The sequence below is a fragment of the Aegilops tauschii genome, chromosome 1 (genome assembly GCF_002575655.3).
Source record: "Aegilops tauschii subsp. strangulata cultivar AL8/78 chromosome 1, Aet v6.0, whole genome shotgun sequence".
NCBI classification, from domain to species: domain Eukaryota; kingdom Viridiplantae; phylum Streptophyta; class Magnoliopsida; order Poales; family Poaceae; genus Aegilops; species Aegilops tauschii.
Genome location: NC_053035.3, coordinates 395,037,671 through 395,181,849, shown reverse-complemented (window position 1 = coordinate 395,181,849; position 144,179 = coordinate 395,037,671). Strand labels below are relative to the sequence as shown.

Here is a 144,179-nt window from a genome sequence, read left to right as displayed (position 1 = left end):
GACCTAGCCTCAAACAGCATGTAGGGTTGTTACCGGATGATGTTTCCCGGGGCCCGAAGCTGTCTAAATCCTTGTCTTGTGTTGCGTCTCTCGATTCCGCTCAACCCCTCTCAAGGTACCAAATAGATGTGTTGGCCTCACGACTAAGTCCTGACACTAAGGACATCTGCCGTGACAATTCCACGACAGTTTGCGTTGAGACATGAGAGCAGAAACGGTTCAACTTAACAAGATGTGTGTGATACGCAGCAAACAGGTTTGTAATCAGAAATGTGTGTGAAGACCGATAATAACACAGACGGTTGCTGCTAATAAGACGTGTGTGTTGTGCGATGGGATTGCATACAGAACAACATACACACACACACACACACTTATAAGGACATGCTTGCATAAACAAATTAAACATCCACTTACATAGGTGGCTACTACAACCATGGCATTTGCACACACCAAAGTAAACTATTACATGCATAATTACATAGGTGGCTACTACACACATGACATTTCCACACACCAATAAAGTAAACTATATATTACATGCATGATTAACTAGCATAAACGATCATCTGATCATCATCTACTTCTTGTGACGCTTGCTCTGCTTGTGGCTCGATCCGGGCTTGTCGATTTGGGTAACGAGGCACTTCTTTATGTCAACGATCCTCCTGTGCATCTCGTAGAATGTATACACGCTCTTGGTCGCGAACCTGAGGTGAGGTTCATCCAGTTGCCGCATCCAGGCCCTGTGCCTGGATAGGGGACTTGTTCTCTGGGCATCCTGCTTCATCTTTTCGTAGTAGGGGTCGATGATGGCCGAGGAGAGTTCGACCAGGGAGTCCTTCTTCGTGCTGCCCCAGACCCTGTAGTGTTCACGGATTTCGACAAGGTTCTTGCAGGCCAAGCCCGTAACACTGAGCGCGTTTACATCGTCTTTGGTTTCCACCGTGGCGAACTTGTAGTCGGTGTTGTTGACAAACCTATTGAAACGGTCGCAAGGCTCTGTGGCCATGCAGTAGTGGTAGATGAGGACATGATGGCGCACGCACAACTGGGTGACGGCAACCTTCTGATCTGTGTGTACTGGAGGTTGATGCCGACCACCTTGTACTTGTCTCGAGCAAGCAACTGCTCTACGCTGTTGATGTAGTCGTCCACCATGGCCGGGTCGATGGTGTACGCCACCGAGAGATCCGCCTCCCTCGCATGGGTCTCCACTCTATGCTCGCCGAACTCCATTGGAGCGCCAATGGGCATCCCCTCTCTATGTGTCGTCGTGGGTGTGCTTGTTGTGTTGTGGGGCGCGATCGAAAGGTTGAAGAGACTAAGGTTATAATGGCCATGTGATTTAAAGGAGTAGCCGGACGACCAGGAATATCGGCAGGCCCTGATGGCAGTTCTAATTTGCAGCGCGTAACTCCATCGTGCCGCACGTAACTGCATCGCGTGGCAACGCGCGCGGTGCAACCGCATGCATATGGGGCCCCCGATGTGATCGTGCGCACGCCGAACCGCTGGCAGAGCGCACGCGGAGGGACGCGAGAAGAGCGCTCTGCGGTCGCCTCAACGGCGAGCAACCATATATATATATATATGCATATAGCAGTTGAACGCGCAAGGAAAAGTTGTCCACAAGCCGAGCGCGCCGATGGACGCGAGCAGAGCGCACGGCGGCGCCTAACGGCAAGCACAGCGCGTTGCGGCGCCTAACGGCGAGCAGCGCTTGCCGAGGGACGCGAGCAGAGGCCGGCACAATGATACGTGGCAAATAAAACGAACTGTGCGAGTGATGTCAGAGACATCAAGCACGAATCAGATAAGAGTTGTGTGTGCGATACGTGGCATACAGTTGATCCATCCGAGCTGTTTGTGATGGAATAAGCCGTGTGTGTTTCGTGCAAACGCTTGCAGTTATATAACCTTAAATTTAACCAAAGAAGTGTTAATGCATCTTACAAAACTTGTATAGCTGGAAACTATGTTCAAATACGACTCCAACGATATAATCTTTCGCGACATGCATTCGTATTTTATTAGTTAAATCCTACTTATAAACTAGGATAGGGGTATAGGAGGTAATTAAAGCGCAAACATTTTTTTGTATTAACCGTATGTGTACGTGTCCTTTCGTCCTCCTCTCGCACGTCTTGTCACCCCACTGCCGCAGACGGCTTACAGCGCAAACTTGCGCAGCACGCGGGGGCGTTCTTTTGGCCAAACGGTGGCGCCAATTAATCGTCGGTGAGCCCGTTCCCGCGGAACCTCGCAGGTTCCCGCGCAAGCTTCCCGCCCGACTCAATGAAATCCCCCAAAATCCCAATGCTTACCGGCCTGCTATAAAAACCCTCACGGCCGGTGAGTCTTCCGTCGCATTTTCCCCTCCATCCATGTAGCTTATCTCGTCTTCTTCTCCCACAATCGCCAATGGCACTGGTCTGTCGTTGTCGCTCAGCCACTCCGTTGTCATCAGAGGACAGCTCCAGCTGGGAGGCTACACCGTGGCGGTGGCGCAGTCCCCGACGTAGTGTAGTGCGTGTGCCGTCCCTATTGGGTGTGCGCGGAACACCCCCCCCCCCCACACACACACACGCTCCACTGCCGCTGCCCGTCGACAGCTGTTGCCGGCCGCCGTCGCCGCCACACCACCGTCTAAAGTGTTGGGGAACGCAATAATTTTAAAAAAAAAATCCTACGATGCATAGCAATGAGTGGGAGAGTGTTGTCCACGTAAGCTCGTAGACCGTAAGCGGAAGCGTCAAGTGACGCGGTTGATGTAGTCGAATGCCTTCACGATCCAACCGATCCTAGTACCTAAAGTACGGCACCTCCGCGATCTGCACACAGTTCAGCTCGGTGACGTCCCACGAACTCTAGATCCAGCTGAGGCCGAGGGAGAGTTTCGTCAGCATGACGGCATGATGACGATGTTGATGAAGTTACCGACGCAGGGATTCGCCTAAGCACTACAACGGTATGACCGAGGTGGAATATGTGGAGGGGGCACCGCACACGGCTAAGACAACTATCAACTTGTGTGTCAATGGGGTGCCCACTCCCCCGTATATAAAGGAGTGGAGGAGGGGAGCGGCCGGCCCTCTCTATAGCGCGCCCAAGGGGAGTCCTACTCCCACCGGGAGTACGATCCCCCTGCCCTAGTTGGAATAGGAGAGGAAGGAAGGAGGAGAGAGGGGGGAAGGAAAGGGGGGCGGCCCCCCACCCAATTAGGATTGGGCTTGGGGGGGCGCCCCTTCCTTGGCCGCCTCCTCCTCTCTCCCACTAAGGCCAATAAGGCCCATATACTCCCCGGGGGGTTCCGGTAACCTCCCGGTACTCCGGTAAATGTCCGAACTCACCCGGAACCATTCCGATGTCCAAACATAGCCATGCAATATATCGATCTTTATGTCTCGCCCATTTCGAGACAGTGCTCTCATCCGGGACTCTGAACAACCTTCGGTACATCAAAACACATAAACTCATAATACCGATCGTCACCGAACGTTAAGCGTGCGGACCCTACGGGTTCGAGAACTATGTAGACATGACCGAGACTCATCTCCGTTCAATAACCAATAGCGGAACCTGGATGCTCATATTGGCTCCCACATATTCTACGAAGATCTTTATCGGTCAAACCGCATAGCAACATACGTTGTTCCCTTTGTCATCGATATGTTACTTGGCCAAGATTCGATCGTCGGTATCTCAATACCTAGTTCAATCTCATAACCGGCAAGTCTCTTTACTCGTTCCGTAATGCATCATCCCGCAACTAACTCATTAGTCACATTGCTTGCAAGGCTTATAGTGATGTGCATTACCGAGAGGGCCCAGAGATACCTCTCCGATACTCGGAGTGACAAATTCTAATCTCGATCTATGCCAACTCAACAAACACCATCGGAGACACCTGTAGAGCATCTTTATAATCACCCAGTTACGTTGTGACGTTTGATAGCACACAAAGTGTTCCTCCGGTATTTGGGAGTTGCATAATATCATAGTCATAGGAACGTGTATAAGTTATGAAGAAAGCAGTAGCAATAAACTAAACGATCAAGTGCTAAGCTAATGGAATAGGTCAAGTCAATCACATCATTCTCTAACGATGTGATCCCGTTGATTAAATGACAACTCATGTCTATGGCTAGGAAACTTAACCATCTTTGATCCAACGAGCTAGTCAAGTAGAGGCATACTACTGACACTCTGTTTGTCTATGTATTCACACATGTACTAAGTTTCTAGTTAATACAATTCTAGCATGAATAATAAACATTTATCATGATATAAGGAAATATAAATAACAACTTTATTATTGCCTCTAGGGCATATTTCCTTCAGTCTCCCACTTGCACTAAAGTTAATAATCTAGATTACACAGTAATGATTCTAACACCCATGGACTCTTGGTGTCGATCATGTTTTGCTCGTGAGAGAGGCTTAGTCAATGGGTCTACAACATTCAGATCTGTATGTATCTTGCAAATCTCTATGTCTCCCTCCTTGACTAGATCGCGAATGGAATTGAAGCGTCTCTTGATGTGCTTGGTTCTCTTGTGAAATCTGGATTCCTTTGCCAAGGCAATTGCACCAGTATTGTCACAAAAGATTTTCATTGGACCCGATGCACTAGGTACAACACCTAGATCAGATATGAACTCCTTCATCCAGACTCCTTCATTTGCTGCTTCCGAAGCAGCTATGTACTCCGCTTCACATGTAGATCCCGCCACGATGCTTTGCTTAGAACTACATCAACTGACAGCTCCACCGTTCAATATAAATATGTATCCGGTTTGTGACTTGGAGCCATCCGGATCAGTGTCAAAGCTTGCATCGACGTAACCATTTACGAAGAGCTCTTTGTCACCTCCATAAATGAGAAACATATCCTTAGTCCTTTTCAGGTATTTCAGGATGTTCTTAACCCCTATCCAGTGATCCACTCCTGGATTACTTTGGTACCTCCCTGCTAAACTAATAGCAAGGCACACATCAGGTCTGGTACACAGCATTGCATACTTGATAGAGCCTATCACTACAAAAAAAGACACATCCATGACATTTTGGGCCGAACGAAATTTTTTTCTGTCATACATATGACACTTCTATGAAGATAATTGTGACAAAACCCGGTATCATCATAGATGTGGTGGGCTCCTACTTCTATGACAAAAAATCATGACAGAAAATGGGCTTTTCGTCCTGCGCGGGCCGGAGACGCAGCTGCATGACATTCTTTGGGCCGTCCATGATGGAAAAAACCGTGGTAGAAGCGATGCGGAGGAAAATTTCGGGGAGTTCCCGGTTACGGTGCGAGGCGTTGGCCCTAACTGAACCCGAGCGAGGCGTTGGGCTTTAACTGAACCCGAGCGATTGCACTGCAGGCTACGCGTTACTGAACCCGAGCGATCGATCGATGGCTGTTAACTGAACCCGATCGAGTGATTCCTTCGCTACTGCTGCTAACTGAAGCCAATCGATTGGATGAACAGTGAGTGTTTCGGGGGGGTTGGATGAACTGTGAGCGGTGGCGTTGCCTCTGGATGAACAGGACCCCGTGGTGTGGAGGGCTGGATGAACAGTAGACGATGGAGGGGTGCCCGTGGAGGGGTGGTTGAACAGGACCCCGTGGTGTGGAGGGCTGGATGAACAGTAGACGGTGGAGGGGTGCCCGTGGAGGGGTGGTTGAACAGTAGCCGGTGGAGTAGCGCGCGGTGGAGGCTGGATAAACAGGAGCTCGTGGAGGCTGAAGGAGGTCGACGGTAGCCCGTGGAGGCTGGAGGAGGTCGGCGGTGGAGATGAACAGTATCCCGTGGAGTCCCGTTTTGCGGTACGCCACACCCCTCCCGATGAACAGGACACGATGACGACGCTGTTTCTCCGTTGCCTCCCCATGAACACGATGACGACGCTGTTTCTCCGTTCCGACCCAGACATGTACACAAGCCCTGGCCGTACGTATGCGCGAGTAGGCATTCGAGACCCCGCCCGTATGTACACATACGTGGCCATATTTTCTTTCTTGCACCCTGGCCGCTGTACGTACGTGTACATGCTACGTGCGCGCCTCTACTACGACACGTGCGCGCCTCTACTACGACACGTGTGCGCCTCTACATCGACCAGTATGTACGTACACGTTCGCGACCAGAATGACAACGCTACGTACACTTTGACCAGGTGGGTCCCGACTGTCAGGCACTTCCTTGCCTGCGAAGATGTAGCTGGTGGGTCCCAGCAGTCAGGGGGCGAATCATTTTTTTTGCCCGGACGCACTTCCTTGCGTGCGAAGATGTAGCTGGTGGGTCCCAGCAGTCAGCGGGGCGAATCATTTTTTTTGCCCGGACGCACTTCCTTGCGTGCGAAGATGAAGCTGGTGGGTCCCAGCAGTCAGGGGGAAACGTTTTTTCCATGAAATACAGTGGCCCGTCCGGTGGGTCCCAGCTGTCAGGTAGAGGAATCATTATTTTACGCGTAATAAGGAGGCACTTCCTTGTTGCGGCCGTGGACCCAGCTGTCAGCCTCTCCACGTACAGTCCACGTCCGATGGAAGTCGTTCCTTGACCACGTTGACCAGGCCGCGCCGAGAGCACCACGGCGGTGGACGACGGCGAGGCCTAGGAAGGGGACGACGCGGAGCCGGGGAAGACGCGGCAGTGGAAGCCCGCGCGGAGAGGAGTACGAGGGTTCACTGGTTCGGCTGCGGTGTGAGGCTGCCGTCGCCGCAGGGCCTGGCCAACGGTGGGAATAGTAGGGGGCGGTGAGGCCTCCGCGGCACCACAGCCGGCCACGGGAGGCAGGAGCATGCGGCACGACCAGCGCTGCTTTGGGTGGCTGGAGCAAGAAGACCAGAGGTTGAAGAAGCACCACGGCCGTTGGATGAACATCATATGGTCACTGGAGCTAGAATCGTTCATATTGACTAAGTTGACAAAGCCCTTCGTCCCCGTCAACTTAGTTGGCCCACAAGTCATCCTCCCACTATGGTGGGTCCAAGCTAGCAGGGGGTATTCACTTTTTTGTGCGTAATAAGGAGGCACTTCCTTGCGTGCGAAGATATAGCAGGTGGGTCCGACATGTCAGCGGGGGGAACATTTTTTTGCAAAATACAGAGGCCCATCCGGTGGGTCCCAGCTGTCAGGTGGAGGAATCATTATTTTGCGCGTACAGTCCACGGCCGATGCATGTCGTTCGTTGACCATGTTGACCAGGCCGCGCCGAGAGCACCATGGCGGTGGACGACGGCGAGGCCTAGGAAGGGAACGACACGGAGCCGGGGAAGACTCGGCAATGGTTGCCCACGCGGTGGGGAGTACGAGGGTTTACTGATCCGGCTGCCGTCGCCGGAAAATAACAGGAGGCGTGGGTGAGTAGAGGAATGGCCTGGCCAGCAATGAAGTAGGGTGGGGTGGTGCGGCCTGTGCGGCAGCACAGCCGGTCATGGGAGGCGGGAGCAGGCAGTCCCACCGGAGCTGGTTTGGGTGGCTGGAGCAAGAAGATCAGATATTGAAGAAGCAGCACGGCTGTTGGATTAACATCCAATGGTCACTGCTACTAGAATCGTTTGTGGACTAAGTTGACAAAGCCAAAGTACACGTCAACCTAGTAGACCCACAAGTCAGCCTCCAAATCTGTCCCAAATAGCATACAGCCCGAAATTTCTAGCCAGATTCAAATTAATTTTAAATCTAAATATACCTTAATTTAAATTCAATGAAATTTTACCCGCACAAAAACAATGAAATTTAAAATATCAAAATCCAAAAGAAAACAGTATTTTGGAACTAATTGCCTGTTTGCTGTATTTTTTCGTTTTACAGCCCATTTATTATTACTTATAGCCCATTTCTTATTACTTATAGCCCATTTTCTGGGCAAAATGCATCCCTCCTCGTCTTGAAAGATTTCCGGCCCAGCAGGGCATAGAAAAGCAAGTAAGCCTACGTTGGTTATTCTGCAAAAAACAAAATAGCTGGCTAGCCATTTTCAGAAAGGAAAAAAACAAACTAGGATGGTCATGTGCTAAACATATGAAATAAAAGCCTGGGCTAGACGGGCCACGGGTCCCGCACAACCCAGTTGATACCCTTCTCCGTCCCGAAAAAACAAAATTACTGCGCGCGCTGCTGGGTCCCTACTGACATCCTCACCATGTACAGTCATCTCCTTATTCCTCTCGGTTGTTGACCATGTTGACAACACCAGAGGGCGGCGCCGCGGCGAGTGAACCAAGGCGGAGGACGATGGTGAGGCCTCGGACGGGAACGAACAGGAGCCGGGGAAGATCACAGCCAGCCGTGGGAGGTGGGAGCAGGCGGTCCCGCCGGTGCTGGTTTGGCTTTGGCGGCTCGAGGAAGAAGACACTGAAGAAACGCGACAGACGTTGAATGTCAATCCAACGGTCAAGGTTGGCACAATCGTTTGTTGACTAAGCGGACACCAAGTAGCATACTTTTTTATATATAGGAAGAAAACTGCGAGGAAAATGTGTTCGTCTGCCGTCCTCCTCACAGCGAACGTTCGCCACATAAGTGACTAGCACCCTTGGTTTTCAACCGAGAGGTCTTGGGTTCGAGTCCTAGGAACTCTCAATTTTTTCCTCCTTCCTTCCTCGCAAAAAAAGGGAAAGAAAATCAAAGACATGGGAAGGCATACAGAACAAGCTAGTGTACCAGTAAAGAGACGTTGCCAAGTTTTAGAAAAAAGAAAGATGTGCTCCTGTAGCTGGTTCGAATCCAAACCTAGACTATGACTATATATGGTGCTATGCTACTCTGCAAGTAATGAAACTGACATATCCAACGTTCGCTTCTCCTCTTCTCTACTTACTCTGCCTAGCATCAGAAGCTCTGGCCGCAGCAACCATGTCCGCTGGCTGCTCGTCCACCTGCTCTTCAGCAGGCAACAACCAGATATGTGCCAAGTCACCACCCGTACCATCGCCTGTGGGTCTCATCACACCCCCGCCGGCACGCGCACCACAGCCGATTGCTCATCGCAACCCACTGCCATTGGTGTGGTGCCACTGCTGCAAATCACGCAGAGTCATCCGTCGCGTCTCAACCACAATCCGCAACCCTGGCCGAGTCTTCTACAAATGCCCGAATCATGGGGTAATAATATGTTTAAGTGTTGTTCTGCTACTTTCAGTTGCTGATTTTTTTTAATAGTTTGGTTGATGATCTTCCAATTTGATTCGTGCAGAAAAGGGAAGATTCGTGTGATTTGTATTTCTAGGAAGTTTCTAGGAAGTTGGTTGATTATTTGGTTAGCCGAGGAATCCCAATACCAGCAGGTTGGGGTGTTGGACAAGTAACTGAAGGAACGGCAGAAGAGGAAGATGCAGAGCAGAAGGTTAAAGATGTAGTTCCTCTGATCATGGCCAAGCAACAGCTGCTGAACGGCCTTGACAGCAATGAGGAGATGAAAGAGCTTGTGAAGATACTGGGCAAAATCGATGTGCTCTGTAGGATGATTGTCTCTTTATTTGTAGTGTATGTAGCACTCGTGATGTATTCAGTGGCTACGACATGAGCACTTTGCTAAAACTAGTAATGAATGAAACCTGTGTAGCAGGCTGGGCGTAGTGTTGTGAACATCTAATGATTTCTATTAATGGAAATCAGGGGGTATCCCCTTTTGCTCATATAAATAAATAAATAGCAGAGGCCCTATCGGGTCAGCTTTGTTCTCATTCGAAGACGTCGAGCAAATTGCAGTCCAATAGCAAACTATGTCATCAAATTCAAGTTTCACAGCCAAATATGAGTACAACTAAACAACAATGTCATCATGTTTTAGTTGTCATACAATCACCAAACACAAATTAGCATACATAACAAGTGATGTTCTCATAGCAAAATACTAAACAACATGTTCATCAGGTTTCAGTTGTCATAGCAAACACAATTTCACATAGTAGATAAAAAACATCTTCTGACAGGCCAATACGACAAAACCAATGTAATCATCATCTGCAGCAGTAGCGTCAACATCTTCGCCATGTGTATCAGTCTGAATCGTAATTGCCCACGCTGTCATCTTCTTCTTCGTCCTCAACGTCCTCGAACGTTGGCTTCTTCTTGATCAACTCTTGTATGTCCACAGCACGACAGGCAATCTTTTCGCCGGCGTCATTGACGTGATGGTTCTCAAAGATATTAGGAACATATGTGTTATCTTGTACATCAGGAGCAGTGTAAGCATCATCTTGTTGTGCAACTTCATTAAACGAATTCCTCTGCTCAAACCTTTGCAATACTCTCCAGTCATCGCTACGTGCAAATGTGTCTTCCAAGAAAAATATCTGTGTTGCTTGATTTGCCAAAATAAAAGGCTCGTTGGTCTGGTACGCCGCCTTGACATTGATGGATTTGAAATAATCATCAGCTCTGGGTTTTGCGATCCTGGAAAATAGGTTATACCAACGACAGCACAACAGAACCACACACCGATGATCCTCGAAACTGGAGATATACTGCAACTGAACATGTCTGTTATGTTAGCATACATTTTAGTTGTCTCTTTGTCATACGTATCCGTGCTCATGATGGCACTGTTTTGTGTCTTCCGGCCTTCGTCTCGTGCAAGGGTGTTGTAGCGCACATCTCCAACAACGCAAGATTCATAATGTCTTACCCGAGTATCAGGACCCATTGCTAGTGAGTAAAGGGCATCATCAACTGCCTGCCCATCCTCCCGCATCTTCTTAACCTATGGTTAGAAAATAGACAAGCTGATCATCTTATGTACTCAATATATTAAAAAAACTGAAAGTGCACTTCAAAAGCTTACATGGTTCTTGAACCATTCGCAAATCCTGCCATAACCAGTTTGTCAATGTTTCTTGGATTTTGCGGCAGTAACTCCTCTTTGTAGATGCTGCACAACATAGTGATTGCGTCAAACATCTAAATATATAAGAATGTGCTGCAAGCTTAGTAGATTACGATGTATAAGCTGTAGTACTGCACTTACTTGATATAAGGTAGTATCTCAGGACAGTTATTCAACACATACCAAACCATTTTGTCCAAATCTTTAGGTTTGTCCTCTTGTCGACTCTTCCCTGTAACTCGAACAGAATAATCGAAAACATTGAGCCCGGGATTGTCTTCACCCACCTCTTTGCTAAGCTGATCAGCTGTTTCAATGTATTTTGAGCAGAATGTCAACGCTTCTGTAGCAATGTAGGCCTCTGCAATGGAACCCTCGGGTCTAGCTCTGTTCCTAACATAGCCCTTGAAAGTGCCTAGCCGCCTTTCAATAGGGTACATCCAGCCATACTGTACTGGACCTCTAAGTAGTGCCTCATCAGGTAGATGAACAGCCAAATGCACCATCACATCAAAGAAGGCTGGAGGATATATCTTATCAAGGTCGCATAGGATAGTTGGTATCTTGTCTCTAAGACGCTCCAAAGCATCTATCCTGATATTCCTACTGCAGAGTTCCCTGAAGAATTGTCCCAACTCTGCAACTACTCTATACAAGTCAGGGCGGCCCAATCCTCTAAGGATAACAGGTAAAACCCTTTGAAGTAGGACGTGGCAGTCATGAGTTTTCAACCCTTGTACCTTGTTTCCATCTGCACTGACTCTCCTTTCAGGGTTGGAAGCAAATCCATGTGGGAATCTCACACGTGACAGGACCTCGCGGAATTCTTTTCTTTTTAGCTTGTCCAAGATGTACACAGCTGGTGCCATATCCCGTGGTTTACCTTCATCTTGCACCTGCAAATCCTTTCTGGTACCCAGGTGTGTCAAATCAATCCTAGATTTCAAGGTATCTTTCGTCTTGCCTTCAATATTAAGAAGTGTGCCGATAATGCTGTCACATATATTTTTCTCGATGTGCATCACATCAAGATTATGCCGCAGATCCAAATCTTTCCAATACTCCAAGTCCCACAAAGTGGACCTGCGGGTAAACAATAATCTCTCTTCTACCCTGCCACGCTTCCTTTTCCCGCTACCATTACCAGGATGGTTTCCTGGTGTAATATGCCTGACCTTCTCTAATTCCACTTGCAACTCATCGGCGGTGAGCCTCTTTGGCGCATCACGGTTTTCATGCTTTGCTGAACACATGTCTTCGGTATTTTCTAGGATGCGGCTTGTCCTTGGCAAGGAAACGGCGGCGTCCAATGTAATAGATCTTGCTAAGTATTGCGTATGACAGCGGATTCCTGTCACAGCGAACACATGCATTGTAACCATGTGTCGTTCGCCCTGACATAGTGCCCAAAGCTGGATAATCATGGATGCACCAAATTATAACAGCATGCAGAAAGAAATCAGCTGGTGGGCTGCTATATAGGTCTCGAGTGAGAACACCCTTCCATAGCTGTTGAAGTTCCTCCACAAGAGGCTCCATGAACAAATCAAAATCCTTTCCAGGACTTTTTGGACCTGGGATGAGCAAGGCCATCATGTAGTTTGATTCTTTGGTGCAGACATTTGGAGGCATGTTGTAAGGGATAACAAGCACTGACCACATGCTATATGTGGCGCTCTGGTGGCCAAACGGGTTAAATCCATCTGAAGCTAAGCCAAGTCTAATATTTCTCGGGTCAGCAGCAAACTCTTTGTGTTTATCATTGAAGCTTTTCCACTCACTACCATGAGATGGATGGCTCATTACATTCTGATCTCTATACTCCTGGTTCCTAGAATGCCACAGTACATCCTTTCTTGTATCAGCATCATGAAACAACCTCTGCAATCTTGGTGTAATTGGAAAATGTCTCGGAACATTATGAGGAATCCTCTTCACAGCATCGCCATCTTTCCATCTTGATGATTTGCATTTCGGGCATTCACTTAAGTTGGCATAATCCTTCCGGAATAGAACACAATTATTCTTACAAACATGGATCATATCATATCTAATTCCAACTGCACGAAGGAAATTCTTCATTTTACTGTAGGTGTGTGGCAGCTCAGACGCATCTGGGAAAGATTTGCGGAAAGCAGCCAACATCGCATCGAATGATTTGTTGGTCATCCGCTCAGATGTCTTCACCTGAAGAAAGGTGACCATAGCTGAGAATACTGACAGCTTATTTCCTGGGGTGACAGCAACGTTGCATTGTTCCAACATGTGGGCCCACCGTTTTTCTTCTATAGGTGAAAGTTCACGGAATGCACAAACATTTCGTAGCATTGTTTCAATGTTGGTCAAACTCACTGGCTCCGCCACCACCTCCTCCTCCTCCTCTTCCACCTGAGCATCAGGCAGATCAAGATGGTGATCTTCTGCTTCCACGTAGTCAATAACATTGACGTTCACAGCTTCACCATGATGAACCCACCTAGTATATGTGACCGACATCCCATACAAGTGTAGATGATTTTGCACAGTTGACTGGGGTCTTGTAACTGAATTCATACAACTGCTACACGGGCAAAGCACATCTGATTTCAGACCACCGTACTCAGCTCTGATAAAGTTCATGAAGTTTTCAACCCCCTCGACATATGCAGCGGAGAATCTTCGAGCAGAAGTTATCCAAGTCATGTCCATCTATTAGACATACAAATTAGTTCTTCTACTAGATATTATAGGAAAAACATATATGCTTTTTTATGAAGTCCAGAAAAAAAATACCTAGGTCGATGCTATGGCAAGATATTTGGACGAGCAGATCTAAGTAACGAAATATATGTAAAGCTAATTCAGCAAACAGATTTGAGTGCCAAATTATGGCAGGTTGTTTCAGCAGTCAATGAGGCCGAGCACACAGCCATCAAACTATCGAAGGCCATCGCAGCAACAAAGATCGAGTATAAAACGGTGTAGAGCTATTTCACCTAACAGATTGGCTACTAGACCATGGCAATCTACGTCACAATAAATATATGGCAGGATATTTTAGCAACTAATCGGCCTTGGCATGCCATCAAAGCTAAGCAGATTGAGTGCAGAACAGGGCAAGGAAGCTTCTTAAGCAGAGCATATTGACAGTAAACTACGGCAAACAGTGAGATTAACAGCGTCTATCAGCTAACATTCAGCGCTACACCGACATGAACGGGGCCTCAGTCTAGAATGCGCGTACCGTGGGAGAAGTTGACCGCCGTGCGTCTCCACACGAATGTCGCCAGCGGTGGCGGTGCTGACCGCCGTGCGCCTCCACAAGAACGTAGCCAGAGGTGGCGGTGTGGCTAGAGGACGGCAGTCTACGAGAGCGTACTGTGGGAGCGAGAGGATCGCCGAACCGTGGCGCCGACGTATCGGCGCGGCGGGGAGGGCGGCTTTGGCGGAGCGAATGGAGTGGAGGGGGACAGGGGGGAGGGGGGTTTGGGGAATATTATTGGCTAGTTGGTCGAAGGGCGGTTGAATCGGTTTTGGGGGGGAATTTTTGGGTGTGGGGGAAGGATTTTCACGCGGTGGGCGGGGGGAGTTTGGCGCATGGTCGGTTTCTCCAAGTGCAGTCCCACGTGTCAGTGAAGAGGCAAGCCAAAGCGCGTTCCGTTTGCGTGAGCCGTGTGCAGGACCGAACGTGTGTGGGGTGCAATGCGACCGCGACAGGAGTGCTGTGAGTGTACCGCCTTTTTTTCCTTTTAAACTAGGTGCTTCGCCCCCTCAAAATAACATTTTCTTTGCGCGATCCATCAATACTACTACTAGTAATCCAGTAATCCCGACTAAAACGGCGCGGCCGGGTCTTTTCCCGCGTGATATGCTGGGAGGTTGGCTTAGTTGGGTTTTTTAGGACGAGTAATGCTACACCTACGTAATCCCAGTTACGTAATTAACATAATGTGAAACGTGTGAGCTGTTGATTGTAGATTGGGGGGAGGGAGGAGAGAGAGAGGCAATTTACGTTAACCCTTTCGTAGGTTCCCGTAGATGTAGAAAGATGTGAAATGCGTGAATGTGTAGTGGACGTACTATTGGAGTGCCTAAGATAATTTGTGTATGTATAGACCCTATGTGTTTATTTTACTTCGCATGTTAGCTTTGTCTCGGTTCAATAAAAAGCAGAGTTGGTGATGATGGTGTGCCTGTCATCCTGCAATATAGGTCGTCCGATCCATATCTAACGGATAGGAAGGACACTATGACAATTTACCCGCACTCCTCTCCACATTTGCAGATAAGTCTTTCCCTCGTTCATCCTTTTCTCCCACAAGATCTTGATCTTCCGTGCAATGCACAGGCATCTTGCTAGTACTCCTACAATATGTATATTATTGTGAAAGTTCATATACACCGGCCGAGATTAATGCAAACACGGCAGATTTTCATTACATTTCGAACTTTTATAGGACAGAAAAATAAAAGAAACCTGACCATAAACCTATTCTACAGTGGCGACCGACGTCCTCCATCTGCGATCTCTATGTACGGGGGCGGGGTTCAAGACCCGTGAAGTGAAGGTGCGGTCTCCAGCGAGGAAGAGTAGAACACGGGATATAGACCGGCCAGTTGGCACACCATGCCCTGCCGCCTCCCATGCCCTACTCATCCTCGGAGGAGTCCCCGACCTCGGTGGTGCCGGACGTTGGACGGCGGCAAGTAGGACGCGTGGCTGACGGTGCTCCCGTTGTCGGCCGCCAGCGTGGCCACCGCTTGTGCGGTTGCGTCCGCGTCTGGCTACGCCGCTATTGCGTCGCGAGAGGCGACTTGAGCGAGGGCGGCGACCTCGAGCTTCATCCCCGAAGACAAGCTCTCCCGCAGAGCGTTCACACTTGCGGTCATGGCAGATGTGGTGCCAGGTAGGAGGACGATGCGCTATGGTGTGAAGGTTAGCTGGGCGTTGCCGCTTTAAGTAGCGCATTCCGGTGAGGCCAAGCGTCCGGGTGCATCATTAAGTCGCCGGAGTTGGTTCCTCGGGCACCGAGCCTCTTCACGACGACATACGAACGAACGGCATGAATGCGGGCAGCTGGCGCTGGCTGGGAGTGCACCGCGCGACGGCGCGAGGGACGAGGGTTTTGGTGTGCCAGGGTAGTCAGCTGCGGTCGTGGCAATGTTGGAGATGCCCTTTGCTCACATGCGATCCCCGCATGTCATTGAAAAAGCAAGACGACCCGGCATGGTCTCAGGTCTAGAGGATGCAGTTGGCCGTGCTACACCACTCCGCGGACGCGTCGCGGTGCCCCGTGCATCCTCGACGAGCGGGGTGTTGGGGTGTGTTTGGATTGTGGCCAAATTGCACCTTACCAAAATTTTGGTCATGACCCAAAGTTTGGTCTTTGTTTGGATAGTTGCCATTTTTTTGGCATGCCAATGAACTCTAGCCAACTCTAGTTCATTTTTCTTGCCAATGTCAGCCAAATCATGGGCAACCAATACCTCAACCAAAATTTTGGTCATGACCCAAAGATTGGTCTTTGTTTGGATGGTTGCCATTTCTTTGGCATGCCAATGAACTCTAGCCAACTCTAGTTCATTTTTCTTGCCAATGTCGGCCAAATCATGGGCAACCAATACCTCAACCAAAATTTTGGCTACCCAATGCTTTGATGGGGCAACCTTGGGCACAAACCAAACATACCGTTGGTCGTGCCACAGCACTAACGCCACCCTCGGCACACTGAAACCGACCGTGTCTAGCGACGATATGAGCATGTCGCTCACCGCGGTCGCCGTGTCTAGAGGCGGTGCTGGAGCTGCGCCCCGTTGTTGGCCCCAACGACCCACATGAACGGTTGTCGGTGGCGAGGAGGTCGTGGGCCAGCTCCTCCATTGGACTAGTCTACGCTACGTCGTCCCGACGGGTGTGCCCCATATGTCGGTTTCCCTGTTTTCCCGGCCATATTCGAGCGTCAGTGCTCTGCGTTGCGCATTAGGCCTTTCACTATGTAGGCCAAGCGAGACAACTTATTGTTTATTTGAGCCGTTCAAGTATAATCATGTGGTGTTTGCTTATTTCTCATTCCTCTCCAACCCTCTTCTCCATCGATCATGTCGCCCTCCAGTCGAGTCCATCCTCCCGCATGCCTCATTTGAACATTCCGCCGAGTATCATTCGCATGTACCCACCCTATTCCTCTTTCAATAGATCTCCGGACCCCGAGATGAAATCAAGAGGGAATGAGTGGGGGCACGTGATACCTAAGGCGGATTCAAAATTTTGAACCGGTGATCATAGCATCCGCAAATCATATATAAAGGGTATTCAATGTTCGTTTCGTTTTTGAACGTACAATATACTCCCCCTATCCTTTCTAGTTTACATATAAGTTTTATGTGTAGTCAAAGTATCTCTACTTTGATCAAAAAGGTATCAACATTCAACAACGCCCAATCAATATTGTTAGATTCGTACGTACTCCTAGATTTGTACTCGAGATGTTTTCCAATTTGACTATTGACAAGATTAATACATGAGATGTATAATGTGAAAATTATATCATTGGAAACTCCTTTCACATACGAATTTGACCGTATGCTTTGTGTAAGTTGCATGTCATATATTATTACTCTAACATTTTGTCAAAGTTAGCCTCGAAAAACGCATTAGACCCTGTATGCTTTGTGTAAGTTGCATGTCATATATTATTACTCTAACATTTGTGTAAGTTGCATGTCATATATTATTACTCTAACATTTGGTCAAAGTAGTATAGTGGAAGTGGATCCTCTGACGTAGGTATCCCTGCCTTACCCTCCCTTTCGGTCACTTACTGGCGGACCCCATGCTTGCTAGGCCCCGCATGTCAGTTACTCAATGGGTTCGGCCATGTCAGGGGATCCTCATCCGTAGTATACTCCCTCTGTTTTTATTTACTCCGCAGAAAACGGAGGGAGTGGTGGTATAATAAATGACGCGGGCGGGGGAGGGAGAGGGACGTCGGTTTGCTCTCAACTGCGGTCCCACAAGCGAGCGAAAACGCAAGACGAATCGCGTTCCATTCGGTGAGCGACATGGAGGGTCCAGCGTGCCGGGCTGCAACGCGAACGCGACAAGAGCGATGTACAGTCAAAACCGATTGACCGGTCATCACCAGAACCACTATTCACACCAGAACCTTCGCTGCTCGGCCTACGCCAACCACTGGCCTAAAACCACACCAAATCTCCAGCCCATTCCCCCACCTTTCGATCCCCTAGCCTGCATCAAGCGTCCCCAAGTTCGCCAGAAAGCCATGGTGCACCGCAAGATCACTTACTACAAGATGCTGACGCCGGAGCGCCGCGCAGAAATCGCGGCGGCGGTCGGCGCCACAGACCTCCGTTCCCAAGCTCGCTTTGCGGCGGGCCAATCCCCGAGTTCTCTGGAGCCAAGCTACGAGGAGGAGGAAGCCGATCCAATGTTCATGGCGGAGGTCGCGGCACAGAAGGCCCCCGATGGGTATGAGACGATGGACGTCGACTTCGTGCCGGCGTCCGAGTCCCCCATGGTGCAGGCGGACCAGCGGTTCAACATGGTGATACTAAAGGAGGACCGGGAGGCAGCGGCTCAACTCGACGCGGAGCGCGCGCATGCCGCTGCCATCGAGGCTCTCCTGCAGGCGGAACCGGATGTCGTGGATGTGAACCGGGCGGCGGAGGCTCAACTTGAGGCGGAGCGCGCGGATGCCGCTGCCATCGAGGCCCTCCTGCAAGCGGAACCAGACGTCCTGGACTTGAACCGGGCGGCAGAGGCTCGACTCGACGCAGAGTGCGCGGATGCCGCTCTCATCGACGCCCTCCTGCAGGCGGAACCGGACGTCCTGGACTTGAACCGGGCGGCGGAGGCTCGACTTGACGCGGAGCGCGCGGATGCCGCTGCCATCGAGGCCCTCCTGCAGGCAGAACCGGACGTCCTCGACTTGAACCGGGCTGTGCTCTCATCCGTGCAGAGCGCCCGCACGCTCTGCTTGAACGAGTAGCTGGAGGCCGAGAACAACCACGGTGTGGAGACACACGTCGGCAGCGACGGCTGGTTCGCGCCGGCAGCCAAAGACGACGAGGCCGTCTCTTTTCGCGAGCAGTGATAGTTTTTCTTTATGTTGTTGTTTTTATGGATCTTTTGCTGTGTAAAAACATATATTTGTTATGCAAGTCGCCTGACTTAGGTCAGTCTACCATTTCCGGCGGTTGGATCAATATCCTACGTCTCCTAACCCTTCTTTCCTTCTTCCTCACCTCTTCTTCTTCCCCAACAGACCACCGCACGGGTCGTACGGATACTCCCCAACATGCGGTTGGATAAACATACTCTATGAACGAAAATTATGTGTCAGCGATAGGATGGCTGAGTTTGGTTTGTTCACATGCGACAGCACGTGTCAGTGAGGGTGCGTTCCCTTGGTTGGGTTTGCGGCGTGCAGGAGCGACTGCGTGAGGGTGCGGTGCGACCGCGGCGTGCAGGAGCGACCGTGTGAAGGTGCGGTGCGACCGCGGCGTGCAGGAGCGACCGTGTGAGGGTGCGGTGCGACCGCGACAGCCGTGCGCAAGTGTACCTCCTTCTCATTTTGAAAACTTTAGGCAAGCTTGGCAAAAATGTGTGGTGAAGTTTGGCAATGCAAGGCCTAGACCCAAACATTATAAGTACGTACGTACTAGGAGTACTAGTGTTAAAAAAGAAAGGCGGGGTTTTCCTGCGCGGGATTTGATCGATACAAATCCTTGTTTCACGTGTCAATTAATGCATATTTTTTCTCCAAAGACCAAAGAGCTAACCATCTCACTCCTCATCGCTTGATTAATGCAGCGCCATGCAAACCAACCTTCTCACTTCCGCATGCATGCAGGGGATATTAATGTCCTTGGTTGCTAACCCCATCAATTTTGCCTCGATTAGTGTTAGTGGCCCTTTGCAAATTGTAATTTTGATATACTGGCCTTGTGTACAAAAAAATGGAGGTAGTAACTATATTTGACTTCCTTCCCCATTGCGATGACGTCGACGATATCTTTTTTTTCGTGGTTTCGCGAAGTGCGTTCGACGGAGAACACCATTGAGGGAGACCACGGTAAGTCGTTCGCAAGTGCCGCCTGCAAGCCGAGACAACCGCCTATTTGCATCCAGGAAGTCCTTTACTAGTACTACTAGGAGTAGTGCAGTGAGATGGTTTCTCAAAGAAGACGATGGAGAAGCGGAGTCAGCGAAGAGTGAAATGATGGTTGCTTCGTCCGTGCTTTTGTGATTTGACGCCTCACTGCTTTGTGATTTGTGATAGAAGGGACAGGGGAGTAGACTCTGTGCTCTATACTGTACTACATGCGTCCAAGCATGGGAGAAAGAGGAGAGACGTTGCATTTTTCTATTCCTTCAATCAATCAATCAGGGAGCTTCGGTTCCATCTTTTTGGCTTTGGCAACACCGTCCACAATGGTTCCCACGATGCCAAAAGTTATTTTCACATTTGGCTACACATTGTGGATGCCCTTAACCGTACCACTTGGTTTTGCTCCTGTGTGCTATCTATACAAATCTCAATTATATTGATCTAAAAAATTATAGAATCAAGATTAGTAAAAAGGAGGTGATTTTGCCGCGCGGATGGCGGGGGAGGTTTCTTATTTGATCAATGCTACATCCACGTAATGGTTTACGTAAAGTTACGAACTGATGTGATGTGGGACTATTTGATTGGATTAAAGGAGAGGATTAGGCCCACCCCACCTGAAAATCAGGGGGGGCATATATAGATTAGATGGAAAGTATACGTAGCAGCTACGTAGCCCTTTGTAAGTCTAGGATTAGGCTTTTTATTTTCGGAGGACGTTGTCCTGGCGGTTTGCTAACATGCGGTCCCACGTGTCAGTGCTTTACCAAGCCGATCTGCGTCCCACATGAGGCAGAACAACGGCAGAAGCAACACGTGGTTAAGTTGAAGAAGATGAGGGAGAAGCGGATTCAGCAACGAGTGAAATGATGTGATGGTTGCTTCGTCCCTCCAACTTAACTGCAGGAAAGGTGCAGCTTTGTGATTTGACGCCTCATTGCTCATTACTACGTCGGCGCCATGACTGGGGTGCTTCACCCCAGCTGCTCTGCACTGTATTCCGGTATGGCACGTGGACCCGGTAGCTTGATGTCCCACATGTCGGCGAAAGGGACTAGAAGATTTATGAAAGCGAGCGCTCCACTCTTACGACGGAGGAGTAGACGACACGACGGCCCAGTGAACTGTCACTTGTAGTACTGTATAGTACTATAGTTTTGCTGTTTCGCACGATCCATCGATACAAACCCGATTAAACAGGAAAGGGCGGGATTTTTCCCGCGCGGTAGATGATACTGGCCATACATTTCAAAGGCAATTTTAATGTATGCAAACTCAATAATTATAAGTAACAATATGATATCTAGTAAAACTAAAAACACATATGATTTATTGTCTTAGAGTGTAGTAGTAGTGCTGTATTGCATAGTTGTTAGATGTAACATGCGAGAACGTGTAGAGATGTGGTTTTGGAGGGCCTACAGAGAGAAAAGCGTAATATGGTCACCGAACTTCAGAATAAGCTGATTACGGTCACTATATACGTTTTGCGGTGATTATACGGTCACTTGCTCACAGTTCAGCATCGGATTGCACTCTGTTGACCGGCCAAATAGTCTACGTGGCGCCATGTTGACTAGTTAAATTGACCATGTTCCTTGTGGGTCCCACCTGTCAGTTCGCATAGGCAAAAGGTCAGATAAACGCAAATTTACGCTGGCGCGACAAGGCTCCAACCCGTGCGCGGGAATCACCTGGTTGTGTATGTGTCTGTCAGGGCCTCATGTGTGCGCATGCACGTGTAGGTTGAGCACTTGAGCGTGAGAGTGTGTGTTGGTCGTGTGGTGTACTGGTGTGTGCATGCATGCGTGCGTGTGTGCGTGTGAGTGTTGCGTGCGTGCATGCGTGGCTGCGTATGTACGTGTGAGTGTTGCGTGCGTGCGTGGGTGCATGTGTTTGTGTGAGTGTTGCGTGGATGCAGTTCGTGTGCATGCGTGCGTGTGTGTATAATCACCACACCAGTTCATGTGTGTTAAAATAGACGGCTCAGCATACCAATACAAGGCCACCTTGTCCGCTGTGCCCGCGGTCATAACTTCGAACCACCGTCCAAATATTTTTTGTCGTTTGTTTTCATTCTTACTAGCAAGATGCCCGTGCGTTGCACGTAACATCAAGATGCATTTGTATGACTTGTTTATCTTGTGAGAGAAAAGGATGAACGAGGGAAGGCCTTATTTGCAAATGTGGAGAGGTGTGTGGGTACCTTTTTGCAAAATTGCCATAGTTTCTTTCCTATCCGTCAGATATAAATCGGACGGCCTATATTGCAGGATGGCAGGCACACCATCATCACCACTCTGTTTTTTATAAGAGTGTATTTTATGTATTTTATAAGAGTGTAGATGTAGAGTAGATACAAGTCGACAGGTGGGCACGATGGTAGTGAGATAATGTGATGCAACACTAGAGGTGCCACGTGGAGCGTTTAACTGGTCAACTAGTCATGCCATGAGCAAATACAGAGTTGTACGGTGAGCCCGTGACTGTATAATAACCACTAAACATAAATGGTGACCGTAATGAGTGGATTCTGAAGTCCAATGTATGTATCGTGCTTTCGCTTCAAATACAATGATCGTCATTGCATATATCGCGAGAGAAAGATGAAACATGCGTAAATTTTCTGGGGGCTTACTTTTAGAGGACCTGGAGATAGTTTTGTGTGCATACGTGAAAGGGGCGTATAGGGGGGTATGCAATGGAGAGAGAGAGATGCTCTTCGTTTCTCTTTATTATGACTAACTTTGTATATAGTATAAAAATATACAAATTCACAGTGCGGAATAAATATCATTGTGGGCACCATGCAATGCAAATTAGCGTTCCTACTCCTCCATATAACTTTGTAATGTTGTATATATGTAGAAACTCTAAAATAATTTTTTTGGCCACACTTTATTCGTAAGGAATGTTGTATGCGAAATAAACGTGAAGAGAGGGCTTTTTAGATCAATGGGGTACGTGATGTAACATGTGTGAATGTGTAGTCGATGCATTTGGCGGGGCCTAGAGTGGTATGTGTGTGTATTACGTATTCGAGAGAGGCATGGATAGAGGGGCCGACGGGGGGGCGTGGGAGAGATAGCACGAGAAATGAGAGTGGTCTAGAGAGAGAGACGAATATGACGTCACGACAAGAGATTCCATTCCCTTGAGTGTGTATATGCAAGGGGGGAGGGAATAGAGGCACCAGGAGAAATTTTCTGTGTGTGTGGTGTTTGTGTTGGTATGTGTGGGTGTGAGAAGATAATGAGACGTGGGGGCAGAGGGTGTGTCACCGCGTGAGGTCCGGTGGGTCGAGGTGAGGCCCTTCGTTCGGTTCCGTCCTGCGCCACATTGGTCGGCCCGTGACGCATTTAGGAAGACCCATGGATGACTAGTCGTACAAGACAAAGATAGCAGAATTATGAAGGACTCTGTGTCCACTGACAAAGCCGGCTAGGATTTGTAACCCTAGGTTCTCTGTCACGACCGGTTTTTCAATTAAATAATTATTGAGAGACCAATCCCTTTTACGGACCAGCGAGGAAGAATTCCTTCTCACTGGTAGACAATATCTTGGTCACAGAAGAAAAATACCAGGAGTACTAAATATAATACAAGGTTGAGTAGAGACTGCCCAACAATTTATTACATGCACGCCGCTAAAACAATACGGCGGATAGGGTGGCAACTACTAACTCACGATAATAACGGTGGTGGAAATATCACCACGAAGCGAGTGATATGATTCCAGAAGACTACAGCTCTTCGAGCGTCGGAGTGAGGCTCGAGGAGACTTATTGCGGGTGGCGGAAGCGTATACAATACAAGTGACCAATATCCGGGATCGCGCAGGACTGACTGGGACTCCTCTAGGCATCGGACGCGCTATCAAACTCTTCATCCAAGAGATCGCCTTCGTCAACATCTGGCCAAATCAACAAGCCAGGTGAGTACTATGAAAGTACTCGCAAGACAGTTCGGACATAAGATATAACAAATGTAAACATGAAGCACATGAACGAGTTAACCGGTGCGATCAGACATAGAGGTAATAAATACTGGGTGCCAAATGAGTGTCTGAAAGACTCCTCGAGCGGAAAATGCTAAATAGTAATACTGGTGCCAAACGAGTGTCTGAAAGACTCCTCGAGCGGAAAATGCGGAATAATAATGCCACAGTCGGGCGTCGGGGCGACACCACATAAAGGGCTTATAACAGAAAATAAATACAGTGCATGCCACAGTCGGACGTCTGAGCGACATCACAAAAAGGGCTTATATTTAAAGTAAGGAACAAGAACACGCCACAGTCGGACGTCTGCGCGACGTCACATAAAGGGCTTATATCACAACTCAATAATACAACAGTTCGGGAACATAAATTATCACAAGCATGAGACAAAAATAAAGTTAGTCCATCCACAGGAATAACAATAAATCTGGATTTACCACTTGAGATTGTTCACCGGGGACAAGTTTTTTTTCCACGCGGATAGATATGGATATAATGTTTTCATTACTTGGTCATGGATATGATGATTTGGAAAGAATTGACTTTGCAGAGTTTGTACTTAACCACAGCCAACGGATTTCAGTAGTCACGGGGACTAGTTCCGTCTACGGTGTTTTGGAAGAAACACGTCTAACCAGTACACACCCAATTCAACCATCCGAAGCCAGGGATCACCCTCGGCAACGTTCGAGAAAAACCTTGAGATGGGGAGGCTACAACGTCGCGTAGCATGGGATCAAATTTCTATACGCGCGCTCTAAGGGGGTGCCCCCCCTCTCGGTCCCAACCGGAAACACCCATGCCCCCTGACCGGATGACTGGCTTTAATCCTGGGCCAAGGTACCATCATCCCGGCCTCTCTGTTTGGTGTGTACACGGAAAGAGGTTACCAACTTACTAAACTGCATCCTGGCAATGAGACATGTGGTAGCACGGAAGGGGGAAGGAACGATAACGTGGCTCTAACCACGTTAACGTCGGAGAAAGTCGGATGACGCAAGGCTGGTATGCTACAACAGTACCACCTTGCTGCCCTTCATGTCACCACATGATTAGGCCATCTCTCATCAGAGATCATCGCAACTTTGGAACATGCGGGAAAAGAATGATAACGTGGCTCCAACCACGTTAACGTCGAAGAAAGTCGGATGACGCAAGGCTGGTATGCTACAACAGTACCACCTTGCTGCCCTTCATGTCACCACATGATTAGGCCACCTCTCATCAGAGGTCATTGCAACTTTGGAACAACCGGGTCGTTGCCTTACAAGCAACGAGGTATTTACCGACACTCATATGCCACGCACAAACTTTCACGCAAACATGCAAAACACCTGTCATATCAAATGTTCAAAACATGCTTGCCTGGTTCGGAGAAGTCGGAGTCTAGCTCGGCGAAGTTCGCGGCTCCGTCACCTCTTCCGGAACCTACGGCAATCACGAAACGGGTACTAACGTGAAAACCAATGGGTGCACAGAAACTTTTCCAAATATTTTTCAAATAAATCCCCTAAAAAAACTAGACAAAATTTGAAGATTGTCAGAAAAAGAATCACTCAAAAATTCCTTTTTATTAAAAAGTTATAAAGGTTTCTGTCCAGGGACTTATCTGTAATGAAACAGAAAAGTTCCAGGGTTTTAACTGAGAAAACAGAAAACGGTTCGATTGGGAATGCGCAAGCGCAAAGGAGAAAACGTATTTGCCCGAAGGCGTCAACAGAAAACGGTTCGAGGTAGAATAAAACAGAGGCTGACATGCGGGGTCCACATGTCAGGTTTGAAAAGCTCGCCGGCGCCCGAAGACTGCGGTGGACGCCGGCGTCGAACCACGGCGAGTTAGGAGAAACGGAGGGTACCAAGAGCTTCAGCGTCTTCTTCCGCGTCGGTGGGTGGTGGACTCGTCCAACGGGGAGCACCACGTCGACGGTGACACTTTCTCCGGCGGACGGCGGCTCGGGTGAGGATGGGGAACTCTGGTGGAGGGCTGCAAGCTTCAAATTGAAGTGCGGGTCAGAAAGAGGGATGCATGGTGAAGCTACTGGTAAGAGAATGGAGGCGGAGGAGCACACACGGGGGTGAATCGGGCTGGATCCCGTGGCGGGTCGCGGCGGCCGGAGTCGAGGAAGGAGACCTCCTCGGGGCTCTTCCAGTGGCTAGTCGTGCTCTAGGGGGAGTGCAGGGCTGGTGGGTGCTCGAGTTGAAGCTCGGGGCCTCTATTTATAGGCGGATCGACGGGGTGGCCGTGAACAGAGAATCTCCGGCGAGCGATTACGGCGGAGCAGTGGATTGGCAGGGGGCTTGAGCGGCCAGGCAGCATCAGTGGAGGTTACTGGAGTTGTTTTACAGCTAAACGGAGATGGTCTTGGCGTAATGGCATCGGTCCACGGTGTGGTGACCGCACGGGCTCGACGGCGGCAGAGAGCGCGCTCCGCGCCCTGCGGTTCACGACGAGGGTGGTCAGCGCGTTCGGGGGAGTGGAAGGCCACGCGGCGAGCTCCGGTGGTTTGGGCGGCGCTGGGTGGCGTCGTCGGCGCCGTGTCTCCCGCTGGCGTCCGCAAAGCCGCCGTCGGCGTCGGTCACGGGGCGGCGCACCTTCTGCTGCTCATCGCCGACGCCCGCAAGGCGCCAGGCGTTCGTGCGGTGCAGGAACAAGGGGGGACGAGGAGCAAGGCGACGCAGAGGCACTGGCGAGATCGACGTCCTTCTCTGAAGAAAACGACAGCAGGCCACTGACTGAATCTCTGAACTTTCTGAACTTGACATGACCATGCACTGCAGGTGTTCGACAGAGAGATTTTGCAATGAGATGAATTTTTCTGGAGCTGTAACTTGGTGAGATGACCACTCAATGCACCCAGAGGCTGCCTGATTTTACTTGGAATTTTTGGAGAAGGTTTTGAATGAATTTCACCAAATTTGACAAATCTGGTCCAAACTTGCAGCAAGTGTAGTTTGAAAATTTTGAACTGAAGACTAGTGGATCTTCATGGATCTTGGTTGAGGGTTCAAAGTACTAGGGAGGAGAGTTGGTTTGAGGGCAAAAATCAAGATAGAAAATGGAGTTCCTTTGTAACTCTCCAAGTAGTAGGATAGAAGACAGAAATTTGTTTGAATAAGATTCAAATGGAATGATCACATGGGGAGGTCCAACTTGCTGGATTTGATGCAGATCATGATCCAAAGGTGAGGGAAGGGTTAGGAGAGAGGATTTGCACTAAGGCCATGGCAAGAAGGAATTGTTGAAAGTGGCAAAGGAGTTTTCCAAAAGCCATAGTGCATTTCCAAAAAGATTTTTAAAAGTTGTTTTCCCCAAAAGAAAAACATTTGGTCTTGAGTCCAAATGAAAAGTAAGAACCTCCAAGACCAAAGACAGATCTTGGGTGAATCCAAATAAAACTTTTGCCATAAAAATATTTGAGAGGGAGAGTTCTCTTAAAGGAAAATTTTAAATCACTCCCCTCAAGTCAAATAAAAGTCTTTTGAAAAATCCAAATAAAAACTTGGGTGTCACATTCTCGGACTAAGGTAACCCCTTTATCTCTGATATTACTATTCATCCGACCTAACTTTAAGGGGCATCCTACAGAATGCTCTGCTAGAATCGTACTCGTCGATTAGGAAGAGAGGTGTGAGACAATGCATGAGAGACAGGCGTAAAGATAATGTGCGTACATGAGACACGTAGGCAGGTCCATGTATATAGAAAGGGTCGATGAGGACTGTGCGTGTGTATGTTTGCGAGAGGAAGAGTGCTTGTGATAAAGGTTAGTGAAAACAGTTGTAAATGGTTACGAGAGGGAGGGAGGGTTATATCTAGAGCATGTGTGCGAGAAAGACACCTCGGGAGAGAGTGTGTGAGCATGTGTGAGAGACCACCGATGGAGAGTGAAACTACACGTAAAAGACTGCTCTACACATTGATTAAAGATATAAATTGTATCCAAATATTAGGATGGGATCATGATATTTGCAATTCGCGTAAGGAGCGGTCATTGATCCATCAGACATCTAGATTCTATCGAATTTGAGCATGTCTATGTTATTATTCGACACAATTGATCCACACAGTTAGTATTTTGAACTCCAGACAATGCATCGCTTTAGCAATCGAATATAAACGTGAGTATAGTTCATGTTGTGTGTGTAAAGCACATTATACATACGAAAGTTACACAATGGACATTATAAATAGCTACCTATGAACTAGCATACATTTGAATTCAACTTAAGGTGGTTTAAAAAAATTGAATTCAACATGAAGTCCATTCAATTATTTGAATTTGATATCATGGCATTTGTAAACCATACCTAAATTATGGGGGCACCAATCTTTGCTCTAATTTTGTACATAATAGCATATGTAGTCATGTACAAAATAGATTCAAATTTAGCTCCTCCATTCCAAAATAATCGTAGTTATAGGATTTTCAAGTGTCAAAATTTCAAAAAGAAGCGGATAATTTAATGAGGTTTTCAAACATACAAGGTCAAATATAACGTTGTCTATTTAGGTCAATCCTCATAGTTCAAGAGTACTCTAAACGTGAATGCTTGTGTTTCAAAATTTCGAACGAAGCTCCAAAAGAGCCTCTACTCACCCGAAACCGCGTGAGACCAATGTTTGGTAGTACAAGGAAATTACTTTTCTAATAACTCCGACCCGTGAAACCTACCGGCCCGACGTCCAAAGGTCTAAACCGGGGTAGGTTTGTAGCTTCATCTAGACGCCACGCAACCGCATCCGAAAAACATTCATACACAATGGCCGCCTAAGCACACATGCGCGCGGCCGAAATCCTTCCCGCCCACTATTTGGGACACCTGGGATTACCATCCTATCCCCGACCCGCAGTAGGTCCGAAATTTAAGCGGGGGGCAAAGTTTGTACTTTCCCCAAATTTCAAACAAGCGCGTCCCATCTTCGGTTCAAAAAAGCCAAAAACAAGCACATCCCAGACCGAAACATGGTTCCCCCCCACCCATCTGATTCCCCATTCGTACTCCGTGGGCGCCAAAACTACCTCTCCACTAGCCGTGAAACCCCGGCGTCCTCCGTCCGCCACCCCATCCCACCCATCAACCGCCGCCCTCCTCCATCACGCCGGAGCCGATACCCCGACGTCGTCGTCCCCCGCAACCTCAACCGCAACGCCCTCCACGGCTAGTAGTTGAAGCCGAGGCCGAGCCATCCGTACCCGAGCCAGTTCAACCACGCCGTCCTGCGCCTCACCGCTGCCGCTCCAACTTCGCCACCCTCCACCGCACCGGAGCTGTTCCTGCTACACCGTCCTTCACCGCCTCGGATCTGCTTCCCCTCCGCCGACATACAGCCACGGCAACACAGTCAACAATTTGGCCATGGGTTCGTCCAAGCCTGCACCCTCCAGAACATCGGTTTCCCTGGTAAAAAGAAGAAGATCGGCGCGACATGTGAAGGTGACCACACCGGCAACCGAAAAAGGTACTCCTCTTCCCTTATTCGTGCAAATCTTACGTCTCTGCTTGCACGGTATTCATCCCACAGAAGACACTAGTTGACCGCTTCTTCTTGATACTAGATGTTCCTAGTAACTCGCGATGCACAAGGTTTCTCCTCATATACTATTTCACCTTAGCTAGAGGTCTGTCGCCCCCCTGAATCTCAATTTTTGGCCAGTTGATTCCCAATTAACGGAAGCATTCCCCGGCGTAATAGGAGCTAGTACGCCTATTATGCCGGGGAAGCAGCGCCTTGGTGTTTATCTTAGGGGCGTGTGCGGCCTAGAGCTACTGGTGCCCGATCTGGAGGTCGACAGAGATTAAAGGGATGGCCTGGGGGCGCTGCCAAGCACGGTGGTGGTGTGAGGTCGATGGGAGGGCGGGGCGGCGGAGGCAGGAGTCTGGGCCGGTGGTCGCTGGCGGTTCGAGAAAGATCGTCAACAGTGACTGGCGGGAGGTAGACGAAGGCCATCTGCCCGTTCCTTATAGATCGGACGGTTCATTAAAAAATCGACTGACCTATTTATTTTCAGTCGACTGTTATCTTAGATATGACCGCATGTGGTGGTGTGCTGGAGGAGTACCTGCATTTCCTGTGCTCATATATTACAAAATCATACAGAGCAGAATCTAATTTTGTTTGCCATGCAATGTTGTAGAGCTATCATATGTCTCCTGTCATTTATTTTTCAGCCACCTGCTATCTGCTACTTTTACAGTGCACTAGTTCTGCACACACTTCACCCTTACTCTCACTATTGTGTTTTTATGCAAGGGTATTTCAGACTCTGCTGCCATAAGAGAAGCCAAAAAGAAAAGAGAGAAGTCGCTCCAGCTTCGTATGCGGGTAGGCAAGACACGTTACAGCGCTATAAAGGGTGCAGTGTCAGCAGATGGAGACGGTAAACGTCGCTCTGGAGTTGATGACCACGCTCGTAATGAACCACCATCCCAGGTGCTTGCTTTAACTTCGCGGTGTCATATGTGGTTGCATGTTCCATATGGTGTCTAGCTTGTATTTGAAAGGCCGAAGTCGGTAAGATAAGGAAAGATATTTTTTTTACATGAACCACCATCCCATGAGCACCAGAAGACAAATAGCTAGTCAGGGCACTGGCCGAGCCAGTGACAAGCCCAGCAAAGATAGGCATCACCTGGAAGCCAACTAAAAAGCTGCGATGGTGGCAAAGCAGCCCGCCTCCCACCAGGCTCTCAGGTCCTAGATGATCATGCTCACCACTCCAGCCGGATGTCTAGCTTGTATTGCTTCCAATTTGGTTAAATTGCATCTGCTTAGTTTACACATTATACCTTTGAATATGACATACCTTTCTGTTTTTAGTACATACTAGTACATCTGTGTATTAACCATGTTCTTACATCAAATTAATGTTCTTGTGTATCCCTCATCAATCACTTATGACGAGGCAGGCAGGCAAGGGGACTACTCCTCATTTAAAGAATGCAGCGTCAGCCTCCCGACATGATTCTCAAGAAACAGAAATGCTAGATGAAGATAGTGAACGTAGCTCTATAGTTGATTACAGCATTTCCCCTACACTAGCATCGCAGGTGCTTGCTCTAACTTGGCAGCGTGATATGTGGTTGCATGTTTCATATGGTGTCTAGATTGTAATTCTTCCAATCTGGTTAAACTGCATGTGCTAGTCTGCTTAGCTTATACATTATACCTGTTAATGTGACATGCCTTCCTGTATTTAGTACATAGTACATCTGTCTATTAAGCATGTCCTTACATAAAACTATTGTTTTTTTTGTATCCCGCATCAATCAACATGACGAGACACCTTTAGTATATGCAGTGCGATATTAGTTGCATCTTTCATATGATTTATAGCATGCGCTGCTTCTAATTTGTTGAAATTCCATTTATGATGGGACGCTTTTAACTTGGCAGAGTCATATTGGTTGCATCTTTCATGTGGTGTCTAGCTTGCATTGCTTCTTATTTGCTGGAATGGTTCTGCTTAGTTTACACAAACAGTTGTGAACATGCCATGCCGTCCTGTTTTTCGTACATAGTCCATCCTGGTATCATGTGTTTGCCTTACATCAAAGTAGTGATTGTCAGTATCATGCATGAATGAGTTCTGAAGAGAGAATTTTATTGCTTTTTCTAGTCAGTTTTACTTGACAATTCAAAATCAATAAAGCGGAAGGAAGTTAGCAAGGCAGCGGATAAAGGTGCTCCTTCCGAACGGAGGGCCTCTACAGTTTCTACTCCTCCATACCCCCAAGATGATTTCCAAGACAACACATGCATAGACACTCAACAAAGCTGTGTTTATGATGAGCACGTCTCCCCTAGTGCAGCATCACCGGTACTCCCTGTAACTTGGCACTGTTATATGTGGTTGCATGTTATGTGTGATGTCTAGCTTGTATTGCCTCTAATTTTGTTGAATTCCATCTGCTTACTTTACACATTATACTTGAATAAGACACGTGTTCCTGTTTCTAGAACATACAATATCTGTCTATCACACCATGTTCTTACATCAAATTACTACTGTTGTGTAACCTGCAACAATCACTTATCATAAGACACGTTTGACTTCGGAGTGTGATATAGGTTACATCTCACATTCTTTTCTAGCTTGTACTACTAATTTGTTGAAATGGCACTTATGACGAGACAGTTTTAACTTTGTAGAGTGATATTCGTTGCATCTTTCATATGGTGTCTAGCTTTCATTGCTTCTAATTTGTTGAAATGCCTTCTCCTTAGTTTACATATCATAAGCTGTGAATATGCAATGGCACTAATGACGAGAGACCTCTAACATGGTAGTGTGATGTTGTTTGCATCTTGCATATGATTTATTTCTTGTACTGCTTCACATTTGTTTAAACGCCATTTATGATGAGATACTGTTAACTTGGCAGAGCGATATTTGTAGCATCTTTCATATGGTCTCTACCTTCCATTGCATTGCTTCTAATTTGGTGAAATGTCTTCTTCTTAGTTTACACATCATAGTTCTGGTTATCTCTTCCGTCCTGTTTTTCATACATATTACATCCACCTATCATGTGGTTTTCTAACATCAAAGTTCAGTTCGTCTGCATCACGCATCAATTTGTTCTGGAGAACTAAATTGTTATTCGTTTTTCTTGTCGGCTTGACTTAACATGGCACAGAGAAAGAGGAAGAAACACAGAATGGCAGGGAATGAGAAGCTGATGAATCCTGCAGATTCTGCTGGTACTGATGGTGCAATAGAAGGTCAAAGTCCAGCGGAAAATTCTACAAACACTGCATCCCATGCTATACGAGTTGCAAAAAAAGCCAAATAGAAACAAATAGCTGCCACCAAACAAGCAGAGACAGCCCTAGTTCTTGCAACACCTACCACAGTACTACCAGCTCCACGACTTACTCGTGCGTCAACTGAGCTAGCAGCACGTTCCCAAGCTCCCTTGCCACCTGACACTACTTCCCAAGCACTCTTGACACAAGACGAGTTGGCAATATCAGATGAACCTTGTGAGCTTCAACAGCAAGAAGGTAGTTGCTGGAGTCAAGTTACAGTTGCATGCTTATTTATATGTAGTCTCATAGTTTGATGTACACTAACACTTCCTATGTTCGTTGTTGGACTAGCACCTAGGCGCAAGAGGAAACAAACATCAGGGATGCTCGATAGGTTAACTAAATCTAGAGGAGGAAGAATGGAGATCCATTTTGAGGCAGGTTTAAAAAGGCCACGTGATGCTACAGAGTCAGCCAAGTTAGTATCAGAGGCAACGGTTGCCGTTAGGTGTCATGTACGTATCCTCCCAACATGGATTCGGTACAGGAATGACAAAGACGAAACCCAGTTCAACACCTTCCTCGACCATTTATCTGTAAGTATGGTTATGTATGGAAACTAGTAATATCGTCTTGCTCTGTCCCATACTTTCTAGGTTGCTGATAATGAGACTCCCATAATTTTCAACAGATAAGGTTCAAGTTGGATAGCCAAGATGATGCAACCAGACAAGCTTGCACCCATGTTTTCAAGTCTGCTCTGCGATAGTATCGGTATAACTTGAGGAAAACTCACTTTGAAGGCAAGGCTAACAGTGAACTTTCCCAAACATCTCCAGTGGAAAATATATCGGATGAAGACTGGAGGGGCCTTGTTAAACATTGGTCTGATCCGAAGTATCAGGTACATTATATATATGTGATCAGATCACATGTTGAAGTCCTATTTACGCATGTGCCACACAAATCTATCTTCTTGTAGGTGAACTGTTCAAAGAACAAGGCCAACCGTACGAAAGTGAAATTCCAACAGACGACAGGATCTCGTAGCTATATTGCACACTACGAGGCTCTTGTAATTAGCTGTTGTTTCACTCTTTTCGCTGTACCATATTATCAGATCTATATTGACTTGTTCGAAATGCAGAGGAAAGCCCGCAAGGACCAAAAAGTACCTGAACCAAATGCTGTGGAAATCTTCAAGGACTGTCACACCAGCAAGAAGAAGGGCATGACTACACCAGTCAAAGCCGCTGTTGTAAGTCCTTAATCCTCATGCCTTTTAACTACTACTTACTCTGACTTGTGCCTTGAACTGCATGGTTTGCAGCCAATGTCTATTACTCTTTTCAATTTTATACACAATTGTCTTAGCGTATCATAGCACCTTACAAGGTTTAAAAGAGAGGAGTGATGTTCCTTTGATCTTGACCCGTACTCTAGTTCTGTGCTGGACTTGCCCACACAACGTTACAATTGCATGTTTGTCTGTTCTCAGTTGTTTTGTGATATGAATGATGTCATACTATGCTTACCGTATTATAAACTTCGTCTCTTTATCCTTAGCCCTCAATACAATGTGAAGAAATAGACAATACATTAGCAATGGTACATGGTCATATGTTTGGAACCTGGTTTTATTATGTACTTTGCAATAAAATACAACTAATATTTTACATGAGTTCACCAGAATAAGTTCTGTATATAGACCAAAGCTATTTTGTTTGGTTTTGCTGCCTCCTTAATATCTTCTGTTCTGGTACTACTAATGTAAAACCTCAACTTTTCAGCGAGCTATGGAAAAAATGGTGGAACCGCCACCTTCTGAAGGTGGCGAGGCAACTATAACCGCAATGTCGGCTCTTGCTGCAGTGGGTCAGTACCTGTCCACTAACAGTGCCAAAAGCACGTTCCTGCGTAATACTGGGTTGGTTGTTAAGGCAATATTGTCCAAACTGCCTCATGATCAAGATATGCAAGCTCAAAGCAATGTTGTATCTGCGCTCCAGACACAAGTCCATTCCCTAACAGAGACCCTTTGTGAAACAAGGAGAAACATTGCTCAATGTCGTCAAGATATGCATGGTTTTGAAACCAGACTATCAGACATTTGCTATGTTGTTCAGGAGCCTAGGGGAAATGAAGACGAGGGTTATGGTGCTCCATCGGACAATACAGCATGAAAACATAATAGTCAGGTCAAATGAACTGAGCTTCTGAACTTCTGGTGGTGCATTTATCTGCTAGACTGTTAAGTTTTATGCCAACCTTCCTTTTGTTATATAGTTGTAATTTGTTTTGGTGCGATACAAAATTTATTCTTAACGTGCAGCCACCGGCTGAAGGAAACAGCAAGCCATTTTTGTATAGTGTAGGGTGTTCCCTATATTTGCACTGGTGGCGATCTTTGATGCCAAGTGGATGTAATCTGTGCAATCGCCTTAATAGCCTAGCATTAGTTTCGGCCTTATTTATTTCCTAGTCTTCTTTTTCCCTGGTTTGCTAGTGGCCACAACTACCATGGGCCATATACGAGCCGTAGGATCCATGGGTCTCCTACGGGCCGTCGATAAATGGGCCTATAATCGGTGGGCCTCGGGCCGTCAGATAAATGGGTCTACATGGGCCGTAATCGGGCGTAATTGGTATCGGCCCAGCATGGTAACAGGCCGTTAACAGGCCGTAGGACAGCAAAGGCTTAATTCTATCACAGGCATAACGAGTCGTTAATGGGCCAGAATATAGGACGGGCTGGAAACGGCGCAACGGGTTAACAGGCCAGAAACGGGCCGACTCTTGCCATGGGCCGAATTTGGCCCATTAGGGTAACAGGCCAGTAACGGGCCGCCATGGGCCGAATTTGGCCCATTAGGGGAACAGGCCAGTAATGGGCCGACTCTTGCCATGGGCCGAATTTGGCCCATTAGGGGAACAGGTCAGTAACGGGCCGGAAGTAATCGAGGGCCGAAAAGGAGCCCAAGAATGTATGGGCCGTCAATAGGCCGAAAGCTAACACGGGCTGGAAACGGCCCATGTAAATCACGGGTCGTTAACGGGTATAAAGAAAATTACTGTTCATTATGGGCTAGAGTCACCGTGGGCCTGTAAAGGGCCAAAAGATATGAAGGCCTCATATGGGCCGAAAGACGTCGTGGGCCATACATGGGCCGAAAGTGAAATGGGCTAGTGTTATATTCGACGGCCCACATGACGTTGTTAGGCCGATTTCCTTTAGGGCCTAACGGGCCGTGAGTTAACGGGCCGTAAAATGGGCTATTTGCGAAGAGACCGTTAACAGGCTTTTCATGGGCCAGCCCGTTAACTTTTGACCAAGTCAAACGGGCCGGCTTTGTAAGCTAAATGGGCCAGTGGTGGGCCGTGGCACGTGTCGACATATCATAGGCGCCTATCTGACCCACTGACGAGCTGACACGTGTTTCGTCCGGCCAATAAGAATTTTACACGTGGAAATTTCCCATTGGTCGGGGCTGTTAACGGGTTATCGGATCCAAAACCCGACCCCATAGCTTAACGGTGTTCCGTTACGGTGGATGCCACGTGTCGGTCACCCTTGACGAAAGCACTTCTGTGACGCGCGATTTATCGTCATGGAAGTGGACACTTCCGTGAAGATAATTTTGGTAATGTCATGGAACACTTCTACGACAGCACAGGTATGACTATCTTGATTCTGTCATAAAATCGTCATGGATGTACATGCATGACAAAAAACGCGACCTATTGTGACAAACACGTATCATCATGGAAGAGTATTTTTTTTGTAGTGTATGGATGAAGAATAGGGAACAAATTTCATTTTCTCTCTATCTTCTGCAGTGGTCGGGCATTGAGTCTGACTCAACTTCATACCTTGTAACACAGGCAAGAACCCTTTCTTTGCTTGATCCATTTTGAACTTCTTCAAAACTTTGTCAACGTATGTGCTTTGTGAAAGTCCAATTAAGCGTCTTGATCTATCACTATAGATCTTGATGCCTAATATATAAGCAGCTTCACCGAGGTCTTTCATTAAAAAACTCTTGTTCAAGTATCCTTTTATGCTATCCAAAATTTTATATCATTTCCAATCAGCAATATGTCATCCACATATAATATTAGAAATGCTACAGAGCTCCCACTGACTTTCTTGTAAATACAGGCTTCTCCAAAAGTCTGTATAAAACCATATGCTTTGATCACACTATCAAAGTGTTTATTCCAACTCCAAGATACTTGCACCAGTCCATAAATGGATCGCTGGAGCTTGCACACTTTGTTAGCATCCTTTGGATCGATAAAACCTTCGGGTTGCATCATATACAACTCTTCTTCCAGAAATCCATTCAGGAATGCAGTCTTTACATCCATTTGCCAAATTTCATAATCATAAAATGCGGCAATTGCTAACATGATTCGGACGGACTTAAGCATCGCTGTGGGTGAGAAGGCCTCATCGTAGTCAACTCCTTGAACTTTTCGAAAACCTTTCGCAACAAGTCGAGCTTTGTAGACAGTAACATTACCATCAGCGTCAGTCTTCCTCTTGAAGATCCATTTATTCTCTATGGCTTGCCGTTCATCGGGCAAGTCCACCAAAGTCCACACTTTGTTCTCATACATGGATCCCATCTCAGATTTCATGGCCTCAAGCCATTTCGCGGAATCTCGGCTCATCATCGCTTCCTCATAGTTCGTAGGTTCGTCATGGTCAAGTAACATGACCTACAGAACAGGATTTCCGTACCACTCTGGTGCGGATCTTACTCTGGTTGACCTACGAGGTTCGGTAGTAACTTGATCTGAAGTTACATGATCATCATCATTAGCCTCCTCACTAATTGGTGTAGGAACCACATGAACTAATTTCTGTGATGAACTACTTTCCAATAAGGGAGCAGGTACAGTTACCTCATCAATTTCTACTTTCCTCCCACTCACTTCTTTCGAGATAAACTCCTTCTCTAGAAAGGATCCATTCTTAGCAACAAATGTCTTGCCTTCGGATCTGTGATAGAAGGTGTACCCAACAGTCTCCTTTGGGTATCCTATGAAGACACATTTCTCCGATTTGGGTTCGAGCTTATCAGGTTGAAGCTTTTTCACATAAGCATCATAACCCCAAACTTTAAGAAACGATAACTTTGGTTTCTTGCCAAACCACGGTTCACAAGGTGTCGTCTCAACGGATTTAGATGGTGCCCTATTTAACGTGAATGCAGCCGTCTCTAAAGCATAACCCCAAAACGATAGCGGTAAATCAGTAAGAGACATCATAGATTGCACCATATCTAATAAAGTGTGGTTACGACGTTCGGACCCACCATTACGCTGTGGTGTTCCGGGTGGCGTGAGTTGCGAAACTATTCTGCATTGTTTCAAACGAAGACCAAACTCATAACTCAAATATTCTCCTCCACGATCAGATCATAGAAACTTTATTTTCTTGTTACGGCGATTTTCCACTTCACTCTGAAATTCTTTGAATCTTTTCAAATGTTTCAGACTTATGTTTCATCAAGTAGATATACCCATATCTGCTCAAAGGTCAGAAAATAACGATACCCGCCGCGAGATTCAATGTTCATTGGACCACATACATCAGTATGTATGATTTCCAATAAATTTGTTGCTCGCTCCATTGTTCCGGAGAACGGAGTTTTAGTCATCTTGCCCATGAGGCATGGTTCGCAAGTACCAGTGACCAGTCCCTTTGTAGTAGAAGCACTCAGTGTCAGGTTTAGGTCCAGACTTGGGTTTCTTCACTTGAGCAGCAACTTGCTTGTCGTTCTTCTTGAAGTTCCCCTTCTTCCCTTTACCCTTTTTCTTGAAACTGGTGGTCTTGTTGACCTCAACACTTGATGCTCCTTCTTGATTTCTACCTCCGCAGCCTTTAGCATTGTGAAGAGCTCGGGAATTGTCTTATCCATCCCTTGCATATTATAGTTCATCACGAAGCTCTTGTAGCTTGGTGGCAGTGATTGAAGAATTATGTCAATGACACTATCATCAAGAAGATTAACTCCTAGCTGAATCAAGTGATTGTTATACCCAGACATTTTGAGTATAAGTTCACTGACAGAACTTTTCTCCTTCATTTTGCAGCAATAGAACTTATTGGAGACTTCATATCTCTCAATCCGGGCATTTGCTTGAAATATTAACTTCAACTCCTGGAACATCTCATATGCTCCATGACGTTCAAAACATCATTGAAGTCCCGGTTCTAAGCCGTAAAGCATGGCACACTTAACTATCGAGTAGTCATCAGCTTTGCTCCGCCAGACGTTCACAACGTCCGGCGTTGCTCCTGCAGCGGGTCTTGCACCTAGTGGTGCTTCCAGGACGTAATTCTTCTGTGCAGCAATGAGGATAAACCTCAAGTTACGGACCCAGTCCGCGTAGTTGCTACCATCATCTTTCAACTTAGCTTTCTCTAGGAACGCATTAAAATTCAATGGAACAACAGCACGGGCCATCTATCTACAACAACATAGACATGCAAAACACTATCAGGTACTAAGTTCATGATAAATTAAAGTTCAATTAATCAAATTACTTAAGAACTCCTAGTTAGATAGACATCCCTCTAATCATCTAAGTGATCACGTGATCCAAATCAACTAAACCATGTCCGATCATCACGTGAGATGGAGTAGTTTTCAATGGTGAACATCACTATGTTGATCATATCTACTATATGATTCGCGCTCGACCTTTCGGTCTTAGTGTTCCGAGGCCATATCTGCATATGCTAGGCTCGTCAAGTTTAACCCGAGTATTCTGCATGTGCAAAACTGGCTTGCACCCGTTGTATGTGAACGTAGAGCTTATCACACCCGATCATCATGTGGTGTCTCGGCACGACGAACTTTCGCAACGGTGCATACTCAGGGAGAACACTTGTACCTTGAAATTTAGTGAGAGATCATCTTATAATGCTACCGCCGAACTAAGCAAACTAAGATGCATAAAGGATAAACATCACATGCAATCAATATAAGTGATATGATATGGCCATCATCATCTTGTGCTTTTGATCTCCATCTCCAAAGCACCATCATGGTCACCATCGTCACCGGCGTGACACCTTGATCTCCATCGTAGCATCGTTGTTGTCTCGCCAACAATTGTTTCTACGACTATCGCTACTGTCGGTGTCAAAACCGGCGGATCTCGGGTAGGGGGTCCCGAACTGTGCGTCTAGGATCGATGGTAACAGGAGATAGGGGACATGATGTTTACCCAGGTTCGGGCCCTCTCTATGGAGGTAATACCCTACTTCCTGCTTGATTGATCTTGATGAATATGAGTATTACAAGAGTTGATCTACCACAAGATCGTAATGGCTAGACCCTAGAAGTCTAGCCTGTATGACTATGGTAATGCGTATTCGCTATCCGGACTAACCCCTCTGGTTTATATAGACACCGGGGGGATCTAGGGTTACATAGAGTCGGTTACATAAGAAGGAATCTTCATGGTCGGTCGCCAAGCTTGCCTTCCACGCCAAGGACAGTCCTATCCGGACACGGGTACAGTCTTCGGCCTTCAAGTCTTCACAGCCCATCAGTCCGGCCCATGGATAATAGGCCGGCTGCCCGAGGACCCCTTAGTCCAGGACTCCCTCAGCTACTTCTTAATGATAAAGTAAAAACAATTACAGGGCGATTGCATTGCATACAATAAAGCGACAACCATATGGCTCCTGCCAGTTGCCGATAACTCTTCATACAATAAAATTTAGCATCATGTCTTGACCATATCACATCACAACATGCCCTGCAAAAACAAGTTAGACATCCTCTACTTTGTTGTTGCAAGCTTTACGTGGCTGCTATGGGCTGAGCAAGAAACGTTCTTACCTACGCATCAAAACCACAATGATTTTTCGTCAAGTGTGATGTTTTAACCTTCAACAAGGACCGGGCATAGTCACACTCGATTCAACTAAAGTTGGAGAAACTGACACCCGCGAGCCACCTGTGTGCAAAGCACGTCGGTAGAACCAGTCTCACGTAAGCGTACGCGTAATGTCGGTTCGGGCCGCTTCATCTAACAATACCGCCGAATCAAAGTATGACATGCTGGTAAGCAGTATGACTATGTTGTGTTCTACTCATGCATAGAACATCTATGCATAAACCTGGCTCGGATGCCACTTTTGGGGAACGCAGTAATTTCAAAAAAAAATCCTACCATCACGCAAGATCTATGTGATGCATAGCAACGAGCGGGAGAGTGTTGTCCACGTACCCTTGTAGACCGTAAGTGGAAGCGTCAAGTGACGCGGTTGATGTAGTCGAACGCCTTCACGATCCAACCGATCCTAGTATCGAAAGTACGGCACCTCCGCGATCTGCACACGTTCAGCTCGGTGACGTCCCACGAACTCTAGATCCAGCTGAGGCCGAGGGAGAGTTTCGTCAGCACGACAGCGTGATGACGATGTTGATAAAGTTACCGACGCAGGGCTTCGCCTAAGCACTACAACGATATGACCGAGGTGGAATATGTGGAGGGGGCACCGCACACGGCTAAGACAATGATCAACTTGTGTGTCTATGGGGTGCCCCCCCTCCCCCGTATATAAAGGAGTGGAGGAGGGGGAGGGCTGGCCCTCTCTATGGCGCGCCCTAGCGGAGTCCTACTCCCACCAGGAGTAGCATTCCCCCTTCCCTAGTTGGAATAGGAGAGGAAGGAAGGAGGAGAGAGGGGGGAAGGAAAGGGGGGCGGCCCCCCACCCAATTCGGATTGGGCTTGGGGGGCGCGCCCCTTCCTTGGCCACCTCCTCCTCTCTCCCACTAAAGCCCAATAAGGCCCATATACTCCCCGGGGGGTTCCGGTAACCTCCGGTACTCCGGTAAATGTCCGAACTCACCCAGAACCATTCTGATGTCCAAACATAGCCATCCGTTATATAGATCTTTATGTCTCGACCATTTCGAGACTCCTCGTCATGTTCGTGATTACATCCGGGACTCCAAACAACCTTCGGTACATCAAAACACATAAACTCATAATACCGATCGTCACCGAACGTTAAGCGTGCGGACCCTACGGGTTCGAGAACTATGTAGACATGACCGAGACTCATCTCCGGTCAATAACCAATAGCGGAACCTGGATGCTCATATTGGCTCCCACATATTCTACGAAGATCTTTATCAGTCAAACCACATAACAACATACGTTGTTCCCTTTGTCATCGGTATGTTACTTGCCCGAGATTCGATCGTCGGTATCTCAATACCTAGTTCAATCTCGTTACCGGCAAGTCTCTTTACTCGTTCCGTAATGCATCATCCCACAACTAACTCATTAGTCAGATTGCTTGCAAGGCTTATAGTGATGTGCATTACCGAGAGGGCCCAGAGATACCTCTCCGATACTCGGAGTGACAAATTCTAATCTCAATCTATGCCAACTCAACAAACACCATCGGAGACACGTGTAGAGCATATTTATAATCACCCAGTTACGTTGTGACGTTTGATAGCACACAAAGTGTTCCTCCGGTATTTGGGAGTTGCATAATATAATAGTCATAGGAACATGTATTAGTTATGAAGAAAGCAATAGCAATAAACTAAACGATCAAGTGCTAAGCTAACGGAATGGGTCAAGTCAATCACATCATTCTCTAATGATGTGATCCCGTTGATGAAATGACAACTCATGTCTATGGCTAGGAAACTTAACCGTCTTTGATCCAACGAGCTAGTCAAGTAGAGGCATACTAGTGACACTCTGTTTGTCTATGTATTCACACATGTACTAAGTTTCCGGTTAATACAATTCTAGCATGAATAATAAACATTTATCATGATATAAGGAAATATAAATAACAACGTTATTATTGCCCCTAGGGCATATTTCCTTCAGAAAGCCAGGGCCATCTCCCGCTCTGCCGCCGCGGCCCGAAGACGGGAGGTGGCCGTCGTGGCCGCCACCCCACTGTCGGCCACCGTGGCTATCACCCGCTCCGCCACCGCGGCCCGAAGGCGGGAGGTGGTGGTCATGGCCGCCAGCCCACCGTCGACCGCCGGGATCAACACCCGCTCCGCCACCGCCGCCCGAAGGATAGAGGCGGAGATGGAGGCCTGCATGTGCGTCAGCGACCTTGCGCCCTACATCGAGTTCCTGCGGGAGGAGGAGGAGCGCCTTGTCGACCACACAAAGAGCCTTACCGCAGTCGTGGCCGCAGCACACGCCGACGCAGAGGCGAGGAATCAGGAGATCTATGAGCAGTCCGGCCGCTTCGAGAGGGATCGGCTGGAGCAGCAGTGTTCGTTTGAGCTGGCGAGCATCGCTGAACGTGCAGCTGCGGGAGGCACCGTATTGCATTTCTCCAGCTCGTCAGTAGGCTCCTCCTCCTCCTCTGCCTCTTACTGAGCGTGCTCGGCAGAGGAGAGGTTGCCGGAAGTAGCACAAAGCCCCTCCGTGGTAGTAGTAGTAGTATTTAGGGGCTATTTTGTTCAGTTCATCTGACTATAGATGTGTGGTCGAACTGTACAGCGTACTTAAAATTAGCTAGTATATATAGTTGAACTAGCTATTTCAGTACATGGTTGGCAACAATTGGGGAAAAGTTTGGTTGGTTCAGCTGTCGAGTTGAACTGTTTGTATAAATTAAGAACGACTGCTTAATCTATGAATGAAATCTATGCTTAATTACTGAATTTTAGTTGCAAAAATTAGATAGTGCTAGTGATTTCTAGCTGCATATTTTGACAAATCGCAGTGTTCCAAGGATTGACAAATGGCAACGTTACTAGATTAACAAATGTAAATCTTTCCAGTTTGACAAATGGCAACATACCCAATATGACAGATGCAAATCTTACCAAATTGTTTGTACGTGGTTGCACACGGCTCATCCAAAACAACCGTTTGCGTTGAAGGGATGCACAAATCCTGCGCTGCGGATTTTCCCTCGACTTAAGGGGTGTCGGTGTCAAAACCGGCGGATCTCAGGTAGGGGGTCCCGAACTGTGCGTCTAAGGCTAATGGTAACAGGAGGCAGGGGACACAATGTTTACCCAGGTTCGGGCCCTCTCGATGGAGGTAATACCCTACTTCCTGCTTGATTCATCTTGATGATATGAGTATTACAAGAGTTGATCTACCACGAGATCGTAGAGGCTAAACCCTAGAAGCTAGCCTATGATTATGATTGTGATTGTTGTCCTACGGACTAAACCGTCCGGCTTATATAGACACCGGAGGGGGCTAGGGTTACACAGAGTCAGTTACAAGGGAGGAGATCTACATATCTGAATTGCCAAGCTTGCCTTCCACGCAAAGGAGAGTCCCACCCGGACACGGGACGAAGTCTTCAATCTTGCATCTTCATAGTCCAACAGTCCGGCCAAAGTATATAGTCCGGCAGTCCGAGGACCCCCTAATCCAGGACTCCCTCAGTAGCCCCTGAACCAGGCTTCAATGACGATGAGTCCGGCGCACAGATTGTCTTCGGCATTGCAAGGCGGGTTCCTTCTCCGAATACTCCATAGAAGATTTTGAACACAAGGATCGTGTCCGGCTCTGCAAAACAAATTCCACATACCACCGTAGAGAGTATAATATTCCACAAATCTAATGTGCTCACAACTTGTCATAACGTGACATCGTGTCGTGGTCTGATCATTACGAACTGTTTTTTCCAGCTTGCCACTGCACGTGTTACGAGGCGGTTTTATTGGCACGTCTTGTCGAAGCAGAGATCGTGTTCCCCTTATCACGGGATTCTCATCAATATGGGTGTGGGTAACCCAATCGTGCTTGTTAGTATGACTCCACGATTTTAGGCAAGTTCCAAATGGCCACGCGGAGGACGCTTGATATTCACCCTCTTTATAAAGGGGGCCAAGGCCTGTCCTTTTCTTCCCACGCTCGATCCTTGTCTTCCCCCACCTCGAGTTCCAACACCCAAGGCTCAGGCTAAGCACTTTGGACCTTCAACCATGTCCGGATCCAACCTTCAAGGTTGGTGGATGGCCTCCTCTGTCACAGAGGAGGACATCAAGAAGCTAAGGGAAGCCAGGTATCTGACCGCCGAAATCCCGCACAGGCTGCCTGCTCAAGGGCAGGTCATCCCCACTCCCGAACCCAACGAGAGTGTCATATTTGTTTCCCACTTCCTCCGAGGGTTAGGCTTTAATCTTGATCCCTTTGTTAGAGGGCTTATGTTCTATTACAGGCTCGATTTCCACGATCTGGCTCCAGATTCCATCCTTCACATCTCGTCGTTTATCGTCGTGTGTGAGGCCTTCCTCCGCATCACCCCACACTTCGGCTTATGGCTCAAGACCTTCAATTTGAAGCCGAAAACGATCAATGGGTGACACACAGAATGCGGAGGTGCCATAATAAGCAAAGGCGTTGATGCTCTATGGCCAAAGGGTTCCTTCCCGGAGGTGTCCAACTTATGGCAACGGGAGTGGTTCTACATCACAGCTCCCTGAGGTACAAAGTGGGCGGCTGCCCCCGCCTTCCGCTCGGGCCCTCCGCCGCAACTGGCGTCATGGGTCAACAAGGGGCTGGACTGGGGGTCAGTTAATGACGTGCTGACATTGCAAAGTCACATCCGAGATCTCCTCAAGAGGGATGTCAGTCTTGTCAAGGTAATGCAAGTTATGCTAGTTCGTTGGGTCCTGCCATGCCAATGTCGATCTCTCCGTATGTGGGAGTTCAACCCGGGAGGACCGCGAACCATTCAGCAATTCTTCGGCGTGACGCTCGAAGAGATGTATGGATTGTTTTTCGGATCACGAATAAAGTGTCCGGACACCACCGAGGATGTGGGTCTCAACTGCAACCGTTTAGATACCCATGTAAGTAATTCTGCGGCTGTCGTGGAATTGTCACGGCAGATGTCCTTAGCGTGAGGACTTAGTCGTGAGGCCAGCGCATCTATGTAGTAGCTTGAGAGGGGTTGATTGGGATGAGAGATGCAGGGCGGATCAACGCACAAGACAAGGGTTTAGACAGCTTCGGGCCCCGGGAAACATCATCCGGTAACAACCCTACGTGCTGTTTGAGGCTAGGTCTCATTATGATCACGGGAGAGTCGCCGGCTTGGCCGGCTCTCGGTGTTTAGCCCTAGAGATTGTTCCCTGTCCCCTTGTCCCTCTTTGGGGTGCCCTGCCCCTCCTTATATAAGTTAGAGGGCGGGTTACATGTGGAGTCCTAGTAGGACTAGGACTAGTCTATCTTTTCTTACAAGCTGAATACAAGTTCGGGTCTCGCTTCCTTGGTAGGAGAATATTCTTTATGCCTTTCTTCATAAACCGGCCCACCATAACATGAGCCGGCCTTCTGGGCTTTGGGCCTACTCTTCTGTCTGACCCGCCGTCGGGGCCATCATTAAGTCGCCAGGCTCGTGAGTCATCACACCAGTGAACCGCCAGACCTATGAGTCGCCAATCCTCCGGTGGGTCACGATGAAGCGCCAGGTCCGGCCGGGTCATACTTCCGGCCGGGTCATACCGCGGGGTATATCCCCGACAGCGGCCGAACATGTTGTCTTTTTATTTGTCACAACATCATTCTGAAAAAATTGCTCTCGGCCAGGACTGGATAAGAAAGGCGGAGAGGATCAGGTGTTCGGCCCCCCTTCCCGAAGGCTCACCGGATCCTGTACTGGCCAGGATGCTTGAGCACGCACCTTATCAAATGCCATCAGGGGAAGATAAATGGAGGAATAAAGAAGCCGAAAGCAGGCTTCACACATTACACATCCAAACCGGGGGAATTGGTATCTTCGCGAAGGAGGATAATCGGGGAGAAGAATCTAGAATCCCATCTCCCCAAGGAAGGAAAAGGACCGCCTCTGAAGACTTGGAAACGGAGGTTTCCAAACGAGGGAAGAAACCTTCGCCAGGGGGCCCTGCCCCGAAGGGCGTCCTTACCGCACAGTGCCCGCAAGGGGGCCAGACCTCCACCGAGCTGTAAGTGAACAGGAGTACTTTGGTAAATATATCCTGCTTTATCTCCGAGGACAATAACCGAGACATATATCTTGCAGCCCGGCTCGTAGCCCTTCTCAACAGAGTTTGTCTTCGGGGGATCTTCTTCCAGAGATGATGGAGAGCGAAATGCCTCCCCCTGCCTCCCCGCCTCATGGGGCGGACGACCCTGAGGTGTCGTCACGGAGGATTTCTCCTGATCCGCCAAGGCTAGAAGGTAACCCTTCAGCCACCCGAAGTCCGGAGTATTCGGCTCCTAAGGAGAGCAATAAAAAGAGTTCGGGGCTGTATGGTGCCCAACCGGACGCACTGATGGGTCTTCTGGAGCAAGCGGCCATCTCAGAGGCGCATCGTACTTTAATGGGTATGGTGGTTGAGAGGATTTCATCCGCCAAAAGTGGGTTGCATGAAGCTTTTACGAGCCTGCTAAGAGGCTTTGAGGTACGCAAAGTAATATATGTATTTTGACGGTACCGCACACACTAGGTGTGCTCTATACAAATAGTAGCCCCTGAGACTCTGGTTGCCGTCCAAAGGCGGCAAACAGAGGATCATAGTCCCAGGTAATGATCGTGCTGCTTTTATGTGCAGGCGGCTGAGGGTTCGGTGCCTGGTCGGACTGCTGAGTTTACCGAACTGAGGCGGCAGCTTAATGCGGCAGATGCCGACATCGCGCTTGTGAACAGGCGGCTTGACGAGGCACAGGGTATGTATTTTCGGGCGGTCAATGAATATTAAGAGGAGCATGATGCTAGTATCTATAATATGCTGTGACTGCAGATGGAGCTGCCGCCGTGGAGACCCTTCGGGCAGAACTTGCCCGAGCCAAGGAATAAGCTAGGAGAAGTGATGCGGCCGCCCTAAAGGCGGCCGAAGAGTTAAGAGCCGAATAGGCTGCTCATCGCCAGAGCGAACATAAAATAGCCAAGATGGTTGTTGAGCTGAAAGATGCCGCCGGCCGATATGAGCTTCTTGAAAAGGAAAGCCAAGCGAAAGCGGCTGACCTGAAGAAAGCCATGGGAGTAGCCAAGGAAACCCGCTCTAAAATCAGAGCGACGAAGAAGGAGCTCCGTCAGGCCGGAGATATCACGGCTAGGAAGCCCTTTTTGTTGCGGACGAAGTTCGGAGATCCGAAGTATGCCCCTCTGGATAAATTATGGAGTGCTGCAGACGCGTACTCGGATTTGGCAATGAGTGCTACTGATGCGACTGAGTTTTTCAAAGATCAGGGAGATCATGAAGTGGAAAGGTTGTTCTGGTCGCAGTTTAGTGCTCCAACGCGTCCGCTGCTGTTAACTGAACAAATGGCCGAGTGGGCCGAGCTCCATAGGTTGTCCGGACTTGCCATGAGGTCTGTCGTGGATCATCTTTGTCCAAAGGGACCAAGGCCGAATAGTTATTTCGCTTTAGTGCAACGATTCCTTGGTGTTGTGCCGCATATCGACGCTGTAAAGAGGTCGGCGTGCATAGAGGGTGCGCTGATGGCTCTTGCCCGTGTTAAGACTTACTGGGCAGAGATGGAGGCCATCGCTATTGCAACCCGGGGTCCGGCCGTAGGCCAGGTCCCGGCCGAGCACTATTTTGATGAAGTCCTAGAAGGCGCTCGTTTAATAGAGGCTCAGTGCTCGAAGAGTATCATGTTCGAGTGACATGTATCCCAATTGTAAAAACAATGCTATTTGGATTAGAAAGGTTGTGTTTATACTTTTGCCTGGAAGTATTATGGTGCCTCCTGTGCGGCCGTTTATGTATGTATATAACCTGAAAGTTTGCAGTCGTCGGCTTCAGCCCCCACGCATATAATGCAGGGGTGTTCAAAAAAGCGCGTATTCACACTTGATCCAACGTCTTGGTCCATTAAGGAGGTGATGGCGCGGTGAACAAGGCAATCGGACTATATAGCTTTAACACTTTCACTTAGCCATAGGAGCTTGACGGTGGGGCTACTATACAGCCCCTGGTACTTCCGCGCTCATCCGAATACGATGTGCGTACATACATGACCGGGAAACCGGTCCTTCGTTAATGCGGAGGAATCGCGAGGATTCCGCTGAGTCATCGAGTGGTTGACCAGTCTCGCGCTTTATCATGACAGTCAGTTTTCGGCTTTCTCTACTGAGGTGCTCATCCAGCTGAACCAGGGCACAATCGCAGCAGTTCTCCCGGTGCCACCTTAGCCGATAGAGCGGAACGTAAGGTAGCAAAACACGGGAGCCGGGCAAACCCAACTATTGACCAAAGACATGATTCGGAGCTGATGCATATAAGGCCAAACTCGCGACGCCGAACACTCCCTAAGGTATTCGGACTTTACAACATATACTGGGCTGAGTAACGCCCTCGATAATGAGCCCTGAATTTCCAGGTACATGCATTAGTCTGACGTGACAAAACACCAATAACGCCAGCATCCCTCTCGGTTGTGTTGAGTATCCGAAGGGTGTAAACCAACAAGAGACAGTAAAAAAGGTTTACACAGGGTCTTAATCTAAAAAAAACCTTTGAGCGGGGCCCTGCTGCACGTCTACGCATGTGTCTCCGTTGTGCCGTATCCTGGAAGGGTGTAGCACGATGATCATCTGTAAAAGAGAAAAGCCCAGGTGAAAGTCTTCGTGCGAAAAATTGGTTATTCTTAATGAACCATTAAACTGAGATCTATTATTCTATTAATAGGGTCAAGCCAAACTGTAGCCCTTTTTACATGCGGGAAGCCCCTAGCACCACCTATGGGGGTATATTCCTCGACCCAATCTCAGGTTTATCTGAGATGCTACAACTAGTGGTGCGCCGGACTCGTCTAACCGTGTCCGCGGTCTTGACGACCGATAATTCATTCTGGTTGGAGAGGTCGTTCAGTGTTCGGCTGCTAGAGCCGCCACGTATTCCTCCGCACGTAAGGAACGCTCTGTGTTTCCGCTAACTGCGATGATGCCACGTGGAACGGGCATCTTAAGCTTAAGATAAGCGTGATGCGGTACTGCATTAAAACGAGCGAAGGCCGTTCTTCCGAGTAGTGCGTGAAAGCCGCTTAGGAATGGAGCGATGTCGAAGGTTAATTCTTCGCGTCGGAAGTTGTCGGGAGAACCGAATACAACCTCTAGCACTAGAGAGCCCGTGCAGCGGGCCTCTGGGCCTGGTATTACTCCTTTAAAGGTATTATTGCTTTGGCTGATTCTTGTCGGGTCTATCCCCATTTTGCGGACAGTGTCCTGATATATCTGATTAAGACTACTGCCGCCGTCCATAAGGACTCGGGTGAGGTATCCGTCAATTATTGGGTCTAGCACCAAGGCAGCCGATCCTCCGTGTCGGATATTAGTCGGGTGATCCCTGCGATCGAAAGTGATCGGGCAGGCCGACCAAGGGTTGAACTTGGGGGTGAAGGGCGCCACGGTGTATGCGTCTCGGCGTGCACGTTGGCGCCTCCTCTTCAGTATGTGAATTGTGTAGATCATGTTCACTGTTTTGGCCTCTGGCGGGAATTTTTTCTGTTCCCTAGTGTTCGGCTGGCGAGGCTCGTCCTCGTCTTTACTTGGTGTCTCCCTCCCCTTGTGTTCGGCATTTAGCTTGCCGGCCTGCCTGAAGACCCGACATTCTCTATTCGTATGATTTGCAAGTTTGTCGGAGGTGCCATGAATCTGACATATTCTGTCTAGAATCTTGTATAGGCTGGACGATCCATCTCTGCTGCCTTTAAATGGCTTTTTCCGTTGACCGGGTCGAGAGCCCTTGAATCTGGCGTTTGCCGTCGTATTGTCTGGGCTGTCTTCATTGTTTTGACGCTTGCTTTTATTGCGTCGCGGTTTCCCGTTGCCATCCCTGACTTCGGATGTGCCTGGGTCGCTGGTGCCGCTACGGGCCAGCCAACTGTCTTCGCCCGCGCAAAAGCGGGTCATAAGGCTTGTTAGGGCTGCCATTGTCATCAGTTTTTCCTGGCCGAGGTGTCTGGCGAGCCATTCGTCCCGGACACTGTGTTTGAAAGCCGCTAAGGCTTCAGCATCCGGGTAGTCGACGATTTGATTCTTCTTCGTGAGAAATCTGTTCCAAAGCTTTCGGGCTGACTCTCCGGGCTGTGACTTAAATTGTCTGCATCCGGAGGACGGACATAGGTCCCTTGAAAATTAGCCCTAAAAGCACCCTCAAGCTCTTCCCAACTTCCAATTGAGTTTTCGGGGAGACTTTTCAGCCAGTGCCGAGCTGGTCCTTTCAACTTGAGGGGCAGGTATTTGATGGCATGGAGATCATCTCCGCGAGCCATGTGAATGTGAAGGATAAAGTCCTCAATCCAAACCCCAGGGTCCGTCGTTCCGTCGTATGCCTCTATGTTCACGGGTTTGAATCCCTCTGGAAATTCATGATCCAGCACCTCATCGGTGAAGCATAGGGGGTGTGCGGCACCCCTGTATTTGGTTGTGTCATGGCATTCTTCTGATGGTTGTAGTGTTCGGTTTTGATTCCGAGCTGTTATTCGGTCAGTATAGTCGTTTGGGCGGCCATGATTCTGTGCCGGAGCGCACTTCCTAGATCCGTAGATGGACCTTGCCATACCGGCTTTTTCATGCGGGTCCTAACGTAAATCGTGCGCTGACTTGTGTGCGACGTCGTTAGCCGCCCTATCGCGCCCACGGGGTGGTCGGTCGAGCTGATCGGCCGTTTTATTTTTCGGCTGAATGGGCTCTAAAGCCTCGTCGTCGAATTCAGGCGGCAGTTTGCGCTTTGGATAGCTCTTTGTGTGGCGACTGTCACCGTACTTTTCTTCGGTGTCAAGCACCTTGTTCCATCTGCTGTTGAGCGTATCCTGCACGGCCTTAAGCCTTTGCTTCTGCTTCTTCAGGCTCCTTGCGGTGGCAATGAGCCTTCTATGGAGGTTCTCTTATTCCAAGTGCCTTTCCGGGATGATGTGTGCATCGTCGTCCGGACTGTTCTCCTCTCCGGAGACAGGTTGATGACTTTTACCCTCGGCATCGCCGTGATCGGACAGCGGCTCCGTACTATGTTCACCATCCGCTGGCTCATCCTGCTCCATCGCTGGGTCCATGTGGTTGTCATTTCCTTTGGAGTCGATCGGGGTATTATTCTTTCTTGCGCTGTTATCGCTGTTTTTACTGAGGCGGGATTTGGAGCGGCGCCTACGTTGTCGCTTTGGTTGCTTTTCAAGGGAATTATCCTTTGTTGCATCCTTCCATTCCTCGTCGTTGTTTTCTTTGGGTGTATCCACCATGTATATATCATATGATGAAGTGGCTGTCCAGCGCCCTGTGGGCGGTGGTTCCTGTTCCTCTCTTGCATCATCGTCCATACCGTCGATGTCTTCGGAGTCGAAATTAAGCATGTCGGTTAAGTCCTCGACAGTGGCTATTAAGTGGGTGGTGGGTGGGGAACGAATTTCTTTGTCGTCCGCTTCCCACTCGAGCCGGACATAGTTCGGCCAAGGATCTCCTAACAAGGAGAGGGACCTTAATGAGTTTAGCACGTCGCCCAAGGGCGAGTGCTGAAAGATATCCGCGGAGGTAAACTCCATGATCGGTGCCCAATCAGATTCGATAGGCACGGACGCAAGCGGTTCGGAGCCTGTGGCCGGCGACGAATCCAAGGGTCTGGTGACACAGCTCTCATAGGAGGTGAAGTCAGTATTCGGCTCTACCGCCGCTGAGTGTGCGGCCTCCGTGGCGGGGTCCATCCACCCGTCCTCGAATGGCGCGATTTGTTCCGGATAGAGGGTCGGGGTAGTTGCAGGTGTGATCTCCCGAACACTGTCCGATGGCAGAGCTAAGTCATGCTCGTCGTGATTGTGCGGTGCACCTGACATGGGCTCGAATCCGTCGAAGATCAAGTCTCCGCGGATGTCGGCAGTATAGTTCAAGTTTCCAAACCTGACCTGATGGCCAGGGGTGTAGCTCTCGATCTGCTCCAGATGGCCAAGCGAGTTGGCCGGTATTATGAAGCCGCTGAATACGAAGATCTGTCCGGGGAGGAGAACCTCACCCTGGATCACATCGTTGCCTATGATCGAAGGAGCCATCTAGCCTTACGGTGACGGCATAGTGGAACTCTCAATGAAAGCACCAATGCCGGTGTCAAAACCGGCGGATCTCGGGTAGGGGGTCCCGAACTGTGCATCTAAGGCGGATGGTAACAGGAGGCAGGGGACACGATGTTTACCCCGGTTCGGGCCCTCTCGATGGAGGTAATACCCTACTTCCTGCTTGATTCATCTTGATGATATGATTATTACAAGAGTTGATCTACCACGAGATCGTAGAGGATAAACCCTAGAAGCTAGCCTATGATTATGATTGTGATTGTTGTCCTACGAACTAAACCCTCCGGTTTATATAGACACCGGAGGGGGCTAGGGTTACACAGAGTCGGTTACAAGGGAGGAGATCTACATATCCGAATTGCCAAGCTTGCCTTCCACGCAAAGGAGAGTCCCACCCGGCACGGGACGAAGTCTTTAATCTTGTATCTTCATAGTCCAACAGTCCGGCCAAAGTATATAGTCCGGCAGTCCGAGGACCCCCTAATCCAGGACTCCCTCAAGGGGGAAGACCATAGCTCTCACTTTGCATACGGGTGTTCTATCTAAAACGATTGCGATCAAGAGCTGCACAAATCCTGCTCAGCACATTTTCCCTTGGCTTCCTGGGGAAGCTGTCAGTTTGCATACGGGTGTTCTAACTAAAACGTTTGCGATGAGTGTTTTATATTTAAAAACCGAATAAACTGCGGCTCGGGCGCCATTAATGAAGAGGATGCGAGCAAGGTGGGTGGCCATGGAAGTCAAAGGGCTGGCTTCCCGGTGAGCCTGCGCGGCGTACAGCGTGCACGCTTCCCGTTGAGCCTCCGCATTGGAGTACAGCTCGCACGCCTTCCGTTTAGTCAAGCACTCAAGCACCTGTCCGCACGGCACCTCCTAGCCATTAAAAGAGTGAGGCGTGGCGTCACGTGAATGGTTAACAGAACGCACACAATTTAAATTATACAAAACGTTTGAGATGTTACAGTGGCAGCTATTTGTTTCAAAATGCCTTTGTTGGCTGTTATTCAAGTGCGCCTTCTCTCAAAATGGACACGAAAAATACCACAACATGTCGGGTGCCATTCCATTATAGCATGCCAAGTTTCATGAATTTCAGACGAGTTTAGGATTTACTAGAATTTAAAAACAAAGTATCTCAACGTTTTGCCGGCAATCAACAGTGCCCAGGTGTTTGAAATTCGTTCCCATTTCTTGCATGGGACCTAACATGCCCCGAAGGACACAGATTTGATTTTTTTTAACCAAATTATATGCACTGGAGCTTGTGCATGTAGTTCAAATTTGAATTATGCACATGAAATGCCTAGAAAACCCAGTTAATGTATAAAAATGTCCAAACAAACCCCGAAAATTCCAAAAGTAAACACAACACTCCTGTTGTTCTATGTTGACACTAGAGAATTTTTATAGCAATAAGAGGCAACGGATATCGTTTCGTCCCCAAAGGTGGCACGCTCCCTACCGAAACCATCATGCTTGTTGTGAGAATCTTATACCCAAACCTGCCCCAAATGGGACAAAAAATTTACCACGGCATGTTGATTCTGCTCCATGATAGCATGCCAAGTTTCATGAATTTCAAACGAGTTTTGGATTTACTAGAATTTAAAAGCCATGTATCTCAATGTTTGCGGCCGAGTGACGGTGGCAGGGTGTTTGAAATTCATTCCCATTTCTTGCATGGGACCAAAGCATGCAACCAAGGAAACATATTTGATTTTTCAACCAGTTTATATGCAATGGAGAATGTGCATGTAGTTCAAATTTGAATTATGCACATAAAATGCTTGGAAAACCCAGTTAATGTATAAAAATTTCCAAACGAACCCTGAAAAATTCCAAAATTGAACACAACACTCCTGTTGTTCTATGTTGACACTTGAATTTTTTTGAAAGCAATAAGAGGCAACGGATATCGTTTCGTCCCCAAAGGTGGCACGTTCCCTACCGAAACCATCACGCTTGTTGTGAAAAGCTCTGGTTTGTGAGAAGCTTATACCCAAACCTGCCCCAAATGGGACAAAAAATTTACCACGGCATGTTGATGCCGCTCCATGATAGCATGCCAAGTTTCATGAATTTCAGATGAGTTTTGAACCGGGTATCGCAATGTTTGCGGACGAGTGATGGTGGCAAGGTGTTTGAAATTAATTCCCATTTCTTGCATGGGACCTAAGCATGCAACCAAGGACACATATTTGATTTTTCAACCAGTTTATATGCACTGGAGAATGTGCATGCAGTTCAAATTTGAATTATGCGCATAAAATGCCTGGGAAACCTAGTTAATGTATAAAAATGTCCAAACGAACCGCGAAAAATTCCAAAATTGAACACAACACTCCTGTTGTTCTATGTTGACACTCGAAAAAAATTGAAAGCAATCAGAGGCAACGGATATCATTTCGTCCCCAAAGGTGGCACGTTCCCTACCGAAACCATCATGCTTGTTGTGAGAAGCTCTGGTTTGTGAGAAGCTTATACCCAAACCTGCCCCAAATGGGACAAAAATTTTACCACGGCATGTTGATGCCGCTCCATGATAGCATGCCAAGTTTCATGAATTTCAGACGAGTTTTTGATTTACTAGAATTTAAAAACCAGGTATCTCAATGTTTGCGGCTGAGTGACGGTGGCACGGTGTTTGAAATTCATTCCCATTTCTTGCATGGGACCTAAGCATGCAACCAACGACACATATTTGATTTTTCAAGCAGTTTATATGCACAGAAGAATGTGCATGTAGTTCAAATTTGAATTATGCGCATAAAATGCTTGGAAAACCCAGTTAATGTATAAAAATGTCCAAACAAACCCCGAAAAATTTCAAATTTTAACACAACACTCCTGTTGTTCTATGTTGACACTCGAAATTTTTTGAAAGCAATCAGAGGCAACAGATATCATTTCGTCCACAAAGGTGGCACGTTCCCTACCGAAACCATCGCGCTTGTTGTGAGAAGCTCTGGTTTGTGAGAAGCTTATACCCAAACCTGCCCCAAATCGGACAAAAAATTTACCCCGGCATGTTGATGCCGCTCCATGATATCATGCCAAGTTTCATGAATTTCAGACGAGTTTTGGCTTTACTAGAATTTAAAAGACATGTATCTCAATGTTTGCGGCTGAGTGACGGTGGCAGGGTGTTTGAAATTCATTCCCATTTCTTGCATGGGACCTAAGCATGCACCGAAGGACACAAATTTGATTTTTCAACCAATTTATATGCACTCGAGCATGTGCATGTAGTTCAAATTTGAATTATGCACATAAACGCATTGAAAATTCACTTAATGCATAAAAATGTCCAAACGAACCCCGAAAAATCACAAAAAATAACACAACACTCCTATTGTTCTATGTTGACACGAGAAAAAAATTTGGAAGCAATAAGAGGCAACAGATATCCTTTCGTTCCCAAAGGTGGGGCGTTCCCTACCGAAACCATCATGCTTGTTGTGAGAAGCTCTGGTTTGTGAGAAGCTTATACCCAAACCAACCCCAAATGGGACAACAAATTTACCACGGCATGTTGATGCTGCTGCATGATAGCATGCCAAGTTTCATGAATTTCAGACGAGTTTTGGATTTACTAGAATTTAAAAACCAAGTATCTCAATGTTTGCGGCCGAGTGACGATGGCTGGGTGTTTGACATTCATTTCCATTTCTTGCATGGGACCTAAGCATGCAACCAAGGACACGGATTTGATTTTTCAACCGGTTTATATGCACTTGAGCATGTGCATGTAGTTAAAATTTCAATAATGCACCCGAAATGCCTACAAAACCAAGTTAATGTATAAAAACGTCCAAACGAACCCTGAATAATTCCAATTTTTTTGACGACACACCTATGGTTGCATGTTCACTGCAGATAAAAGTTCTAGCAATTCAAACACCATCCTTTGCAGCTGTGACCCCATTACGTAATTCAAATCAAGACGAAAAATCAAGTAGATCGCACACAGTTTATTATCAACAACCGTGTGAGATGCAGCACAAAATATCTTGGAGCACCGTCGGCGTATAGTACGCTTATGGCTTACGCGAGAAGGTGCGTCGGCTATAGTCCACAGCCAGCGTGTCAAGCACACTAGCTCACTCTCCAAATATCATTTCACTGTTCAATCGTCACCGGTGAAAGATGGGGACATGGACCCGCGTCATGAGGGCAACTTCGGCGGCCCACTCCAGCGAGAGTGCGGCCGCAGCCGCTAGGCGTGTGCTAACAAGCTTCGTGAGGGCGACCGCAATCTGCGTCCGGGCAGCCAAGACAGCCCAAACGGCCGTTGTTGCTTCTCAAGCGGCGGCAGCAGCATCTGCCTCGGGGATAGCAACTGGCGAGAGCGGCACAGCAGTTGTCCGTTCCGCAGCGGTGGCCTTAGCCCTGATGGAGGCCGCCCACCACCATGTCGAGGCCGTCCACGCCCAGCTCGTGGCGCTCACCGCACAAATCGAAGGAAGATTCTCTGACAAAGGTCGGCAACCCACGGCCGAAGAGTTGGCAATCACCGAGAGAGTTCGAGCAACCATCTGTTCCTGCGCGGCATACCTTGCCACGACGGAGCCCACCAAAGCCCAGATCGCGGACGCCCACGCCCTCCTCGTGGCAGCCTATTCCAAGATATGGCGGACGCGGATGGCAAGATGCTTGCTGAGTATGGTGCGATTGATGCCATGGAGCTCCTTCCCCAGGAGATCGTCGGGCGCGAGCTGGACATGGAGGCGGCGGCGGAGATCGACGAGCACCAGCCGTAGTAATACTCTTTGTTTTGTTTAATTAAGAGCGCCGGTCTTTAATTAGTTAGAGTAATGTTTAGGTCAGCTAGCTCTGTTTAATTGCTGAACTTGCTCGATTAAGAGGTGTGGGTATGTTGTAGTCTCCTTTGTGTACCCAAATTATGCAATGACATGGACGACCACTGTAACCATGGAAATTCGAACCAAAATTTTTGACATTCAAACTCATCACACACGGGTTAAGCTATCTGAATCGTTTGTGATGTTCAAATATCGTACACGGTTCTGAATAAGGGACCGTGTCTGATGACACTTTGCGCGCCAGTTTTTTGGCTGAAGCGATTCCAAATTTTCGGCTTCGACAGAAATATCTACCTCCCCGCCCCCTCCCCGTTACCAAAAGCCACATTTACCCCCTTTCCACCTTCCTTTCCAAGTTGAAACCTTCACTCCTTGCTTGCAGCGCCGCCTCCTCGCCGGCGACCCTCCTTCACGCTGCTCGGCCTCGCCTATCGAGGCAAGTAATCCACACCCGACCCCCATCCTCCTCCTCCTTCCACATCCCACATGCCCCGACCGCCGGCGCGAGGGCGACACCTACCACCCAAATCACCGACCCCTCCACCAAATATGTACCGGCCTAAGCCATGGTGCATGCAGTATAGCCAGGATCTCAAGGAGCATTTGGCAGCGGAGAAGCAAATCGCGGCCGCACGCGCGGATGAGGTCGCGATGGCTGCCATTCGTGCTGACCTCCAGATCTTGGAGGAGCACCTCGCCGTCGAGGCCACCGTTGAGACACCGCGACGAGGTTGGCTGCTTTAAACGACAGTTCATGGCGTTTTCTCGAGGCTATCGCACTACTGGAATTTGCTTATTTGCCGTCTGCCACGGCAGACGACAAAGGCAAGGATGGCGGACGGCGAAGGCCTTTGCCGTCTGCCGCGGACGGCAAAAGGCTCCTGCAAAGTAGGCTATGATAAAGAGCTTCTTTGCCGCCTGCTTTCTGAAGCGGACGGCAAAGGGGCCTTTTGTAACACCCCGCATGTAACTTGCCATATTTGTAACTCCGACTCTTGCCATTTTCGGCTATGTGATATGTTTTTTCCCTCCGTTGTCGGGTTTTGTCTTTCGTTTTGTATTTTGTCATGTCATGCATTTTCATATCATGTCATCATGTGCATTGCATTTGCATACGTGTTCGTCTCATGCATCCGAGCATTTTCCCCGTTGTCCGTTTTCCAATCCGGCGCTCCTATCTCCTCCGGTGCACCCCTCTTGTTTTCTTTCATGTGCGTGTGTCAAACTTTCTCGGAATGGACCGAGGCTTGTCAAGTGGTCTTAATATACCACCCGGAGACTACCGGTCAAGTTTCGTTCCATTCGGAGGTCGTTTGGTACTCCAACGGTTAACCGGGCATCCGCAAAGTCCATTTGAGTGTACAGCTAAAACCCCCTCCAAAACCAGCCCAAATCCCACCAAACTCTCTTCCATGCTCTAGGTCGTTCGATCACGATCGTGTGGGCAAAAACCGCACCTCATTTGGAGTCTCCTAGCTCCCTCTACCTATTTATATGTGGGCATCCCGAAAAACGAAACTGCAGACGAACCCTAGATTTTTCCCTCCGCGCGCCGCCGGACGCGTCCGCCTCCGGCCGGACGCGTCCACTCCGCCCGCCGCCGCCACGTGTCGCGCTGCCGCCGCCGCCGCCGAGGCCCGCCGGCCCGCACCGCGCCGCCACGCCGCCTCCGCCGGCCGCCGCCGGTTCCCTTCGCCGCCGCCGCCGCGGGACGCCGCCCGCCGGGCCCCGCTTCGCCGCCGCCTCCACGCCGGCTCCGGCGAGCCGCCGCGGGCGACCCCGCCGGCCTCCTCCTCCTCCCACGAGCGTCCGCCGCCACCGCCTCCTTCCCTCTCCTCCGGCCGCCGCCGGCGAGGCCGAGGACGAGCCCGAGCCCGAGCTCCTCGAGCTCCTGTAGCTTCCCGATCCAAATCTCGGTAGAGTTGACTTTCTCGCGACCTCAAAATCTTCCAAGTCCCTAAATTTTCTCAGCAAGTGCTCCTATTCCCGATGCGATAACTTTGTGCATGTAGCTCCGATTCGCGCGTATAATATGTCAAATTGTTCGCCTCGTGATGCTATTCATTTTGTTCAATTGCACCATGTTCATTATAGGTCATCTTCATGCCCAGATCTTCGTTGGAAGAGGGCTAGTTGCTGTTAATCTCGGGTTCTTATCAGAACTTGGAGATTTGTCATTTTTGTATCATTTAATCTGTGCATCTTTTGAGCATGAGCTCTACATGTGTTTTGAAGTATGCCATTCCATCTTTCCATTGGTGTAGTCCATGTATTTTTGCGATCTTCGTGGTGACTAGCACAAGCATGCAAAGTAGGTCCCGTAATATTTCTGATTTCAGGGACTTAGTGTTTTCTCAAAGTCCTCGTCTGCTGTAACTTTGTTGCCATGTAAACTTGATGCTACAGAGAGATCCATGCATATTTTGGAGATGTTCAGTAAGGATGTTTTGTATCTATAGTTGTAATTAATCCATTCCTGCAACTGTTTGCAATTTTAGAGTACCATAGCATGACTCAATCTTGCTCTACTTTTGCTATAAAATATTTCTGGCAGATTCTTAACATGATATGCATTTTTGCCAAGCTTATTGTAGTTGATCCATACATGCTATGCAATTGTTCTTGCCATGGATAGCTTAATGAACATGCCATATTGCTTTAGGTATGCTTGGTGTGTCATGCATTGCTCTGTAGTGAGTGCATCAAGCTCACAAAGAGGCCTACATATTAATATTTCTGCCATGCTCTGTTTTGTGCTAAGTCTGGAACCTGATAACGAAACTTGCTATGTTTACATGCTTGCCATCATATCGTCTTGTCCTTTTTGGCTTATGGTCAGTAAGGGACTTTTGTCATGTGCATTTAGTAGAACACTACCATGCTTTGTTTTTCTATGCTAAGTTTCTGTAGCATGTTGATTTCGTGCTCTGAACATTGCTACCTGATGCTGTTTTCTGCCATGTCCAGTTTTTCACTGTCTGTGAACCTGTAATCTTTTGCACTTTTGCCATGCTTGTTTGAGCTTGATATGTTGTGAACTAGCCGTAGCTCAGTGTTCATCTTTTGTCAAGCATCTCCTGTAGATTACTGCCATGTGCTTTTTTGCTATGTTGGGATGCTGTAGCGTTGTTACTTGTTGTATTTTAAGTGCTATCTTACTGTTTATCGCAGATTAGTGTCATTCTTGTTTTGCTTGCCATTTGCAAACCGTGCATCCGATTCCGGTGATCTTTATATCGATTTCGACCGAAATCATCTCATCTTTCCAATGGCATGCTTGGTTTGCCAAGTTACTGCCATGTTCATCATTTTCCTTCCGAAACACGCATACGCATCGCATATCATATCTTGCATATCATACATGTCTTGCATCATGTTGCTTGTGCATTTCTCGTTGTTGATTGTGGTTCCGTTTGTTTGTGTTCTTGTCTTGGGTAGAGCCGGGAGACGATTTCGTGAACGAGGAACCTGTCGAGTACGCTTACGAGGATCAAGCTTTCGACAACTCTGAGAATCTTGCAGGCAAGATGACCACCCCTCGAAATCACTTCTATCTTTGCTATGCTAGTTGTTCGCTCTATTGCCATGCTCCGCTACCTATCACTTGCTATATCATGTCTCCTATTTTAGCCTTGTCAGCCCTAACCATCCTTTCCTAGCAAACCGTTGTTTGGCTATGTTACCGCTTTTGCTCCGCCCCTCTTATAGCGTCGCTAGTTGCAGGTGAAGTTGAAGTTTGTTCCATGTCGGAACATGGATATGTTGGGATATCACAATATCTCTTATTTAATTAATGCATCTATATATTTTGGTAAAGGGTGGAAGGCTCGGCCTTATGCCTGGTGTTTTGTTCCACTCTTGCCGCCCTAGTTACTGTTATACCGGGATTATGTTCCTTGAGTTTGCGTTCCTTACGCGGTCGGGTGATTTATGGGACCCCCTTGACAGTTCGCCTTGAATAAAACTCCTCCAGCAAGGCCCAACCTTGGTTTTACCATTTGCGACCTATACCTTTTTCCCCCGGGTTTTCTAGAGCCCGAGGGTCATCTTTATTTTAAACCCCCGGGCCAGTGTTCCTCTGAGTGCTGGTCCAAACTAGAGCCACTTGCAGCGCCACCTTGGGGAAACTCGAGGATTGGTTTTAGCTGTACGTAGTGTTCATCCGGTGTGCTCTGAGAACGAGATATGTGCAGCTCCTATCGGGATTTGTCGGCACATTCGGGCGGCTTTGCTGGTCTTGTTTTACCATTGTCGAGATGTCTTGTAAACCGGGATTCCGAGACTGATCGGGTCTTTCCGGGAGAAGGTTTATCCTTCGTTGACCGTGAGAGCTTATGATGGGCTAAGTTGGGACACCCCTGCAGGGTAATATCTTTCGAAAGCCGTGTCCGCGGTTATGAGGCAGATGGGAATTTGTTAATGTCCGGTTGTAGATAACTTGACACTTGACCAAATTAAAATACACCAAGTGCGTGTGTAGCCGTGATGGTCTCTTCTCGGCGGAGTCCGGGAAATGAACACGGTCTGTGTTATGTTTGACGTAAGTAGGTGTTCAGGACCTCTTCTTGGTCATTGCTAGATGACGTCCGTTCCGTTGCTTCTCTTCTCGCTCTCATTTGCGCAAGTTAGCCACCATATATGCTTTTGCCGCTGCAGCTCCACCTCTTTGCACCTCCTTGTCCTATAAGCTTAAATAGTCTTGATCTCGCGGGTGTGAGATTGCTGAGTCCCCGTGACTCACAGATTCTACCAAAACAGTTGCAGGTGCCGACGATGCCAGTGCAGATGATGGCGTCGATCTCAAGTGGGAGTTCGACGAGGAACGTGGTCATTACTATGTGTCTTTTCCGGATGATCAGTAGTGGAGCCCAGTTGGGACGATCGGGGATCTAGCATTTGGGGTTGTCTTATTTTCATCTGGATTTTGACCGTAGTCGGTCTATATGATTGTATTTTGGATGATGTATGAATGATATTTATGTATTGTGTGAAGTGGCGATTGTAAGCCAACTCTTTATCCCATTCTTGTTCATTACATGGGATTGTGTGAAGATGACCCTTCTTGCGACAAAACCACTATGCGGTTATGCCTCTAAGTCGTGCCTCGACACATGGGAGATATAGCCGCATCGTGGGCGTTACACCTTTGCCATCAGCGGCTGACGGCAAAGAAAGCCGACGGCAATAAATGTGATGTTAGTCCGTTAGGCGGCTAACGGCAGCCTTTGCCGTCCGTCGCTGACGGCAAAGAGCATCCGACCTTTGCCGTCCGCCGAATGACGTCAGCTGGACGTCACTGCGGGACAATCCTTTGTCGTCTGCCACTGTAGGCAAAGCCTTTGCCGTCCGCCGCTGTAGGCAAACTGACCAAATGGGTCAGCTCCCAGGGAGCACAGGTGGCCGCCGCGTGGCTTCTTTACCGTCCGCGGCAGACGGCAAAGGTGCCTTTGCCATCAGCGGCTGACGGCAAAGGTGCCTCTTTTTTTTGTTTTTTTAATCCAGCAATTTTCACAGCAAATATATGACATATATATATATATATATATATATATATTTCACAGGGCTATTTAACAGCAAACATATGACATATCCAGCACATAAGTTTCATCGTGCATACATATATAGTTCCATCCATTCATACATAGCAAGTTGCACATACACATTGTTCCATCCATACATATTACAATGCAAAGTTTCATCAAGATAGCAAGTTCCATCATAGCAAGCTAGAAGAATACTAGAGGAGAATGAAAGAAAAAACAAGCACTCCATCATAGCAAGCTAGCTTCCGTGAAGTGAATGAAATCTGCAAAAAGGCAAATAAGAAAGTTAGAAAAAGGTGACTAGAAGAACAAGTATATGCCATTTATGAGCTAACTTAGGTGAAATGGATCATTTATGAGCTAACTTAGTTGAAATGGATCGTTTATGAGCTAACCTAGGTGAAATAGATCGTTTATGAGCTAACTTAGGTATAATGCATCATTTTAGAGCTAACCTAGGTAAGATGGGTCATTTTAGAGCTAACTTGGGTAAAATGGATCATTTATGAGCTAACTAAGGTATAATGGGTCATTTTAGAGCTAACTTAGGTAAAATGGATTGTTTATGAGCTAACTAAGCTAATTATGCCATTTTTGACATAAGTAAGCTAAGTACATGTCATTATTGAGCAAACCTAGTTAACTAAGCATACTTGAGCTAACTTAGGTCATTTTGGAGGAAACAAAACTAAGTATAGATCGTTTTAGAGCTAACTTAGGTAAAATGGATGGTTTTGGAGGTCAGTAAGCTTATTAAGTCATTTTGGAGGAAAAGAAGCTAACTCTAGGTCATTGTGGTAAGCATATTGGAGGAAATAATGCTAAGTCTAGGTCTTTATGCATTTGTTAAGCAAAACACTAGAAGAAACTTACCAGCGCCCACCATCTTTCAACACCTACCATGACAAAGAGTAAACGAAATTAGTACAACATGAAAAAAATACCGACATGAATAATAATATGTATATCACTTAAGTGTATCATCATCAAGTACAACATAAAAAAATGAATACCTGACACTACTAATAATCTCGATCACTATCATCAATAAATGCATAATCATCATCATCACTATAATCAATGACGGGCTCATAGGGTTCAGTGGCATCAACATGTGGAAGGCCACCATGACGTAATCGGTCAAGCATTGACAGGTCATCCGCAGCAGTAACCTCTTCTTGTTCCGGCTCTTCTTGTTCCTCCTCTGGGTTGATGTCGGATTCACTGTCGCTGTGTACTTCAATGTTTTGGGGTGAAGTATAGCGGTTCTTGAAACGCTTTTTGGAAAGACGTGTCTCTTGGAAGAATTCTCCTTCATATGTGTCTGGGTTAATGTGAGGTTCATAATCCTCTTCCTTTGGGGGAGATAGTCTAGCACATGGCGGCACTTCATAAACGACATCCCAACCTTTCAGATTTGGATTAGTTTGGCAGGCCCACGGTAGATAGAATACTTGGGTTGCCTGTTGAGCCGTAATATAGACATCAGGAACATCTAAATGGGTGCTTTGTTTGATTTCAACTAGCCCTATATGTTCATGAGTCCTTCTAGTCTCCTTCGGCTGAAACCAATAACATTTGAAGAGTACGACATTCGGTGGGTTGTCACCATAGAATAGAAGTTCATAAATTGCTTCCACTCTCCCATAATACTCGGTACCTCCTTCGCCGATAGCAGATACACAACAATTTGTAGACTGTCGGTCGGCCATAGATAGCTCTTTGCCATAGGTACGAAAACGATACCCGTTGATGTCGTATTTGTCAAATGAACGAACCTTATAGTCAAAACCATTAGTGACTTGTCTCAATTCGGCGTCCATAGACTCTGAATTAGCCTACAAGTTTAATACGAAAGGATTGTTGCATTAGGCAGAAATTAGCGAATGAAATGAAATGGTCTAATAGAAATTACCATTTGTTTGAACCAAGTTTAATACTGGTTTCGAACCACTGGCTGGTGCGAGATTCCCTTTGAATAGGCTGAGGTTGGATCCATCCTTTTGAGGTTCGTCGGCATTGTACCGAAGCTTCGGATTATGCAAATGACGATTTTTGGCTTCGTAGTGTGCTGTCATGAAGTTTGCCGCCTCCTCAGTGATGAATGCCTCAGCCATCGATGCTTCAATCCTACGTTTATTTTTACATTTTTGTCGAAGTGTCTTCTGCATCCTCTTAGTTGGGTAGCACCAACGATTTTGCACGCCCCCCCCCCAATCTTGCCTCTGTCGGGAGATGCAAAATCAAATGCTGCATTGGATTAAAGAAGCCCGGTGGAAATATCTTCTCTACCTTGCAGATCAACTCCGGCGCCAACTCTTCCATTTCTTCTAGCACGCCAGGCGATAGTTCTTTCGCACAAAGAACACGGAAGAAATAGCTGAGTTCTGCCAGTACTAGCCATTCATACTCATGGATGAAGCCACGCAACATCACCGGCATTACCCGCTCAATCCATATGTGCCAATCATGACTCTTGAGACCAAATATCTTCAATTTATCAAGACTCGCTCCCCTCTTTAGATTCGCTGCATACCCATCGGGGAACATCAACTGCATTTTCACCCACAAGATAATTTCCCTCATAGTTGCCCTTCCAAGATTGAACCATGCCTTTGGCTTCTTCCAGTTCTGCTTTCCTTTCGGTTCTTTCATGTTTTGTAACGGCCTATCACATAGCGCCTCCAGATTGACTCTAGCCTTAGTATTATCCTTTGACTTCCCATCTATGCCGAACAATGTACCAAAAAGTGCCTCGGCGATATTCTTCTCAGTGTGCATCACGTTGATGTTGTGTGGGCAAAGGAGGTCTTTGAAGTAAGGCAGATCCCATAAGCATGTCTTGTGAGTCCAGGCGTGCTTAGAATTATACCCCTTGAAGTACCCTGGACGCTCTGGATTTGGCTCGAGAGCGTTTAACTGATCCAGGGTCTGTTGGCCTGTCAACGCAGGTGGTGCAGAGTTTTTGACAACTCTACCTCTGATGAAGTTCTTCTTGTCTTTACTGAACTTATGGCGAGGATCCAGGAACTGTCTATGCATGTCGAAGCAAGAAAACTTGCGACCGGCCTGAAGCCAACGAAACTCAAGAGCTCCCTTGCATGTGGGGCACGGGAACCTTCCATGCACACACCAGCCAACGAATAGCGCATACGCCGGCAAGTCATGCGTCGAGTACATGTACCAGACACGCATTATGAAGTTCCGTTTGCTATAGGCGTCGTATGTCTTGAACCCATTATCCCAGGCTTCTTGCAATTCATCCTTAAGCGGCTGCATGTACACATTCATATTTTTCCCCGGATAGTTGGGCCCTGGAATTATCAACGTCAGGAAAATGTTCTTTCTTTGCATAATCTGTCCGGGGGGAGATTGAGTGGAAAGACAAATACGGGCCAACAACTGTATTGGGCTGCCATCAGACCAAACACACTGAACCCATCCGTGCTGATGCCGACTCGAGGATGCCTCGGATCTGCCGCTTTGTCAGCATGTATTTCATCAAACTTTTTCCACGCAACACCATCCGATGTGTGTACGATCATCAGATTCCCATCTGCATCTAGTTCGACTCTTTTGCCCGTTTTGTGCCATGTCATCTGTCTGGCCGTCTCTTCGACCATGAAAAGACGTTGAAGTCTTGGTACGATTGGCATATACCGAAGAACATTAACGGGGATTTTGGTCTGTGTCTTCTCACCCATACCGTTGTCTACCACAACATACCTGGAAGACTTGCAAATGGGACAATAGTTCAAGTCCGCATAGTCAAGCCTAAATAAGACACATCCTTTCTCACAGGCATGTATCTTCTCATAGGGCATCTTCAGTGCACGGAGGATTTTGTCCGACTGGTACAGGTTTGCAGGCATTACATGGCCTTTGGGTAGAAAGCGTCCAAATACTGTCATCATTGCATCGTAGCATTCTCTGCCCAAGTTGAACTGAGCCTTCAGAGCCATTACTTGTGAGATGGCATCCAACTGAGAAAGCTTAGTGTGCTCGTGGAGCGGACGTTTTGAAGACTCCAACATTTCATTGAAGGCCTTTGCAGATTCCTCCATCTCCTCGTCCGAATCCCGAGCATCATCGAAGTCTTGCACCATGTTTTCCATCCCGGTACCATGCTCGTCGGTGCGACGACGATCCACCTCAGCTCGGTCACGTTGGGCAGACTCACCATGATATGTCCACACCGTATAATCGGGCGTAAAACCACTCTTCTGCAGGTGTTTGCCCATTTCAGCCTATGTCCTCTTTTCCCAATTGCCGCACCGTAAACAGGGCGCCAGGTTTTCCTCTGGCCATTTGCAAATGCGGCTTGCACAAACCCCTTGGTTTTTGTGAACCATTCAGTGCTCCATTTGTTCTGACCAGTGTGACCGGTGTACATCCACGCGCGATCACTCATCTTGACTTTCAGAGCTACTGGACACACAACAAATATATATATATAATTCACCATGTATATATTCATCAGTTGATCTACTTTGTCAATTTTATTACGTCCATGCAACCTACACTCTAATAGGTAATGATAGGTCCTAATCCCACCCGAGTATGTGTAGATTGGGTTCATTTTCCCATGCTATGCTCCAGATCCGACGCAAAATTTTGGCAGCACCTCCCCGTTGTTCTCCTGATACACGTCTCTGCAATAAACAGAGAGGATGTGTACCCGGAGAACAACAGGGGAGGCACTGACAAAATTTATGCGTCGGATCCGGAGCAAAGCATATGGGAAAACGAACCCAATCTACACATACTCGGGCTGTCCATGGATAGCGTTGGACAATTCGAAAGAATCACGGTTATAAATATGAAAATGCATGCATATTTATAACTATAACGCTTTCGAACGGGAGACACATATTGGTTACGCATACTGATGATTGACACCTATAGCTAGCAAGTTTCATCGGCACGAAGACCGGAACAGAGCAAATGAAGGGGGAGGAGGAGATGTCATTTGTGCTCACCAACGAACGCAGGGACGGAGCTCGTCGAACGCACGGGGAGGTCGTCAAACACCACACCCTCGCAGCGACGAAACAACTGCACATTTGAATCCACCCGATAAACACAAATATGTATGATGTTTTGCATAACAAAATCAAAAAATATACGACCTAACTCATAATTCACAAATATATGACCCCGCCGGCCTCTGGAAGGCCAAAGAGCACCTTCTACATATTCTTCTTTTCTTCTTCTTCTTCTTCTTCTTCTTCTTCTTCTTCTTCTCCCCTCCTCTTCTTCTCCTACACTTTCTTCTTCTTCTTCTCCTCTCCTCTTCTTCTCCTACACTTTCTTCTTCTTCTCCCCTCCTCCTCCTCTTCTTCTTCTTCTTCCCCTTCTACATATTCTTCTTTTCTTCTTCTTCTTTTTTCATCTTTTTCTACTTCTTTTAATTATATGACTAATTATCTAAAACCCATGCACTAAATCTAACACTAACACATATATATCTAGCACTAAACCTAACACTAACGATTAAACAGCAAAAAAAAGAAAAAAAATAACTCACCGGACCGCGATGGCGGGTGGCGGGGGCGGCGGCGACGCCGGGGTGGTGGGGCGACGGCACGGGGTGGGGGCGGCGGCGGGTGGCGGGGGCGGCGGGTGGTGGGGGTGGCGGCGGGTGGCAGGGGCGGCTGGTGGGTGGCGGGGGCGGTGGCAGGTGGTGGGGGCGGCTGGTGGGGGTGGCGGCGGGTGGGGGTGGCGGCGGGTGGCGGGGGCGGTGACACAGGGTGGGGGCGGCGGCGGGCGGCGGGGGCGGCGGCAGGGGGTGGGGGCGGCGGCGGGCGGCGGCGTGGTGGCTCGGGGAGGAGAGAGGAGAGAAACAGAGAGATGGATCCAGGGCGGGGTGGGTCTCGCCGTTAGGTAGGTTAGTTCTTTGCCGTCCGCCAAACCTTTGGCGTCAGCTTTTTTTCCTCTTTGTCGTCCGCTAGCTAATGGCAAAGAGGGGGGACGTTAAGTTTTTTTTTAATCAGCTCGTTAGTGGGGACCACCACCCTCTTTGCCGTCCGCTAGCTGACGGCAAAGAGTAGGCAGATGGCAAAGACCGGTCTTTGCCATCTGCCTACTCTTTGCCGTCCGTTTTCTGCAAGCGGACGGCAAAGACCTTCTTTGCCGTCAGCTAGCAAACGGCAAAGACTTGGCAGATGGCAAATTAGCTAATTCCAGTAGTGTCATTTGCTAGCTACTGCCTTTCCTTAACAAATTCTAGTGAATTGTGCTATCTACTTTTACCATGCAATCTTCTGCTATAGTGTATATGTTCTATATGTCGTGCAATGTGGTGTTCAGTTAACTACTTGGTTCAATTCTGCAAATGTGATGTTCAATTCTTCAAGGTGCAATATTTCCAAGTTGTTAAGCATGCTTGGTTTGGTTAACTGTCTGATCTTCTATTATGAGTATGTTATATTGTGCAATGTGGTGCTCAGTTGACGTTTGGTTCATTTGTTGTGGTGTTTAGTTAACTGCTTGGTTCAATTCTGCAATGCGATGTTCAATTGTTGTGGCTGCATTCTGTTATTGTATACCATGTGAGAAATAAATCGAATTTGGCTGTACTAAATACATGAGAAACAAATACAATTGCTATATTTCCAAGCTGTTAAGCATGCTTGGTTTGGTTAACTGTCTGATCTTCTATTAGGAGTATGTTATATTGTGCAATGTGGTGCTCAGTTAATGTTTGGTTCATTTGTTGTGGTGTTTAGCTAACTGCTTGGTTCAATTCTACACCGCGATGTTCAATTGTCATGGGTAGAATTTTGTATTGTTGTGCATGTGAGGAATAAATCGAATTTGGTTGCACTTAATACATGAGAAACATATACAAGTGCTATATTTCCTAGTTCTTAATCATGCTTGGTTTGGATAAATGAGTTTTTCATGTGGCTTGAATTAATCTGATGAATCTGCAATGTGCTTATTTTTCATTAACATATTTTACTGATAGCATGCGAACCCTTACTTAACCTGATGACTAACTACCTTATATGTGTTGTAGAGAAACAATGAGAAGCACTGAGGTTTACAATCGAGATTAGCACGTGCATGGTCTGTTGTCTAATAGCACATTATTGTGCAATTGCAGGAACCATTCTAATATTTAGCTTTTTTAACAATTTGGTCTTGCACATGTATGTCCTGCTGTTAGAGGTTTTGACCCACTGTTCGACCCTTTTTGCATATGGGGAAATGCGTTGTCCATGAATATCGGTCAAGTCAAGAAACTCAGAAAGATTGTTAGGATAAAAAAATTAGCGACAAAAAACAATAAGATCTTTGTCTGCACAATGAAGAGGACATCAGTTCACTACAGGATGGTACTAACTATTATACCTTGCCTTTTTTATTCCTTTGCCCCATTTCCAATATAGAGAAGATATTTATGCACATCCTTGTTTTCAGGCCTTTCCAAAGCAGTTCACTGATGATTACCTCTCAAACCACCTGTATGGTCAGGAAGCGAGGAAGTTATTCATACAACACCCACGGTTCAATATTGAAGTGTTCCCGAAGAGGACGAAGGATGGACGGTCAATCATCCACAGGCACTGGCCTAAAGTTACAAAGACCTTCAACATCAATGAAGGCTCAATATTCGCCTTCTGTTTCAGCAGTTTTCCAGATGAGATACATTTGTCTAGTACCGTCTATGATGCTAATTTTGAAAGGTTATAGATGTTGCATGTGAAACTTGGTCCTGATGTAGTTGTGTTATGGAGTAGCTGAGTGCTGAAGCTATATGATGTTGTACTCTAATGTATTTCAATTATGAAAATAAAATATATTTTGTGCTTAATATGATATGTCAATTAGATTAATAAATGGATTATGAATAATTGGATAATTAGCCTGTTAATTGGGTTTTTCTATTGCAAACAAGTTATTAAGAAAACACCGTGTGCGATGCATTCAATAACGCACACAGTTTTTAGAAGTAAACCGTGTTAGGTTAATGAACAATCACACACGACATTCTCTTGAAAACTGTTTGCGTTAGGCCACCTGGCGCAAACGTTTACCACATAAAAACTACGTGTGATGGACATCCCTTGACACACAGTTTTTTCTAGGCACCGTGTGTGATGAATTCAATAACGCAAATGATAAAATTGTTAATACCGTGTGCAATGGAAATGATATCACAAACGATTTAACCAGGAAAATTTTGTGTGATGTACTTGCGAACAGAAACATTTTCCTTGAAGCGACTGTGTGGGATGTATATACGAACGGAACCGTTTAGCGCTGGTTGACCGTGTGGGATGTACTTACTACCGGAAATGATTTCGCATGTATAATTGTATTTTTTTTAGCACTACTGTACGTATTTCTATATTTGAGTGCTCGCCGGTCGCACACGACCTCATTTTGTCGAGCGTGTGTGCCAGAAGGGCATATCCCCGACGGTTTCTGGGTCGTGTGGGAAGGACCCCCTATCGCCCACACTCACTTGACGAAGGTTTCAAAGAACGTCGCGAGAAGGAGTTAAAAACCGTTTGTTTAGGAGCTCGTTGTACTAGTTTGGAAAGAACTCCAGTACTTTTGAAAGCCTGCCACTCTAGCTTGAAAAAGGTTACTACATATGTAGAATCTCAAAACATTAAGGGCCTGTTCGGTACTCCTCCGTGGCCTCAATGTAACACCCACGATGCGGCTATATCTCCCACGTGTCGAGGCACGACTTAGAGGCATAACCGCATTGTGGTTTTGTCGCAAGAAGGGTCATCTTCACACAATCCCATGTAATGAACAAGAATGGGATAAAGAGTTGGCTTACAATCGCCACTTCACACAATACATAAATAAATCATACATCATTCAGAGATACACACATAGGTCCGACTACGGAACCAAAAGAAAAGAAGACAACCCAACTGCTAGATCCCTGATCGTCCCAACTGGGCTCCACTACTGATCAACAAGAAAAGAAACAACACAACGGACAAGATCTTCATCGAGCTCCCACTTGAGCTCAGTAGCGTCACCTGCACTGGTCTCATCGGCACCTGCAACTGTTTGGAAGTATCTATGAGTCACGAGGACTCAGCAATCTCACACCCGCGAGATCAAGACTATTTAAGCTTATAGGAAAGGAAAGGGTAGTGAGGTGGAGCTGCAGCAAGCACTAAGCATATATGGTGGCTAACATACGCAAATAAGAGCGAGAAGAGAAGCAACGGAACGATCGTGAACTAGCAATGATCAAGAAGTGATCCTGAACACCTACTTACGTCAAAACATAACCCAGAAACCGTGTTCACTTCCCGGACTCCGCCGAGAAGAGACCATCACGGCTACACACGCGGTTGATGCATTTTAATTAAGGTCAAGTGTCAAGTTCTCTAAAACAGGATATTAACAAATTCCCATCTGCCACATAACTGCGGGCACGGCTTTCGAAAGATAATACCCTGCAGGGGTGTCCCAACTTAGCCCATTATAAGCTCTCACGGTCAACGAAGGATAAACCTTCTCCCAGGAAGACCCGATCAATCTCGGAATCCCGGTTACAAGACATTTCGACGATGGTAAAACAAAACCAGCAAAGCCGCCCGAATGTGCCGACAAATCCCGATAGGAGCTGCACATATCTCGTTCTCAGGGCACACCGGATGAGCCAGGCGTCGGGTTGGCATAGACCCTGGTTGCCCAGGGGGCGCCGGACATCGCTCGGTTTGGACCAGCACTCGAAGGAGAACTGGCCCGGGGGGGTAAATAAAGATGACCCTTGAGTCTGCAGAACCCAAGGGAAAAAGGCTTAGGTAGGCAAATGGTAAAACCAAGGTTGGGCCTTGCTGGAGGAGTTTTATTCAAAGCGAACTGTCGAGGGGGTCCCATAAATCACCCGACCGCGTAAGGAACGCAAAATCAAGGAACATAACACCGGTATGACGGAAACTAGGGCGGCAAGAGTGGAACAAAACACCAGGCATAAGGCCGAGCCTTCCACCCTTTACCAAGTATATAGATGCATTAATTAAATAAGAGATATTGTGATATCCCAACATAAACATAATCCAACATGGAGCAATCTTCTTCTTCACCTGCAACTAGCAACGCTATAAGAAGGGGCTGAGCAAAGCGGTAACATAGCCAAACAACTGTTTGCTAGGAAGGGTGAAAAGGTTTGGGGTGGTTTCATGGCAATTTGGGAGGCATGATATAGCAAGTGGTAGGTAGCGCAGCATGGCAAAAGAACGAGCAACTAGCAAAGCAAAGATAGAAGTGATTTCGAGGGGTGGTCATCTTGCCTGAGATCCCGCAAGGAAGAAGAACGAGTCCATGAAGAAGACAAGCGTATGGAGTCGAACGAATCCTCACAACTCCGGAACGAAACCGAAGCTAACGAGAGAAGCAACCCGGAAAGAAACAAACAACATAGTAAACAATCATCACATAAACATGGCATGATGCACAAACAAGTATGATGCATGTCCGGTTTAATGAGGCATGGCATGGCAAAGTGCAACAAACAATACTACAAATTAAATGGAGCTCAATATGCAACGAGTTGCATATTGAAGAAACACCACATCAAGTATTTAGTTCTCTCTTGTTTATGAACCCAACAATATTAAATGTTGTTAAACATGGCAAAAGGTGAAGCATAACAAAACTAACTATTTAGGCAAGTTAAATGAGGCCAGAACAACGAACAACAATTCCGGAAAATCCCCATGTGCATATTTGGTTATGGTACTGTTCTGCCATAAACGCAATTTTAATGTTGTTAAACAGCAAAATTAAGTGCACCATGTTAATCTATGCATTTTTCCAAGCAAGTTACATATATAGTTTAATTAAATTCGAGTTACGGTTAATTAGTTATGAATTAAATCATTTTAACATGGCATTTAAGCAAATTTAAACAAACAGCATTTTAAACATTTTAAACATGGATGAGAGTGACATATTATTAAACTACACAAATTTCTGAGCATTTTACATATTTAGTTTGTTTTAATCCGATGCACGGTTGTGGAGTTATTAAATGCATGAAGTGCAAGGGTTTTTCTGCAGAACAGTAAATCCTTGGGTAATAGCTAAATTCGCAGATCCTGAAAAAAACATCACATGGGCCGAATGTGCATAGGAAGCCCAACAGAGGAAAAAAACAAGAGCAGGGGCGCTGGGGTGTGGCCTCACCCAGTGGGCCTTGGCCCGTGCGGCTTGGAGAGGAAGGCTGGAAGGGGGCTGGGCCTTGGCGCTTGCTTGCGGCCCAGGAGGCTGGATCGAACGAGGAGGCGCGGGGCCGGGGTCAACGGAGCGCTGCTCGTGCGCTTGTTCCCTTGTTCGAAGCAGAGAACTGCGGGCGGCGCCTGGAACAGAGCTCCGACGAGCGGGCGAAGGGGCGGCGAGGCGAGGGACTTAGCGGGGCGAGCAGGGGCGTGAGCGAGGCTGGCGAGGCAGTAGCGGGAGGGCTAGATCCGCAGCGGATCCGGTCGGAGACGGTCGGTTCTCGCCGGAGGCGGACGGCTGCTGCTTGGGACTCCATGGGCGCCATGGCTGGGTCTACGGCAGCGTCGTGGGGTTCCTGAAGAGGAGAGAGAGGTGAGGGAGACGGGGAAACAGAGTGGCCATGGGAGAAGAGAGAAAAGGGAAGGAGAGGGACTTGACCGGCAGCACGTGAAAGACGAGGTCGCAGGAGACGGTCAAGCGCGGTGGAGCTGCTGGTCCTGTGGTGCTGCGAAGAAGACGGAGGGCGATGAGAACAAGTGGATGCACGCACGGGAGTTCGAGGCGGCGGGGTCGACGTGCTCGGGAACGAGGGCGCCATGGGAGGAGCACGAGAGGAACTCGGGGTGGCTGGGTTCGCCGGCGGCGACGGCGCCATGGAGAGAGGAGCAAACGGGAGAAGCTCGCTCTCGGTCGGGGCAGCAGGGTTCTCTTGGTGGCTCCGATCGAAGGAGCTCGGGCTCGGGCGCTGGTTGGATGGCTGCGGGTGCGGGTAGGAGGAAGGTAGCTAGGCTGATTGGGGATGGATCCCGAGGGGAATTTGGGTGGAGTGGCGGCGGAGGCAACGGGTGGATGTGACAAGGTCCCTAGGTTTTAGGGTTAGTCTATTTAAATAGGTAGGGGATTAGGGTAGGGATTAACTCGGTCCGTCCGATCGTAATCGGGCGGTCGAGAAAAAAATAGATAGGGAGTCCAAATAAGAAAACGGAGATGTTTTGTAGATGTTAGGGGATGATCCGGACCCAAGGGTCACAACAGTCCGGCTCGGGTTCGGGGAAGTTTTTGGACGCACGCCAGAGGGGGTCGGTGGTTGTGCAGAGAGGGTCAAACGGTCAAACAAGAGAGAAGCGAAAATCCGGTTAGACTCAGAACGGTCAACGAACGCAAGGGGCGACGCGGCAACTACGAGCGGATGCAAGTTTTAAAACATGGCGGCAACGAAATGCCGATGCAATGCAAATGATGCGATGATGAATGCAACACACAAAATAAATAACCGAGCTGACACTCAAAACATGGAACGCATCTGGAGCGTCGGTCTCGGGGCGTCACACTCAAAATCCTGAACTCCACCACCAGCTTCCCATCGCCAGCTTCTCACGAGAGCGCCGTGATCTGGCGATCCATTGGGCAGCAGAATTTCTTTGTCGCTAGCATTGGCCTGGGCCGGCGCCCAAATGGGCTGGATATGGCCCGACTAGGAAGGAAATCACTAGGCGCTCGCTGTAGGTATCGCTCGTGAAATAAGGCTCGAACCAATACACTCACTTGGCGGTGGCATCAACAGGTAATTTGACCAAACTCCAACTCCTGAAGATGCTAGGAGCCCGGAATGACCAGCTCCGCGACTCCACATAAAAGAGTAAAATGCACTAGTGGTCATTGAACTTATCGTGTACGCTCACTTTAATCACTGTACTTAAGAATACGGTTAATATGATCACTATATACGTGCTAAGATGATTATACGGTCACTGTGAAATTGTATAACTCCGTATTCCATCCATTTGACTGGTCAAACGGTCCACAAGGCGTGCGGCCCTACCCGCCAATGGGTGAAAGTAAGAAGTAGAGGGAAAATAAAAATGCTGCTGTGGGGATTCGAACCCCATACCTCGAGCTAATATGCGCGCAGGCTTTGGTTCCAATCTTGCATCTAATTAGAGGACAAGCCCTTTTATATCTTCTAGTCATTCACGTGACAGCGTTGGGATATTTCTTTTTTGCGTTTGTTCATATAAGACCATTCTATTGGTTTAGATGATAGTGCATTCTAATTCATAGTGATTTCTTCCCTATCAGTTTTAGCGTACCAAATTGCACCATCGCAAGCGTAATTTGGCTAACATATATATTTCTGTTGATAGCATTTATAAGCATAATTTGGAGTACTTAACACGTGTATATTACTTTTATGCATTTAAAAATTTATTAATAAAATTTTATATAGACATATATTAACCATTTTCATAAGTACACTCCGCCATAATTAGCTAGTACAAGATGACCGCACGCCAAATCCCTGGTCGTCTCGTGCTAAAAACAGAGCAACGACGCCCACCAAATCTACTGGAGCTGCCGCTGCGGCCGCGTCACTGTCGAGCCACCGTCCACGCGTACATATTGAACAAAAGAAATTGAAGTGCTAATCCAATCTCGTTTTCTTGCGAGGGAAGTGCTAATGCAATTTTGGCCGTGAATCATATATACGAGTACACAGTACTGCTAAAACAGCTTTTTAAATCCTAAAAGGCCCGACCACTGAAGCCGAAACGATTATGATTTAAATGCTAAATGGCTCGCACGCAAAAGAAATAAAATGCAATGGCTGTCAGTGAATCCAGTAGCATATAAATGGTTTTTTTCTCTAGTTAGACAAGACGGGAGACAGATGGAGCTGGTGCATAATTTTATTTCCTCCTACTCCTTTCTTCCACCCACTGACAGGTAGGGCCCACACAGTCAGAAAAAAAACTGACAAGGCCTTGTTTTTTTTTTTTGCAATGACAAGGCCTTGTTTGACCAGTCAAATAGATGAAATACAAAGCTATACGATCTGGCAGTGACCGTATAATCCCCTCAACACGCATATAATGACCGTATTGACCGTATTCTTAAATACAGTGACCAAAGTGAACGTATACGATAAGTTCAATGACCACTAGTGCATTTTACTCCACAAAAAATGCACTACGCTCCGCCAGCTTCTGCAGCTAAACTCCAGGAATCGACGCGTTCAGCTGGACTCCGCGCGCGGATTCGAGTATTTGAGAAGCCAGACCACTACCGCCCTAACACTCCGACTTGAGCTGAACTGACATGTTTTTAATGGAAAAAGGTGACGGATTCTCTGTCCTTACTGACAATAATAGTACAATTTACATGTTCTCACAACCTGTCTTGGCAAATATTTTTTTTCTGGATTGGGAATTAGCTAACTGCTGCAGACAGAGGGATTAGGCCACATACCGGTACACATCAAAGCCAAAGTTTCTGCAATATGTCCAGATCTTCGTACACCTCAAACTACCTCTATCGAGCATCAGAATACACAATGAACAAAGCCAACCTGCATATTCCATTAATTAATCTGTCAACTCAACGCTTAAACAGCGTGAATGGCAAAATAATAACGGAGACGTAGGCAGAAATGATAACTCTTCCTTCTCTCTAAAAATTGATAAATCTTCCATGCTAAGTAAATCCGGTGCCAGCTTCCTGCTTCAAAAAGCTGTAGAGAATATCCGGAGATCGCACGAACTGAGAGGTAACATGTAGACTGCAGAAGTGCAAACAGACCAAAAACGAAAAGTTGGTACAATCTACAAAGTGATTAGTTTTTTCAGAACTGGCGAACGAGCGAGAAGATGGGCAGGGTCAGGCTGACGAACTGGCAGATGGGTGCCGAGGAAATTCTCATAGCCGGATGGCGTTCCTGGTTCGTGGCACCGACGACCGGGAGGCGGCTGGTGCCGCGGCCGCGCATGGAATAGTCGCCGGGAGGCGAGCTCGGGGAGGGAAGCCGGATCTCCTTGGTACACAAGGATCGGGATGAGGATGGGAGGCAGAGATGGCGGAGGCAGCAGCACGCGTGTTCACCTGCCGCGAGGGAGAGAATGAGGGGTCGGGGAATGGAACGACCATGCGATGGTTTCCTTTCGTGCATCCAGAAACAGGCATCTTCCTTCCTCCTTTGGGTCACGGTGCCTCGCCGCCATCGCCATTAGTCACCCTCTCTCTGCGGCGGCGCATAGGTTTCACTCTAGGTCGAGAGATCGGAAGGGACGGGTGCGGTGCGGGTCAACATCGATTTTGTTGATGCATACATGGCCTCATCAGCACCGTCAGTCCGGGATCAAAGAGAGGCCTCTAAATTTGTTTCTGGAGTAGTGGCCCATGCGGGAAGAGGTGCATCGGACGGCCAAAAATGACTCGAAGGCGCGATCTGACGACCCAAATTGTTGATGGCATGAGAGGCTTCCTAGCATGCTTAGTATTAGTGTTTCTAAATAAGGTTCTTTCCACCTAGCCTTGTCTCGATGGTTTTTGAAGATGGAATAAGGTTCTTCACGTATTTTACTCATCTATTGACTCACTATTAGTCGTAGGCTCATAGTCTATGTGTTTAAAAAAAAATCATAGCATATGTTTAAATTTGAGAAACATGGTTGGATGATCGGCCGAATGTTGGTGGAACATTTGCAGGTGAAAGCGTTGGAGATGCCGTAAGAACGGTCCGCATGGAGGCCACGTGACTGTATTCTAGGTTTGTGATTCGAGTATTCGCATATGACTACAGGACAAGAAAGCATGTTGGATGGTCCATCGAGTGGGTGTCGCATCAGCAGATCCAGTGAATGGGCATGAACATGGAAGAAGCAGGTGTCGCATCAGCAGATCCAGTGAATGGGCATGAACATGGAAGAAGCAGGAGGCGCCGCTGGCACCGTCCGGACCGTGTCCCGGCGACTGGTCCGGCCGTCGATCGGCGACGCGCCGCCGCCGGAGGACATCCACCTCACGCCGTGGGACCTCCGCTTGATCAGCGTCGACTACATCCAGAAGGGCCTCCTCCTGCCCGCGCCTCCCGCCGGCGGCGACCGCCTCGTCAGCACCCTCGCGTCGTCCCTGGCGCGCGCCCTGCGCAGGTACTACCACTTGGCCGGCCGTCTCGCCGTTGAGGAGCGGGGCGACGGGACCGTCAACGTCAGGCTGCGCTGCACTGGGGAGGGCGCCGAGCTCGTCCACGCGACGGCGCACGGCGTCGCCGTCGCGGACATCGCCGGCTCGGTGTACACCCCGTCATCGGTGGTCTGGGCCTTGTTCCCGTTGAACGGGGTGCTTGGCGCGGACGCGGCCGTCGATTCGCTCCCCGTGCTGTCGGCGCAGGTCACCGAGCTCGCCGACGGCGTGTTCGTCGGCGTGTCGTTGAACCACTCCGTCGGCGACGGCTTCGTCTTCTGGGAGCTCTTCAACACCTGGTCGGAGATCAACCGTGGGGGAGGAGGAGCCATCAGGGATCTAAGCGAGATCTCCGCACGGGTGCACCGGAGGTGGTTCACTGATGCCAGCCCCGTGCCGATCCCCCTGCCTTTCAGCAAGCTGCAGCACGTCGTCCGGCGGTTCGATCCCCCGATTATGCAAGAGTGTTTCTTCACCTTCTCCGCCGCGAGCGTCAAGGAGCTCAAGGCGAGGGCGAACGACGAGATGGCCGGCACGGCCACCGCCACCATCTCCTCCCTCCAGGCCCTGCTCGCGCACCTATGGCGGGCGGTGTCCCGAGCACGGCGCCTCCCGCCGGGGCAGGAGACGTCCTACACCCTGGCCGTCGGATGCAGAGGGCGCGTGAGCGGCATACCGCCGGGATACATGGGCAACGCGCTAGTGCCCGCGAAGGCGAGCGGCACCGTCGGCGAGGTACTGGGCAAGGGGCTGGGCTGGACGGCATGGCAGCTGAACCGCGCCGTCGCGTCGTTCGACGAGGAGGCCATGAGGGAGTGGCTGGAGAGCTGGACCAGGGAGCCGCAGTTCCGGTACTTTGGGAGCCTTATGTCCGGAGGCGCGGCGCTGATCACCGGGAGCTCGCCGTGGTTCGACGTGTTTGGGAACGACTTTGGGTGGGGGAAGCCGGCCGCCGTGCGTAGCGGCCGCGAGGGCAAGATGGACGGGAAGGCGACGGTGTACCAGGGGCCGGAGCGGGGAGGGAGCATGTCGCTGGAGGTCTGCATCTCGCCGGACGCGATGGAGAGGCTCGTCGCCGACGAGGAGTTCATGGACGCCGTCAGACATGGGTGAGCAAATTCATTGGACATTTCTTTACCAATGCATCATCGATCATCTGCTGTCTCATCGTTCGACAATCTCGCTCTAATCATGGCAAATTTGCACTGATCCAGACAGAAGCAAGTGCTTCGCAGTGAGGTTATTGTGAGAATACAAGAGCTGTTATTAGTTTGAGCTTTCTTTCTTCTTTATGGATCATTGCAATGACCTATACATGCATGTTGTCTCAAGAAGCGAATGTTGTGCTCGTAGCTCAACTTCAGTAATGTGTTAGGGCATCTCCAAAGCCAACCCTCGAATCGCCCACATATGTCTGGACGGTGTGGTCCGAACATAGTTTGACATCTAACGCGGCACGTCGTCGGTCCGTAGAGCTGTCCGGTCGTCCGTTTCCAGCAAATCGGAACCAAATAAAGTGAGATTTTGTGAGAGTCGGGACATCCGCATGACGAATTAAAATCCATCATGCATCCTCTCTCTGTCCAGATTATGAAAAGTCGGTGCTAATTTTTTGCTCTCTAGCGGAAGGTTGCTACTCCCTTCGTCCCATTATGAGGCAGTATGGGACAGAGGGAGTAGCATTTAGGGGAAGCGCTATTGTTTCACTTTTCTCCCTTCAGGTGCTACACTTCTTTTTTCTTTTTAAGTGCTCACAATAGCGGAAGGCCATTAGCCGACGACGGAAGGCATTAATTTTTGGACGCCGATAAGTGCCACACGTGTGGGTGTTAGGGAGTCTGCCCACACATTTTGTGTGGTGTATAAGAGGAACAGCCCACACACCTACGTGTGGGCAAAACAAGTAATGCCCACACACCTCTTTTTTCCCACTAGATCCCTCTCACACGCGTGTGTGTGGGCGAAATAGATAACGCCCACACGCCCCGTACGTCAGGCCTCGTACCTCGTGGTCCCGCACGCCCTGCGTGACAGTCACCGCGCGTCCCGCAGTTGCCATGGTCCAGACCCTCGTCCATGTTCGTTTAACTGTAGTTGCCATGTCGCTGAACTTCAGTTGCCATGTCGGACAACTACAGTTGCCATGGTTGCTCAACTGCAGTTGCCATGTATGGTCTGGTCTACTGCAGTTGACATGATTTCAAAATTTTAGGAGTTGTCACCCACTAACACTAGGCAGTTGCCATGTAGCATTACAAAAAAATATGTTCGGGTAAAAGAGAGAGTTGCTATGTGCTCACAAGCACGCTAGGGCAGTTGCCATGTAAAGAGAAAGAGTTGCCATCTGCTTACGTGCACGCTAGGCAGTTGTCATGTACCATGCAAAAACACATGGCAACTCGGATGAAAGAGAGTTGCCATCTGCTTAGAAGCAAAGCTAGGGCTGTTGCCATGTACCCTGCAGAAACACATGGCAACTGCCAGCTTTGGGTGTGGGCGAGGAGACGGGCGTGTGGGCGAAGTGATAAACACCCACACACCAGCCCCCTCTGCGTGCGTGAAAACTGGTGTGTGGGCGAATTGCTAAACGCCCACACACCAGCCCCCCGTGAGGTGAAAAAGGACGTGTGGGCAACCGGATGAATGCACACACACCAGCTTAGTCCTACGTGGCACTAAAAACTGCTAGAACGCACCAAGATTCGTGCAGAATTGGTTGGATGAGGATCCATGTATGTGGGCGAGTTGACAGACGCCCACACGTGTGGGCGTTAGTGTTTTCGTAATTTTTTCAGGTCACAATGGCGGAAAGCACTATTGCACTAGTAGTTTGAACGATGATTTTTTTGTCCAAATTTATTTTTAAATGGGTGCAGGCATGATTGAATGGCCAGCTCCCATATCAATGTTCAGACACCGGTCTGAACCGGTCTACGGACAGATACGGTGTCTGATTTGAGAGTCAGCATTGGAGATGCCCTTAGGACCTAGGAATGCATTGTGTACAAGTGAGTAGGAAGCTAATTTTACAAGAATTTGCTGATCAAATGAGCACTTGGCTAATATCTATTCTGCCACGGTGTTTGGGGTATTGTTTCGACTTGGCTATTAATCCATCGTGGGATGGCGCGCACCTTTTTCTCCTTGAGGATTGGTGGAACGTGAAAATTGTTGATCGGATGAGATGTTGTTGCTACTTGCTCGCAAACTGTTCGGCCAAGTGATTACCCATGTGCTCATGGAACGTTTGAAAGAAGGACGCGTCTAGGGAGCAGCCGGGTGCTCCCTAGCGTTTCCTGGCAGCCCTCCAAATATAGTAAGTTTCTGTCCTCCTTTCCAGGATATGAAAGCACCTGGTCCCGCCTCCCGATTCCCGCAACCAACCATCGAGCGGGCAAATCACCTGGTCCTCCCCTTCACCCGATCCCTCCCCCACCCCTGCGCGTCTTCTTTTCTCCTCACCTAACCCCCAACCCCATCTTCTTCTCTCCCAAGCCAAAAAGGACAGCACGCCCCTTCCCCTCACCACTTCCAGATCCAGAAAACCTTCACAACCCTCCAATGGCGGCTCCATTAGTGTTTCTTCTCTAGGCAAATCAAGGTGCCTCGTTCCTGATTGCCTTGCAAAAGGCAAAAAAAGCAAAGGAAAAAGGTCAGATTTAGCTCACTTCCAGATCCCTCCTCTTTCCCCATGATTTGTACAAGGCTGCAGTTATGCAAAAAATTGTGTAAAAAAGATGTGATGTTAAGCATGTTTAGTCTGATGTTTAGGCAAGTTTCGGCCCCCTGATTTGGGCAAATTTAGTAGTGTTGTGCACCCTAAGTGATAGTTCTTGCCAATTTTCAAATTCTGTTTGCAAATCTGTTGCATATGAACACATTTGTAATATGTAGGCAAGTGCTGATAGTAATGCTGGGGACAAAATATAATGCCTTAAGCAAGAAAAACGACTGAGCAAAAATAGTACTTATAAGAGGATGAAAAACAGTGCTATCATGATCATGATTCTATTTCCAATGTGTTCCAGTTCTGTTAATTGCTTATGAAAATGTTATTGGCAAATTAGACATTCTGTTTGAGCAAAAACAGTGCTATAATGAGGCAACTAAGTATAGGTATGCACACAACTTTGGAAACTATCATGATCATGATCTATTTCCCATGTGTTCCAGTTCTGTTAATTGCTTATGAAAATGTTATTGGCAAATTAGACATTCTGTTTGAGCAAAAACAGTGCTATAATGAGGCAACTAAGTATAGGTATGCACACAACTTTGGAAACTTATGACATGGCAAAACATGAACACTTTTGAAACTTATAAGACAATTATAAGACGATGAACACTGACATCACTATGGAAAAAAGGCAAAAAATAAGGCTTTTCCCCTAGCAGATCTTTTGGGTGCATGTGGACCAAAAACAAATGGCTGATTGGAGCAACTTGCATTATAGGATTAAGCAAAAAGCGTAATGATGTCCAGGCAACTCTTGAAGAAGCTAGAAAAATATTCATCTTGGTCATTTGTTTCCATTATTCCTTGGTTCAATAGTGAAAAAACACGAGAAGAATAAATGTAAAATTGCAGCTAAAAAACAAGAGACAGTTGCGTAGTACAATTTACCTTTGTTATAGCATATCCTTCACCATGATCCAAGAAAAGTTGGAAAGTTGCCAAGATACAGTTGCAAATTAATTAGTATTTCATCCTGCAAAAGAAGGGAAAAAACAAAGAAAAGCCATATACCAACAACTATCTCAGCTGCGAAACGTTACTTCAAAACATACTGAGCATATCCAAAACACACAAGCTTGCTGCTATAAGATGAAACCTAAAACTGTCAACTTAAGTTTTTTCTAACACAAAAACATAGGTACTGGAAAAAAAATAGTCTGAATATAAAAGAGCGGTCATGCCCATAACTGCTAACTTAAGTTTTTACTAACACAAAGCATGCTCTATTCTCACTGATTTGGGACTGAATTCTATTCTGAAGACACTTCAAAGTAGCACTTCTATGGCAGGAGGCTTGCTTCCCCAAAATCAATGTTGCCTGCGTTTAAGAAAAACAAATAAGAAAATATATGATGATACACAAAAAACAAGCCTATGTTATATGTACAACATGATTCATTAGTACAAAAAAATCATGCATTTCCTAAATAATATATTGCCTGACATATATAGTTTAACTTGCCTGGTTATATGGTTTGGATTGCTTGATAGTGCACTTTGAATTGCATGGTCATGTTCAATTGCATCCTTAAAAAACACAAATGAATGCTATCTTGTGAATCTGGTGTGCTTGCGTTGCTGTGTTGTTTGCTTGCCTGAGTTTAGTGTGGTACTAGCTTGCCTCAACAACGTAAATTGCTTTAATTTTTCTGGTTGAAAAAATGCACAGGTTGAACATGATTGAGCTATTTTTGGTGTGCTTGGGTAGCTGTGCTATTGGCTTGCCTGTATTTACTGTGCTACTTGCTTGCATCCCTCTGCTGACTTGCTTTACTTTTTCCGATGTTGAAAAAAATAAACAGGTTGACAATGATTGACCTGAATGAGGAACCAGCTGAAAATAATGGTGATCCATTGTACTGTACACAACATGCTGCTGGAAATGCAGAATTTGTGGCGGAATCACCTAATCCCCCTATCATGCAAAGAGTCAATGTTGCTGCTACAGAAGCAATGGAGACAGATGGGCAGTCAAGTCGTGGGGGACAGGCTCCGGGCAGTACACAAGTACCTACAGCTGTAGCAGTTGGGAGTGATGCTCATACCCTTGATGGCACAGGTGCTGCAGGTGATACTGGTGGCACTGTTGGTAATGGTTTGGGTGCTGAAAATGATGATGAAGCTTGGTCACAGCCCCAAATCAAAATGAATAGTTCAAGGAATGATGTGAAAACCGGGGAGTTGATAAAACAACAGTTTGTTTGCAACAAGTTTCAAAAGCCTGATGTTGATGACGGAGGGGCAGAAAAGATTCCCGTGCTAGATGACATTGTTGAGCAAGCAAAAGATGATAATGAAGATGAGGCTATTGTCTTTCTTGATGATGATAGTAAAGGCAAAAAGAGGAGCAAGAAACGAAAAAGAGATAAAATTGTGCAAACTGGTTGCAAAGCTAAGATGATTGTGAAGGTAATAGATGGCAGATGGGAGGTGATCTACTTTGTTGGCGAGCACAACCATCCGTTGGTTGACAAGCCATGTTTGACTAAGTATTTGCGATCACACCAAGGGATCCCGCCAGAAGAAAGGGCCTTCCTTACTCATCTTCATAACTTCAATTTAACTACAGGTTTTGAACCACACCCCCCTTCCCCCTATCTTCTAACTTTAAGAACCTGGACATTCCTACTGGTTGTGTGTTTCTTAGCCCATCAACAAGTGCCTGATTTTGCTTGAAACATGTCACTGATTTGCTTCAAACATATGCCTTAGTTGCTTGATAGTGCCATTAAATTGCTTACAACAGTACAAAAAAAGATAAAATGCCTGATTTGTTTGTGGATGCTGGACTTGCCTAATGTTTACCTGTTTGTTGCTCAATGCAAAGTTCCTACTTGCCTAGTTTTTTTATAAAACAAATTTGGTGTTGAATCTAAACTTGCCTATGATTAGTCTCTTTGAAGCTAAAATGTACAATAGTACTTGTTTCTGGATGGGGTCAACTTGCCTATGATTGAATTTTTTATTGCTCACTAATGCATAGTTACCCCCTGGTTTGTTTTGTGTATTTTGCTCATGTGTTTCCTGAGGCGTATTGTTGTAGTTGCTTGTATAACTTCATGAATTGCCTGAGCTTTGCATTTGAGTTGCCTTGCTGAAAACAGAAAAGAAACTATTTTTGGCACTGTTTTTGTGTAGAAAAAAGGATTGACCACCATTGTGACTTCATGTCAGCAGGTCGTATGATGCACATCATGTCAGATTTCTATGGGTCAGAACTCATTGTACCTTATGGCACTAAGCACATTACAAACCTCAAGACGCTCTTGAACAAGGATGATACAAAAGAAGGGGATATGATAGAGACAGTTGCTTACTTTAAAGATCAGCAGAGAGAGGATCCAGATTTTTTTTACAAGATAAAATATGATGAGGAAGACAGGGTTGAGAATATTTTCTGGGTCGATGGTGCAGCAAGGAAGGCGTACGTGGAATCTTATCATGATTGTATTTCCTTTGACACAACGTATATGACTAACATGTACAACATGCCCTTTGCACCATTCATTGGGATTAACAAGCATGGGCAGTCATTCATGTTGGGTTGTGGCTTTGTTAGGCAAGAGTTGGCGTCAAGCTTTGATTGGCTATTCCAGACCTTCCTTGAGGCAATGCATAATGTAGCACCCACCAACATCATAACCGACCAAGACATCGCAATGGCATAGTCAATTAAAAAGATCTTTCCTACAAGTGTGCACCGCTGTTGCCGCTGGCATATTATGAAAAAAGCACAAGAAAAGCTTGGAGCATTGCTGGGGCGAAACCCTGGCTTCTCCAAAGATTTCAACAACTATGTTGACTTCAGCTTGACGCCGAAAGAATTTGAGGCAGGGTGGTGTGAGCTGATGATGAAGTATGAGGCTATGCCTGACTCCCACTTCGAGAATCTATACAAGTACAGAGAGACATGGGTACCTTGCTACTTCAAGCACCAATTCTTCCCTTTCTTGCAGTCAACTCAACACTGCGAGGGGTTCAACGCTGCCCTTAAGTGATATGTGAACCCACACAAGTCCATTTTGAACTTTGTGAAGCAATATCAGAAAATCCAAACACACATACTAGTCCGGGAGGGTTCAAAAGACTACATGACAGGACATTTACAGACTGAAATGTGGTCATCTTACCCAATAGAGAAGCAGGCGTACGGATCGTATACTAGGGACTTGTACGAGAAGTTTCGTGATGAGTTTCAGTTGACTACAAGGTACAATGTGCGACCGCATGGTGAAAACTTGTATGAGGTTTACCCAAATCAAGAGTGGGTTGCCAAATATGGTTCTAGGGGCTATTTTGTCATGGTGGAAGCTAATGTTGGAGACTACGTATGTGACTACTGCAAGATTGAGAGGGACGGCATGCTTTGCTGCCATATCTTGAAAGTTTTCAACCAACTTGGTGTTGATGAAATCCAGCGCAGTACATACTTAGAAGATGGACACCTATGGCAATTCCCAACGCACCCCCTGTTGTCGAAGAGCAACCTGATGAGATGCCACCACAGTCGAAGAAGGAACTCAGGCATGCAAATTTGATGATGGATTTTGGTAGTCTTGCCCGGGTTGCTAGTGCGTCAGATGCTGCGACGGATATTGTAAAGAAACATATGCGTGGTGTGCGTCATGAAATCAAAAATCTCAACATGTCAAAGAAGAAGAAACCGGCAGCACCAACAAGTGGGCCCTCTGGTGGTCCTCCACCATCAGCTGATGGTTCTGCACCACCACCGAGTAACTCTCAGGCAACTGGTGGCCCTGCGGTGCGTCCTGAAGGGCCTGCAAAAGCCCCTTCTGGACCTAGGCAGCAGCGACCTACTTCTGCGCCACCACCGAGTAACACTCAGGCAACTAGTGGCCCTGCGATGCGTCCTGACGAACCTGCACAAACCTCTTCTGGACCTAGGCAGCAGTGACCTACTTCTGCACCGTGGAGAAAAAACGCACCAACACTAGCTGGCAACTCTATGAGTGAGGATGGACACCAACAAACAGCGTTGAGGGCTGCAGCGATGCACGGGGGGGCTGTACCACTACCCAGGGGCCCTCCCGCACAAAGCTGCTGGCCTGTACAGCAACTGTCAGGATATGTGCCACTGAACAGTGGAGCAGCACCGCACCTTTCAAGGGGCTCAACAATGACAAGGCCTGTGCAAGCGCTAAGAGGAGCCGCACCACAACTTTTGATGGATACAGGACTAGCAAGAGGACCTGCGCGACCTCCTATGGGTCCTAGACCAGCAATTTGGCCTGCACCACAAACTATGGGGGCTATACAACCACCGCGGGGCCCTAACGCAGCAAACACAACCTATGTGGCTAGTCCTAGACTGGCACCATCGCCTGCATCATCGGCAATAGTGGATGGCAGGTATGGACAGCATCCAGGTTCTTCAACTACACAAGAAGAAAATGTCAATGCAATTTCATCTCCTATTGTGCAAGCTCCTGGTGGACATGCGCACCAGCCACTCAGTATGGCATCTCTACATGCAGCTGTTGCGGCCACACAAGGTACTACGATGGTTGAACCACAGTTTGGAAGACCTGCTACCACACTTGGCCCTGCAATTCCTAGAGACCCTCCAAAATCAACAACAAAAGGGAGGGCAAAGTCAAAAAGAATTCAATCAGCACTTGAGCTGCATCCGAAGAGAAAGAACAAGTGCAGCTATTGTGGTTCTGTTAACCACAATGGTGCAAGCTGCCCGACCAGATTGGTGTAATGGTCACACAGTGACCAGATGGCTGAAAAGATGTGTTGAATGGCATTGACAAATTAAACTATTTGTGGGTCTATATGTTTGAACATCCTAAACTATTATTTCTAGTTTACGGTTTCTTGTGGGTGACTTGCCTCACACTGGAGTTTGAGTTGCCTGGTTATAAGTTTTAAGTTGCCTGTTGTGTGCTTTGAATTGCCCGCAGACACCCTTGCCCTCCCCATAATGGTCGAAAACTTACATACATAAGATTCTGCAATGCTAAAAATGCAACAATTCCCTGGTTATGTAATGATCATACTATTTGTCTTTTATGGATTCTTCTGATTAACTTGCCTCACATTAAAGCTTAAATTGCCTGTTTATGCAATTGAGTTGCCTGGTCCAAGTTCTTATACAGGCAACTCCCCCCGGCAGTCCAAAGTTCACAAAGAGCAAGAAAAAAACACATGCATTTACATGGATGTAGTGCGCGTGAGGGGAGAAAAAAACTGACCTATGCTAACTTGAGTATGGTTTTCCATGGAGCCTTGTTGTTGGCGTTGTCAACCCACGTGTTAGTCAATTGTTTCCTGATGCTTGGAATATCCTCAGCTGTGAAATTTGGAACAGCCCTTGCCTCCCAACCGTTTGCTAGCGTAAGAGCAAAAACACCACAGTCGAACCTAAACAAAATTTGAAAAAAGAACTTTTCTAGTTACTTGTAAAAAACTAAACAAAAGCATAGTTTTATGTGAAAAAAGTGGATGCTTACTCGGTTTTTTGTTTTCGAACGTCGGTATTGGTAAGCCCAAAGTCATCCAACAAGATGTGGGAACTGACGTAATGCTCTTCCCATAGAGACCGAAAACTTGCAACCATTTTCCTTGCGCAAACATCTAGAGCCTTGTTTTTGAGCGTCCTCCAAGAATCAAGAGCTTCAAAACGTCGATCCCTTATGTTCACGTTAAAAATCCAGTAATGATTGCCTGTTTTAGGCTTTGTCTTGTCAATGTTCTCTAAAACTGGGAACATAATCTGTTAGAAAAAACAAATGGGGTTAGTATAAAATAAATAAAACAATACTAGAAGCTGGATGTAAGCAACTTTTTCTGTGTGCTCTCACAAATTAAGACATGGACTGGAGAAGCAAAGATGCACATGCAAGTTTTGTACTTATGTGAGTAATTTGCCAAAAACAGAAGATGCATAGGCAAGTTATGTACTTATGTAAGCAACCTGCCAAAAATGCACAGGCAAGTTGTGCAATTATGTAAGCAACTTGCCACAGAAAGCAATTCCTGAGTGTGGTCAACTCCCCCCCCTAAGAATATTTACATTTGTGTGAGCAAAGGTTTTAGCATAAAAAGTGATATATAAAAAATGCATTGGTAAAAAGTAAAGAAACCATTAACTTACCATGTATTTACGGTCCAAGCGATTCGACTTCTTGAACCGGGAAATGAGCTCCTTGCCGTTCAATTCCATGTTTTGCATCTAAACCTGGTGTAAAAAGAATACGGACATGACCATGACCTTTTATGAAAAAAGAAAATGAAAGAAACGCAAAACTACACTATTAGCTGCTTCACGTTTTCTTACTGAGAACCGATAGGCATCACGAGCTTCTTTGAGTCTAGTGGCAAGTTCATCATTATAGTCTCTATACCAACTTCCATTACATGGCTCAAGACAAAACCTTCATTCTTCATTGAGTTTGCGAGCTCCCTGACAGTGACAAAGTATTTGCCATATTCAATTACCCTTGGGTTGCATGAAAAAAAAAGAGGCATTCAGCTCACAAAATCCTTCCATAATTTGCCTACCACCATTCAACTCAGGGAAAACACATGGGGGGCAAGGTCATATGAAGGAGAAACTATTTCAAAATAAGAATTTCACACTAAGCCAAGTTGCCTGATTCTATAAATGGATTGCTTGTAAAAACAGTTTGAATTGCCCGGATAACATGATAGACCTTGCCTGGGGAAAAGTGCATTGTGCAAAGGCTGACAAAAAGAAATGCAATGATATACTGTCATACTTGGTATCCACATCTGGTGATTTTTCTTCATTAATTCTTCCATGCAAAATAACTGATGCATACAATCTATTTGCTTCGGGTTTGGACATGTAGACTTTCTTCTCATTATAGTCAATGAATGGTGACCTCTTGCAAGGAGGTGGCTTGATAATCCTTCTCTCGAATTGATGTGGATGCATCTCTCCTGAGCTACTACTGCTGTAAACCTTGCTGCCTGACCCCACTTCTCCTTGGTTGGAACTTTTTTCACGTGTTTGGTACGCATTTCCTTCTGCTTGCACACACGGTTCATCTATGCCTTCAACGTCCAACAGATAATCGTCATCGATTATATCGATGATTGGCTGGGCATGTACTGGAAGTTCCCTGAACTCATGCTCTGCAAATGTGCTTGACCCAACATGTTGATGTGCTCTGTTGTCTGCAGATCCTGTGGGCAAATCATCTATGCCTAGATCGAAACTTGGTGCTGGGCAGTACTCTCTGAAAAAATCATTTGATCTTTTGGTGTCCCTTTGCTCAAAATGTTGTTTATCTTTATTCGCTGAGGTGTGATTTGTGGAGTTAGATTGGGGATTCTTGCTGTTTGGATCAACACACCTTGCAAAAAGCTCACTCACATCTAGAACATTGATTTCTAGTGCATTGGTTGTCTTCCCACTAACACGCAGGAATCCATGGTACCGCTCCTCCACATCAGAGAAATGGGAAGTGTTCCCCTGGCCAGTTGCTTCTACTACTTCTGGAACACTTGTGGCCTCAGGTTGGGCAAGCACAGTTGAGCAGACAAGCAATTTCCCTAGGGCTCTTAGCAACTTTTGTTCTGGACATTTTCCCATGGTTACAGCTTCAGGCAGGTCTTGTATCCTTTTGATCTCCGTACATGACACCGGAGGGATGTTCTCTTTATCCTTTTTGTGTCCTGCATGATTTAATATTGCAGCCTCAGGTGATGCCTTGAAGTCTTGCACCTTGGCCCTCTGGATACCATTGGCTGACTGCATCACATTTCCTCGAGACAGGAAAGGCACTTGACCATTTAAGTCACCTAGTGGTTGTGTTCCACTATGGTTTCCTGTGCTTACTAGCACTGTGGGTCCCTTCTTGAGTTGAACTGGCCTTACTTTTATGGGGTCAAGTGTTCCCTCTGCAGAACTTGCCTGAAAAACAGCTGGTCTTGCTTCCTGCTTAGACTGAGTTGCCAGAATATGTGATCCACTTGCTTGACATTGGGAATGAAAATTACCCGACTGCTTTGGATCTGCTCCTGTAGGTACTGCCTCATCTCCAACTTTGCTGCACGGGGGTACTGCTGAGCTTGATGGTGTACTCTTTACCACCTGTGTTTTGGCATTCCCATGAATTGCCTCTTTTGTTTCAGAATTTGCCTGTTGTTGCTGCTGACAAGGACCAGAGTTTTTCATGGTTGACTGCCTTGACTTTCCCCCTTGGCCATAACCGGGATTTTCGGCACGATATGCTTGCGGATGCATTGCTGTTTCATTCATCACAGATGGCTCTAATACAAAACTGACAGTTTTCTTCATCTTCTTTGATGGCGGGAGTGGTGGTAGTTGGTTTCGACAAGCAATATTTTGTTCTGTAGCTTCATTTAGAGCGCCAAATTCTCTCATTATTTCTGGCGAATCGCCTTTGGGCATATTTCCTTGGGGTTGACTGTGAAGACCATATCCAAGTCTTCCCCCCTCAACAACTCTTCGAACATCCTCCTCGCTTCGGTTGCCATGGATATGTCTTCAATATCCAACATTTCTTTCACATCAAAAACAGGGAAGCGTGGTTTTGGGGAAACAACAGTTTTGAATTCTGTCATCACAAGGTCTCTGATAGAGATCCTATCTAGCTCATCCAATCCTTTTGCCTTTCTGTCCCTCTTCTTTTCAATCAGAAATTGCAGCGTGCATTGTTCATCATCATCGCTACTTGGGTTTTCAGCTGCGGGATCCTCATCCCGACCAGAGCCACCATTGCTGCCTGAACCACCGTTGCCACCTCCGCTATCATCTTCATCCTGCTTCCCCTGCCCATCATCTTCCTTGTCTTTGTCATTCCCATCGCCTTCTTCATCGTCATCGTCCTCCTTTCCTTCATCATCTTCTTTTTCGTCATCCTCTTCTTCTTCATCATCTTCATTGTCCTCATTCCCCTCAGTTTCGTCTTCCCTCCCCATGTCAGCACTTGCCCCCTCGTGGTGATCAACCGTTTGTCATGCTCCCTGGCTACTTGATTTCCCCTGAACTCCACTTGATCCATCATGACCATCATCGCTGTCTGAACTGCCATCGTTGCCGCTTTCATCACTACCTTTATCCCTGCCATCTCCCTCACTTTCACTATCCGCTGCCTCACTGTCGTCGCTGTCGGAATTAAACGACTCCTCCTCACTTGCTAAGCTGTCTCTTCCGGCTGGTACCCGCTTGCCCCTTCTGTTAGACTGCTGCCTGCTTGTCTCCGCAGTAGTAGGATCTGCCTCCTTTGTCCCCCATTCATCATCATCTATCTTCCCAACCCCAGTCATGAGCTTCCCCACTGCATGTGAAATTACGAAACACATTTCGTGCACCAACCCTGTGAGCTTATTTTGCTTCTGTAAAACATAAAAGTGGATGGTAGAGAACATGATAAGTACATATCTTCTATTGGAGATTCTGAAAAAAATGGTTGAATGTACAAATGGCGATAAAAAGGGGAATAACAGTGAGAGGGAAAAACAAGTGCTAGATAACTTACTGTTTTGTCATACGACTCGGGCAATCTTGCGGCAACAAATTTGGTGATGTGGTCCATACTGCCAAACAAGCTATCACCCGCACACTGGGAAAATACCGTCTTGAGCTGGTGGTTTATAGCCAAAGAAGATTAAAAAACTATGAGTGACAACAATTTTGGCACTCCCATACCAAAAAGAACTAAGAAAATGAAGAAAAATAGTACTACTAATTGTCTAAAAATTCCTGCAACCATTATGCCACTTCCCTGTTACCTACTATTAGTGGATACTGTAATCAGCAAAAATGAAGAACTACTATGCAAGTTGCTAGTTTTCAGAACATAAGTTGCTTGTGTTGTTGTATAAACTTGCTACTTTTCGACATGTAAATTGCACACACAAAAAAAGAGCTAAAATATGTACTACAGCAGCTACTATTAAATACAACAACCCAACAAATCCTTCCCGTGAACATTATCCAACTGTGTGCATGGCAAACGAAAAAGGCTCAAAGAAGTCTGATAACTACTTGGACCTACTTGAAATATATGTATGGCACTTGCCCAAAAAGTTACATTACCTTGCTTGCTCTTTCAAAGTGAATTGCCTACTCTAAAATGGTAGTGTTGCCTAAAAACAATATGACAATAATATATATCCTAAAACAGAAAAATTGAGTTACCCGCAATTGGCCATATTCTCCTGGAGCCTTCCTGTCCTTCTTCATAACTCTGGAAATTAAATCTGAATTCCAAACTGAAACCCTTGGTACCAAGTTCGGGATTGGCTCATCAACATCCAGAGAGTCTAGGTACAACAGCTGCGTAAAGACAAGGAAAAAGAACAGAAAGTTTAAGTTAGCTAATGATTGCAAAAAAAGAAAAGATAAGTAAACAATGGATGCTTAAAAAAAACAGCTTGAAGCACTTACAACAAGGTGGAAAACACAACAACAAACAACCTTCTTGTTGGCACGCCCCGAAGTGAACGCAAGCTTTAATTGATCAACAACAAACTGGCATATATTGGTTTCCGTTATTCCATTGACATCCATGACCGCCGGGAAGCTCTTTGGGGAAATACTCAAACTAGTTGAAGGGGTAAGGAAGCATGAAAAAACAAGAGCTAGCCAAGCGCAGACAAAGTCATCATCATAAGATCCTCCCATGTCTATGATCATCTTGCACCATTCTGTGAGGGTTGGGGAGTTCTTGGATGTGATGTTGTAAATATTGTACATTGCCTTTGTGATTTCAGGCCGATTCTCGAAGCACACCTTCCAGCCCCTGTTGGGCAAACCCCATATCCTATGGACACTTGCGGCATCTACAGGAATCTTCCCCCTTTCTGGAATGACTATCTGCGAAATCTCCGGGTCGTAATGCTTCATTATCCACTGGCTAAGATCTCCGGGCATGCTACTCGCTGCAAGGTCCAGAATGCCACCAAATTCTTTTCCGATGATGACACCCTTTTGGTCAGGAACCAAGTCCTTGTTCAACTTGAAGAGCCTTGCAGGGGATGCCCTGTTCCTACGACCCTATTGTTGGAAATATGCCCTAGAGGCAATAATAAATGGTTATTATTATATTTCTTTGTTCATGGTAATTGTCTATTGTTCATGCTATAATTGTATTGTCCGGAAATCGTAATACATGTGTGAATGCATAGACCACAACGTGTCCCTAGTAAGCCTCTAGTTGACTAGCTCGTTGATCAACAGATAGTCATGGTTTCCTGACTATGGACATTGGATGTCATTGATAACGGGATCACATCATTGGGAGAATGATGTGATGGACAAGACCCAATCCTAAGCATAGCATAAAAGATCGTGTAGTTTCGTTTGCTAGAGCTTTTCCAATGTCAAGTATCTTTTCCTTAGACCATGAGATCGTGCAACTCCCGGATACCGTAGGAGTGCTTTGGGTGTGCCAAACGTCACAACGTAACTGGGTGACTATAAAGGTGCACTACGGGTATCTCCGAAAGTGTTTGTTGGGTTAGCACGGATCGAGACTGGGATTTGTCACTCCGTGTGACGGAGAGGTATCTCTGGGCCCACTCGGTAATGCATCATCATAATGAGCTCAATGTGACTAAGGCGTTAGTCATGGGATCATGCATTGTGGTACGAGTAAAGAGACTTGCCGGTAACGAGATTGAACAAGGTATTGGGATACCGACGATCGAATCTCGGGCAAGTAACATACCGATTGACAAAGGGAATTGCATACGGGATTGATTGAATCCTCGACACCGTGGTTCATCCGATGAGATCATCGTGGAACATGTGGGAGCCAACATGGGTATCTAGATCCCGCTGTTGGTTATTGCCCGGAGAGGCATCTCGGTCATGTCTGCATGTCTCCCGAACCCGTAGGGTCTACACACTTAAGGTTCGGTGATGCTAGGGTTGTAGAGATATGTGTATGCGGAAACCCAAAAGTTGTTCGGAGTCCCGGATGAGATCCCGGACGTCACGAGAGGTTCCGGAATGGTCCGGAGGTGAAGAATTATATATAGGAAGTCAAGTTTCGGCCACCGGGAAAGTTTCGGGGGTTACCGGTATTGTACCGGGACCACCGGAAGGGTCCCGGGGGTCCACCGGGTGGGGCCACCTATCCCGGAGGGCCCCGTGGGCTGAAGTGGGAAGGGAGCCAGCCCCTAGTGGGCTGGGCGCCCCCCCCCATGGGCCTTTCCCCCTGCGCCTAGGGTTGCAAACCCTAGGGTGGGGGGTTTCCCACTTGCCTTGGGGGGCAAGGAACCCCCCTGGCCGCCGCCCCTTGCCCTAGATGGGCTTTGGCCGCCGCCCCCCCTCCCAGGGGGCCTATATAAAGGGGGGAGGGAGGGCAGCAACCTACAGCCTTGGGCGCCTCCCTCCTCCCCTGCAACACCTCTCTCTCTCTCGCAGAAGCTCGGCGAAGCCCTGCCGGAGACCCGCTACATCCACCACCACGCCGTCGTGCTGCTGGATCTCCATCAACCTCTTCTTCCCCCTTGCTGGATCAAGAAGGAGGAGACGTCGCTGCACCGTACGTGTGTTGAACGCGGAGGTGCCGTCCGTTCGGCACTCGGTCATCGGTGATTTGGATCACGGCGAGTACGACTCCGTCATCCACGTTCATTGGAACGCTTCCGCTCGCGATCTACAAGGGTATGTAGATGCACTCCTTTCCCCTCGTTGCTAGTATACCCCATAGATGCATCTTGGTGAGCGTAGGAAAATTTTAAAATTATGCTACGATTCCCAACAGTGGTATCAGAGCCAGGCCTATGCGTAGTTACTATGCACGAGTAGAACACAAAGCAGTTGTGGGCGTTGAGTTTGCCAATTCTTCTTGCCGCTACTAGTCTTTTCTTGTTTCGGCGGCATTGTAGGATGAAGCGGCCCGGACCGACCTTACACATACGCTTACGTGAGACAGGGTCCACCGATTGACATGCACTAGTTGCATAAGGTGGCTAGCGGGTGTCTGTCTCTCCTACTTTAGTCGGAACGAATTCGATGAAAAGGGTCCTTATGAATGGTAAATAGAAATTGGCAAATCACGCTGTGGTCATACGTAGGTAAGAAAACGTTCTTGCTAGAAACCTACAAACCACGTAAAAACTTGCAACAACAATTAGAGGACGTCTAACTTGTTTTTGCAGCAAGTGCTATGTGATGTGATATGGCCAAAAGATGTGATGAATGATATATGTGATGTATGAGATTGATCATATTCTTGTAATAGGAATCACGACTTGCATGTCGATGAGTATGACAACCGGCAGGAGCCATAGGAGTTGTCTTTATTATTTTGTATGACCTGTGTGTCATTGAATAACGCCATGTAATTTACTTTACTTTGTTGCTAAATGCGTTAGCCATAGAAGTAGAAGTAATCGTTGGCATGACGACTTCATGAAGACACAATGATGGAGATCATGATGATGGAGATCATGGTGTCATGCCGGTGACGAAGATGATCATGGTGCCCCGAAGATGGAGATCAAAGGAGCATAATGATATTGGCCATATCATGTCACTATTTGATTGTATGTGATGTTTATCATGTTTTTGCATCTTATTTGCTTAGAACGACGGTAGTAAGTAAGATGATCCCTTATAATAATTTCAAGAAAGTGTTCACCCTAACTGTGCACCGTTGCGAAGGTTCGTTGTTTCGAAGCACCACGTGATGATCGGGTGTGATAGATTCTAACGTTCGAATACAACGGGTGTTGACGAGCCTAGCATGTACAGACATGGCCTTGGAACACACGCAATACACTTAGGTTGACTTGACGAGCCTAGCATGTACAGACATGGCCTCGGAACACGGAGGACCGAAAGGTCGAGCATGAGTCGTATAGAAGATACGATCAACATGGAGATGTTCACCGATCTTGACTAGTCCGTCTCACGTGATGATCGGACACGGCCTAGTTAAACTCGGATCATGTTTCACTTAGATGACGAGAGGGATGTCTATCTGAGTGGGAGTTCATTAAATAATTTGATTAGATGAACTTAATTATCATGAACTTAGTCTAAAATCTTTGCACTATGTATTGTAGATCAAATGGCCAACGTTGTCCTCAATTTCAACGCGTTCCTAGAGAAAACCAAGCTGAAAGATGATGGCAGCAACTATACGGACTGGGTCCGGAACCTGAGGCTCATCCTCATAGTAGCCAAGAAAGATTATGTCTTAGAAGCACCGCTAGGTGATGCACCAATCCCTGAGAACCAAGACGTTATGAACGCTTGGCAGCAGCGTGCTGATGATTACTCCCTCGTTCAGTGCGGCATGCTTTACAGCCTAGAACCGGGTCTCCAAAAGCGTTTTGAGAAACATGGAGCATACGAGATGTTCGAGGAGCTGAAATTGGTTTTCCAAGCTCATGCCCGGGTCGAGAGATATGATGTCTCCGACAAGTTCTTCAGCTGTAAAATGGAGGAGAATAGTTCTGTTAGTGAGCACATACTCAGAATGTCTGGGTTGCACAACCGCTTGACTCAGCTGGGAGTTAATCTCCCGGATGACGCGGTCATTGACAGAATCCTTCAGTCGCTTCCACCAAGCTTCAAGAGCTTTGTGATGAACTACAATATGCAGGGGATGGAAAAGACCATTCCTGAGGTATATTCAATGCTGAAATCAGCTGAGGTAGAGATCAGAAAAGAACAACAAGTGTTGATGGTGAATAAAACCACTAAGTTCAAGAAGGGCAAGGGAAAGAAGAACTTCAAGAAGGACGGCAAGGGAGTTGCCGCGCCCGGTAAACCAGTTACTGGGAAGAAGTCAAAGAATGGACCCAAACCCGAGACTGAGTGCTTTTATTGCAAGGGAAGTGGTCACTGGAAGCGGAACTGCCCCAAGTACTTAGCGGACAAGAAGAAGGCCGGCAACACCAAAGGTATATGTGATATACAAGTTATTGATGTGTACCTTACCAGTACTCGTAGTAGCTCCTGGGTATTTGATACCGGTGCGGTTGCTCATATTTGTAACTCAAAACAGGAACTACGGAATAAACGGAGACTGGCGAAGGACGAGGTGACGATGCGCGTCGGGAATGGTTCCAAGGTCGATGTGATCGCCGTCGGCATGCTACCTCTGCATCTACCCACGTGATTAGTTTTAAACCTCAATAATTGTTATTTAGTGCCAGCTTTGAGCATGAACATTGTATCTGGATCTCGTTTAATTCGAGATGGCTACTCATTTAAATCCAAGAATAATGGTTGTTCTATTTATTTGAGAGAAATGTTTTATGGTCATGCCCCGCTGGTCAATGGTTTATTTTTGATGAATCTCGAACGTGATGTTACACATGTTCATAGTGTGAATACCAAAAGATGTAAAGTTGATAACGATAGTCCCACATATCTGTGGCACTGCCGCCTTGGTCACATTGGTGTCAAGCGCATGAAGAAGCTCCATGCAGATGGACTTTTGGAGTCTCTTGATTACGAATCATTTGACACGTGCGAACCATGCCTCATGGGTAAGATGACCAAGACTCCGTTCTCCGGAACAATGGAGCGAGCAACCAACTTATTGGAAATCATACATACCGATGTGTGTGGTCCAATGAGTGTTGAGGCTCGCGGAGGATATTGTTATGTTCTCACTCTCACTGATGATTTAAGTAGATATGGGTATGTCTACCTAATGAAACACAAGTCTGAAACCTTTGAAAAGTTCAAGGAATTTCAGAGTGAAGTCGAGAATCAACGTGACAGGAGAATAAAATTCTTACGATCAGATCGTGGTGGAGAATATTTAAGTCACGAGTTTGGTGCACACTTAAGGAAATGTGGAATAGTTTCACAACTCACGCCGCCTGGAACACCTCAGAGAAATGGTGTGTCCGAACGTCGTAATCGCACTCTATTGGATATGGTGCGATCTATGATGTCCCTTACCGATTTACCGCTCTCATTTTGGGGTTATGCTTTAGAGACTGCCGCATTCACTTTAAATAGGGCTCCGTCTAAATCCGTTGAGACGACACCGTATGAATTATGGTTTGGGAAGAAACCTAAGCTGTCGTTTCTAAAAGTTTGGGGATGCGATGCTTATGTCAAGAAACTTCAACCTGAAAAGCTTGAACCCAAATTGGAAAAATGCGTCTTCATAGGATACCCTAAGGAAACTATTGGGTATACCTTCTACCTCAGATCCGAAGGCAAGATCTTCGTTGCCAAGAATGGGTCCTTTCTGGAGAAGGAGTTTCTCTCGAAAGAATTGAGTGGGAGGAAGGTGGAACTTGATGAGGTGATAGTCACCCCTTCCGAACCGGAAAGTAGCGCAGCGCGGGAAGATGTTCCTGTGGTGCCTACACCGACTGGGGAGGAAGTTAATGATGATGATCATGAAGCTTCGGATCAAGTTACTGAACTTCGTAGGTCCACAAGGACACGTTCCGCACCAGAGTGGTACGGCAACCCTGTCCTGGAAATCATGTTGTTAGACAACGGTGAACCTTCGAACTATGAAGAAGCGATGGCGGGCCCGGATTCCGACAAATGGCTAGAAGCCATGAAATCCGAGATAGAATCCATGTATGAAAACAAAGTATGGACTTTGACTGACTTGCCCGATGAGCGGCGAGCCATAGAAAACAAATGGATATTTAAGAAGAAGACAGACGCGGATGGTAATGTGACCATCTACAAAGCTTGACTTGTCGCTAAGGGTTATCGACAAGTTCAAGGGGTTGACTACGATGAGACTTTCTCACCCATAGCGAAGCTGAAGTCCGTCCGAATCATGTTAGCAATTGCCGCATACTATGATTATGAAATATGGCAGATGGACGTCAAAACGGCATTCCTTAATGGCTTCCTTAAGGAAGAGTTGTATATGATGCAGCCGGAAGGTTTTGTCGATCCTAAGAATGCTAACAAAGTATGCAAGCTCCAGCGCTCAATCTATGGGATGGTGCAAGCATCTCGGAGTTGGAACATTCGCTTTGATGAGATGATCAAAGCGTTTGGGTTTACACAGACTTATGGAGAAGCCTGTGTTTACAAGAAAGTGAGTGGGAGCTCTGTAGCATTTCTCATATTATATGTGGATGACATACTATTGATGGGAAATGATATAGAATTCTTGGAAAGTATAAAGGCCTATTTGAATAAGTGTTTTTCAATGAAGGACCTTGGAGAAGCTGCTTATATATTAGGCATCAAGATCTATAGAGATAGATCAAGACGCCTCATTGGTCTTTCACAAAGTACATACCTTGACAAGATATTGAAGAAGTTCAGTATGGATCAGTCCAAGAAGGGGTTCTTGCCTGTATTGCAAGGTGTGCAATTGAGCACGGCTCAATGCCCGACCACGGCAGAAGATATAGAAAAGATGAGTGTCATCCCCTATGCCTCGGCCATAGGGTCTATTATGTATGCCATGCTGTGTACCAGACCTGATGTAAACCTTGCCGTAAGTTTGGTAGGAAAGTACCAAAGTAATCCCGGCATGGAACACTGGACAGCGGTCAAGAATATCCTGAAGTACCTGAAAAGGACTAAGGATATGTTTCTCGTTTATGGAGGTGACGAAGAGCTCGTCGTAAAGGGTTACGTCGACGCTAGCTTCGACACAGATCTGGATGACTCGAAGTCACAAACCGGATACGTGTATATTTTGAATGGAGGAGCAGTAAGCTGGTGCAGTTGCAAGCAAAGCGTCGTGGCGGGATCTACATGTGAAGCGGAGTACATGGCAGCCTCGGAGGCAGCACAGGAAGCAGTCTGGATGAAGGAGTTCATTACCGACCTAGGGGTGATTCCCAATGCGTCGGGCCCGATGACTCTCTTCTGTGACAACACTGGAGCTATTGCCCTTGCGAAGGAGCCCAGGTTTCACAGGAAGACCAGGCATATCAAGCGTCGCTTCAACTCCATTCGTGAAAGTGTTCAAAATGGATACATAGATATTTGTAAAGTACATACGGACCTAAATGTAGCAGATCCCTTGACTAAACCTCTCCCTAGGGCAAAACATGATCAACACTAGGACGCAATGGGTGTTCGATTCATCACAATGTAACTAGATTATTGACTCTAGTGCAAGTGGGAGACTGTTGGAAATATGCCCTAGAGGCAATAATAAATGGTTATCATTATATTTCTTTGTTCATGGTAATTGTCTATTGTTCATGCTATAATTGTATTGTCCGGAAATCGTAATACATGTGTGAATGCATAGACCACAACGTGTCCCTAGTAAGCCTCTAGTTGACTAGCTCGTTGATCAACAGATAGTCATGGTTTCCTGACTATGGACATTGGATGTCATTGATAACGGGATCACATCATTGGGAGAATGATGTGATGGACAAGACCCAATCCTAAGCATAGCATAAAAGATCGTGTAGTTTCGTTTGCTAGAGCTTTTCCAATGTCAAGTATCTTTTCCTTAGACCATGAGATCGTGCAACTCCCGGATACCGTAGGAGTGCTTTGGGTGTGCCAAACGTCACAACGTAACTGGGTGACTATAAAGGTGCACTACGGGTATCTCCAAAAGTGTCTGTTGGGTTGGCACGGATCGAGACTGGGATTTGTCACTCCGTGTGACGGAGAGGTATCTCTGGGCCCACTCGGTAATGCATCATCATAATGAGCTCAATGTGACTAAGGCGTTAGTCACGGGATCATGCATTGCGGTACGAGTAAAGAGACTTGCCGATAACGAGATTGAACAAGGTATTGGGATACCGACGATCGAATCTCGGGCAAGTAACATACCGATTGACAAAGGGAATTGCATACGGGATTGATTGAATCCTCGACACCGTGGTTCATCCGATGAGATCATCGTGGAACATGTGGGAGCCAACATGGGTATCTAGATCCCGCTGTTGGTTATTGACCGGAGAGGCGTCTCGGTCATGTCTGCATGTCTCCCGAACCCGTAGGGTCTACACACTTAAGGTTCGGTGACGCTAGGGTTGTAGAGATATGTGTATGCGGAAACCCAAAAGTTGTTTGGAGTCCCGGATGAGATCCCGGACGTCACGAGAGGTTCCGGAATGGTCCGGAGGTGAAGAATTATATATAGGAAGTCAAGTTTCGGCCACCGGGAAAGTTTCGGGGGTTACCGGGACCACCGGAAGGGTCCCGGGGGTCCACCGGGTGGGGCCACCTATCCTGGAGGGCCCCGTGGGCTGAAGTGGGAAGGGAGCCAGCCCCTAGTGGGCTGGGCGCCCCCCCATGGGCCTTTCCCCCTGCGCCTAGGGTTGCAAACCCTAGGGTGGGGGGTTTCCCACTTGCCTTGGGGGGCAAGGAACCCCCCTGGCCGCCGCCCCTTGCCCTAGATGGGCTTTGGCCACCGCCCCCCTCCCAGGGGGCCTATATAAAGGGGGGAGGGAGGGAAGCAACCTACAGCCTTGGGCGCCTCCCTCCTCCCCTGCAACACCTCTCTCTCTCGTAGAAGCTCGGCGAAGCCCTGCCGGAGACCCGCTACATCCACCACAACGCCGTCGTGCTGCTGGATCTCCATCAACCTCTCCTTCCCCCTTGCTGGATCAAGAAGGAGGAGACGTCGCTGCACCGTACGTGTGTTGAACGCGGAGGTGCCGTCCGTTCGGCACTCGGTCATCGGTGATTTGGATCACGGCGAGTACGACTCCGTCATCCACGTTCATTGGAACGCTTCCGCTCGCGATCTACAAGGGTATGTAGATGCACTCCTTTCCCCTCGTTGCTAGTATACTCCATAGATGCATCTTGGTGAGCGTAGGAAAATTTTAAAATTATGCTACGATTCCCAACACCTATTGCACATGAGGAAAAAAACAGAAAAAGGGAATTAGCAAAAGGGAAAACTTAGGCAACTTAGGCAGCATTGCTGGGCAACTGCTTAGTGAAACTGAGGCAACTATGCAAATACCTCAGTTCCTCCCGTATTCTGGCGTTTTGCTTTTGGAGGTTGGTCGACGTCTGCACCTTCGACATTTTTATTCCCAACATCTGCAGCTTGGCTCTCGTTACTATTCTTGTTACTAATGATATCATCAGGGCGCTTCCCCGTGCAATAACTGCTTTAGTTCTCTGACGCTTGTACCCAGTTATTGGTGCACTGCTCCGTGGCTGGAAGATGGAAACCACATAAATCAATGGAAAATGGAAAAAAAAACTCTGTTATGTACAGGAAGAACATAAAAACTTCCTGAGCATGTGCACACCTGTGTTTGATGCTCTTCATTCCCATGAGATGCAAGGTCATCATGACTTGATCCAGCAGGTCCATCCTGTTTTGACTTATGACTTGTCCCAGCCATCTACTTTCTGCTACATATTTAAAGGACAAGCAGTGAGATTCATCATAAAAAAACACAGGAAAAATGATTCTGAAAGAACTCTATATCATCCAACAAAATTCGTTTGACTAAATTCTTACTAAACTAAGCAAACAACAATTTACAAAAAGTGGACAATGAAAAGAGTTGTAAACTATCTGATTTTCACTATATTACAACTATCCTACAATTGGCCCTATTACCCTCCCTCTACATGTCCTATAAAATCTGAAACAAATCAAGGCACCTAAAACAAAATCACTGAATGACTTCTCATGAAGTGCTTAAAACTGGCCTACAAATAGCCATATTAACCTCCCTCTACTGGATTACTTCCTACCTCACGCACACACAAAACATCACATGTACATTTTCCGTTGCTAAATCATTACTGTCCTGCAGTAAATCAAAAACCACTGGCTAAAACACATGCATAGGCAACACATGAACCATATCAGGCAAGTCACTCACAATACAGGGGCAACATTGACATGGGAGAGGCATTATTCTCCTACACTAAATCAAAACACACTGTCAAAACACCTGCGTAGGCAACACTTGAACCATATCAGGCAAGTCACTCACAAGACATGGGCAACATTGACATGGGAGAAGCATTATTCTCCTACACTAAATCAAAAACACTGTCAAAACACCTGCGTAGGCAACACATAACCATATCAGGCAAGTCAATCACGAAGGAAATATGCCCTAGAGGCAATAATAAAGTATTATATATTTCCTTATATCATGATAAATGTTTATTATTCATGCTAGAATTGTATTAACCGGAAACATAATACATGTGTGAATACATAGACAAACAGAGTGTCACTAGTATGCCTCTACTTGACTAGCTCGTTAATCAAAGATGGTTATGTTTCCTAGCCATAGACATGAGTTGTCATTTGATTAACGGGATCACCTCATTAGGAGAATGACGTGATTGACTTGACCCATTCCGTTAGCTTAGCACCCGATCGTTTAGTATGTTGCTATTGCTTTCTTCATGACTTATACATGTTCCTATGACTATGAGATTATGCAACTCCCGTTTACCGGAGGAACACTTTGTGTGCTACCAAACATCACAACGTAACTGGGTGATTATAAAGGTGCTCTACAGGTGTCTCCAAAGGTACTTGTTGGGTTGGCGTATTTCGAGATTAGGATTTGTCACTCCGATTGTCGGAGAGGTATCTCTGGGCCCACTCGGTAATGCACATCACTATAAGCCTTGCAAGCATTGTGACTAATGAGTTAGTTGCGGGATGATGTATTACGGAACGAGTAAAGAGACTTGCCAGTAACGAGATTGAACTAGGTATCGAGATACCGACGATCGAATCTCGGGCAAGTAACATACCGATGACAAAGGGAACAACGTATGTTGTTATGCGGTCTGACCGATAAAGATCTTCGTAGAATATGTGGGAGCCAATATGGGCATCCAGGTCCCGCTATTGGTTATTGACCGGAGAGGTGTCTCGGTCATGTCTACATAGTTCTAGAACCTGAAGGGTCCGCACGCTTAAAGTTAAGATGACAGTTATATTATGAGTTTATATGTTTTGATGTACCGAAGGTTGTTCGGAGTCCCGGATGTGATCACGGACATGACGAGGAGTCTCGAAATGATCGAGACATAAAGATTGATATATTGGACGACTATATTCAGACACCAGAAGTGTTCCGGAGAAGTTTCGGATTAAACCGGAGTGCCGGAGGGTTACCGGAACCCCCCGGGGAAGTATTGGGCCTTAGTGGGCCTTGAGGGGAGAGAGAGGGCAGCAGCCAGGAGGTGGTGCGCCCCCTCCCAGGAGGAGTCCTAGTTGGACTAGGAGAGGGGGGCGCAGCCCCCTTTCCCTCTCCCTCTCCCTCTCTTTCCTTCCCCCCCCCCTCTTTTCCTAGTAGGACTAGGAAAGGGGAGTCCTACTCCTACTAGGAGGAGGACTCCCCCCCTCTCCTTGGCGCGCCTAGGGCAGCCGGCCTCCCCCTTGCTCCTTTATATACGGGGGCAGGGGGCACCTCTATACACACTTGATATACGATATTTTAGCCGTGTGCGGTGCCCCCCTCCACCATATTACACCTCGATAATACCGTTGCGGAGCTTAGGCGAAGCCCTGCGTCGGTGGAACATCATCATCGTCACCACGCCGTCGTGCTGACGAAACTCTCCCTCAACACTCGGCTGGATCGGAGTTCGAGGGACGTCATCGAGCTGAACGGGTGTAGAACTCGGAGGTGCCGTACGTTTGGTACTTGATCGGTCGGATCGTGAAGACGTACGACTACATCAACCGCGTTGTGATAACGCTTCCGCTGTCGGTCTACGAGGGTACATGGACAACAATCTCCCCTCTCGTTGCTATGCATCACCATGATCTTGCGTGTGCGTAGGAATTTTTTTGAAATTACTACGTTCCCCAACAGTGGTATCAGAGCCTGGTTTTATGTGTTGATGCTATGCACGAGTAGAACACAAGTGAGTTGTGGGCGATATAAGTCATACTGCTTACCAGCATGTCATACTTTGGTTCAGCGGTATTGTGAGATGAAGCGGCCCGGACCGACATTACGCGTACGCTTACGCGAGACTGGTTTCACCGTTCGGAGCACTCGTTGCTTAAAGGTGACTGGCGGGTGTCTGTCTCTCTCACTTTAGTTGAACCGAGTGTGGCTACGCCCGGTCCTTGCGAAGGTTAAAACAGCACCAACTTGACAAACTATCGTTGTGGTTTTGATGCGTAGGTAAGAACGGTTCTTGCTAAGCCCGTAGCAGCCACGTAAAACTTGCAACAACAAAGTAGAGGACGTCTAACTTGTTTTTGCGGGGCATGTTGTGATGTGATATGGTCAAGACATGATGTGATATAATTTGTTGTATGAGATGATCATGTTTTGTAACCGAGTTATCGGCAACTGGCAGGAGCCATATGGTTGTCGCTTTATTGTATGAGATGCAATCACCATGTAATAGTTTTACTTTATCACTAAGCGGTAGCGATAGTCGTAAAAGCAATTAGTTGGCGAGACGACTACGATACTACGATGGAGATCAAGGTGTCGCGCCGGTGACGATGGTGATCATGACGGTGCTTTGGAGATGGAGATCACAAGCACGGTGCTTCGGAGATGGAGATCACAAGCACAAGATGATGATGGCCATATCATATCACTTATATTGATTGCATGTGATGTTAATCCTTTATGCATCTTATCTTGCTTTGATTGACGGTAGCATTATAAGATGATCTCTCACTAAAAATTTCAAGATAAAAGTGTTCTCCCTGAGTATGCACCGTTGCGAAAGTTCTTCGTGCTGAGACACCACGTGTTAATCGGGTGTGATAGGCTCTACGTTCAAATACAACGGGTGCAAAACAGTTGCACACGTGGAATACTCAGGTTAAACTTGACGAGCCTAGCATATACAGATATGGCCTCGGAACACAGAGACCGAAAGGTCGAGCGTGAATCATATAGTAGATATGATCAACATAGTGATGTTCACCATTGAAACTACTCCATCTCACGTGTTAATCGGACATGGTTTAGTTGCTTTGGATCACGTAATCACTTAGATGATTAGAGGGATGTCTATCTAAGTGGGAGTTATTAAGTAATATGATTAATTGAACTTAAATTTATCATGAACTTAGTACTTGATAGTATCTTGCTTGTCTATGTTAATTGTAGATAAATGGCTCGTGCTGTTGTTCCGTTGAATTTTAATGCGTTCCTTGAGAAAGCTAAGTTGAAAGATGATGGTAGCAATTACACGGACTGGGTCCGTAACTTGAGGATTATCCTCATTGCTGCACAGAAGAATTACGTCCTAGAAGCACCGCTAGGTGCCAGGCCTCCTGCAAGAGCGACGCCAGAAGTTATGAACGTCTGGCAGAGCAAAGCTGATGACTACTCAATAGTTCAGTGTGCCATGCTTTACGGCTTAGAACCGGGTCTTCAACGACGTTTTGAACGTCATGGAGCATATGAGATGTTCCAGGAGTTGAAGTTAATATTTCAAGCAAATGCCCGGATTGGGAGATATGAAGTCTCCAATAAGTTCTATAGCTGCAAGATGGAAGAGAATAGTTCTGTCAGTGAGCATATACTCAGAATGTCTGGGTATAATAATCACTTGATTCAACTGGGAGTTCAACTTCCGGATGATTGCGTCATTGACAGAATTCTTCAATCACTGCCACCAAGCTACAAGAGCTTCGTGATGAACTATAACATGCAAGGGATGGATAAGACAATTCCCGAGCTCTTCGCAATGCTAAAGGCAGCGGAGGTAGAAATCAAAAAGGAGCATCAAGTGTTGATGGTCAGTAAAACCACTAGTTTCAAGAAAAAGGGCAAAGGGAAGAAGAAAGGGAACTTCAAGAAGAACAGCAAGCAAGTTGCTGTTCAGGAGAAGAAATCCAAGTCTGGACCTAAGCCTGAAACTGAGTGCTTCTACTATAAGCAGACTGGTCACTGGAAGCGGAACTGCCCCAAGTATTTGGCGGATAAGAAGGATGGCAAGGTTAACAAAGGTATATGTGATATACATGTTATTGATGTGTACCTTACTAATACTCGCAGTAGCACCTGGGTATTTGATACTGGTTCTGTTGCTAATATTTGCAACTCGAAACAGGGGCTACGGATTAAGCGAAGATTGGCTAAGGACGAGGTGACGATGCGCGTGGGAAATGGTTCCAAAGTCGATGTGATCGCCGTCGGCACGCTACCTCTACATCTACCTTCGGGATTAGTTTTAGACCTAAATAATTGTTATTTGGTGCCAGCGTTGAGCATGAACATTATATCTGGATCTTGTTTAATGCGAGACGGTTATTCATTTAAATCAGAGAATAATGGTTGTTCTATTTATATGAATAATATCTTTTATGGTCATGCACCCTTGAAGAGTGGTCTATTTTTAATGAATCTCGATAGTAGTGATACACATATTCATAATGTCGAAGCCAAAAGATGCAGAGTTAATAATGACAGTGCAACTTATTTGTGGCACTGCCGTTTGGGTCATATCGGTGTAAAGCGCATGAAGAAACTCCATACTGATGGAATTTTGGAATCACTTGATTTTGAATCACTTGGTACTTGCGAACCGTGCCTCATGGGCAAGATGACCAAAACACCGTTCTCCGGAACTATGGAGAGAGCAACAGATTTGTTGGAAATCATACATACAGATGTATGTGGTCCGATGAACATTGAGGCTCGTGGCGGATATCGTTATTTTCTCACCTTCACAGATGATTTGAGCAGATATGGGTATATCTACTTAATGAAACATAAGTCTGAAACATTTGAAAAGTTCAAAGAATTTCAGAGTGAAGTTGAAAATCATCGTAACAAGAAAATAAAATTCCTACGATCTGATCGTGGAGGAGAATATTTGAGTTACGAGTTTGGCCTACATTTGAAACAATGTGGAATAGTTTCGCAACTCACGCCACCCGGAACACCACAGTGTAATGGTGTGTCCGAACGTCGTAATCGTACTTTATTAGATATGGTGCGATCTATGATGTCTCTTACTGATTTACCGCTATCATTTTGGGGTTATGCTTTAGAGACGGCTGCATTCACTCTAAATAGGACACCATCGAAATCCGTTGAGACGACGCCTTATGAACTATGGTTTGGCAAGAAACCAAAGTTGTCGTATCTTAAAGTTTGGGGTTGCGATGCTTATGTGAAGAAACTTCAACCTGATAAGCTCGAACCTAAATCGGAGAAATGTGTCTTCATATGATACCCAAAAGAGACTGCTGGGTATACCTTCTATCACAGATCCGAAGGCAAGATATTCGTTGCTAGGAATGGATCCTTTCTAGAGAAGGAGTTTCTCTCGAAAGATGTGAGTGGGAGGAAAGTAGAACTTGATGAGGTAACTGTACCTGCTCCCTTATTGGAAAGTAGATCATCGCAGAAATCAGTTTCTGCGACACCTACACCAAGTAGTGAGGAAGTTAATGATAATGATCATGAAACTTCAGATCAAGTTATTACTGAACCTCGTAGGTCAACTAGATCAAGATCCGCACCAGAGTGGTACGGTAATCCTGTTCTGGAGGTCATGTTACTAGACCATGACGAACCTACGAACTATGAAGAAGCGATGGTGAGCCCAGATTCCGCAAAATGGCTTGAAGCCATGAAATCCGAGATGGGATCCATGTATGAGAACAAAGTATGGACTTTGGTGACTTGCCCGATGGTCGGCAAGCCATTGAAAACAAATGGATCTTCAAGAAGAAGACTGACGCTGATGGTAATGTTACTGTCTATAAAGCTCGACTTGTTGCGAAAGGTTTTCGACAAGTTCAAGGAATTGACTACGATGAGACCTTCTCACCCGTAGCGATGCTTAAGTCTGTCCGAATCATGTTAGCAATTGCCGCATTTTATGATTATGAAATTTGGCAAATGGATGTCAAAACTGCATTCCTGAATGGATTTCTGGAAGAAGAGTTGTATATGATGCAACCGGAAGGTTTTGTCGATCCAAAGGGAGCTAACAAAGTGTGCAAGCTCCAGCGATCCATTTATGGACTGGTGCAAGCCTCTCGGAGTTGGAATAAATGCTTTGATAGTGTGATCAGAGCATTTGGTTTTATACAGACTTTTGGAGAAGCCTGTATTTACAAGAAAGTGAGTGGGAGCTCGATAGCATTTCTGATATTATATGTGGATGACATATTACTGATTGGAAATGATATAGAATTTCTGGATAGCATAAAGGGATACTTGAATAAAAGTTTTTCAATGAAAGACCTCGGTGAAGCTGCATATATATTAGGCATTAAGATCTATAGAGATAGATCAAGACGCTTAATTGGACTTTCACAAAGCACATACCTTGACAAAGTTTTGAAGAAGTTCAAAATGGATCAAGCAAAGAAAGGGTTCTTGCCTGTACTACAAGGTGTGAGATTGAGTAAGACTCAATGCCCGACCACTGTAGAAGATAGAGAGAAGATGAAAGATGTTCCCTATGCTTCAGCCATAGGCTCTATCATGTATGCAATGCTGTGTACCAGACCTGATGTGTCCCTTGCTATAAGTTTAGCAGGGAGGTACCAAAGTAATCCAGGAGTGGATCACTGGACAGCGGTCAAGAACATCCTGAAATACCTGAAAAGGACTAAGGATATGTTTCTCGTTTATGGAGGTGACAAAGAGCTCATCGTAAGGGGTTACGTTGATGCAAGCTTTGACACTGATCCGGACGATTCGAAATCGCAAACCGGATACGTATTTACATTGAACTGTGGAGCTGTCAGTTGGTGCAGTTCTAAGCAAAGTGTCGTGGCGGGATCTACGTGTGAAGCGGAATACATAGCTGCTTCGGAAGCAGCAAATGAAGGAGTCTGGATGAAGGAGTTCATATCCGATCTAGGTGTCATACCTAGTACATCGGGACCAATGAAAATCTTTTGTGACAATACTGGTGCAATTGCCTTAGCAAAGGAATCCAGATTTCACAAGAGAACCAAGCACATCAGAAGACGCTTCAATTCCATCCGGGATTTAGTCCAGGTGGGAGACATAGAAATTTGCAAGATACATACGGATCTGAATGTTGCAGACCCGTTGACTAAGCCTCTTCCACGAGCAAAACATGATCAGCACCAAGACTCCATGGGTGTACGAATCATTACTATGTAATCTAGATTATTGACTCTAGTGCAAGTGGGAGACTGAAGGAAATATGCCCTAGAGGCAATAATAAAGTATTATATATTTCCTTATATCATGATAAATGTTTATTATTCATGCTAGAATTGTATTAACCGGAAACATAATACATGTGTGAATACATAGACAAACAGAGTGTCACTAGTATGCCTCTACTTGACTAGCTCGTTAATCAAAGATGGTTATGTTTCCTAGCCATAGACATGAGTTTTCATTTGATTAACGGGATCAACTCATTAGGAGAATGACGTGATTGACTTGACCCATTCCGTTAGCTTAGCACCCGATCGTTTAGTATGTTGCTATTGCTTTCTTCATGACTTATACATGTTCCTATGACTATGAGATTATGCAACTCCCGTTTACCGGAGGAACACTTTGTGTGCTACCAAACGTCACAACGTAACTGGCTGATTATAAAGGTGCTCTACAGGTGTCTCCAAAGGTACTTGTTGGGTTGGCGTATTTCGAGATTAGGATTTGTCACTCCGATTGTCGGAGAGGTATCTCTGGGCCCACTCGGTAATGCACATCACTATAAGCCTTGCAAGCATTGTGACTAATGAGTTAGTTGCGGGATGATGTATTACGGAACGAGTAAAGAGACTTGCCAGTAACGAGATTGAACTAGGTATCGAGATACCGACGATCGAATCTCGGGCAAGTAACATACCGATGACAAAGGGAACAACGTATGTTGTTATGCGGTCTGACCGATAAAGATCTTCGTAGAATATGTGGGAGCCAATATGGGCATCCAGGTCTCGCTATTGGTTATTGACCGGAGAGGTGTCTCGATCATGTCTACATAGTTCTAGAACCCGAAGGGTCCGCACGCTTAAAGTTACGATGACAGTTATATTATGAGTTTATATGTTTTGATGTACCGAAGGTTGTTCGGAGTCCCGGATGTGATCACGGACATGACGAGGAGTCTCGAAATGATCGAGACATAAAGATTGATATATTGGACGACTATATTCGGACACCGGAAGTGTTCCGGAGAAGTTTCGGATTAAACCGGAGTGACGGAGGGTTACCGGAACCCCCCGGGGAAGTATTGGGCCTTAGTGGGCCTTGAGGGGAGAGAGAGGGCAGCAGCCAGGAGGTGGTGTGCCTCCTCCCAGGAGGAGTCCTAGTTGGACTAGGAGAGGGGGGCGCAGCCCCCTTTCCCTCTCCCTCTCCCTCTCTTTCCTTCCCCCCCTCTTTTCCTAGTAGGACTAGGAAAGGGGAGTCCTACTCCTACTAGGAGGAGGACTCCCCCCCTCTCCTTGGCGCGCCTAGGGCAGCCGGCCTCCCCCTTGCTCCTTTATATACGGGGGCAGGGGGGCACCTCTATACACACTTGATATACGATATTTTAGCCGTGTGCGGTGCCCCCCTCCACCATATTATACCTCGATAATACCGTTGCGGAGCTTAGGCGAAGCCCTGCGTCGGTGGAACATCATCATCGTCACCACGCCGTCGTGCTGACGAAACTCTCCCTCAACACTCGGCTGGATCGGAGTTCGAGGGACGTCATCGAGCTGAACGTGTGTAGAACTCGGAGGTGCCGTACGTTCGGTACTTGATCGGTCGGATCGTGAAGACGTACGACTACATCAACCGCGTTGTGATAACGCTTCCGCTGTCGGTCTATGAGGGTACGTGGACAACACTCTCCCCTCTTGTTGCTATGCATCACCATGATCTTGCGTGTGCGTAGGAATTTTTTTGAAATTACTACGTTCCCCAACAAATCACCCATCAGGAGCAACCTCAACATCTACAGCACCAAAAAACATCGCCTAATATACAGCCTTCATGAGCATCCTAACCCCAACACACACCACAAAAATCTACAGCACCAAGGCTTGCCTTCGAATCCTAGTTCACCAGTAGCCTAAGAACACGAAATGCCCCGTGTCGTCGTCCCTCTCCAAATTAACGAGTGCTTCATCCATTCTACCATTTGCTAGTCGATTTCGTCAAACGTGGAGGAGCGCATCGACCCGCCGCGATTCGGCACCTCTGCAACAACCGCACGACGGCCGCACGCGCGCCGTTTCTCCTATGTCCGCGGTGGAGCGCGTCGATTTGGACAACCTAAACGCGGAGGAGCAGAAGAGATCGATGGGCATACCAGGGATTTTGCCGCGATTTTGCCCTTCTGCGCCAACAGAACAGCGGCCGCACGCGCCGTTCCTCCTCTGCCGCGTCTCCGGTACTGCTGCTCCTTCCGCCGCGGGCTGCTGCTACAACATAGCAAGGCGATTCTGCAGCGCGAACAACACGGCGAAGGCGCGCGCGTCGTCCCTCCTCAGTCGCGTCTCCGCCGCTGCACCACCTTCCTTCACGCCGCGCCCGCTATCCCACCCTCACTCCCGCAGAAGACGACCGCCGAATCGCCGACACGCCACCGGCTGCTCTGGATTTGGGGGATTGGAAGTGGAAGGAAAGGGGATCCGCTCCGCTGCGCTCGGGAGCAGTTTCGAAATGGGAGGAACGGGAGTGAGGAGGCGAGACGCAACCACTCTGAGCACCCAACGGGTCTCGACCACGACGGCACGACCAGGGGACACCTGGCGCACGCATCGATACATCGGCGGTTTCCACCTGAAACGCGCGCGACCGCGAGATGGGGATCAGACGGCGCGCGAGCCCGATTGCTCTGTAAGACAAGGTAGCACGCGCCCACTTTTTAGGATTTGGGTTGAAAGAATAGGAGTAGGCGGATCTTCACCGACACCTTCCAAATTGTCCTCGACATTGCACTCTTAACTTCAAGGAAGAGCATGAGCAAGTTGGGCTGGCCTTCATGCTAGTGATGTGTGTGGAGTTTTCCTCCTTTTTCTATTTTCTCTTGTGGATAGTTCTTGTACTATCTTGTTTTCCCGATCTTAATGAAATGAGCGCGAATAATGTGAATAGTGGTACTATATGTGTGGGACCTTTCTGGCAAAAAAAAGGTCAAGGGCGAGCTCCTTTCTTGATATTTAATCATGCACTCTCGGCACAACTTGCTGAAACTTGAAAAGTGAAAACGATTGCAGTGTGAAGGTGTCGAATTTAATGGAATCACATTGTCATTTTGCGGGTTGTTGTGAATCAGATTAATTATTTTCCATGCTACTTCTAAAGTTTCTTTTGCGGCGTAAATAGAGATCTATTAATCACTTGGTAGAGTATGATCTGCTACTTTGGTAGGTTTTAACTTTGCTGGACAGGACCCTAGCCAAACCATGGTGCGATCATACCGCCTACCATAAGAAGCTAGCTCGCGGCTAAAGATTACCGAGTTCTACCAATCTTATTACAAACAATATCTTTATCATCATCAAAATTCCGATGAATCTCATTAACGATATTGGCATACCTCGACTTGCAATGGCTATCTGATATTATCTCATTATCTCCGATATTGTGACCGCACTATCAGATTCCAAAGTTATCGAGATCAGGGGCCATTGCAGAGCGCTACTCCCGCAGAAGTCGTTGGGTTTCCACAAAGAGGAAGGGTGAGGTACATAAAGGCAAAGTTTTTCCTCGGTTAAGAACCAAGGTTTATTGAACTAGGAGCTTCTATGCTAACAAGATAAGCGGTATCTGCACACAAACAAAATAAAATACTTGCACCCAACGCAACAATAGAGTTGTCAAGCCCCTTGTCTTGCTAGTTACAAGGTTAAAAATAAATAGTAGATAGATAATGGTAAAGTAAAATGACAAATAAAAAGAGCAATTTTTGTGGAGGAACATATTGATCGAGAATAGACCCGGGCCATAGGTTTACTAGTGGTATCTCTCTCGACAACAGACAAATGACATGGTAAACAAATTATAGTTGGGAAATTGAAGAGATTGCGATATTTATGACTATGATCATTCATGACATAATCTCATATAGGCATTACATCTGTGATAAGTAGGCAGTTAATCCAACTACATCTACTACTAATATTCCATCCCAAAAGGGCTATCCAGCATGCATCTCAAGGTATTAAATTTGCAAGAAACAGGGTATCGCAATAAGTAAGATGACATAATATAGATAGGAAGAAGTCAACCAGTATAACAAAACCCCGTCGTTTTACCCCAAGTGGCAACAATACAATACGTGTCTTGGCCCTTAATGTCACCGGGCTAGAGCACCGCAAGATTGAAGCCACTACCAAGCACTGCTCCCACTAAAGATAAATCAATCATACTTGACCAAAGAAGATTATGTAGCAAGATCAGAGAGCATTGCAAAACTATTCAATTATGTAGCAAGAAGACCCAAATAGATTCAATAGAAATCAATGAACAGTCAGATCATACAAGTGACAATTCATCATGTCCCAACAAACACACCACCGACTACATCAAATTGATCTCGATCAAGAACAGGAACATGGTATTGAAAATCGAAAAAAGAGAGAGAACTATTTCACTACCACTGTAGACCTCTAGGTCCTAAAGGAACTACTCACACATGGTGATGGAGGCAGTAAGGTTGATGAAGATGGCTCCGACAATGGCTTCCTCCTCCGGCTAGGCTCCGGAACAGGGCACCAGATGGGATCTCTTCAGAACAGAGGCTTGCGGCGGCAATAAAATTCTTCTGGAGGCACAATAGATGGTTTCAGTATTTATAGGAATTTATGTCAATGGAATCAGGTCAAGGACGGGTGATGTGGGCCCCACATGGATGAGGGCGTGCGGCCACCCCGGGCGCACCACCTGTCCTTATGGGCCCCTCGTGGCTCGTCTGGATCTCTCTCGAATCTTCTTGTGTTTCTTGTCGCCCATAAAAATTGTGTTAGGTAGGCAACGTATTTTAACCTCTGTAGATATTGATTTCCTGCAAAAATAAAAATAAGCAGAAAATAGGAACTGTCACTAAACTAATAGGTTAGTCAATAAAAATAATATAAATTGATATAAAAATTATATAAAAGTGATAATCTAATATCTTGAAATAAAAAAAATTATAGATACATTTGAGACATATCATAGCGTCGAATCCAGCCCTTCTCGACAAACGTCTAGTCCAACTTCAAGTGCACTCGTACAAGTCCTTAAAGATCTGCAAGTTGAGAAGATGATCCTAGCATATGTATCACAGACACACGATGGATCATCGTAGTCACCGATGCTTTTGTATCCAACATAAAAGAGACAACGTCATTTAAGTTCACCTAATTCGACGCTCACCTGCAACATCTAGCCTCAGTGGTAGTGAATGGATGCACATGACACTACAAAAGGACGACCGTGATAATTGCCAGACTTCTTTTCCTTTAGCAAGATCGTCATCTTAGATGGCAGTAAAGTTGTCCAACTGAAGTTTGATACATCAAGTGGTGTAATTTGAAACGTGCAAGCACTATTATGCCATTTTTTTATCTGAACAAATGCGACACTGCACATCTACGACTTTTTTGTGTGATTATGAGACGAAGGAGCATGGACATGACATCTCTTGTTCAAATGCAAACATGTCAATCTGATTTGGAGAGAGCGGGGGCAACAAGAGGAGAGAGAACCTCGCTCAGGGACCAGAGCATTTTATGGTGCTATGATGGAGAAGATGATAGCTTTCACGCGGGAGAAGTACGCACGCTTGTGTGGAATTGTTGGAGGCCACCAGTGACCTAATGGATCAAGATCAATGTTGATGTCAATCACAAGAGGCTATTGAGATAAATGGCGGTTAAGGGTTGTGCTTAGCAATCATGTGTGTGTGGGTGGAGTGGTGACCTTTACTGCATGTTTTCTCTCAAATATGTGTAGTGCACACTGCACAATATTTGAGGTGCTTGCAGCTGAAGTCATCCTTCATTTCATGCCACGGTTGGGAATTGGCAAAGGTTTTTGAAATCCGATGCACTTATGCTGAACGAGATCCTCGACGACGATGGTTTCAGTTTCTCCTACCTCAATGTGTGGTTGATCGACTAAAAGTTATATTTTCAGTAAGTCATGAGATGTAAGACTATGCATTACCTTGAAGTTTGTAACTGGGTAGTCCATGCATTGGCAACTAAGGGAACACCATTGCCATGGAGCCTATGTGCCCAACATCTATGATCTGCGTGTATCCTATCGGTGGCGGGTGATTTTAGCCTTGTACGTTGTTTTATGCAATACATTGAGTTTACAAAACTTACACGGGTTCTATTTTTAAGAAAATACCATCATGGCAACTTTATTGATCCTAAAAAATAGTTACATCATCAACCAAACTAGAAACAATAAAACCAAGAGATCCCTTGTCGAGACACATGTCTAGTACCCCTCGACATTAGGGAGCTACATTATTTCCTTATCTAGGACAATACTCAATTATTAAATGTACAAAATCACACACTAAGAGGACACATCATAATGAATGGTTAAAGCTTTAGCTAAAAAAAACTTCATCATGGATTGCCCGAACAACTTCCATGCAATTAAAGTTGATTATTATCTTTGCACATCCAACTTGGCATGCAAGAATAAGTCCCTCTCTGAGCGTCCTAGCTTCAGTAGTAGCTATAGAGTTAACAAACTCATGATGTTGCACGCCTTGCAAAGCTCCTAGATTCATACTCCCTCCGTTCCACAGTATAAGGTGTATTGATTTCCGTGCAAGTCAAACATTTGAATGTTTGACCAAAATTATAGAACAAAATAACAACATCTAGAATACCTAATAGATAAAATATGAAACTACTTTTCATAATGGATCAAATGATATAAATTTTGTATTGTCTATATTGATGCATTTTTCTAAAACTTGGTCAAACATGCACTTGTTTGACTTTAGAAAAAACAAATACACCTTCTATAATAGAGTACAAAGTACTCACTCTCTACATGTCATCCCAGTCTTGGTACTCTTGTGTTTTTTAACTTGCTTGTGTCCTTGTGTTATCTAACCCTGTTTTCTCAAGTTCACGTCTTCCAAAGCCAGCTCAAGACCACAAGGTAAGTATATGCATCACACTCATGTACATGATGATCTCTTGTTGATGTACATATTGTTTGCAAGAAGGACTCATGGACATGAGGGTACACTTAATTTATCTACATCATTTACTCTTATGCATATAGCCAAGATACATGTAGTTCATTGCTTGCTCTGACATGCCTATGCTTTCACATGCTCTCATATTATATATTTGCATGATTGCATACATGTAGGGGGAGCCAATGCATGTTACATGTCTTTCCAAAGCTTTACTTATTACTCTTCATATCATTTTCTAAAGCTTTGATGTATGTTGTCATCAATTACCAAAAAGGGGGAGATTGAAAGCACAAGTGCTCCCTGGGTGATTTTGGTAATTAATGTCAACATATCTCTTGTTGGACTAATATTTTCATCTAGTATATTTCAGAAAGTTCAACAAAGGCGTGGCATGGACAAGAGGATGTGGAACCCCTTCAAGATGCTAAGGACAAAGATTGGCAAAAGCTCAAGACTCTTCATTTCCATTTTAGTGATCCAAGATCACATTGAGTCCATAGGAAAAACCAATACTATTAAAAGGGGATGAGGTATTGCTTAATCGTCTACTCGCTCAAAGTGCTTAGTGATATGCTCCAAAGCCCTCAACCACTTTCTCAATTCCAAATATGTCCAAAACCTAAAGTCAAACTCGGCCCCACCGATTTAGTCCATCCGGCGACACTGAGTTCCTTGACATAGCCACTGCCAGAAACCCTAATCAATTCGGTCTCACCGATAGGGATCTCGGTCTCACCGAGATGGCCTTGCAAACTCTCTGTTGCTTGTTGCAATTATTTCAATCTCACCGAAATGTGCAATCGGTCCCATCGAGTTTGCCTGACCAACTCTCTGTTTGCTCATTGCTGAAATCGGTCCCACCGAGTTCATGCAATCGGTCACACCGAGATGAGGTTTTGCCCTAACCCTAGCGCATCGGTCCCACCGAGTTGATCATGTCGGTCCCACCGAGAATCCTAACGTTCACATTTTGAACTGAATCGGTCTCACCGAGTTCATCTATTCGGTCTGACAGAGTTGGGTCAAATGTGTGTAACGGTTAGATTTTGTGTGGAGGCTATATATACCCCTCCACCCCCTTCTCTATTCAAGAGAGAGCCATCAGAACGTGCCTACACTTCCACTACTCATTTTCTGAGAGAGAACAACCTACTCATGTGTTGAGACCAAGACATTCCAATCCAACCACAAGAATCTTGATCTCTAGCCTTCCCCAAGTTGCTTTCCACTCAAATCATCTTTTCACCATAGCCAAATCTGTGAGAGAGAGTTGAGTGTTGGGGAGACTATCATTTGAAGCACAAGAGCAAGGAGTTCATCGTCATCACACCATCTATTGCCTTTGGAGAGTGGTGTCTTCTAGATTGGTTAGGTGTCACTTGGGAGCCTCCGACAAGATTGTGGAGTTGAACCAAAGAGTTTGTAAGGGCAAGGAGATCGCCTACTTCGTGAAGATCTACCCAAGTGAGCCAAGTCCTTCGTGGGCGATGGCCATGGTGGGATAGACAAGGTTGCTTCTTCGTGGACCCTTCGTGGGTGGAGTCCTCCGTGGATTCGCGCAACCGTTACCCTTCGTGTGTTGAAGTCTCCACCAACATGGACGTACGATAGCACCACCTATCGGAACCACGCCAAAAATCTCCTTGTCTCCAGTTGCGTTTGCACACTCCAATCCTATCCCTTTACTTTCTTACAACTTGCATGCTTTACTTTTCGCTGCTCATATACTCTTGCCATGCTTGTTTGAAATGTATTGTGAATGCTTAAACTTGTGCTAAAACTCCACCTCAACGTGAAGAATTTAAAAACTGCTACTTTTGCTTGTTGAGAGTCTAATCACCCCCCCTCTAAACACCTCTTCTCAATCCTTTCAAATGCAATCCTATCATATTCTTACATTTTGCATATTTTCCATGTTTGTGAAATGTTGCGAATCAAAGATGCTATTAGTGGTGAAATCATTCTACTACTTACTGTGGGTGACGGTGTAAGGACGTGCACGATAATGTTATCTCACGAGTGCCATCTCTTAATTAAGTGATGATTAGAAACAACATCAGTGAACATATATTTAGGGGTATAGTTATTAGAGATAAAACCAAGAAACAATCCATTCTACATTTGTTTTTTATTGTCTTCTATAGATTACTATGGCGAGCTTTACATAAGATTGACTCTTTTTTTGCGGGTGAACGTAATTCTTTACGGCCATAGTCAACCTGTCCCCACATGTCATCTCTCCTCACCACGAACCGTTGCTCAAATATCCAAGCACTGAAGGACCAAACCACAAATGCCCGCATCCATCTAGGGCACCCACCCCTCGAAGCGATCGACCACCGTCCAACCCAGATCCAACGGGCGCGCACCCATCCGCTCGCCTTTTTTAACACCTCAAAACCCTACCTCGGGCTGTTTCTCTCCCCGCCGTCGCCTTCCTCCCTCGCCCTTGCCTCCCCGCCGCCACCCAACCCAAGCACAGAGCTCCCGGCTTCTCCCCCCTACGAGGTACGTCTTCCGCGGGTCATCGACCCCCTCTCCGTCCCCTCCTTGCCCCCTCGCGCGCGCGTAGAGATCCTTCGGGTTAGGGCAGGTGTTGAAGGTGTTTGCTCCCTTTATGTTGTTATACTGATCAGATCCTTGGTTTGGTAGTTGTTTAATCCCATGTTCTTGCTTGTTTTGTCTATCCGGGTAGTTGTATGTAGTAGGAAACGGTGCGAAACGAGTGCAGCTTCAGGTGTGGTGATGAATTAAGATGTTCTAGATTCTAGGATCACGGGTCCGCTGCGGCTGTGTGGAGTAGATCCCTTAGTTTCATCCCGTGAATCGTACCAGTCAAATTGTTTGGCGTGTTTTTGCCATCATAGAAATGATGAATTGATTATGTTCTGTTGCGGATCAATGACGCGCGGTACTGGTCTGTGACATCTGTCTGCACAATTGCTGCCGAGTTGCTCCGAAACCTGCCATAGAGGGTAACAAAATGTTTAGTCTGAAGTAGTTGGTTTGGGCCACCATGGATTTTGGGAGGCCCCTTTGTGGCATATTTAGCTTTTGTGTTATGCTTTGCTAGGGTTTACTGCCAATTACAGTATATCTGTTTCATGAGCACTTTAGGAAACCATTTACATGACAGTCTGTCCTACTGTTTAAGTTTGTGGTTTGCTTCTGTGTTAGCAAGTCCAAGTAGGTGTGTTCTGAAGTAGTGGTGCCAAACGAAGCTTTGATGTTTACCTTTAGTCATTTTTCATTTCCTTACCATTCTTGTAAACCATGATGATTTAGATGAATAATGGAATTCCACCTAGATTTATTCTATGTGCTGCTCTTACTTTTGTATGTCACAATTTGACATGCTGTCTCCCAGTGTCAGTTTAGCTGCTGTTCAGAAACCAATCTTGCCACTCATTACTCTTTGCATCTGATTGTGTCGTTTTAAACTTAGCAGCAACACGTGCAGTGGTAGTGTGGTCTTACAAATCTTTGTGCCTGTCTCATTAGGTTAGGCAAGGATGGTGAGGGTTAGCGTCCTGAATGATGCTCTCAAGAGCATGTACAACGCTGAGAAGCGTGGCAAGAGGCAGGTCATGATCAGGCCTTCCTCAAAGGTGATCATCAAGTTCCTCATCGTCATGCAGAAGCACGGTTAGTTCCCTTTCAGCCATGTTCTATATGCAACTGTCCCAGAGCATGGATTACTAACTGCCTCTCTTATCTGCAGGTTACATTGGTGAGTTTGAGTATGTTGATGACCACAGATCTGGCAAGATTGTTGTGGAGTTGAACGGCAGACTGAACAAGTGTGGAGTCATCAGCCCCCGCTTTGATGTTGGTGTCAAGGAGATCGAGGGATGGACCGCCAGGCTGCTTCCATCTCGTCAGGTCAGCTTCTTTGCCTATTCATTTCACTGCAAACTGTGTAGCATTGTCATATTTTGAGCTCATGAACTGTGAGCCATGACAATTTCCAAGTTATTACCATTACTATAACCAAGTTTACCTGTTTGATCTGCAGTTTGGTTACATCGTCCTGACAACCTCTGCTGGCATCATGGATCACGAGGAAGCCAGGAGGAAGAACGTTGGTGGCAAAGTGCTAGGCTTTTTCTACTGAGCGGAAATTTTGTGAAAGTTGTATTTCAGACCGGTGTGATAGGATGTTATCTCAGGACATCAAGGTTGTCTACTTTTTGCCTGCATAGCTGCTATGCCTTTGTTATGTTATGTTGGATTCAGTTAATTATGAGATGCACTTTGGTCTTACCTGCGATGAATTATGACTTTGAAGATGCCATTCGTGTCCTGTGTCATGTGTTTGCTGTATTTCTGAAGCTGCATATACCCAAGCACATGCAGGGATATTATTAGCCCCCCTTAGCTGGAAGAATCTTATTTGGTGGGCATTTCAAGTCCTTCCCAACCCTAAAATTTATGTTTCCTTTAGCATAAGTAGCATTGTTATAGGATCTTTGAGGACGGCCATTTCCACACGCTTATTTAAATCATTGGCATTTATAAATTAAGATTTCTCCCGTGAACCAGTCTTTGAAGCATCTGTTATTATTCAGAAAAACAGCTAGTAAACATCTCTCACACTATTAGAGTCTTGAGGACTAAGCCTTGCATGTGCCATGGGCCATTGACACGGAACTGGTCTAGTTGTCCAGAACTGGTCTCGTCTGGGCATGAGCTGTTTGTTTGGAGGCACTTGCGTTAGTTGGGTTATTATCGTCACACTTGACGGGCCCAGACGCCGTTAGCCACCGCACACCGCCGCTCTCGCGGTAACCTCACCGGAATACTTCGATTTGACCATCCGCGGAGCAACCTTATGCGTGCTGCAACAGCACTCACTAGCAAAAGAATCCGGCAACTTAACATTTGCAAGCCATGGTGGCATGGAGGCCGCGTGACCACCACCCACACAAAGGGCGTTCGTCGTGGAGTTGAAAGGAAGCCAGTGCTGTTCCCTTTCTCTCCTCCGTCCGATAAAAAAGAATGGCCGAGGCCGCCGGTTGCTTATGCTTGGCACTGCATACATTGTTCCCTTTTCTCCTCCTTCCCAACGAGAATGGACATCGGTGAAGTGGGTTGAGTGATAGTTGCAAGCATCTGATCTAGCTTTTGCTTGTAACTGATTCCGAGAGCCCTCCTGCGGTTATAGTGGTTCTCGAAAGCTCGCCGCTCTTAGGTCATGGTTTTCGCACACCCAACATTGTTTCGATACATCTTTTCTGTTCGGCGATCAGAATAAATGTTTTATTTTAGGAAGTGGTTTCGACACAAGTTACACATCATACTTACATACCGATGACCACATCAGCCTGGAAACAATGGTGGGTGCATACGCACATGTGCTTAATGAAAAAGAGCAGCGTTGCGTCGCGAATAAATGTCGTCTTGCAGTTTTGAGGTGCTTCGGTTGTTTCTACCTCGCTTTCGCATGACTTCAAGGGAGCACTTGCATTGTGCAAACACCGTCTGGTACCGGAAGCAAACCTTTGCTTTTGCCTCGGGGAAAGACCTCTCAGGCACCCGTGCAAGCACCAGCCGTTATACAGTGCCTAAGCGATCCAAGTTCCTCGTGGAAAGAAAACACAATACAATGCATAAAGCTTTGTGCTTTTTTTAACACAGTACAAAACCAAGCGCTCATATAAACACGCATACTCTCAACCTTTTGAACGCACACACGCACATCATACCCTATGAGCACCTCAAAGAGACTAAGCCGGCATATCATTTTGAAATTTTACGAAGTCACCGTAGGCGCCTCATAGTCAACGGGAACGTTTTCTCCCACTGAACACGCATCGTCGAAAATACTGGAATAAATCTAGGATAAATGCGAGCACCGGGACTTGAATCTTGATGGACTGAGGATACCATTGTCCTTCTAGCCATCCAATTACATGTTGGTTCACGCCTTGTGCTTGGTTTGAAGGTAGTTTTGTTGTGGAAATTTCACACATCTCATGGTAGCATTTCAAGTCAGAATTTGGAAAGTTTGGCACAACTATTTTGTCGCTCTTCTTGAACCAGAGGCAGAAACGCAAGCTCTCTCACACACACACTTGATCGCCACACGTATATACACCCAAGGTTCCATCCGATCTGGCAGACACGCGGGCCCCGGGCAAGCAGAGGCATGCGCCTGCCCCACAGGTCAGCGTCTCCGAGGCCCTTTCACGCGGCGCGACCCGCGCAGCGCATAGGGTCACCGGTCGGTGGCCGCGCGGGCGGGCGGGCGAGCGGGAGCACTGTCTTCCAATCCAAGCGACCCGACGGACGCACCGCGCAGCGCCCCGTCGAGTCGAATCGTGGAAGCACAAAAACAAAACTCCAGAGGCCGACGAATCAAACCAGCCACCATTTAACCCCCCACGTCAAAAAAATCGATTTCGCCGTCCTCCTCGCCTCGCCCCCGCCCCCCCGCCCCCTCCCCCTCCCCCCCAGATCCGCCACCGCCCGCGCCCCGATCCCCGCCCCCTCGTCTGCCGGTTCGCGCCGATCCCGCCCCCCCGCGCCGCCCTCCGGCCCGCCTCGCGCGCCGTCGAGGTCGCGCCAGCCAGCCAGCCATTATTCCTCGCGCCTGACGCTCGTTTTGGCCTTTGGCTCGCAGGTCGGGGGATCAGCACCAGCGCCGATCGAGGGGTAGGAGGAGGAGGAGGACGAGGACGAGGAGGAGGCGGGTGCGCGCGACATGGCTGCGCCGCCGGCGAGGGCCCGGGCCGACTACGACTACCTCATCAAGCTCCTCCTCATCGGGGACAGCGGTTCGTGCCCCCCGCTAGATCTCTCCCCCCCTCTCCCCGCTTCCGCCCCGCGACGTCGCCCGCGCGCTCGTGCAGGATCACGGCAGGATTTGGGCGTGTAGACCAAGCGGATCTCGCAGGGATTCCTCATTTACGTTCCCCTGCGAGCGAATTCGTGTGTTTCCTCTTCCATTTGGAGCGCCAGAGCGAGGGGAATGTTTCCTGAATAGCCTCTGCCTGCTTCCTTGTTCGGAGCATGCTATTATTGTGCGTACAAGCATCCGTGGCTTGCTTTAGGATGAGGTGCTCACCATGGGCTAGCATGCATTAGTTTCTGATGCAAAATCGGGAGAATTTCGAGCGAGGAGAGGGGATAGGTTGCGTGTTGCAGCTATTTTTTGTCCAATTTTATGGATGGACATTCAATTGGGAACTTGTGGTTGGAGGAGCATTGGGAACGGTCCAGCTTCTGGAATGGTGCTATCACACTCCTAGCTTGGTAGAATAAGCATTAATACTTGTTTAAAAGAAAGATTGTGAGGCAGGCTTGACTTTATCATCTGTGGTTGTTTGTATAGTTTACAAGGCCACACCGAGAACAGGCCGCACAATCATTTAGCATTCTTTTGCTGCTCCTGCTCTATGGTAAAGAGGTTAAGAATGTGTAGCTTGAAATATAAATTGCTTCGGAACATGTCAAAGATGCCTCCTTTTGGTGTTATATGTGCTGTTATGTGGCTAGTAGACGCCATAGATTGAACGGCAATGCGTTGCTGAGAGTTGATAAAGATAGAGATAGAGGGAGTGCCTTGCTTCCCAGAGGGGATGATCGGAGTTAACTAATAATAACTTATTTAGTCCGTACTTAATTGTTTTTTAGCCAGTGGCATGTTTGCTAGTGAACTTTATATCAACTATTGTCTGATAAAGACTTCTTTCTCCATTTTTCTGTGTTTAGGTGTTGGCAAGAGTTGCCTCCTTCTGCGGTTCTCTGATGGCTCCTTCACTACGAGCTTTATTACCACGATCGGGTTGGTCTTTTTGTTGTTGGGAGGATTGTTTACTGCTCATAGTGTCATCCTATATCAAGTGGAAGCTAAGACACCTCCTTTGTTGCCCTACACTAATTCTTCTCATTTGTTCGTGTAGTATTGACTTTAAGATCAGAACAATAGAGCTGGATCAGAAACGTATTAAGCTACAAATATGGGACACGGCTGGTCAAGAACGTTTCCGGACTATTACCACTGGTATGAATAAGGATTGTTCCAATCTGCCATACTGTTTGCTGTGAAGTTATTGTGATAGAATTATTTCTTACCAAGAGGAAATGCTGTATATGCATAACGTTTCTGACCAACTAAACTTCATTTCTTTATTATATTTCAGCGTATTACCGTGGAGCCATGGGTATCCTGCTTGTTTATGACGTCACCGACGAGTCATCTTTCAACAGTACCGTCTTCTTACTTGTGTACCCCCTAATGCTTCCATTTTGATGTCTTTGCCTTTATTGACCTTTGATTCACTGGATACACAGACATAAGGAACTGGATCCGGAACATCGAGCAGCATGCCTCTGACAATGTCAACAAAATTTTGATTGGCAACAAGGCTGATATGGATGAGAGTAAAAGGGTATGTGTCCACAAATCCCCTCCCTAGTACAAAGTTGTACCAAGGTTGAGACACTTATTTGACTAGGCCTTACTTTGTATTATAGGTTCGAAATCACTATTTAAATGGTTTATTTTCTATTGTTTCTCTAGGCTGTACCTACTGCGAAGGGGCAAGCTTTGGCTGATGAATACGGCATCAAGTTCTTTGAAACTGTATGTTGCTTGTCAAATTGATTGATCGTTCCAGTGGAGAGGAGTCTTTCTAATTTCATTGTGTGCTGTCTTTCAGAGTGCCAAGACAAACCTCAACGTGGAGCAAGTTTTCTTCTCCATTGCCCGCGACATTAAGCAGAGGCTTGCCGAGACCGATTCCAAGCCTGAGGTACAGATAATAACTCTACTCAATTACGGCCGGGTCTCCACCATCTTGTTCGGTGCCCTGAGGGATTTGTTCTCCACTTTGCAGGACAAGACAATCAAGATTAACAAGGCAGAAGGCGGCGACGCCCCGGCAGCTTCGGGGTCTGCCTGCTGTGGCTCTTAAGGGACGAGTCAGTGTGTCCGTGATCATTGTTTATTTGACATCATTCGGTTCCTGCTGCTGCTTGTCTGTTATAGGAAGAATGTCAATCAAGAAGAAAATTATGACTTATGATACAGATCTGGTTGTACTTATATTCGCTTCCCATTCTTTGAAGCAACTACCCTTGCCGTTGACGTAGCTGTTGCCATTGCTGGGAGCTATTGTACGCTGGATTTCAGTCCGTTGAACCTCTCGCTACAGTGTGTAATGATTTCAAATCCATGCTGTTGGCTTGCTGCTGTTTCTTTCCGAGCAATCGATATGCATGGAATAACTTGTTGTGATGCTGTGGTGTGAGCTCTTGTGCTGTTCTTGCATGTATACAGGTAGTTGGTCTCGCTCACTTTTTGTAGCCTTCTGAATTCTGAACAACAATCAACGGTGTTCTGTCTTGTCTCATACTACCATGTGTTGATCTCTCATATGGTAGATTGCATATTGGTCTGATCTGCAACTTGAAGTGAGCACTAAAATTGCATTCCAGGCAACCGAGAAATACCAACACTGAGAATAAAAAGCACGGCGTAACAAAGACATCAGAAAAGTAACTGCAATCACGTGATTTGAAATTTGTAGGCATTCGGAATTGGAATTGAAATATTTAGGTGCAGAGGCGAATGTCATGGAACATTCACAAATAAAATTCAGATTTTGTTGAAACATCGAAATTTGATTTATGTGTAGCGTTCCTGCACTTCGCGCACTTCTCCGCCTGCGCCAGGTTTAAGTCCAGGCAGATCTCGGGCGTGCACTCTGCTCCAGCGCCGTCATCCTTCACGGACGTTGCCGCCATGGTGCCGCGCGCGTTCGCGTCGGCGTCGGCCATGGCAGCACGGTGCCGCTTCATGTGCCCGCCGAGCGCCTGCCCGACGGCGAACTCCACGCCGCAGACGGGGCACCCGTGCGTTCTCGGCCTCGCCTCTTCACCGCGTGGCTCCAGCAGCCGGAGCCCGAGGGCGTCGCCGTCGCGCAGCCTGCTGGCGCTGGGAAGATGCCGCCCGTGGCTGGCCCGGTGGCCGCCCAGCGCCTGGTACGTCGGGAACCGCCTGCCGCACGTCCTGCACTCGAACACGCGGCCCCGGGGCCTGTGGGCCGGCGCCATCTCCCCGCTCGCGCCTCGCCGCGGCGACTCCCATCGGCGCGTCGGCGCGCCGACCGCGTCGTCCTCCCTCTCCCCGAGCAGCTTGTGCCTCTCGCTCATTTCTATATCGCTGCCACGGCGAACGAATTGTACGTGCAATCCAGCTGACCAGCTCTGTCCTGGAGGCATGCAGTGTAGACGGCCATATATAGCGCAAGCATACACGGAGGCTCCCCGAATTCGCCTGTGTCCACAGCTAGCCAGATTAGTGTCGTCCTACAGGTCAAGGAGTGCACTGGAGACCTGGAGCAGAATGAGAATTTCGTGGGTTTCTAGATGTCGGTATGCATTTCCATGCCGTGGTCTGAAAGGATTAATTGCCACAGTGGACACACGCAGTACGTGGCACGTAGCTGCCGTCTGAGGTCGAAAGGCGGGCGCTAATGGTAGGTGGTGCGGTCTGCATCCGGCGACCGGACGTGTACCGGCCGCCGTCCGATCGCGCGGTCGTTTCTCCGGGATCAATCGATTTCCGCGACGTCCGGACGCCGGCCGGAGCGCCGCGGTAGGTTTCTTTAGCCTGACCGGCGTTCGTGCATGTATGTCAGTGCTTTCCACGTTGTTGGGTTGGTGGCTGAATCGCCTCATTTTCTAACCGATGATTGGTGCCAACCTGCAGCTCTGGCTCTTGCTGGCTTACTTCTGCAGATGTTTCAGTAAACTACTCCCATTAGTACTGAAGACACAGGAAATTGCTGCACGACAGACGTGGCAATGAAATTTGCTTGTACAGCAGCGAGACCGCATGCGCCCGCAGAAGACGTCCGTCGTTTGGGTTCGGTAAACCGGGGAAATATCCTGTACTCCGATCGATTGGGTGCTCCGGATGCACCGAATGCAGCCCGGTCGTCAGATACTAAATGCAGGGACATGATGGAATAGCAGTCACAGTTGCATCAAATTGCTCCAAAGATGTGCTGCCCCACTCAGGAAAAGAAACACGTCCAGTGTAGCATCTTTGGAACAGGTTTCGTAAGTTTTCAAACATTTTCTAAAAAAATGTGCCATTGATTGGTATTCTGGGAGTATCAACTTGCAAGGTTGAACTGAGGGCGTACTTTCTGTCCGTCAGGTGCCATCAGCATGTGTTCACTTTGTGTTAATGATTCTAGCTTCATCCAACACAGAAAATATAGTACACATAGTGTCATGGAATATTCAAACTGGGCCAGTTACAACAAGCAAAATAGAAAACCAGGCTACAACCAAAGAAACTAAACGATTGTACAGGATGAGAAAGTAGAATATTCAGGAAGCAACCAATGCCTTGTTGCACTTCGTCAGTATCCCAGGCCAGTATAGTCACGCTCACGAAACCAACATCACTCTTGTGCATGTTACAGAAAAAAGAAACAGGGCATGGGATGCTAGCTGCAACACAGTGGCAACTAGTTGTACAAGTTGTACCAAAAGTCTACAACAATGTAACCAGTTTCATATAGCACATGAACAAAGGCATTTGTCATCCATTAATTAATCGCGAAGTGATGTCTGCTCCCATGGGTTGTGCTGCAAAATATCAAACAAGTTCTAGTCAAATATTTCGCAAACTCCAGTTTTGGAACAGAAAGATCAGGGACATCATGTACCTTGATAGCCTGTTGCTTCACGCTGATGAATTCATCCAACACGTATAAATACGACAACAACTCTATGGTACAGCGAGTATCATGGATTTTCCAAGATCAAAAACATATATATTCCATAGGAAATGCACAACATAAACATTCAGCAAGTTGATTTGAGAAGGTAAGCTAATTCTAAGAATAAAGAATTAGCAGGTCCATGAACCGAGATTTGTACTTATAAATCCTGCACCAAAGATGCAAAAGACGACAACTTCAGTAGCTTATCATTTTTTGACTATTCAGTCTTCACCCATACACATAATTACAATTTTCTATACAATATATAATGATAACCTTTTGCCTGCCAGTATTCTTCCGGAGGTGTTCCTCTGTTCTATGAAGACAGTGGGTTATAGCTCTGTAAGTACTTAGTTACAAGCAAAACAGAGGAACTGCATTGGTGGTGCGCATTCTTACAAATATTTGTTTATGGAATATATAACAATAACCTTGCCCATTTACTTAGTATACTTTATCCATTATTATCTTGTGTACATGAGCATGAATGCCAAATTTTATCTAGTAATAAGAACTCATGATTTTGGGAAACAGATTATTCATAGCAATGCTAAACAGCATCTGAAAAATTCTTACGTGCAAAGCTATTTATGTTCCACATTGAATTCCAGTAACCAACTTGTAATATAGATTGCTTCCTATGTTCTCTGGAGAACAGGCAACAACAAAGATAAATGTCGCCGTTGATATGCTGCCACAGTTTTACTGTTGCAAAAACAGCAACCCTGAAGGTGGCCCGGAGCACATGCGTACCATACACATTGGATCTGAAAGGTACTTAAGTTAGGGAACATTTCATATTTGTGCACATATTTATCAATTGTGTGGATTGTTCTTCTGCATATCTGTGGGCGAGCAACAATCTGCGAGACACTTTTTGTTATCTTGGTTTTGTTCATGTATAGTAGGCAGTAGCGCAAGGAAAATGATCTCTTAATTCAACAGTGTCACTCTGATCTGACTAGATGGGCATGGACTTGCAATTATTATCCTCCATTAATTGTACAAGTGCTAGATGCTTCATCCACATCACACCAAAACTACTTGTTCTAAGTTGCTGACATTTTACTTTGAATCGGTTAAAATTATTTCGAACTCATCTCTTGCCATAAGTTACTGACATTTTTTGTAAGTAATTTCTCGAATATTTGGTCTAAGCAAAATATAGCAAGTGGTTTCAGTGATTTCTCGAATATGTAGTCTAAGAAAAATACAGAGAGACATCACCGCAGTTAATCTCAGCTAGGATTAGTTACATCTAACACAATCAGCATAAATGGGGTGACAGATAGAACCAAAATAAACAACAAAAATACAAGGTTTTAACATCCAAAGGGATACCTGAAGGCTAGAGTCGTCTTCTCCAGCGTCAGCAGATGGCGGATCTAGCCGTCGGCTGATGGCGAAGGTAGGCCGTAGGCGTCGGCCGGTAGCGGAGGTAGGCGCCGGGTGTGGTGGCGGGATGGCGCCGAGGTGGAGAATGGTGGCGCGTGGATGGGGCGGGCAGTCTGTTGTACGTAGTAACAGGGCGAGGTCGCAGTGGAGCAGACGGTGAGGTTGCGGCGCAGAACTCAGCGAGCTTCGCCGCCGGAGCCCCTATCTGCTTGTGTTCGTTCAAGCAGGGCAGCACAGGTTGGAGAAACGTTACGGCTATTCTGCACTTCCATGAGGCGATTTTTGAAAAAATCGAAGGGTGGGGCATTCGGGTCAATCCTGTCCCCACATTTTGCATCCAACGCATTGCCTGTGTAGGGAGTACCTGGAGCACCACATCTTTCGGAGCATAGGATATTTCCCCAAACACACTCGGTAAACCAGAGCTACACCACCATCTCACGTCCGCTCAGACTCGTTTAATTTCATTTCAAATGCATAGTAGTATGAGCAAATTAAAGTGTTGTTTCCATAGCGCCTCATCACAACAAAAAAGAGGCGGGTGTTTTAAAGTTTTTAGATGCGTCTGATCATAAAAGAACCTGTCCGTGCGAGATAAAAACATTTTTTGCCCTCCCAGACCGGCTGTCCGAGCATCCTCGCTCACTCTGCCGCCTCCTCCTCACCATCTGTTAGGGACCTGTCCTACATGTACGTGGGCTGCTAGTGGACTCGTACATGGGCTGGGCCCGACAGTACACGAGCAACTGCTATTGACTATAAGTACCGGGAGGAGATGCAGCGAACGATTCATCCGGGCTTGGATCACGAAACGGCAACGGCGGCTTCTCTCTTCCCCTACCTCCTGTTCTTCTCCTTCCTCCCTCCTCAATTCCCTTGTACTTGAGCTTGATTTCTTTGTAATAGAGTGATTTGCGAGTTGGATCCTAACATCGTGGTATCAGAGCCTCCCTCCACCCTTCCGATTCGCCGCAAGTCCTCACGAGTTCGTCCAAAATCCTGCCCAATTTTTTCCCCACTTTTCCCTCCACCTCCACCAGCATGAATTCTGAGCTGAAGGCCTACCTAGACAAACTCAAGGCTGAGACTAAGGCGCTGTACGACGAGTTCGATAGGCAGCTCCAACTCCGGGCAGCCCTGCCCGCCAAGCCCTCCACAGGAGCTTCGCCACCGCCGCCGACGTGCTCGGCCGTCGTGGCCTCCGATGGCGGCCTCTCCATCGACGCCCCTGTCGTTGCGGTCACCCCCGATGTCTAGTGCCTCACCGCCAAGTCCCAGAAGATCATCGAGGGCGCCCCTGATGCATCCTCGACCAGCACCGAGATGGCACACATCACCTGTTCGACGAAGTGCTCGACCTAGGTCGGCACGGGCGCCCGCGTCGACATGGTCCACGACACCGCCACAACTTTCTGCCTCGAGCCCTTTGTCGACCTCTTCCACCAGGAAGTTGAGCAGCTCACGTTGTCGCCTCCCATCAGCACTAACACCTCTACTGTTGAGGTCGTTTCCTCTGTGGTCATCACCTCCAACATCACCCCAAGTGTTGCCGTGGTAGCCTCAGTTGACGCCATGGCGGCCAAACCAGTGCTGGCGAAGTGCTCGGTAGAAACCCTTGTCCACGTGAGTGACTGGGTACAACTTTCGATCGCCTCCATCGACAGGGCCGACGAGACACAGGGTGCTACCACCTCTAAGTGCCTGTACTCGCCTTCCTTCAAACATCATCCATGGCCACCACCCATACACACTACAAAAAAAAGACACATCCGTGACATTTTGGGCCGAATGAAATTTTTTTCTGTCATACTTATGACACTTCTATGACAATAATTGTGACAAAACACGGTATCATCATAGATGTGGTGGGGTCCTACTTCTATGACAAAAAATCATGACAGAAAATGGGCTTTTCGTCTTGGGTGGGCCGGAGACGCAGCTGCATGACATTCTTTGGGCCGTCCATGACGGAAAAAATCATGGTAGAAGCGAGGGCGAGGAAAATATCGGGGTGTTCCCGGTTACGGTGGGTGGTCGGGGCCGAGCGATGCGCGTTTCTCTCGTACACGCACGCGTGTGGGTGCGAGGCGTTGGGTTCTAACTGAACCCGAGCGAGGTGTTGGGCTCTAACCGAACCCGAGTGATTGCACTGCAGGCTACGCGTTACTGAACCCGAGCGATCGATCGATGGCTATTAACTGAACCCGATCGAGCGATTCCTTCGCTACTGCTGCTAACTGAAGCCGATTGATGCTGCCTCTGGATGAACAGTGAGCTTTGCTGGGGGGTTTGGATGAACAGTTCCCGGTGGGGGTGGATGAATAGGACCCCATGGTGTTGCCTCTGGATGAACAGGACCCCAATCGATCGAGCCGGTTGGGGCTGGATGAACAGGACCCCGTGGAGGGCAGGATGAACAGTAGACGGTGGAGGGCAGGATGAACAGTAGCCCGTGGAGGGGTGGTTGAACAGGAGCCCGTGGAGAGGGCTGGTTGAACAGTAGCCGGTGGAGTAGCGCGCGGTGGAGGCTGGATGAACAGGAGCCCGTGAATGAACAGTCGCAGGTGGAGGCTGGAGGAGGTCGACGGTGGATGAACAGTAGCCCGTGGAGGCTGGAGGGGGTCGACGGTGGAGATGAACAGTATCCCGTGGAGTCCCGTTTTGCGGTACGCCACACCCCTCCCGACGAACAGGACCCCCATTTCGACCGTAGCGCTCCAATACAAGTCCGTTTCCTCCGTTTTGCGGTACGCCACACCCCTCCCGACCCCCGTTTCGACCGTAGGAGGTCCGTTTCCTCCGTTTTGCGGTACGCCATACCCCTCCCGATGAACATGATCCCGTTTCGAACGTGGCCGGTCGAACACAAGGCCGTTTCCTCCGTTCTGCGGTACGCCAGGCCTCATTTCCATCGGCTGTTCCGTCCAAGCCCTCCCGATGAACACGACGACACATTCTGTTCCGACCCAGCCAGTTGGCTCCCCATGAACACGACGACGACGTTGTTTCTCCGTTCCGACCCAGCCATGTACACGAGCCCTGGCCGTACGTACGCGCGAGTAGGCGTTTGAGACCCCGCCCGTATGTACGTACGTGGCCGTATTTACTTTCTTGCACCCTGGCCGCTGTACGTACGTGCACATGCTACGTGTGCGCCTCTACTACGACACGTGCGCGCCTCTACATCGACCAGTATGTACGTACACGTTCGCGACCAGAATGACAATGCTACGTACGCTTCGACCAGGTGGGTCCCGATTGTCAGGCACTTCCTTGCGTGCGAAGATGTAGCTGGTGGGTCCCAGCAGTCAGGGGGCGAATCGTTTTTTTGCCCGGACGCACTTCCTTGCGTGCGAAGATGTAGCTGGTGGGTCCTAGCAGTCAGGGGGAAACGTTTTTTTCACGAAATACGGTGGCCCGTCCGGTGGGTCCCCGCTGTCAGGTGGAGGAATAATTATTTTCCATGTAATAAGGAGGCACTTCCTTGCTGCGGCCGTGGACCCAACTGTCAGCCTCTCCATGTACAGTACTCTTCCGATGGATGTCGTTCCTTAACGACATTGACCACGCCGCGCCGAGAGCACCAGGGTGGTGGACGACGGCGAGGCCTGGGAAGGGGACGACACGGAGCCGGGGAAGACGCGGCAGTGGAAGCCCGCGCGAAGAGGAGTACGAGGGTTCACTGGTTCGGCTGTGGTGTGAGTCCGCCGTCGCCGCAGGGCCTGGCCAGTGGTGGGAATAGTAGGGGGTGGTGAGGTCTCCGCGGCAGCACAGCCGGCCACGGGAGGCAGGAGCATGCGGCACGACCGACGCTGCTTTGGGCGGCTGGAGCAAGAAGACCAGAAGTTGAAGAAGCAGTACGGCCGTTGGATGGACATCGTACGGTCACTGGAGCTAGAATCGTTCATATTGACTAAGTTGACAAAGCACTCCGTCCCCGTCAACTTAGTAGGCCCACAAGTCAGCCACCCACCAAGGTGGGTCCCAACTAGCAGGGGGAGTATTCATTTTTTTGTGCGTAATAAGGAGGCACTTCCGGTGGGTCCGAGCTGACAGCGGGGGGAACGTTTTTCTCGCGAAATACGGTGACCCGTCCGGTGGGTCCCAGCAGTCGGGGAAACGTTTTTTTCGCAAAATAGGGTGGCCCATCCGGTGGGTCTCTACTGTTAGGTGGAGGAATCATTATTTTCCGCGTAATAAGGAGGCACTTCTTTGCTGCGACTGTGGACCCAGCTGTCAGCCTCTCCACGTACAGTACACTTTCGATGGAAGTCGTTCCTTGACCACGTTGACCACGCCGCGTTCCGTTGCATGCATGCGTCCATGGGCGTGGTGCGTCCCCACTGTCAGCCTCTCACGTACAGTCATGTTCCGATGACTCTCGGTTGTTGACCACGTTGACCACACCGTGCCGAGCGCACCAAAGGCCGGTAGACGACGGCGAGGCCCCAGACTGGAACGACCCGGAGATGGGAAGACGGGGCAGTGGAGTCGCAGATGGAGATGAGTGGGAAACTTGACTGGTTCGGGTGCGCGGCAGCACAGCCGCGGTGCCGCCCACGGGAGACAGAAGCAAGAACATAGGTTGAAGAAGGAGCACGGCTGTTGGATTAACATCCAACGGTCCAGCTGCTAGAATCATTTGTTGATTAAGTTGACAAAGCCCTGCGTACACGTCCGCTTAGTAGGCCCACAAGTCAGCCACCAAATCTGACGGGTCCCAACTGTCAACGGGAGGAATAATTTTTTTCGCATAACAAGGAGGCATTTCCTTCCGTGCGAAGATACAGCCGGTGGGTCCCAGCTGTCAGGTGGAGGAAACATTTTTTTCAGCTTAATAAGGAGGAACTTTCCTTGCGTGCGACCATGGACCTCGTGGGTCCCAGCCGTCAGGCTCTCCACGTACAGTCCTCTTCCGATGACTCTCGTTTGTTGACCACGCTGCACCGAGCGTAGCGAGGCGGTGGACGACGGCGAGGCCCCGGACGGGAATGACTCGGAGATGGGAAGACGCGGCAGTGGAGTCGCAGATTGAGTGGAGGAGAAGGGTTATAACTGGTTCTGGTGCGGCGTGGGGCTGCAGTCGGTGGAGAATAACAGGAGGTGTGGAGGGATAGCCTGGCCGGCGGTGGGGTAGCGCTTCACAGCGATGCGTGCTAAGCAGAGCTGCTAGACGCCGGAGGCCGGACCAGGCGGTCCCGGCGACGATGGAGGAAGAAGACGAGAGATTGAAGGTGCATGCCGACCAAGTTGACAACGCCCTGCGTAGGCTTCGACCTATTGGCCCACATGTCAGCCTGCAAAAATGTGGCATATATTTAACCCATGTTTTCTAGAATGTACAGTCCATTTGCTGGGCTGGGTGAACAAATAATTTCTCGTCAATGCGGGCCATTTATATTATCTAAGAAATCCCAGCCCATTTGCACTTCCTTCAAATACACGAATTAGCTAGGCTCCTTATATATATAATGTTATGTTACAAGGAGCAATTAATATAAAAAATAAACCGGAGAGGCACAATTTTTATATACATAATTAACAAATTAGCGAGTTATTGCTCAAAATAAAAATGAGCGCGTTATTATTACATTGGTCCTTAAAATCTTCGCAAGCTTTTGTACGCAATCACAAGGATTTTCCTTGCCTGTGAGTCAAAAACAACCATGATTTTCCTTGCCAACTTCTGTTAAACATTTACTTTTATATGTTAATAACACGTGGGATGTTTTCATAATGTAAATATAAGTCTCTATAAAATATACGATAATAGTAATAATATAAATATATATAATATGGTTAAAAAATACATTGGGCTGCCGATCTTTAAGAAAAAGCCCATAGGCCGGTATGGACCTCAAAAAATAAGTTGAAACCACTGTCACCCGTTTGTCATGGGCTACGCATGTTAAAATACAAAACCTAGGCCTAGCTGATACTTGTTTGCCCTCTGGAAAAAAATGATACCAGATCCCCGAGCGAACTGGATTATAGAGGGGGCCAGCGGCACGACTGAAGAAGCACATCAGGAGAGATTTTTTTCTTCAGTGGATGGCTCTCGATGGCGTTTTTTTACTTGCCTCTGCACCATACAACTTGTATTTTTAGCCTCCCAGTCCATGGTGGACCAGCAGCCCATTTGCTGGGCGGGCCAACCTACAGAAACCAGCACTCAATTTTTCATCAAGCCCCCAAAACAACGCAGTACTATGTTTGTTTTGAGGCCGAAAACATTACGACAGGGGTTGAGCGGGGGAGGGGGCAAGACAGAGCAAAAAGATTAAAAAGAGCTGATGCGCCGTTGCTACCCTAACAAAGCAGGTGCAATTCTTCTCGGGAAGAAGGTGTGCCGTTGACACCCACACGTCACATACCCCACAGTAGGCATACTAACAAGTTCACACACAAGCACAACAGAAAAGGTAAACATTCGTATCAAACTCAGGTTCACGGGACACGTTCATATTCATAGCCAACATTCACTATCAACAACTCAAAAGATTCATATATACACAAGTTCAGCATGTCTATGGATCCAAATGATTGATAGATCACACAACAATATTCATAGATAATTCACAAAAAGATTCAGATATACACATGTTCAGTATGTTTATGCATCCAAATGATTGAGATCACAGCCAATATGATCCATGGACGAACTTTAATTACCTAGGGTACAGACTGGTAAATGGTGTTCAGTCGGAGGTACTTCTTGCTAAAATTAATGCTTGTACGAGTAAACTTTCGAGTACATAAGAGGCAGCACAGACAATCTGAACTTTGCTTGTAGGTTTATCCTTAAATAGTGGCCTCGTGCCTAGGGAGGTTTGAGCAACTTGGCCACTACTTTCATCCAACTAGTTTACTGGCTCATCTTGGTCCTATAGCTCGCCAAAATTCTACATTGCAGACTGGTAAATGGTGTTCAGTCGGAGGTACTTCTTGCTAAAATTAATGCTTCTATGAGTAAACTTTCGAGTACATAAGAGGCAGCACAGACAATCTGAACTTTGCTTGTAGGTTTATCCTCAAATAGTGGCCTCGTGCCGAGGGAGGTTTGAGCAACTTGGCCACTACTTTCATCCAACTAGTTTACTGGCTCATCTTGGTCTTGTATCTCGCCAAAATTCTACATTGCAGACGAGAAAGGAGGCGGTTGAGAAAATGAACCACCCAATTTTTTTGTGCAGTTCAACTGAAATGGAGCATCCCTGGCGTGCAGACTGATTAAGTGCCAGATGAATATACGCGTCAACCAACTTGTCTGGAATCTTTAGACTCCATGCCATACAGTTCACTACCATATGTGCAGATAACCAAAAGGCACAAGTTGGGACCAAAGACTGGACTGCGTTTTTCTGGGCTATGCGCCAAGCAATATTTTTGGCGTTCACTCTCCTAATACTTGGAGTTTGACAATTGGTTGACGCCGGTTGATACTCGAATGAATATAAGCACTTCTTCTTGTCAACATCGATGCTTGTCTGAGTGAACTTTGGAGTACATAGCAGCAGCATAAGTACCTGTCCATCTGATCTTTTTGTGCAGTTCTACTGAAATCACCCGATGTAATGATTTGCCTGCGAGTTCAGGCTCCAAGTTACTCCTTTATGAAATCGGCAAACAGTAGCACAATACCAAATTACCAATACATATGACAAGCACAATAATTAGGATAAAGACCAGTACCAACCTGTGTGAGGTAGCATATCAATTACTATTTCCTTTGACTGGAAGCCGAGAAAAGCCAAGCGACTGACAACAAAGGAAGAATGCAAGCCGAGATTAGCGACTAACCGGAAAGGAAGGAAGCTGTCGAGGCAATGAAGCACCCAAAGTTTTTGTGCATTTCCACCAAAATCGAGCATCCCTGTTGGCACATATATTGAGAGAGTGAGATTACTGTAATAGTGGGACTAGTTGATGAAACATACACTAACAAATAGAAGCACCCTCATTATCTTAATGGGTAAAGTTAGCATTCCCTCTCTGCTCCACCACATGATTCACCTCATAGACAAACATACACACGTACATGATTCAACATAGGGTGCTACTAAAGATTTTTTTAACTCCGATAGAAAAATTAGGCAACAATAAATTAGTGGTACTTAAGTACTCCTAATTAATTAAGTGAGACAACAGAAGTGGAAGGGCTCCCTGGAGGATCGTCTCACATGTAAGGTAGTCGTTGCCGGAGCCCTTGAATGGCCTCGACTGAGGCCTCTGGCTTCAGCAAGATCGCCTTGGCACTGTTTACTCTTCTTCTTCTTCTTCCTCTTCATGCTCTGTTTCTCAGTCTCCTCACCAGTTGGTGAAACCAAGTACATGATTGGCCTTCTATTTTAGAATTGGTTTTGTCAGTGAGGGAGTACAAGTGTACTAGTAAAAAATAGCATTATTTTCTCATGGCAGCCGCAAAATAGAGATGACCACATGCATTAAATATCATTCTTACCTAAAGGAAGGTTATGGTGCCAATATGGATGATGAGGATTGGAACACAGATCTCCCTTTGTGCAGTTCCACCGAAATGAACCAACTGTTCCATTCTGACATTCCAGTTAAACAACACAAAAGTCACTTCTTTTAAGAAGAGTTTTGTGCAGTGCACCAAAAGGTCACAACAGCAACCAGGTGAAATGGATATCCCTGTTTGCACAAAAAGCTACAGAGGAAAAAGTCAGAGTCTCAAACAATTACAGGCAAAAACATTTGGCTAAACTTGTCATGGCTTATAACAGTGGCATGGCTTCATTTTTACCAGGAGCATTAGATTAAGAACAGCTAAATATTTGGTATAAGGGCATGGGACAGTGGGTGCACCAGCAGTCCAGCACCATGTACCTAAATAGGGGCATAAAGTGGTGATTCATAGTTTGTTGCCCCGAGAAACAAACATTCAAGAAACATATCTAGGTTGGTCCCATTTTTGTTCACTATAGCCACCTACTCCTATGTGTGGATAGCAAATCTAGGCCTGGTCATACCACTGTGTACAACGTTACCCCTATATTTCCCTTTTCGACCAAGAGACCGGTTGGATGACCAGTCTGTACTACTTTCACCCCCTTTCCTTCCTGTTTGTACCAAGTCCGATGTACTACATACTAAATTCCCCCACCCCCACTTTATTTCTTGTTTGAACCAAGTACAAGATTCGACTCCATGAAGTAGCTTTACCTCTAACAATAGAAGAAAAAAAGGTGACGTTGGACCATCCGATCGAGAGGGGCTGAGAGGTAGAAAATGATGCACATGCAGCAACGTAGCAAGCTGGGGAAGTAGAGCTAAGGCTGTTTCGAAGGAAGATATACCTGAAGGTCGTCGGGATGTGGATAGGTGGGCGGCGGGAGGCCGGATCCGCCCACACTAGGTCAACGACGAAGGGATCGGAGGACCTCCCGTGCCGGCGCTCGGCCAGAGATAACGGTGCGGCCGGCAGTGGGTCTCCTCCCTCACTGTCGACGACGGCCTAAACGCTTCCCCTCCTCCCCTTCACCGGCGGAGGGGGATACGTCCGGATCTGTAACAAGCGGTGAGGATAGAAAGACAGTGTTTTTTGAAGGGAGAAAGACAGTGTTCCCACCCCTATCTTGTTTAGATCTAGAGAGGATGAGAGTGTGTGAATAGAGCAACCCTAGCAAGCAAGCGCGGAGGCTCCGGCCTATATATACGTAGTGGGGTAGTTTTCCTTTTTCACTCCATCAAAACAATCGTTTAAAATTGTGTACTACGTGCTAGGTTGCCGTTTTTTAGTTGTTGATTGTTTTTTGAGATAGCTACCCGCTTGTTCCAAGTGGTGTTACGATGTGCCAGGTCGCACTTTTTTAGGGTGCCAGGTCGCACTTTGTATCGTTCAAGTCTAGTACAAGTCCCTCCATTAAATGAACAACCACCCCCTTGTAAAAATTGTGAACAAGCCCACGGCTAAAATTATCAGAAACGTGGGTTGCCTCAACATGCATTATTATTTATATTTTCTACTCCCTCCGTTCCTAAATATAAGTCTTTTTTTATTCGCCACACCTAAGACAAGAATTTTTTTTATTAGCAGTGAACCCCACATGTCATAGACACAAAAAGTGTGGCAAGATTCCCTTAGGCAAGCCAAAGTGTGTCTAACAATTTGAGCAACTCAAGTTAGCAAGTGTGGCAAGTGTGGGAAAAATAATGTGGCAACATAAGACAAACATAGTCACAATCCAAACAGCCCCGTAATTTTTTGTGACATGCATGAAAATTTGGTTAGTTAAATTTATAGTCAAAATTTGGCTAGGTGCATTAAATCAACACATGCAAGTATCAAAAGGGAGGTCACGGCATGCATGCATGCGTTGTACTCCCTCCGTTTCCAAATATAAGACTTTTTAGAGATTGCAACAAGTGACTACATACGAAGCAAAATATGTCTACATACATCTGTATGTAGTAGTCCATTTGAAATGTGTAAAAAGACTTATATCGAGTGCAGTGCTTTGATGTGTCGCGTCAACTCGTACAAGACCGAGAAGTTTGATTACTACAACACCCCCTCCCTCGCGCATGAGCGTGGTGGCTGGCAGGACTAGTAGGAGCTTTCGCTACACGCTTCTTGACGGCGGCGAACTTGCGGATGGAATTGACCATCATGTCGTCCATGCGAGAGGCGAAGCCGGCGTCCGCGAGGGCTACAACGCTGGCGGTTGCCAGCACCGTCTGGAAACGCTGCGCGGTGCGGGGCCGCAGGCCGGCGCCTTGGATGATTTGGCACAGCCGACTGCCGCTCGCGACCATCGCCTCCATAGGTGCTTCTGGTTTCTGGTCACTTGGTCTTGGATTGGAGTGAGCAGTGTTGCGCAGTGATTGAGAAAGAACATTTATTGTCAATCTAACCCTGCCATCCATACACCTCTTTGGTTTAGATTTAGTCAGGGTTAGAATCTAACTCTAACCTCTAACTGAGTTAGTAGAGTTCTCCTCGTCTCGGTTCATCGCCATCATACTTTCCCCATTTCTGTGTTTTCAGTATCCTGCGAATCAAAGAGGCCCTTAGACTGGTTTAGGTCCAGTAGTTTTTTATAAACGTGTTATGTCCAAAATTTAATGAACGTGCTCCGGTTTCTACGAAAATAATCTGGTTTCATGTACTAATTTATTTATTTATTCATCTGCGGGGGGTTTGCATGTAATTCGTGAGGTCTGAAATGTAAAGTACCCCGGCATATGCTCCGAGTCGTGCATGCACTACGACCCAGATGCTCTATGTCCCACATGTCGGCGAAAGGGTGCACGTGGAAATAGCCTAGGAGTACATATAGGAGGATAAATGCATGAAAAAATATGTACGGTGAAGCGTAGCTGCGGTTCGAAAAGGAGACCTAAAGTGATGACAGGTATAGGTCGCACGCACCCAACTAGTGGTAGTACTAGACATACGACTGTTTTTTCCCTAAAAAAAGAGGTACGAGTGCTCAGTACTCCTATTCTATCAACGCGAGTTCCATCTGACAATAGCGTCTATGCTACAGCTAGCTCTTCTCCCTCGTTTCTCTCTTCTAATTCTAAACTCAGCCGACGCCCGGTGGGCGGGGTGGGGATTTGCCGATGGTCGGTTTGCTCAACCGCGGCCCCACCTCACAGTGAAAACGTTACTACTGGAATAAAAATGCCATATACTCCTATACTAATAAAACATTAAGGCCACGAGGCGATGCAGTGCTGGTTACAGGAGGCAAGAAGAAGAGATGCATCCATCGACGACGTCCACCTCCTCGACTCAGAGCGCCGGCCCACCGAACGGCGGCTAAGTAGCAGCGGGTTTCGTGGCTAGGTCGACGTGCTTCTGAACAATGGCGTCCAAAGATTCCAGCCACTGGAAGAAGGCCAACGTCTTTCTGTCCTCGCTAGCCTTATAGTGGCCTATGTAGATGATTTCCTCATAGACGTGGATGTGCAGGTCGACGGTTTCTTACATGGCGAGGCGCTGTGCGACGAGCGCGGCCTCGAGGTGCACATTCTTCATCGCGACCTCCAGCAATTGCAGGGCCACCAGGGCTTGAAAGAGTTCGTCACCATGGAGGCCAATGAGGGTGGCAGGTAAT

At 47.1% G+C, this 144,179-nt stretch overlaps 5 protein-coding genes and 1 long non-coding RNA gene across 7 annotated transcripts; 4 read left to right on the top strand and 2 right to left on the bottom strand.

The window, feature by feature from the left end:
- The first annotated feature begins 78,874 nt into the window (after nucleotides 1-78,874).
- LOC109766040 (uncharacterized acetyltransferase At3g50280) lies at nucleotides 78,875-80,575 on the top strand. The gene has a single exon (XM_020324809.4). It carries the CDS (start codon nucleotides 78,966-78,968, stop codon nucleotides 80,352-80,354), a length of 1,389 nt encoding a protein of 462 aa, XP_020180398.1. The 5' UTR covers nucleotides 78,875-78,965; the 3' UTR covers nucleotides 80,355-80,575.
- Nucleotides 80,576-84,704: 4,129 nt separating this feature from the next.
- LOC120968206 (protein FAR1-RELATED SEQUENCE 5-like) lies at nucleotides 84,705-86,708 on the top strand. The gene is made up of 2 exons (XM_040394760.3): nucleotides 84,705-85,546; nucleotides 86,155-86,708. Exons 1-2 carry the CDS (start codon nucleotides 84,760-84,762, stop codon nucleotides 86,643-86,645), a joined length of 1,278 nt encoding a protein of 425 aa, XP_040250694.2. The 5' UTR covers nucleotides 84,705-84,759; the 3' UTR covers nucleotides 86,646-86,708.
- Nucleotides 86,709-121,172: 34,464 nt separating this feature from the next.
- On the top strand, nucleotides 121,173-123,241 carry LOC109745097 (small ribosomal subunit protein uS8z/uS8w). 2 transcript variants are annotated; one of them, XM_045227978.2, is made up of 4 exons: nucleotides 121,173-121,462; nucleotides 122,461-122,599; nucleotides 122,676-122,836; nucleotides 122,970-123,241. In XM_045227978.2, the coding sequence occupies exons 1-4, from the start codon at nucleotides 121,184-121,186 to the stop codon at nucleotides 123,066-123,068; spliced, it is 678 nt and encodes a 225-aa protein (XP_045083913.1). In that variant the 5' UTR covers nucleotides 121,173-121,183; the 3' UTR covers nucleotides 123,069-123,241. The 2 variants fall into 2 exon arrangements, with proteins under 2 accessions (XP_045083913.1, XP_020159824.1); XM_020304235.4 differs by having other exon boundaries at nucleotides 121,325-121,462; nucleotides 122,456-122,599.
- Nucleotides 123,242-125,191: 1,950 nt separating this feature from the next.
- LOC109745096 (ras-related protein RABE1c) lies at nucleotides 125,192-128,195 on the top strand. Its single transcript, XM_045227977.2, has 9 exons — nucleotides 125,192-125,454; nucleotides 125,577-125,730; nucleotides 126,668-126,740; nucleotides 126,859-126,959; nucleotides 127,099-127,164; nucleotides 127,250-127,347; nucleotides 127,479-127,541; nucleotides 127,618-127,710; nucleotides 127,795-128,195. The coding sequence occupies exons 2-9, from the start codon at nucleotides 125,658-125,660 to the stop codon at nucleotides 127,870-127,872; spliced, it is 645 nt and encodes a 214-aa protein (XP_045083912.1). The 5' UTR covers nucleotides 125,192-125,454; nucleotides 125,577-125,657; the 3' UTR covers nucleotides 127,873-128,195.
- Nucleotides 128,196-128,542: 347 nt separating this feature from the next.
- Nucleotides 128,543-129,147, bottom strand: LOC109745095 (zinc finger protein ZAT7-like). The gene has a single exon (XM_020304233.3). It carries the CDS (start codon nucleotides 129,110-129,112, stop codon nucleotides 128,543-128,545), a length of 570 nt encoding a protein of 189 aa, XP_020159822.1. The 5' UTR covers nucleotides 129,113-129,147.
- A 1,038-nt stretch (nucleotides 129,148-130,185) lies between these two features.
- Nucleotides 130,186-132,336, bottom strand: LOC120963227 (uncharacterized). The gene is made up of 2 exons (XR_005755285.1): nucleotides 130,642-132,336; nucleotides 130,186-130,561 (listed from the first exon to the last, which is right to left on the bottom strand). It is a non-coding gene; the product is annotated as an uncharacterized lncRNA (long non-coding RNA).
- Between the last annotated feature and the right edge of the window lie 11,843 nt (nucleotides 132,337-144,179).

What these genes read in the sequence shown, in the direction of transcription:
- LOC109766040 (XM_020324809.4), top strand. Translation starts at nt 78,966, where the DNA reads ATGGGCATGAACATGGAAGAAGCAGGAGGCGCCGCTGGCACCGTCCGG.
- LOC120968206 (XM_040394760.3), top strand. Translation starts at nt 84,760, where the DNA reads ATGTTGAAAAAAATAAACAGGTTGACAATGATTGACCTGAATGAGGAA. An exon ending in TAACTTCAATTTAACTACAG is followed by an intron (nt 85,547 to 86,154) that starts GTTTTGAACCAC and finishes TCATGTCAGCAG; the next exon opens with GTCGTATGATGCACATCATG.
- LOC109745097 (XM_045227978.2), top strand. Translation starts at nt 121,184, where the DNA reads ATGTCATCTCTCCTCACCACGAACCGTTGCTCAAATATCCAAGCACTG. An exon ending in CGGCTTCTCCCCCCTACGAG is followed by an intron (nt 121,463 to 122,460) that starts GTACGTCTTCCG and finishes TCATTAGGTTAG; the next exon opens with GCAAGGATGGTGAGGGTTAG. An exon ending in GGCTGCTTCCATCTCGTCAG is followed by an intron (nt 122,837 to 122,969) that starts GTCAGCTTCTTT and finishes TTTGATCTGCAG; the next exon opens with TTTGGTTACATCGTCCTGAC.
- LOC109745096 (XM_045227977.2), top strand. Translation starts at nt 125,658, where the DNA reads ATGGCTGCGCCGCCGGCGAGGGCCCGGGCCGACTACGACTACCTCATC. An exon ending in TTTCCGGACTATTACCACTG is followed by an intron (nt 126,960 to 127,098) that starts GTATGAATAAGG and finishes ATTATATTTCAG; the next exon opens with CGTATTACCGTGGAGCCATG. An exon ending in CGACGAGTCATCTTTCAACA is followed by an intron (nt 127,165 to 127,249) that starts GTACCGTCTTCT and finishes CTGGATACACAG; the next exon opens with ACATAAGGAACTGGATCCGG.
- LOC109745095 (XM_020304233.3), bottom strand. Translation starts at nt 129,112, where the DNA reads ATGAGCGAGAGGCACAAGCTGCTCGGGGAGAGGGAGGACGACGCGGTC.